Consider the following 114,884-nt stretch of genomic DNA (forward strand, 5'->3'; position numbering starts at 1 on the left):
AATGGCCCCTATAAATATCCCTGGATAACAGTCAGTAAATATATGTATCAGTATGTATAACCCTGGTGATGAAACATTTGGTTGCATGAGGAGAAACTGCATTTAAGAGCAGATGACTGTGGAGGGGGTTTGGCCAGTGCTCAACAACTTCTCTCCTTGTCATGTTGTCAACACTCTGTCAGCAGCTTGTTATGACTTCGCAAGTAAATTGTTTATTGACAGTGTTACAGCCAACTATCAACCCTCCCCCTAAGCATTTACCTCTGGCAGTATCATGTTCCTAAATAAGTTATTATAAATAGATCCTACGTTTCTAAAATAATGTTACCCTCTAGATTAGAAATAAATGATTTACATATAAATTGAGCTGTATCAATGTGGCAATCCTGTTTCCTATGGTCTGACCCAACCATATCATTGTTGTTATTCTTACGGTATTATATTTTATGGGTCAAACAAAACAAATTTACAAAGCAGCATCTAAATGGTGGCCTGACAATATAACAATACTGTCCTGTTAAAATACAGGAAAATACATGACATATTGTGCTGTTAAAACTGATATTAAGACACAAAAATGTATGGAAAAACCTTTAATTAAACATGCCAACTAGTAAAAGACACATGGGCTAGTTGCCATGTTTAATTAAAGGCCTTTTCATATATTTTTCTAAGCATAGTGCCTGTTATTTTCTTTGTTTGACTTAACTCAAACCCACTTGAAAAGAGCACCTGTTTGAAGTTACTGACAATAGTCTTCTAGTAGCTCTCTGCAGATTATTAAATTATTAATAAAATGGCTCAACCATATGACTAAGATTGCAAAGTTTGAAAGTTATTAATTTGATACAAGACTTAATTATATAAGCCTCATTACTGGATTAGATCAATTCAGTGTCATATTTTCAACGTGTAGCAACCTTTACACAATTACTTATTGAAATGTCCCAGACTCTGCCAAATTATTTCACTAGTGTGCATGCAAGTATATAAATAATTAAAGATATTTCAAAAGACATTTACTTACCCCTTGGATCGTTAAGCTGTCCTGTTTTGGATGCCAGCAGCTCCTAGCCAGATTGTAACTTCAGTGCTAAGACCCTGTCCCATACAAGGTAATATGGAGTGTGTCTGATCAAGTTACTTATTCAGACACACATCTGAACATGGCAGCTTTGACAACATTTTTGCTGTGGCTGCTTTATTTATTTCTGACAACTGCAACAGTTGCAAAATCAGTGGATGGGCCATCAGAATATAAATCTTTGTGAGATAAAATGCTATTGTTGTATAAGGCGTAGTGCCATTGAAATTAACTGGGCATGTGCCCACATAGATTTTTAACACTTAAACGTATTAAAATGCTCTTTTAATTACTGTATACTGCTATCGTTGTAATGTGTCTTTTGATTATTTTAAAATATAATTTTTTCAAACATAGTTATTGTTATTATGTCATATCTATCTCATTAAGTCATAAACCCCCTTCGCCAAGATATTGGTTTCTTCCAAAAGTTGCATGATGATATATCTGTTCATCATGCAGTGCGGTTTCTGTTTTGTTCGCTTTTCAGGCTCTGACAGGCTCTGAGGTATATTAATTACTAATTAAACAGGACTGAAGTGTGACATGAGTACTAAGAAGATAACAAGATTAGAAACTAAAGTGGTAAGTGCAATAACCACTGAGGACGTTATGAGGAAGTTTAGTGACAGTTAAGCATCTTTACGGCGTGTGGATAGAAACTGTCTCTGAATCTGCTGGAACAGGTCCAAATGCTCTTGTAATTTCTACCAGATGGCAGGACGGTGAAGAGACTGTGGCTGACCAGGCTTTTGCGTAAAAACAATCCAGAGATAAAGGAATCATAATAAAATGTATTAAAAAGTTGATGTAATACGATGGTTTAATTGTCAAACACAAAACTAAACGTTTGTTACCTTAAACAACACCTAAATTAGTTATTGTTAATGTCATGATTACATACATGTAAATAATATGGACAATGTATTAACCACTAGCAGCACATAGTGCCTGTAGTTTTGTGCAATTCTGCAAACCAAAATGAATGAATGGTATAATGGTAACAATAATTGCTATTGTTTAATTTATTTGATGCCTAATTATGACAGAAATGGCCCCTATAAATATCCCTGGATAACAGTGAGTAAATATATGTATCAGTATGTATAACCCTGGTGATGAAACATTTGGTTGCATGAGGAGAAGCTGCATTTAAGAGCAGATGACTGTGGAGGGGGTTTGGCCAGTGCTCAACAACTTCTCTCCTTGTCATGTTGTCGACACTCAGCAGTTTGTTATGACTTCCCAAGTAAATTATTTATTGCCAGTGTTATAGCTATCAACCCTCCCCCTAAGCATTTACTACTGGCAGTATCATGTTCCTAAATAAGTCATTATAAATAGATCCTACGTTTCTAAAATAATGTTACCCTCTAGATTAGAAATAAATTATTTACATATAAATTGAGCTGTATCAATGTGGCAATCCTGTTTCCTGCGTCTGACCCAACCATATCATTGTTGTTATTCTTACGGTATTATATTTTATGGGTCAAACAAAACACATTTACAAAGCAGCATCTAAATGGTGGCCTGAAAATACAACAATACTGTCCTGTTAAAATACAGGAAAATACATGAAATATTGTGCTGTTAAAACTGATATTAAGACACAAAAATGTATGGAAAAGCCTTTAATTAAACATGCCAACTAAAAGACACATGGGCTAGTTGCCATGTTTAATTAAAGGCCTTTTCATATATTTTTCTAAGCATAGTGCCTTTGTTATTTTCCTTGTTTGACTTAACTCAAACCCACTTGAAAAGAGCACCTGTTTGAAGTTATTACTGACAATAGTCTTCTAGTAGCTCTCTGCAGATTATTAAATTATTAATAAAATGGCTCAATGGCTACTAAGATTGCAAAGTTTGAAAGTTATTAATTTGATACAAGACTTAATCATATAAGCCTCATTACTGGATTAGATCAATTCAATGTAATATTTTCAACGTGTAACAACCTTTACACAAGTACTTATTGAAATGTTCCAGACTCTGCCAAATTATTTCACTAGTGTGCATGCAAGTATATAAATAATTAAAGATATTTCAAAAGACATTTACTTAGGCTACCCCTTGGATCGTAAAGCTGTCCTGTTTTGGCTGCCAGCAGCTCCTTGCCAGATTGTAACTTCAGTGTTAAGACCCTGTCCCATACAAGGTAATATGGAGTGTGTCTGATCAAGTTACTTATTCACAAACACATCTGAACATGGCAGCTTTGACAACAACATTTTTGCTGTGGCTGCTATATTTATTTCTGACAACTGCAACAGTTGCAAAATCAGTGGCTGGGCCATCAGAATATAAATCTTTGTGAGATAAAATGCTATTGTCGTATAAGGCATAGTGCCATTGAAATTAACTGGGCATGTGCCCACACAGATCTTTAACACTTAAACTTATTAAAATGCTCTTTTAATTACTGTATACTGCTATCGTTGTAATGTGTCTTTTGATTATTTTAAAATATATTTTTTTCAAACATAGTTATTGTTATTACTGTATGTCATGTCTATCTCATTAAGTCATAAACCCCCTTCGCCAAGATATTGGTTTCTTCCAAAAGTTGTCATGATGATATATCTGTTCATCATGCAGTGCGGTTTCTGTTTTCTTCGCTTTTCAGGCTCTGACAGCACACGTACATGCACTGCAGGGGCAATTCTAGGATCAGACCTTTAGGGGGCTCAGTCCCTAATGAGCAGCCGATAGTGGTTCTCCAGCCAGAATGGACCTTCTTTAACAAATAAAACCTGATTGACATCTATTTTTATAAGTGAATAAATCTTTAGGTGGGGCACTGTCCCTTTGATCCAGTAACAAAGAAGGTCCGCACACTTGCTCTCCGTTTATTTTCTTTTATTTGACTTCAATCCCCATACACATGACGTTTCGAGCCCTTCGGCTCTTCATCAGACTTTGAACAGACAAAAGACCATCGCCATTTTAAATAGGTCATAGGTCACCTGACCCGTATGTACCGGAGTGCACAATACATACATACATCGTCCACCCCCAATAGTGAACACATTTAGAAAATTACATTTGTATAACAGCAAAATATAAAATCATCCTGTATATCAAGTCTCGAAAGATAGAAAAATATATATACTTGACATACAGTTTTAACAGGGACCTACAGCATACAATCATCTAGACAGACGCACTAACAAGATGTATAGTTAGCTAGAAAGTGATCTTATCAAGTCTTACAGGGGTTTCTTTTTATCATATACATAAGCAGAACGTTGCACAAACTTTTCACACTGGATACACTCACCCCTAGGGGACTTAATGAAGAGTTCAATATAAGACCATACTTGTGATAATTTGAGATACTAATTGTAATTCTGTTGTGGGAGTAAGGACGGTTAATGTTGATGTTGATATTTATGAGAGATGTGAAAAAGACATGTCATAGCCTGTAATACTGGTACCATAATGTCTAAGGTCTGGAGATCATCCTTTTATTTGGAGTTTGTGCAACGTTCTGCTTATGTATATGATAAAAAGAAACCCCTGTAAGACTTGATAAGATCACTTTCTAGCTAACTATACATCTTGTTAGTGCGTCTGTCTAGATGATTGTATGCTGTAGGTCCCTGTTAAAACTGTATGTCAAGTATATATATTTTTCTATCTTTCGAGACTTGATATACAGGATGATTTTATATTTTGCTGTTATACAAATGTAATTTTCTAAATGTGTTCACTATTGGGGGTGGACGATGTATGTATGTATTGTGCACTCCGGTACATACGGGTCAGGTGACCTATGACCTATTTAAAATGGCGATGGTCTTTTGTCTGTTCAAAGTCTGATGAAGAGCCGAAGGGCTCGAAACGTCATGTGTATGGGGATTTAAGTCAAATAAAAGAAAATAAACGGAGAGCAAAGCGCTTCTTTGTTACTGGATCTTGCTCTTTGGGCTCCTGCACCTTAATTTGGAAGTGCGCACGTTCCCAAACTGAAATGCACTGTCCCTTTGACCCATTTGGATGAGCCTCACTGATATACAGTGCCTTTCAAATGTCTTCAGCACCCTGCTAAATTAATCCTTACAACTAATTAATAACAATGAATACAGTATCATGTCTATAGAACTTTTGGTGTATAATAATAATAATAATATTTCAGAAAGAACAATTGTAGATTCCGAGATAATGCAACTTTTTTGGAAGGAACTATCTCTAAAAGTTAGTTTGTAAGGTGACGATAAGGCTCAGTCATGTAGGGCTGTGCACAGACATATTGGGAGTCAGGTACTCAAGGCAAAAAAGGTCACCCCATTCACCAAGTTATTTATAAACACCACCTAGGCAACATTTAGCACATCAATGCGCCTGTCAAGGTAATAAACATGAGTTACATATTCATAATAACTAGGGGTGCGAATTGGCAAAATTTGCAAATTAGATAGTACTGCGATATTTGGGCTACGATTCAATATTATTGCGATTCTTAAGATATTGCGATACAGCAAGTATTGCGATTAGATTCTGCGATATTTTGCGATTCATGTCAACTGTATTATTCAAAGTCATTACAAAAAATGAGGAAAATAAGACTGCTCAACTCACTCCAAATGTCACATTTATTATCTTCTGCACATTGAGTGGAGTGCAAAAACTTTGTCCTTGAACATTCAGGACACAGGACCTTATCAGGACAGGACATATTTTCTCTCTGAATAGGAGACCTCTCACATGAATGGGGAGCTCCCAGCACATAACTTAAAACTAGATGTACCGCAGAGCGGTACAAAATATGACCGCCGCCCAGTCCAGCACATTTTTTCCAGAAAAATAAGTCATGCTTGTCAAATTGTGTTCATTTCCTACTTTGTTCCTTTTTTGTGTGTTTGTAATTGAGTGTCTGCAGATTGTGTGGTTGTTTTTGTGTATATGTGTTTTGTGTGTGTTTTTTTTTGTGTGAGTGTGTGTGTGTGTGTGCGTGTGTTTGTGTATGTAGGTGTGTTTGTATAAATATGACCGCCGCCCAGTCCAGCACATTTTTTCCAGAAAAATAAGTCACGCTTGTCAAATTGTGTTCATTTCCTACTTTGTTCCTTTTTTGTGTGTTTGTAATTGAGTGTCTGCAGAGTGTGTGGTTGTTTTTGTCTATATGTGTTTTGTGTGTGTTTTTTGTGTGTGAGTGTGTGTGTGTGTGCGTGTGTTTGTGTATGTAGGTGTGTTTGTATGTGTGGGTGCATGTGTGTGTGTGTGTGTGTGTGTGTGTTTGTGTGCATGTATGTGTGTGTGCATGTGTAGTGTGTGTGCGCATGTGTGTGTGTCTTTATGTATGTGTACATAAATAAAGCAAATCAGGGAACCACCTACTCTTTGCGATAAGTGCCATGGGATCTTTAACAACCATGGTGAGTCAGGACCTCAATTTAACATTCATGCAAAGGAAAACATCTCCTGCAGTACAGTGTCCCTGTCACTGCAATAGGACATTGGGATTTTATACAACCCCACCCCCATCTTGCCTGTTCATAATTCTGAGAAATTCTTGAATTGTCTGCATGTGTGCGTGTACGTGTTTATGTTTGTGTGTGTGTGTGTGTGTGTGCACGTGCTTGTGGGTGTGCCTGTGTGTGTGTATGTGCATGCATGCGTACATATGTCTACTGTGTGTGTATGTGTCATACGTATGATTACTGTGAATGTATGTGTGTGTGTGTGTGTGAATATCTGTTAATGCACATGTGTGCATATGGAATGGGTTAACATGACCCCTGGAGGCAAACTGTCGCAAACAATTGGTCATCCTAGGCCCTACGGTTCTCAAGATATTCACAGAAAACTCTGTTGGTGTACGGTCACTAAATGTACACATAAATTAATTTATTGTATGGCCCCCCATGATCGAAAGTCCATGAATGCATGCATTCGGAGAGTGTCATTATGATCCTACGCTTTTAATTTCGTGCAGTTTTGACCATGTCAGCCAGATATATTGTGATTACAACACCTAATTTTTTGCTTTTTAATTTTTAACTAGGTGGCGCTATACATGAAATAAGTGGTAATGGGATGGGTTGACATGGCCCCTTAAGACCAACATACAAAAAAAGGTGGTCCTCCTAGGCCCTACGGTTCTCTAGATATTCACAGAAAACTGTGTCCGGCCACCTACAGGCCAGTTGGTGTATAGTAACATAAATTAATTTATTGTATGGCCGCCCATGAACGGAATTCCACGAAACTTGGCGTGCCTTCAGAGGGTGTCATAATGATCCTACACTTCCAATTTCGTGCAGTTTTGACCATGTTAGGTCACAGATACCTGCGATTACAACACCTCATTTTTACTTTTTTGTTTTTAACTAGGTGGCGCTATACATGAAATGAGTGGTTATGGAATGGGTTGACATGGCCCCTTAAGATCAACATACAAAAAAAAGGTGGTCTTCCTAAACCATACGGTTCTCGAGATATTCACAGAAAACTGTGTGAAAAACGATGGTTCCATGCTATCCATGTGGGGCTACATGCCCACCAAGTTTCGTGTACCCCGGTCTTTCAGTGTCCCGGGAATCCTTGACGGAAATTTGGCCATGCGAAAAAAATAAAAAAAATAAATAAAAACTCTGACTAAACCTATATGACCGCCGCTTCGCTGCGCGGTGGTCATAATTATTTAAATACAATAGAGTAACATAAAGCAGACATAATAGAACATAAACCTGAGAGTAATCATATAAATAGGAGTAACTTAGAGCTTCAATCAAATTGAGAAAAATAAACAAAAATGTGTACTGCTAGAGTCCAGTCCTGTTGGCTGCAAGGTCATCAACCAATATTAATTTGGGAATATTGCCATTTTTGTTGAAAAAGGAGTTGGTCAACATGCTCAGATGTTAAAGTGCTCCCCTGGGCCGTTACTATATCTCCTGCAGTGGAGAACACCCTTTCAGCAGACGCACTAGGGCCTGGAATGCTCAGGTATCTTTTAGCAAGTTTGGCTAGGTAAGGATACATTGTCTCATGAGCTTTCCACCAGTTGAGGGTTTTTTTTTCTAGTGGCAGAGAAGCCTCCTGGTATCTCTTCACTTCCTCTTCAGCTTGGGAAAATGCTGACTTTTGTGGGGCTGTGGTAGAAAATGTTTCTCCCAGTAAATCAACTAGCCCAGATCTTCTTTTAGGTTGTGGCTCTTCAAGCTCCTCAAGATCCTGTCCATCCATCTCTACTGCAGAGGCGCTGCTGGTCTCTTCTTGCCTAATAGTGGGCTGTAGAGAAACATAGGCCTATAGAGATTAATCACCAGATGAACATAGAAACATTTTAAAATAAGAACTATTTAAACAATGTAATAAACTAGTAAAGCCTACCTGAAGGCTTGCTGCCTCCACAACCAGTCTGGAATAAATGTCACTGATGTCATCTGTGGTCAGGAAAGGCAGTGACTTAAAGGGTAACTTGGCAACTATTTCAACGTAATAAACCCGTTTAGAAATCATTTGGTTATGGTTATGGTTAAATGACCTGTTCCGGTGAAAATGGTGACTTTCCCCGCTGCGCCTAGCGTCCCCCAGGCGGAAAACCAACCTTGCAACATTGAGACTACTGTCCCGGAAAGAGAAGTGAGAAACAAGAAACTCGTTTTGAATTGTGTTTCTTACCTTGTAACATCCACATAGTTCTGCCAAACTTAAGCTAACCGTTCGCTAGCTTGTAAACAAATCCATGTGCTTTATCGTTACCTTTTCCCACAGTTTGAAGTATCATAATGCACAATTTCTCCAGCAGAGGGGGAAATCCTGCCAAGTTTCCCTTTAAATTGCGGATCCAGGGCTGTTGCTGTGTGGAGGGTGTTTTTTTCTTCAACAGTGCTATAGACCCTTTCAACAATAAAAACAAAAACAATGCTTGAACATTCTATTTGGTTCCCAATCTACTTCCTCTGCATTAAGATAACATATGGAATGTTAAAACGGAAGTTTTACAACTATGATGCTGATAATGTAACTCTCTTGAAAGGGTCTATATCTCTTCGGCAGATCTTGACTTATCTGACTGATCGCTGGTTGCTGTTCCAAGAAACGTTCAAGCATTTCGTACCCACTGTTCCAATGGGTCACAACATCGGTCTTGAGCTTATGAGTGGGGAGGCCCAGAAGCTTTTGTTTATGCTCCAACATGGAGTTGGCGATTGTACTGCGGTGGAAAAAAGTGATTATGCGCCGGACTCTTCCTAGTAACCTGGCGACAGCAGGCAGGTTTAGTGCGCGCTGTGAGGCGAGGTTGAGGGTATGGGCAAAACATTTCACGAGAGGGTAGTCCCCCACCTGCGCAGCCACAGCCATGTTGGACGCATTGTCCGTAACCAAAACAATCTGTTTGTTAGCGATGCCCCACTCTTCGGCATGAATACCTTGAATTATAGAATATAGTTTGGAGACACACCCTGGTAGAAAAGGATTGAGACAGATGCAGTTATGTGCAGGGCCACTTGGTGGAGCTGAAGGGAAGGATGAAAAATGTTTTCACGCAAAGTCACGAAGTACCTAAAAAAGTGTGTGTTTGGTATGCCATATTCTTTAACTAGGTATACAAATGAGGCAAATACCCCTTCATGGAAAAGGTCGGCGATGCATTTCAGCCTTTTCTGAGACCAGAGGTTAATTGCAGAATCAAGAAGGGCAGGTTTGAAATTAGGGTTACGGGCTGAGATGGTATGCTTGTAGCCAAAATTCACTCTAAACTGTGTCCATATTCGAAGGGAGTTGCTGACGACCGGATTGTTTGAATACCATTTCCTACTGAGTGGCATTGGAGAGCAGAGTAGTGCAGCGGGATCTACTGGCCCACATGCTTGTCGTTCCATATCACACCAGTCAGGCCCAACTCCATCTCTGAGGAAGGACATCCAGAATGCGACTTTATGGATATTGGCAGCCCAGTAGTAATGCAGAAAATTAGGTAATGCAAGACCCCCTTCTGATTTAGATTTTTCTAGGAGTGATCTACGGATAGGTGGACTTTTCTTGTTCCAGATAAATGTGCTAATATGTTTATGTAATTCCTTAAAAAAGACTTTGGTATAAAAGTAGGGATTGTGTTAAAATAATATAATAGCCTTGGCATGATAACCATCTTTATGGAGTTAATTCTTCCTGCCAATGATATATAGGGAGAGACTCCCAGCGCTTAAGATCGTCTTTAGCCCTCTCCAGGGCTGGTCTGAAATTCTTTTTAAATAAGTCTGCATACTCTCTCGTCACACACACACACCTAGATACGTAATAGAGTCAGTAGCCACTTTGAAAGGCAGTTGTGTGAGAGTGAGCCTGGTTGCACTAGTATTAATTGGGAAAATTAAGCTTTTGGTTCAATTAATTTTATAGCCAGACACCCTACCAAATGAATTAATTATATCCAGAGCCACAGGGATAGAATTGAGGGGATCTGAACAGATGGGGAGAGCCGGGACAGTTGAAACACTTTTTAATTAAACGTAATTTACAAAGCGATCGTACCACACTGAAAGCTAATATTTGGTCACTAGTAACCTACATCTGTCCTCTGTCAAATACAAATGCATTTTCAGCTTTGAACAAAACCGTTCAGGAATTATTACAATAAAAGTGGGACGTGCGTAATGTTTCATTAGTCCCTCCTGGTCGGGACAGTTGAAACAACATAAGGGGACGAATGAAACATACAGTTTAAGCCATATAAACGTCCAACAACTTCGAAATTTTACTACAGATCATGAATGGTACTCCCAAAAGGTTTTATTTTAGATAGATTGTTGCAGGGCTATACGTCTTTGTTCATGTCTGTTAACAACTCATTGCCATCATCATGAAGCGTGTATGAAGCGGTTTTTGAAATAGGCCTATCATGCCCTGTGGATGATTCTGCCATGTTTATAGCTAGAACGGTAAGCTTTCCCATTTATATCATGTTTATATTGTTGAAAATGTCGTTTCACTAGGTTTTTACGTGGGTTAGGCCAATGCACATCCAAATAAGTAGGCTTAACGACCCACCGGCCGTCAGTCTCCATATGGATAACATGGGAAAACTCAACCCCCTACCTGGTGGGCCCAAATGTATTTTCATCTTCCTAAAACTGTTTTTCTATGTCTTACCTCCATAAATGATTGTTTAAACACAGCTATTTGTGCATTTAATTAAAATACATGGAGTTACAGCCTGGTCGGGACGATTGAAACACGTGTTTCAATTGTCCCGACACAGACATATGTCACTATAGCTTGTTTTGCTTTCCATGTAAACAAGCATGCGATATGAAAGTCTGGGATTGTGGAGAACACTAAATGGTCTACTGAATAAGCATTAAGTCAAACCTTTAAATGAAAAACACTCATTGATAATCGAAAAAATTTAACCGCTAATGAAGTTTACTTTTGCGCATCAAAACTCGTTTATCGCCAGTAACTCCGTGATAAAATGACATAGCAGGAAGATATTTGGCTGATAGAAGGAGGTTAACATGGTCTAGGTTTTGACCGAAGGACGTCGGTCTATCATTACACTCGGAGAAAACTGGATTGTTTCATTCGTCTCGTGTTTCAATCGTCCCGGCTCTCCCCTACAAAATCATATCGTCCGCATACAGAGACAGTTTGTGAACAATCAGGGGCGCCTTCATACCATACCATATCATACCTTTATCCAGGAGACAAAGCCAGGGCTGAAGCCAAATGTACTAAGCGCGGTGAATAGATAATCAAATTCAATACGGTCAAATGCTTTGTGTGCATCAAGTGAAACAACAACCTCCGGTGTGGCCCCCGAGTTTGAATAGATGATGTTATAAAGGCGGCGAAGATTTCCAAAAGATTGTCTCCCTCTTATAAAACCTGTTTGATCACGGTGAATAATTTTATGGAATACAACCTCCAGACGCAAAGCTAGAACCTTAGCAAGAAATTTGTTGTAGCAACATACCAAGCTGACAGGCCTGTATGAGTCAAGAGGACCGATATTACCGCCTGAGACATAGTGGGGGGCAACGAGCCTCGCTGAAGGGCCTCGGAGGGTTGCCGGTTCGAACCCCGACCAGTAGGAACGGCTGTAGTACCCTTGAGCAAGGCACCTAACCCCTCACTGCTCCCCGAGCGCCGCTGTTTTTGCAGGCAGCTCACTGCGCCGGGATTAGTGTGTGCTTCACCTCACTGTGTGTTCACTGTGTGCTGAGTGTGTTTCACTAACTCACGGATTGGGATAAATGCAGAGACCAAATTTCCCTCAGTATATATACTTATAGCCTACTATACGTATACTTACTTGTATTTCCGAAGAAAAACATGTAGGAAAAACATGTAGGCTGTTAAAGGCACCCTTAACAACATTTTGACCTTAACATTACGTCTCCAAAATCATTTTGATGGCACATAACCTCATAACCATAGACTGTAAAAAATATAACATGACGAACGGCACTTTTGCAATTGTCTGAGCGGCCTTCTCTAGACGATTGCCGACCTAGCAACTTTCTAGTTTCGGGTAGGAAACTGCACTTTGGTTATCCCTTTAAAATGCCTTTAAGGGATAGCCTGCACACTGACAACAGCAGATGTCAATAATCCTCTATCTACTGTAGCCTATATTCAGGTTAATTAAATATGTTGGCATAACATGTCCACATCAGTCCCCATCAACACAACTGTTTTCACACGTCAGGATTATTAAGCTCTAAAACAGATTGTCAAAATTATAGAGCTACTGTAAAAGATTCAGTTTGTATTTTCAGAAACACCTTGGATCAAATTTAGAGATATGCAACATTAAAGATGGATGTTACATTAAAGCAAATGTATCTTGCGTGTATAGAGCTCAACAGCCCCGCTTTTATTGTAATTATTGTTTTTGCACATTTAAAACTTTCAAGTGTTCAAAATAGTCTTTTGAGGCAGCGTTTTTCTGTTAGCGTTGGGCCGGCCAATAAAGCTCATTATCATACATAGTCACCATGTCTGTTGACACATGCCCCCCCCCCCCGCTGAAGTGTCCTCTTTTTCACAAACTCAAATCTGGTCACCCTAATTTAATTGAATGCTATTGACTTGTTGGTGCACTGTGAAAACTTGAACTGTCGAACTTTAAGGCACAATTAGTGAAACACATGATCGTGACGTGAATAATGTTTCTGAAACAATGGAAAAACGAGAAGTCAAGGCTTTGGCAATAAAAATGTAAAAACTTCAAAAGGAGCGAAAGGTGCTCGTAGATAAAATCAAAGCGCTAATTCCTGCTATGCAAGAGCTTATGAAAAGAAAGGAAAATGTACATCAGGTGCAACAACAAATACAAACCCTTATTCAGCTCCACAACACAGCCATCGAGCTACATAAGTCATTAATCCCTTTGCTACCCGAAAGTGAACAAATTCTACAAAATGAATGGTTCTCAAGTATCGAGAGTTACACCAATGTTTTCAAGGATAATGTTACCCAATGGCTGAGTGAAACTACTGTGAACTTGGATGAAAATTACTTTGTTGGCTCAAACAAAGATGTGCCTGACTTTGATATGCATGCCTCACAAGCACCAGTAAAGGGAGTTTCTATGCAGGGAGACCAACAGGATGCGCCAGTAAATGCAACAGTCCCTATTACAACGCAGGGAGATCCACAGGATTGTGTGAATCCATCTGACAGTATATCCAACGTGGGAAGCAGGGCCATGGCCAGAAGCTCTAAGGTCATCTATATCAAGCACTTCTGCTCGCATAAAAGCTGAAGCTGACCTGGCAGCACTGATGGCACGACAAGAACTTCTGAAGGACAAACATGCGCTGGAGGAGGAAGAGGAAAAGATAAGAAAAAGAAAAGAGAGACTCAAGATAGATGAGGAAATCGCTGCACACATGGCTAAAGTGAGTGTGCTAAGGGCAGCAAGCATGACCGGTTCTAAAAGCAGCGCAAGACACTCTGACAACATGAATTATTAGTTCAGTTAAGCACAAAGACAGTCAATGAAGCTGAGAGCTGATGCTGCTACATTTGTTCCTCAGACGTTGGCAGCAACTAAGAGGGACGAGCAAGTCACGAATAGCATCGGCGATTCAGCCACAAGATCTAAGGTCAGAACGGCCACCCAAAATTCACATGTTCAACTTTCTACTTCTCAGCACCATATGCACGATCATGGAACCACTTTTAGCAATGAAGGGCTTTTAGGCCAAAGTGGTCAAAACAACGCTCTCGAGATTATGAAAAGGCAAAATGAAATACTGTAACCACCTTGCTGGTACAACAACAAATTCATCATTGGGCATCTCTACCCAAAATAGATATACAGGCTTTCGATGGCAACCCATTACAGTTTCACACTTTTATAAGAGCCTTTGAGAACGGTGTCGAACAATTACAGTGATCGTTTGTATTTCCTTGAACAGTTCACTAGAGGTCGACTTGTGCGGTTATGGGTTATGCTCAAGCTAAGGCTTTGCTACAGGAACACTTCGGTAATGAGCAAATAATTGCCACTGCTTATATGGACAAAGTTCTGTCATGGGCCCCAATAAGATCTGAAGATGTTAATGCATTACAGGATTCTGTATCTTCGAAGCTGTAGCAACGTGATGAATGGCGTACAGTATATGTATGAACTGAACAAGCCTGCTAATATGCTTACAATAGTAAAGAAATTGCCATACAAGCTTCGGGATTGCTGGAGAACAGTAGCCTGCGAGATAAGATATAAAAGAGCCGTAACCAAAGGGCTACATTCAGTGACATTGTTAATTTTGTTGAAAGGCAAATAAGAATTCTAACACACCCAGTTTTTGGGAATATCCAAGACCCCGCACCAGCATTAAGTAAAAGCATGAATCGAACCATCTCTAAACCCAAAGGAAGTATTTTCGCTACAACTGTGACCACTGTGGAAAATAGGAATATTGGAACACGGGAACAGAAACGGTACACTGCCTTACCCATCAAAGATTGTCTGTTTTGTAAAGGTGAACACACTCTAGAGTCATGCCCTCACCTGGAAGAGAAGGCTCACACAGAAAAGATCACATTCTTGAAAGAAAATGGCGTTTGCTTTGCCTGTTTATGTACAGGACACATCAGCAAGGATTGTCGAAAACGTTTGACATGCCAAGTGTGTTGTATGAAGCACCCCACAATGCTTCATATTAAGTTTAAGGAGAAGCAAGCAAAATCTGAAACTGAACAAGAGCCAGGCACAGCAGTGGGCAGAGTTTTAATATCCAATGGCCTTACTGGGGCTGGTGAGGAAGATTGTAAACTTCCCATAGTCCCAGTACAGGTTAAAGCCTGTGTTGCAGGTTAACCACCACTGTTGATTAATGGGTACATAAAGCACTCAATATATGTATATAATTTTTAAAAATGTCTCCAAATGGTGTTAAATGCCAGTTTTTGTTGTTTTTAGCATTAGCGGGTTTTTTGCATACAATTCGGTGATGACGTCACTTTGGGGACTACTTGATCTGCGCTTCATTCATTTCAATGCATTTCAATGGACATCGCGGTTACACTTTCAACATAAAGTTTGTATATTTACACTTCGAATTTCGTCACAGCATTTATATCACAGCTACCCTATGATCTACCAATGGTAATAACGGTGCCTGATATCAATTTAGTATTTTTTCTGAATTTCGGGAGGTCTCGTTTTGGAGGGTATGTTTTACATTCATTCCTATGGGAAACGGTCGCGGTTACACTTTCAACATAAAGTTTGTATATTTACACTTCGAATTTCGTTACAGCATTTATATGACAACGACCTATGGTCTAACAAAGATAACAATGTCTTCCGATTTTAGTTTAATGCAATTTTCTGAATTTGAGAGGCCTCGTTATGAGGCTACATAATGCACCTATTCAGTTCAATGTATTATGCTTATAACATTACGACACTTTTTTTGTTACTGTCAGTGAACAGCACCGAATGAAAAGTCAACATTTTCTTTATATCTAGTGATAGTGATCATGTCGTTAGTTCAGATAAGTAGCCTACCGGGCAAACTTAGTCAGAAGATCAGAATATGAAGCATCATGATAGCTAGCTGGGCTAACTTTTTAGTCCCACCTGTGAGCATAGACAGTAAAAGAAGCTGTGAGCCACCCCAGTTACTTAGCTTCTAGCCGCCGCCGATTAGGCTGGTCGTGTCTTCAGCATGAATATTTTCATAACTACTGCTCGTGATTGATTGCCATTGACATCGTCAGGGTACTGCTTACCAAAGAGGGAGATAATATGGGCAAGTCGCAGTTTTGCAGGTGCTTGTGTGGGCTGTGCCGTCCTGATGGAAACTGTGGTGGAGAGCTGCAGTAACTAGGGAAGCGAGTGCATTTTGGCCGCTGGTCGAGGAGCTCCCCTGTGACCAGCATATGACATGATCTATCTAGCTATCTATCTACCTGTCTATATACATATCTAGGCTATCTATAGCCTATCTATTTATCTATAATCTGCGCTATCTACTGCTGAACAATCCCTTACTCGTCTCTCTTTACTCCTCTCTCGTTACTCTCAAGGGTCTCAAGGTGGGCTTTGGTCTGTAGTCTCCCCAAGGTGACGTAATGCAATGCATTGTGGGGGAAATGAGAATCACTTCAAACGCTGTGAAATAGTACCTGCTTTTTCGTATTATATTCCGTTTTGTGATACCCAACAACATCAAATACAATGGATAACAGTTTAAATGTTTATTATCAACAAGCAAATTGTGCAAATTGGTTGGAAAATGAACCCTGCAACACGGCCTTTAAAGGAAAATTCCAGTATTTAGCACTTTGAGTCCCTTTTCTGGTTTGTTTTGGATGAACTAAAGTGGTGGACACCGAAATTTTGACGATTGGTCCTGTCTCAACCCTTCTGACTCGTTTTGCCAACAGGCATACTGTAGGCTACTCAAACATGTCCTAAAACAACCCTTAACGTTCGTTTTCAAAACTGTGCAACTCACCGAGTGGTTAGTGGTTAAGTAAATACTTACTTAATAAAGAGTACATTAAATAACAATAAAGCAGTGTGCAATAGTTAATAGATTAAGTACCTAGGCCTAAACGAAATATAGAAAACAGATGTAGCCTACCGCATAGTGCTGTAAAATATGACCGCCGCTCAGTCCTGCACATTCTCTCTGCAAAAATAAATCACACTTGCCAATTTGTCTCAATCTCCTACTCCATCCCCTACTCTTGCAACTTTTGTGTATGAAAATAAGTGTTTGTGCATGTGTGTGTGTTTTTTTTTGCATGTGTGCTTCTCTGCGTGTGTGTTTGTGTGTGTGTTGGGGAAATGTGTGTGTTTGTGTGTGTATGTGTGTGTTTATGTGTGTTTATATTCTTTTATATTTATATTTGTGCAGAGAATGTGCAGGACTGACCGGCGGTCATATTTTGTACCGGTATACGGTACATCAAGTTTCTGATAAGATTGCTGATTACTGTATTTACATTAAATTTGCACAGATAAAAAAATAGACGAGTAGAGAAGTAGACAAAATTATGAATTTGGACATCTAGTCACTGAGGAAGTTTATGACAGCCAGGCAGTAATTTTATACTTATCTACAAACTACAGCCCGGGTAGGTTTCTAACTAAATACTGACACCTAGTGGTGAAAAGTAATAAAAGGGTTTAAGGAAGGTCTAGGGCAGGGGTCGGCAGCCCGGGTTTTGTTTACAAATATTAGCCTAAATTAATTTAAAAAAATACAATTCCTTAAAAATGAATATTATAAAATAAAAATATTTGTACAACAGTATTAAGCTGTAGCCGTGTAAAATGTGTAAAAAAAACATTATTTGAACGCATGTCACATCCTTGCGTCCTCTGCCGTGGCTTGAGTGGACAAGCAAGCGGGTCAAACTCCCTAAAAAGCCGTGGAGTAAAACAGATACATTTAATTATCAATTAAATGTTTGGACGAATGTTTTCCTTCACTACCACTGCGACTGAATAGTCGGCGGGATGTCTGATCTGCAGCAAGAGGACACGAAAAATGTAACGTTGAAGACATCTCGAAAATAGATCATTCTGAGAGCGCAGATATCCATGCAGCTGCCAAATAGCTGCCAAATAGCCTACCATGCCATGCAATATTGTGGAAGTTAAAGTTGCCCGGGCGGGCAGCAGCAGCCCGTCGATTCAGAACTTTTCCCTCGCTACATTCCGACAGCTTTCATGAAAATCTGGCTTGTAGCTTTGTGTGATCCCGGTGTTACATGGCAACTGGCACCCATGTTAACTGGCTGCGTTGGTGACGTTTCACGAGTAATGACGTTTCTTTGACAGATGTGGCCGCTTGCAGATTTGTCACTTTCTGATGGAAACTGGAGACAAACAAATACAAATATGCATGACATATTTAAATGTCAAAATTGTCTGTAGTAGGCCTATACGCTACATGCACTAGACCAGCGTTTCTCAAACTGTGGGTCGCGGAGACATGCCAGGTGGGGCGCGAACTGACGTGAAAAACAGGATTTTTTAAAATTTATTTTTTATCTGTAGCCTGGGCCCAGGTAGCACCCGATGCGCAATGGACGCACTGTGATATTCACAGGGAAGCGCTCGTGTCAAGGCAGCTTAGTAAGTCCCGACCTACATGAGATTTTGAACGTTGTGAGAGTGGTGAATTTCATCAAAACCCGGCCCTCAAAAGCGCGTCTATTCTCCGCACTTTGCGAAGAGATGGTAGCTGACCAAAAGGCTACTGTTTCACAGCGAGGCAAGGTGGCTTTCCCGAGGTAAAGTGCTGTCGCGCGTGTTTGAGCTCCGAGTCGCCTCTTCTTGGAGGAAGAGCGCATGTTTGAATCTGCAAGCACGTTCACTAATGAACATTTCTTGACGAAGCTGGCCTATCTTAGCGATATATTTGATATATCTTAGCGATACATTTGAGTTAAATGTCCAGTTACAAGGCAAAGACAAGCACCTACCTCACCTAGCAAATAAGATTACTGCATTCACCAAAAAAAATTGAGTATGGGACAGTCGCCTCGATAGCGACAGTATTATGCCTTTGAGATTTCTGAGCGAAATCGCTGAAACGTCTGATTGGGAGGCACTCTTGTGATCCCATGTATTAAACAGTAGGCCTACATCACATCCCTGCAAAGTTTATTTCAAAAATATTTCCCAACCAGCAGTGCTCAGTTTGACTGGATTATGGATCCATTTAATGCAGCATGTTGGCATTTCATTGAATATATAATTGTACAATGCTGTATAATGGCCCATGCTTCCTAATATGTTGCTGGAAAACAGAAATATGTGTGTTATGTATTTATTTATTATTATATCTGCAGCACCAGCTGATTTTAACTCTGTTGAAGAGGATATATTTAGAACTTGTCATTATTTCAATAAATTTGACAATTTTAAGCTTGACCTACCTACCACTTTCTTAGAGCGATGAGGGACAGGTGGGGCTCGAGAATGCCCCCTTGATCAAAGTGGGGAATGAAAGAAAACGTTTGAGAACCAATGATCTAGTTTGTTAACTACCACAGTCACGAGTTGGGTCGCGATAGTCTGTCATTTTTAAAAAGTGGGTCCCCAGAAAAAAAGTTTGAGAAACACTGCACTAGACCATGAATATGCCACCAAAATAGCCTTATAATAACTCCACGTGGGTATCGAACCTGCTTCCTAAATGAAACCTCTTACATGATACCCATTCATCTACGTACTTGCGCCACGAACCAGCTGATAAGTCAGTGAAATTTACATCACTTAGTCTATGCAATTAGAAGAAGTCAGCTGATGATTGTAGGAAGTTAACACGACTGATGGTGTTGCAGTTGCCCAAGCCAGTAGGTCTTCAAAGTATCAGGTTAAGTTTTCAAACATTTGACTGACTGCTGGTCAGGCTCTCTATGGCCACCTACTAGTCTATCTGTAGCCTAAATTGAGGAAGCGTTGCTGGTCTATAAATAAATAAATAGGCCTAATAATAAAAAAAAGTGTGATGGGGAGGATTGAACACATGTCGACTGCGTGATAAAGCAATTTATAGGCAAACCTGTTGCGCCACAGGAGAAGCACCAACTTAATAATTGAGAAGTAAAGTATCAAAAAAACATTAAACCCATGTTTACGTGTCAGCAACATTAACGTTAATAGCCTATAGCCTAAGCCTAAGAGTTTTGACTCTCCCTGTGCGCAAATTTTGTGTAAAATATGGACACGTTATAGACTTTTCCTGCCCATTGCTGTGTGCGTTTTAATGCCTGTGTTTCATGAACTGAATTCTTAAAAGAATAGGCTGGACAAAAGGCAACACATTTTTATTTGATTTATTTGCTGACGTTCATGTTCATGTGCCTCTACAGACACTTCAGGTAGGGGCGACCACAGCCTAACCTCAGTGAAACGTTTGTAAAACTTAACCATGATACTTTGAAGGCCTACTAAATGGCTTGGGCAACGGTAGCATGATAACATGGTAGCCAGATAACATGAACAACTATGTTAACTTGTTACAATTATAATAACGTTAGCTGACTTCTTTTAATCATACAACTGAAGTCAATTTCTGTGAGTGCCGTCAGCTGGTTCGTGGCACAAGTGGATAGACGTCTGATTACCAAGCAAACAGGTCAAAGTACAAAGTAGAAAAAGCTGCTGGGCAGATTGGCCTACACACTTCTGCCATCTAGTTTCGACTGGATTTTTTGATTTTCGGTGCCTTTAAACGGCACCGAAAATCAAAAAATCCAGTGGAAACTAGGCTGGATACGGAAGTTACGGAGGCGGGACTTATTCTGGAGAGGTCAATAGGAGCCAGTTGCCATGTAATACCGGAAACAATGAAATCGCTATGCATGGGACATTGCTTTTGGATAGCCTATGCATTACATTACATTACATTACATTTGGCTGACGCATTTTTAGCCAAAGCGACTAACAACATGGTAAACAGTTTAGGTTTTTAAGCAATTCTCAACAATTTTAGGACAATTTAAAAAAACAGTAGAGTACAGTAAGAATAAGTGCATCAGTGAGTGCTGTTTTTAACAGTTAAGTGTCAGTTTAAGACGGCTGGTGAGCAGTGTTGTGCGTTAACGAGTTCAAAAGAACGCGTTCATTGAACACGCTCATTTTTTCGTGAACGTTGAACTGAACGCAACACATTTTTTAATAAAGAACTTGAACGTGAATTAGTTCACATTGTGTCATGAACGGCAGACATCACTGTAAATGAACGTTGCAATTTGTTTTCCATTGAAAACTGAGTGACATCTGTTTTCTCTTTTGAAACGCAACGAGAGAAAGTTCCTCCCTCCTGTATTCTCGCTGGTGCCGCTTAAATCATGTATCACCAGACAGAAATGGTTTTGACATTGTGTGCGCAATGCATTGCGGGCAACGTAGTGTCCGGCTGAGAATAGTTGAATAGCATACTGGCTTCCGCACAACGTTACCCGTGATCAGAGCCATATAAAGGTAGAGTTGCGACAATGGGTGTTCAAAATTCCGTTGGTCACGTGGTTTGTGTAAACCTCTAGTTCCCGGAAGTGATTGACAATGGATTAGAATGCATTAAATAGGCTACTGTTCAAGAGCCACGATTTTGGGTAATTGACAGTCAATAAATGCATTGATATACAATATAACACAGTGTAATTATTGTGTAAACTATGTAGTTATCCTACCATTACAACAATATTAAATTAAATTCCAGACCTTCGCCTTCTATATAAGGTGACATTTTTTCCGCCCTTTTACATGTCACTTAATATTAATTTCTGTACACAATCAAGACGGGAGATTCTTTAGAAAACGCAATTGCACCCACCCCATAAGTGTATCTAAATTATCGCTATATAAAATAAATGAGCTCGTACAGTGACTCGAAAAGCTGTAAACAGTGTTTTTGAGACTGCGTGTAGCCTACAAAAGCCATGGAGCTCCTGTGAAATTTTGCAACGAGAAACTGTAACACAGCTAGTCTAACATTACTTGTTTGAGTTTTCTACCCCGCGTTTCCTCTGGTAGTCACTGATCTGAGCTAATGAGCGAATTACCTAGCCAAGCCTATAGCCTATCGTCGCGGGAGAATAAAAAAAGTTTAAACGTTTTTTAACATCTCCAGTGTAATGGTGGGCATTCTAAGTTAACCGTAGCATTAGGCCTACCTATTTAGTAACCCCATGGTAATGCGAGTGATCATAATAAAATATAAAACGTGACATGTAAGTCCTTCGATAAATAACCAGGCTATGAACTCATAAACATGAACAGCATTTTGTCATCGTTTGTCATTCACTGTGCTGTGAACAGCATTAAGATGCTAGGCTAAAGAGCTTGAGATTCAGACAGGTGAGCACCTGGGAATGGTGTGCATCGTGTCAGAAACTAGATGTACCGTATAGCGGTACAAAATATGACCGCCGCTCAGTCCTGTACATAAATCACACTTCAATTTGTCTCCATATTTTACTCCATCCCCCACTCTTGAAACTTTTGTGTATGCTTGTTTGGCATGCCTGAGTGTGTGTGTGCGGCTGCACAGAAAGTAGCCTACTGGTGCTGAAAAGGTGAATAGATTGTAGAATAGCCAAAGAAGATGTAGCATTGTTATAAAACCTTTAAAATCTCTAAACAATCACAAGTAGGGCAGTTCATCACAGTTCATCCATTGCAACTGGATTGATGAAAGGTCACTTACACCTGTAGGCTACATTGTATTTGGGAAAAGCAAAAGGTATCAGCATAATTTTATTTATTTATTTATTTATTTATAAATAAACAAAAACATCTCTGTGAGTTCCATGCCGTTTTCAACAGCTATCAAAAACAAAGGTCATTTTTGGAAGGATGGATTTTTTTGTGAATGTTTCTTCTTCTACATAAGATTTTAGTCATCTTTAGTTCATGTAATAGGCTACTTTATTGTCAATGCACAAATTAAGTAACAGTAGTCTGAAACGTTATTGTTAATGCACAAATTAAGTAACAGTAGTCTGAAACAAAATGCTGTTTTACATCTAACCAGTGGTGCAAATAACTGACATGTCCAAATGGGCCTTGATGAAATGCGTCGCTAGTTCATACACATTTTAACGGGCCAAAGTTGAAGAGCTGTTGTCCGTTATTGTTCAAGCAAATATAGGCTGATTCATGTTCCCTTGCATTGTGTAACTGAGGTCCATGGCTAGTCTGGCTTTCACCAGACCAAGCTCAATCTTTTAAGAAATCAAAAAATAAATAGGCACCTGATATTGTTTAATTTTCCGATTGAGATATCCACGCTCTGGCTATTCTAAATGCAAAAATGCATCAGGGAGTTATGACAAAACTGTAACTAACAAACTAGATCCTAATAGAAAGCTGTTAGCTTCCCTAAGCTACAAGTAGGCGCATAAGGTAGGCCTATTTACACCATAAATTGTCAATAGGCTATGCTGGCGACACAAATCAAATCTCCTTTGGAAACCAATGGCTTACGCCTTACAGTATCTAGCGGACTTAAACTGCCATATCGTGGCGAAAAGTTGTAATAAAATTCACGCAGCTCCATGAGTCAAGGAAAGCGCGAATGAAGTAGCCACTTCTAAATGGGACCCACTACACACCCTGATAGCACAGGGGCGTTGAATCCACGTTGAATCAACCTCCGCCGCTTCAAACAAATGTGGATTCAACGCCCCTCAACGCCCCTTTGCTATCTGGGCAGTAGCATAACGGTGTGTTGCTAAATCAGCCATAATGAAATTAAGGTGTCATTGTTTGGATACTTCACACACACGTGCTCTTTAATTTCACAGACTACAACTACCAAGCTGGAATCAAAGCACATCGATTCCCCTCACACCCTGCACGCACTTAAAACAAAATAAACAGCCGTCTCAGTCTCACGCATGTATAGGCAAAACTGTATCAGACCGGTGTAGGCCTAACGTTGGTAAATCTTCCATTGCACAGAATGATTTTTGTAGCACGTGCAACAAATGACAGTCGAAAGATACAATTACAGTGCTGCTATCAATTTGCTTGGTATAACCGCATTTATAGGCTAGTTTTCTACAAATGCAATCAATCAAATTGGCCTCCATCACTCAACCAACGCTAACGGTAACATTACCTAGGTCCTTATTGCTATTATGTACCTGCAGTAAAAACCAAGCATGTCCGATAAACATCCTCAGATTTATTTTGGCTTCAAGAAGAAATGGGAATTACATTTCATGTGAACATTGTCCTATCCTTATTAGACGTTCTCTGCGGTAAACAGTCCTTAGGAAGCGTCCATTGTTTTTCCAACTTCCAACAAAATTACGTCTCACTGCAACGATGCGCCATCTAGTGGACAAACGACTTCTTATTGCCAATACTGGAAATGCAGCCATGATGATGATGATGATGAATATTTATTTTTGCTTTCTTTTAATCCTACTGAATTTGTAATTATGTATCGGCCGTTCTAATACCGATAGTATGTGGGTGCCTGTGTGTGTGTGCATGTGTATATGTGTGCACCGCCATCTACAGGCCAATGAGTGTACAGTCACTAAATGTACACATAACCTAATTTTTTTAGGACCCCCCCATGGATGAAATTCTACAAAACTTGGCATACCCCCAGAGAATGCCAGGTCAATCATACACATAAAATTTGGTGCAGTTCTGAACATCTTAACTGAAGATAGGGGCGATTAAAGCAGAATAATATTGCATTTTCATTTTTTACCGGGGGGGTGCAAATCACAAATGAGTGATTATGGGCCAGGTTGATGTGGGCCCTTGACAGGGGCGTAGCACCAAATTCTGGGCCCTATCACAAGTGGTGGCCATGGGCCCCCCCCCCCCCCCAACCAACCAACCAACCACCGGCTGTAAGCATGAAGCATGAGGTTCACAACTAACTAGGCCTACTATCTAATCACACATTGAATTAATCCAACAACTCTTATATGTACTGTATAACAGAAAATAATCTTATTACCCAAGACTTCACTGAATTTCTTATGTTTAAAGAATGTTTAAAAGCTAGAACATGAAATGAATGAAAACACTTTTGGCTGAGAGAACAGCTATCTATACAAATTGAACACTTTTGGCTGAGAGAACAGCTATCTAGCTAACTGAGTGTGATGCGTTTCACAAGTTAGCTTTGCTACTAATTTGACAGCCTTTCCTCATGAACCTATATAACATTGAGCCTACTAAGTTAAGCTATTAGCTCATAATAATTTTCGAATTAGTAGGCTATTGAAATGTTGTGGTAGGCTATAAATCAGGCATCATGTTATTTCTAATTTTGTGTTAATGCTGTTTTAGCACTGATAATCGCGGATTCGCGGTGGTATTGAAGTGTTTTGTAACCTTCAGGAGTTCATTTCATTTGTAGACTATTGCTTTCACATTGGGCTCACCTTTCTTGGGAAAGAAGGCTGTTAACACTTGTTTTCCCTTATTTCTTTTTTTCTCCCTTTCTTGCCTCTCTTTTCTTTTCTGGGAACCGGATTTAGCTTTCTTAGACTTAGACATCTTCACACCGTGACCGTCTGCATTGCCGCTTTGGCCGAATGAACGTTTATTCAAAAATGCGCCTAGCAGGGGAAGGCGGACTGAACCATTTCGTGCAAGGGAGAGGGTGCCTGCCCTCAAACAATGTTGGCTTGGACACAATTTAATACATCAATCAACTGATGCATTTACCCAAAATATTTGCATCTATATTAGTTAATAACATTTATTAAGATCTTTAAATTAAGGAAATGATTTATTATTTAGGAAAATAAAATTCAACTCCTTAGGGGCCCTCCCCCCACTTGGGGCCCGGGTAATTTATTCCCACTTGTCCCCCCACTACGACGCCCTTGGCCCTTGAGACCAACATACCAAAAAGATTCTTCATTCTCAGTGCCACGGTTCAGGTAGTTATTTAGGAAAAACTGCTTTTTTTGCGGTTGGGGGGCCCAGCATGGGCGGGGGGAACGAAACGAAATTTACGAACGAAATAAACGAAGTCTAGTGGGGCTACATACCCACCAAATTTCATATGCCCCGGTGGTTCGGTGTCCCGGGTATCATTGACCAAAAATTCAGGAAGTAGATGACGGAAAAAAAAAAAAAAAAAAAAAAAAAATTGACAATCCCTATGACCGCTTCGCCAGCTTCGCTAGCGGTGGTCATAAATAGCAATTTGATCAGTGATCATGCATCATCAGCGCAAGCTTGGTTTGAAACTTTCTGGGGATGGGGATTTTACACGATCCTTCATCACTGGGCTAGCCATCACCGGGCTAGTGTGCCCTGCTGTGTTAATATGACCGTGCTGATGCTAACAGCTGCAGCTTCCTCAAATCTAGGTTCTCTCATGCATATTAGGCTAGCTTTTGCCAATAAAAATAAATGCAAAAAAAAACAGTCCTGCTCCTAACTGAAGAAACGTTTACGTTACCAACAATGTTAACAACAAACTCAGTTTCACTGCTGCAAGTACAAAGTTGGCTGTAAATATGCTTCGCCATATTTAACGAACCAGCTAGCTTTGTGATAACAAAATCTTACCTTTTATGTGTTTAGTCCACTGAAAGTTATCCACATAACGATTAAATCCACAGTTATGGAGGAATTGTTTTGGGGAAGCAGTTGCACTTTATCCCACTTTTGCTGCCCTTTTTAAAATTAAACCACTTAAATCCATAGCCTAGATGAGCATTGTGCATAACGTTACAACTATGTTGACATGATGGTAGCAGCTAAAGCTAAATTCCCAAGACATGTCACGTCATAAAATTTGTAGGCTACAAATGCAAAAACTTAATGACAGCTCGTTGGTGGTGTTGCCTAGTGCTGCCTAATTGAAATGGTATAGGCAGGGGTGAAAGTAGTTTTCATTTCTTGGTGGTACTATGATATAGTTATAATGCGCGCGCAGAGCTCACACTGAAAATTTCACTTAGCCTAATTATTTATTATTTATTTATGTATTTATTTACTGTATTATAGTCAAACATTCACTAGGACTTCTCTATCACTCTAGTATAACTCTTTAACCCACCTGCATCTGTTTTTGATTATGAATAAATTGCAAACACTTAATTTCAACATTTATTTATTTATTTAGCCTAGTTACTCTGCTCGCTCCCACTTCCAATCGTTTTTCTATATAGGCTACTGTATATCATGAAACACGTTTCTTTGAGTCATGCCTTTTTATTTGGGAGACTGCAACATACTTCTGTCCGCTAAAACACTTTTATTATTGCTGCGCAAGATACGAGGCTGAACTTGGCACCAGATTCATTTCCGCGGGGGAAGACCACTTTCAGATCGCGGGGGAGTTAAGTTTCCGTTCCACCATAAATAATGCAATTTTCTACCTCGTCCACAAGGGGCCAGTGTTGACCGCAAATCCGCGATAACACAGGCATGTGCCTGTTGCAGATGAACAGGCATTGTTCACAGACGTTCAAAAGCCTGTATATATTTTTTCTGTTAACTCTACTGCCGAATGTTTTGAGAAATGTTGCCTTTTGTGTTCTATTAAATAATTTGGTAATTTAGAGGGGGGGGGGGGGGGGGTTATGTAGAGGGTGGCAGATTATGTCGTTTTTTCTTTATTTTCTGTGCTGGATCTTTTGATACATGTTGTGTTATGGTTTTTTCTATTAAACAATTTTGTCCATTTTACACTGGGGGGGGGGTGGTATGTAGTTGGTAGCAGATTTTGAAGTTTTTCTACAGTAAATGTATTCCCTACGGCCTACATGTCATTTTGCATCGGACTTTTCAACACATTCTGAAACTACACTCTCTCCTCTTTCCAATGACACCCCACTTGTGAAAGGAAATTGCCCCTCTGAAAATATAATATGTATTTGTGAAATTGCAGAATCTCAACACTAGAACAGGGACAGATAGCCCATGAAGGATTTTGCAAGGGATGTTTCACCACATTCTAAAACTACACCTCCTCCCCTTTCCAATGACACCCCACTTGTGAAATTCTATGGTGGAAAATTGGATATTTAGCCCCTCTAAAAACAGTATATATTTTGTGAAATTGCAGAATTTCAGCACTTGAACAGGGACAGATAGCCCATGAAGGATTTTGCAAGGGATATTTCACCACATTCTATAACTACACTTCCTCCCCTTTCCAATGACACCCCACTTGTGAAATTCTATGGTGAAAAATGCCCTTTTTTGCCCCTCTGAAAATACAGTATATATTGGTGAAATTGCAGAATTTCAACACTAGAACAGCAACTGATGTCCCATGAAGGATTTTGCAAGGGATGTTTCACCACATTCTGAAACTACACCTCCTCCCCTTTCCAATGACACCCCACTTGTGAAATTCAATGGTTGAAAATGCCCTTTTTTGCCCCTCTGAAAATACAGTATATATTGGTGAAATTGCAGAATTTCAACACTAGAACAGGGACAGATAGCCCATGAAGGATTTTGCAAGGGATGTTTCACCACATTCTGAAACTACACCTCCTCCCCTTTCCAATGACACCCCACTTGTGAAATTCTATGGTGAAAAATGCCCTTTTTTGCCCCTCTGAAAATACAGTATATATTGGTGAAATTGCAGAATTTCAACACTAGAACAGGGACAGATAGCCCATAAAGGATTTTGCAAGGGATGTTTCACCACATTCTGAAACTACACCTCCTCCCCTTTCCAATGACACCCCACTTGTGAAATTCTATGGTTGAAAATGCCCTTTTTTGCCCCTCTGAAAATACAGTATATATTGGTGAAATTGCAGAATTTCAACACTAGAACAGGGACAGATAGCCCATGAAGGATTTTGCAAGGGATGTTTCACCACATTCTGAAACTACACCTCCTCCCCTTTCCAATGACACCCCACTTGTGAAATTCTATGGTAGAAAATGCCCTTTTTTGCCCCTCTTGAGCCTTCATGGGCTATGTGTCCCTGTTCAAGTGTTGAAATTATGCAATTTCACAAAATATATACTATATTTTCAGAGGGGCTAAATATGCAAGTTTTCACCATAGAATTTCACAAGTGGGGTGTCATTGGAAAGGGGAGGAAGTGTAGTTATAGAATGTGGTGAAATATCCCTTGCAAAATCCTTCATGGGCTATCTGTCCCTGTTCAAGTGCTGAAATTCTGCAATTTCACAAAATATATACTGTTTTTAGAGGGGCTTAATATCCCATTTTTCACCATAGAATTTCACAAGTGGGGTGTCATTGGAAAGAGGAGAGAGTGTAGTTTCAGAATGTGGTGAAAGATCCCTTGCAAAATCCTTCATGGGACATCAGTCGCTGTTCTAGTGTTGAAATTCTGCAATTTCACAAAATATATACTGTTTTTAGAGGGGCTAAATATCCAATTTTCCACCATAGAATTTCACTAGTGGGGTGTCATTGCAAAGGGGAGGAGGTGTAGTTTCAGAATGTGGTGAAATATCCCTTGCAAAATCCTTCATGGGCTATGTGTCGCTGTTCTAGTGTTGAAATTCTGCAATTTCACAAAATATATACTGTTTTTAGAGGGGCTAAATATCCAATTTTCCACCATAGAATTTCACAAGTGGGGTGTCATTGCAAAGGGGACGGTGTAGTTTCAGAATGTGGTGAAATATCCCTTGCAAAATCCTTCATGGGCTATGTGTCCCTGTTCAAGTGTTGAAATTATGCAATTTCACAAAATATATACTGTATTTTCAGAGGGGCTAAATATGCAAGTTTTCACCATAGAATTTCACAAGTGGGGTGTCATTGGAAAGAGGAGGAGGTGTAGTTTCAGAATGTGGTGAAACATCCCTTGCAAAATCCTTCATGGGACATCAGTTGCTGTTCTAGTGTTGAAATTCTGCAATTTCACCAATATATACTGTATTTTCAGAGGGGCAAAAAAGGGCATTTTTCACCATAGAATTTCACAAGTGGGGTGTCATTGGAAAGGGGAGGAGGTGTAGTTTCAGAATGTGGTGAAACATCCCTTGCAAAATCCTTCATGGGCTATCTGTCCCTGTTCAAGTGCTGAAATTCTGCAATTTCACAAATACATATTATATTTTCAGAGGGGCTAAATATCCAATTTTCCACCATAGAATTTCACAAGTGGGGTGTCATTGGAAAGGGGAGGAAGTGTAGTTCTAGAATAAGGTGACATATCCCTTGCAAAGTCCTTCATGGGACATCAGTTGCTGTTCTAGTGTTGAAATTCTGCAATTTCACTAAATATATACTGTATTTTCAGAGGGGCAAAAAAGGGCATTTTCAACCATAGAATTTCACAAGTGGGGTGTCATTGGAAAGGGGAGGAGGTGTAGTTTCAGAATGTGGTGAAACATCCCTTGCAAAATCCTTCATGGGCTATCTGTCCCTGTTCAAGTGCTGAAATTCTGCAATTTCACCAATATATACTGTATTTTCAGAGGGGCAAAAAAGGGCATTTTTCACCATAGAATTTCACAAGTGGGGTGTCATTGGAAAGGGGAGGAAGTGTAGTTATAGAATGTGGTGAAATATCCCTTGCAAAATCCTTCATGGGCTATCTGTCCCTGTTCAAGTGCTGAAATTCTGCAATTTCACAAAATATATACTGTTTTTAGAGGGGCTAAATATCCAATTTTCCACCATAGAATTTCACAAGTGGGGTGTCATTGGAAAGGGGAGGAGGTGTAGTTTTAGAATGTGGTGAAACATCCCTTGCAAAATCCTTCATGGGCTATCTGTCCCTGTTCTACTGTTGAGATTCTGCAATTTCACAAATACATATTATATTTTCAGAGGGGCAAAAAAGGGCATTTTCAACCATAGAATTTCACAAGTGGGGTGTCATTGGAAAGAGGAGAGAGTGTAGTTTCAGAATGTGTTGAAAAGTCCGACATGTAGGCCGTAGGGAATACATTTACTGTAGAAAAACTTCAAAATCTGCTACCAACTACATACCCCCCCCCCCCCCCCCCCCCCCAGTGTAAAATGGACAAAATTGTTTAATAGAAAAAAACATAACACAACATGTATCAAAAGATCCAGCACAGAAAATAAAGAAAAAACTACATAATCTGCCACCCTCTACATAACCCCCCCCCCTCTAAATTACCAAATTATTTAATAGAACACAAAAGGCAACATTTCTCAAAACATTCGGCAGTAGAGTTAACAGAAAAAATATATACAGGCTTTTGAACGTCTGTGAACAATGCTTGTTCATCTGCAACAGGCACATGCCTGTGTTATCGCGGATTTGCGGTCAACACTGGCCCCTTGTGGACGAGGTAGAAAATTGCATTATTTATGGTGGAACGGAAACTTAACTCCCCCGCGATCTGAAAGTGGTCTTCCCCCGCGGAAATGAATCTGGTGCCAAGTTCAGCCTCGTGCGCAAGATCTGGTTAAGCAGTACACGCGCTGTCTTACTCTTGTCTCTCCAGCAAAACACTGCACACATAAAACCAGAATAGGCTATTGAAACATCAACGTATTTTTCTTTAGCCTGTATGTTTTTTTTATTTGGGAGACTTTCGTCCGTCTGCTAAAACACTTTGGATACCAGTGCACGTTGGCGCAATTACTGTAGGCTACTGTACGCGCGCTATAGCTTGCTCGTTGTCTGTCCAGCTGCACGGGAGGTTTAGACACAATTCAGATACAGTTCAGAACGATGTATATGAAATATATTTTGGGGAAAACGTGTTGCTTCTGGTAATTTGACGTTAGCAGTTGTCATGTTGTCATGCTGAAAGTGCTATATTTTTCAGAGACAGTATAGTTTTCTTTCCGGTACGGCGTACCCTCTCCACATATTTTAGTGGTACTCCGTACCGGCCAGTACCGGCTTACTTTCACCCCTGGGTATAGGCAAGGTTTATCTTATATTAGGTTATTATGTGTGGCACATTTATTGGAACAGATAAAAACTGGTGCACGTGTAAGAATAACATAAATTAGGCTAATTATCGCTTTCATTTGGACACTTGTCCACGGTTCTCATGGCTCGTCATCATTCATGTCATTGTTCTGAAAAGTGAAAGTAAAGCAGCCTTTCTTGGCTGCGCAGGTAGGCTAGTCTGAAATGTCAGCTGCAATAGTGAAGTGAGCCGATGAGGAGATATGGAGAAAGAAGCAAACGGAAAATACAAAGGTAGCCTATAGCTACAGTATGTGGTCAGGCTTAATCATATGTTGTCAATTTAAGGCCAGATGTAGGCTATTGAGAATCAAAACACATACATTTGAGAACGAAAACTCAAGTATTTGTAACCAAGACATAATATTCTGAAACGAGAGCACTGACATATGTCAAGATTTTATAAAAGTGTTTTGCAAACATATTTGTGTGAGACATTAGCCTATGAATCAACCAAGGGACCTGACAAGACAAGAAGTAAGAGAACTGTCTTGCGCGCGCGGGACGGGAGTTTGAGAAAGTGGATCACAGGCAGAAATAGGCCTAGAGGGAGGAGGGAACATCTGCTGTAGCACAGCCTAGGCCTACTGGGTGTGGTTAAAAGTGGATCGAAAAGAGGAAGGTTATCTCATTTCCTATAACTGTTTCGTGATTACATCCTGACCTGTAGGCTACTACATGTGTAACTAGCCTACGCCTTCAGTCAACAATATAGCCTCGCGATGGTAGGCTAAATGAATGTAGAAGAGAAGCTGTTCACAAAACGAAAGTGAGACTGAAGATGTTTGTGGCGCGCCTGCTTGCACGGCTACATGTGTAGTAACAAAGTTTTTTGTTTTCTGTGTCGAACCAAAGCTAAACTGCACGGGGAAACGCTGTGCAAGAATTATGGTAAATATTTTCTAAAATATTGTATAGTGTTTATTTATCTGAGCTGATATAATCTTATTATGTTAGGCCTATAGGATACTGGGGCAGTTTTACCAAAGGGATAGTTACATATAGACAACAGTTACAATATTTTTACAATTGTTAAGACAAAAACTGGCAGGCTACTTTGTGGCACAATCTTAGAACCTAGCCTACTAACTCATTATGTACTGTAGCCTATTGACTTGGTCTTCTAATCTAAACCATAGCCATACCTTTTGCACTTAACACAGTTCAAGGCTACATTAAGACAAAGGCATATCATTCAAAACTTAAAAAACATGTATAATTCATAAAAATAATTATGTTACTTCAGTCAAGTCAAGTCACTTTATTAATATGTCACATTTAAACAACAGCAGTTGACCCAAAGTGCTTTACAATTGAAACAGTAAGGACTTGACATACATTGAGGAGCAAGGAGATAGTACAAAATGGTTCCACTTGGTAGGGGTAAAAATAACAAAATAAATCAAATCAAGTAATCCATAAAATATTGGATCAAGATAAATAAGTAAATAATGCGTAAAGTAAGTAGGCCTACCAAACAGACCATAACCTTTTACACCACATATCCTAAATATCTGTCCCCATAGGTATACAACAAGTAGGTAGCTTTATTAAGCCCCTATAAATGACCCCCCCTCACACATCCCTAATGAAAGTCCTGTAATATAATTCACCCATTGCTTTAATATTTTAGTTTTACCCACCTTACTGTTTCATTTTGCAATGGTACAGACCCTGTCATATAGAAATATACTGTGGAGATACGTAGAAAAATATATTGAGCAGTGTTCATCATGCTCAGCAGCAGGGTCATGAGGTTTCAGTTCCTATTGCAATGGTCACTAACAAAATGACTGACGCACTTGTTGCATTTAGGAGAAGATTAGGGAAAGAGTAAGGCACTTGAATTTGTGAAATACAGACAAAAGGAAAAATGCAAGTTAAAAATGCATGTTAAAATGTATGGAAGCCCTAACGTTACAGTTACAGACAAGAATTCCAAAACGCTAACATGAGTTATGCCTTTCCCAGTCCCCCTAGAACACTGATAATCTTTTAGTTCTACTGAATATTTAGAAGTCAAAGCCAAACTCCGCAGTTGAGACACACGTTTGGCCTTCAACATGGCGTGCTGGGTCCTGCAGATACTGGTAGGTGTCCTTCATGGAAACCGTTTATTTTGGGGTATGATCCTATTGAGCATGCACCCCTTCAAGAGGTGTTAGACATTTGCTGGGGTCATATTATGTACCATGGTCATATTACACGGTTTACTTGCATACTCTTTTATTTGTTTATGACAAATTTTCTGTTTAAGAGACAACTATTGACAATGGCATGCTGTATTGTTGTTTGTTTTGGTCTATGCTGGCAGGCGCAAAATCCAAAGCTCATTGCGGCCATTTTAATATCTGGCATTGGTGGGGCCTTCCAGTATGGCATTCAGATCTCTATATTGAACGCACCATCTGTGGTGAGTACCGTTTGCATTTACATTTAGTCATTTAGCTGATGTTTTTATCCAAAACGACTTACAACAATCAAGGTAGAATAAAGGTGCAGTGCCACTAGGATGCAGCAATAAGTACTACTCACATAGAATAGAATGTGGAATTCCTTTGGATGGAATGAGAAGAAGGACTACAGTACATTAGTACAAGCGAAAAGGGGGAAGTGAAATGGCCACCATTCAATCCGGAAAAAGTCATAATCATTCCAATGACTCCGAAGCTGTTAAGTTAAGGCAAATTAAGCTTAAAAACTGCATAGTTCCGCTTTAATAGACCTAGGCCTTGCAATATGCCTGAACTACAAGCAAGGCTACTGATAAATTATACAGTACAAGCCCACTCTAATTGTGACCAATTAATGATTATACTTTCCAGTTCATTAAGGAGATGGTGAATCACACGTGTGCAGAGCGCTACGGCCTGGTCTTGGAGCACAGTCAGCTCTCTCTCATCTGGTCCTTCATCGTCTCCATTTATTGCATCGGTGGTCTGGTGGGGTCTCTGTTTGCTGGAAGGCTTGCAAATAAATACGGGAGGTAAGACGCAGTGACCACCACCAAAAGCACTACATTGCCCTGTTATCAACACTCACTTGCACTGTGATCACTTATATATTTATATTTTGATTTATATTTTGAATCATTACCCCATATAGAATGAAAAATCAATAGGCTTCCTATGTAGCCTTTTCTGTGTTGATTTCCATTAACTTATACCCAATGGAAAGACAGCAGCTCTGGGCATACATTAAAGTTATGATCATTCTAACAGTGGACATGAATGGTATAAGACACAGAACGTTACAAACTGGTCGCACAACAGTCTCTGGACCTGCCTGCAATCTCTCTCTCTCTCTTTCTCTCTGTCTCTGTCTCTCTCTCTCTTTTTGTCTTTCTGCAGAAAGCCTGAAGTTTCACTACCTCAACATGCTAACCTATGTTATACTCTAAATTGCGTAATCACAGTGGACAGGCTTAGGTCATGGCTACTTCCACTAGGGGGAGCTCCGGTGTTCCTCCACCAGTCAAAATACCCTATAGCCCCATTCCATCTGTAGCATGAAATTGTGCTTTCGTCCCATCATGCATCTCTCCAGGAAAAGATCTCTGCAGCTGAACAACTTGTTGGCCATCAGTGGGGCCGTGCTGATGGGACTCAGTAAAACGGCCCAGTCGTTTGAGTTGATCATGGCGGGGAGATTTATTTATGGGATTAATGCAGGTGAGATATGTGTTGCCTGCACTGCACTGCAGCATTCAAAACTCATGAGAAAGAACATGGTTGATGTCCCCAATGCAATGAAAAGAGTTCTCTAATAAAGGGTCAAACATCTCACAATCAAACTATTCTTAGCTGGGCATAATGGTTATGATCATAAAGATTATGATGATTTCCTCACTTGTAAATGTATCTTACTCTTTTTATCAACTAGCAACTATCACTGTTTTCTCTCGTATCTCATTACATACACCGCAAATGATAAAGATAATTTAGGTAATTACTTTTGGAATGAAGATTTAGACTTTGTTCATTTTAAATGTTCAAACATGTTTGGAGTTTATGTTTTAGATAAATGTGACCAAATCATGAGATACCTAGTTATCATCTTTAATAAGTACTATGGCTCATTGTGACCTTAATGTTTTGGTTTGGTTAAACCTCTTTGACCTCCGCCATTGGTGTGTGTTTTGTAGGCATGGGCCTCTTGATCCACAGCATGTACCTGGTCGAGTGCTCCCCCAAGAGGGTAAGGACTATGATTGGTGTGACCATATCCTTGTATATCTCCATTGGGAAGTTCACTGGTCAGCTCCTTGGCCTTAGGTTTGTAACACAACACATTCCCCTGTAATATCACAACATCTCCACAAGGCTTCAAAACGTAACATCCACAAAGTCCCCAACACAAGATAGCGTAATGTACATGTCAAGCATAAGGGGTGTCACGATTTCAATTTTATATCGAAATCGATCGAAATTACATCTCAATCTCAAACTTCGAACTCAAAAGTAGAATTGAAGATGCAGCCACACCCCCAATGTCACGTCCAGCATGTATGCCAAGACGCACAAACACACACGCACGTGCTGAACTGCGGCGTCAAACACTCCTCTCATTTTTGTCTGCAGTCAGTTAAAATATACACATCAACCTACTGAAATCGAAGCCCCTCTTGCTACTCTGAAATCACCGGTATGGAAGTATTTTGTCGTTCATTCACGTCAATTAACTCACGGTTGAAACGGTTTCAGAATAAAAGTCCCCCCGAAACAGAAAAGGAAAAGGCCTAAAAAAAAAAAACATATAAGAAATACATTAATAGTAATATTAAAAAAAGATCGAAAATCAAATCGAATCGTGACATTAAAATCGAAAATGTAATCGAATCGAGGATTTGGAGAATTGTGACACCCCTATCAAGCATAGATGCATGCAATTGGTCTTGGGCACTGAGGATTGGGTCTCTAGTGAGGTACTGAGGATTGCTGGTCAGATCTGTATTAATGATTTGTTTGTCCGTTGTTTGTTTGTGTGTTTGTTTGTTTGTTTGTTTGTTCTAGGGAGCTACTGGGCACTAAAAATGGCTGGCCCTGGTTGCTGGGTTTCGGAGGTGTCACTGGGCTGCTGCAGCTGCTGACTCTTCCCCTGCTGCCAGAGTCGCCCCGATACCTACTGCTAATGAGGGAGGATCGACAGGCCTGCGAGAAAGGTGATTTGCTCCCAAGGAAATAGCAGAATAAGCATACATACTTCCTGTTAAAAAAAAACATACAGTGTAAACACTGTAAATATGAAATACACTCCCTGTCGCTCCTCCAGGTAGGCGACAATCAGTGCACACAGGACAGTGCAATGAACTGTTATGTTTGTCACCATGTTTTATTTTGTTGTTCCTATGGAAACAGCCTCTAGAGGTCACAGTCTTGGCAACAGCTGTATCAACAACAGAAGTAGCAACATCTTTTATTATGTTAAAGCAAATATTGTCTTCAAGACCAAAGTTACCTTCATGTTTTTTACAAAGAGTGGTGGTTGAAGTTTGTGAGACCTTTATGTTATTCTATATTTCTGCAAAAATATGACCTGAAATTATGTAAGGGATAACGGCCGCCGAGGTGTCCTGTTATACGGAATTAATGGACGAGGGCGAGGGGCAAAGAAGTTGGAAAGAAGTTGCCTCCGCCCGAGTCTATTCATTCCGTATAACTGGACACACCTCGAAGGCCGTTATCCCGCTTATCACCCAGTTGCCACTGTAAAGCCAAGCTTTTATAGCACACAAAGGAAACACGTGGTTCCGTTTAAAAAGAAGCCCACTAGTTCAGCTTGTTGTACAACTTTCGTTGGCCCTGTAACAGCGATAGCATGGACAGTTAGCTTGTTTACAGTTGATTCCATTGTTGCGAAGCCTGCCTCCAGGCTCATCCGTCGTTCTACTATGGTTGTTATAGTTACCATTCATAAGCATTGATATGGAACGGCGAATAAACTTTATTTACCAGATCTACTTCATAGGTGTCCCGTTATTCAAAATTAAAAGCCTCCCAGCCAATCAGAAAAGAGTATTTCTTCTCTCCGGGTGATAAATCAGAATATCATACAAATTCTAAAAGTAGATATAGTAAACAGACCCAAGTTAAACAAGACACACATTATACTTTGTTATTCAGTTATTGAGGAAAATGATCCAATAAATAAGTATGTAAGTAAGTGTTATAATTATATTAAATGTAATATTATGCAATGTAATGTAATGTAATATTAAGTGCAATATTACAGAAATTTGTGCGAGACCCACGTTAAATAATACCCTTAGAGTTTTCTGACTGAAATAGGTTTTGCATGCACACATTGGTATACACAAAAACTTTATGATCTATCGTAACACCCCCAATTATCACCACTTTTGTTCAGAAATTCTAAAACAACAATGTTTTCTAACACTTCAAAATAACATTTGCTATGAACGGCACATGAACGGTTAGACCGAGAAGGATCGTCATGAAATTAAAATTCCACTGGAGCTCCAAGCGGATGTGTACACGCAGCCTTACAACACTGTTTACAGCTCTTCGAGTCACGGTAAAATGTCATTTTTGGTACATAGCTAATTTAGATACACCTATGGTGTGGGTGCTTGCGTTTCTTTACGAATCCGATAGATATTAACAGATATTAAGTGACACATACACGTAAAACGTCGGAAATACGGGACCGACGGTAATAGGGGGAGTTCCGATATGTTTTAATTAGGGGGGCATTTTGAGATCTGATGTGAGATCTCTACAATTTCAGTTGTCTTTCGCTCTCTCGTAACCTTTCTTCTTTCTGTTCCCCCATCTTTTCCTTCTCCACTATTGCCTTCTCCATCCATCTTTACCCCCCCCCCCCCCCCCTTCTCTATCTAGCCATGGAACGTCTGTGGGGTCGTGGTCAGGACCACAGCTCTGAGATGGAGGACATGTTGGCGGAGGGTGCTGCTCAGAAAGGGGTTCGTGTGCGGGGGGTGAAGGAGCTGCTGACCGAGCCATCTGTCCACTGGCAGCTCCTCACTGTCCTCGTCACAGCAGCCACTATTCAGCTGTGTGGCATCAACGCTGTAAGGCCCTCCTGCTCCATCGCTCTCCTATCTAGTGCTGTGTACACTATTCTTCTAGACAATGTATTTATTAATTTATTTAACTGTTTTTATATTTTGCTTTAGCTTCTTTTTTTGGTATAGCTGGATTTGTCTTCCTTGGTTGTTGTAACAAGTAAATTTCCCCCAACTGTGGGATTAAATAAAGTCTTATCTGACAGCTGAGCTGTGTAAACCAGAGTTATTGCATTGTTGCTATGGAAATCTAAAGAGTGTGCCGTGCAAAAGCAATGCACAGACTTTACTTGGAAATTCAACTATTTAATTTTATTTGTTTGTGATACGTAAGTTGCATAACAAAAAAGCCAGCTGGTCTCTATTACAAAACAGGTCTTCATAAATATATGTAATGGCAAAGATGGCTTTATATTACTGCCCACACTGTATGTATATTCATTTGATGTGTGTGTGTGTATGTGTGTGTGTGTCTGTACAGGTGTTTTTTTACGGGAGAGACCTGTTTAAGCACGCTGGAATTAACGACAGTCAGCAGCCTTACATTGCACTTGGGACTGGCCTGTGTGAGCTTCTAGCCGGCACCATCAGTGTAAGTCCAGTGTACGTTTTTTTCTGTTTTGTTTTGACGTCTGTAAAGCGACCTCTTTCCATGTCATACCTCGCCCCCTTACAGCCAGCTCCACCGCATGCACAAATGAACTGCTCTTTTCGTGGAGTGTCAAAGAAGACTGAAGACTGGTTTAATTTTTTTCCAAATATACATACCCTTATCACCCCTGCTGTAGCCGGTTCCATTGGTTTGTTTGTTGGTTTGTTAGTGCATTGTTCCTAAGGCATTTCCTACAAGAAAGCAACATTGAGCTAATGGTAATTTGTTGACAAACAAAAATAAAAAAACAAGTTTTAAAGTAAACATTTTGTAGAGCATTACGCTAAAGTCATAGTTAATTTTCATTTCAAATGATCTGCGTTGGTTCTGGACGTTTCAATCAGGAAACCCTCTTGGAACAGACTGAAAGGGTCTATAGTGGAAGCTACTTGTTGCAGCATATGCTCCGCGAATGGAGCACTTTAGTTACATGCCTGGTGTATTCTGCCTGTTATTCCCCAGTTTCATCCAATTACTATCACAACAATGTCACTAGAAGGGAAGTCATCAGGAAAGGACACCATAGAAAGGTGCATCAGCAGTCCAGTCTGTAAATCCAGTATAGCAAGAAAAAAAAGATGGCATGAAAGGTGATGTTATGTTGTGTTGTGTTGTGTGTTTTGCTGGATCAGAGTCTGGTGATTGAGAATGTTGGGAAAAAGATACTGCTGTCCTTTGGGTACCTCATCATGGCTGGCGTCCTAGTCCTCCTTACAATCACACTATACCTTCAGGTCAGCCTCTAATGCGTGCACACACACACACTCGCAAACATACAGACACACACACACACACACTCTCTCATTCACTCACTCAGCCTCTATTGCATACACTCATGAATGCACACACACACTCACAACACTCACATACACGCACACACACACTCACACTCACTCACTCATGAACACACACACACACACACACATACACGCACACACACACTCACACTCACTCACTCATGAACACACACACACACACACACACACACTCTCTCTCTCTCTCTCTCATTCACTCACTCAGCCTCTATTGCAAACACTTATGAATGCACACGCACACTCACACACTTACACTCACTCACTCATGTGCACACACACACAGACACACACACACACACACACACACACACATTCACACTCACTCACTCATGAACACACACACTCACACACACATACACACACACACACAAACACACACACATACACACACACACATACACACGCATACATTCACTCACACACACAGATTGCAGCCAGATCCTGTATAGGGCTCTTTGCAACCAGAATATGCCTTGTAAACAGAAAATTAACAAGAATCTCCATTTATTTGCTCCTTCTGGTTACTTCACTTTAAGAAATGACTCCCTCTCTCCCTCCCTCCCTCTCTCCCTCCCTCCCTCGCCTCTCCGTCTGAAGAGCCAAGTGCCCTGGATGTCCTACTGTAGTATCATCCTCATCTTCATCTTCATCATACTCTTCTGCAGCGGACCAAGTAAGGGGTCACATATCACAGGACTAGAAGCTGTTCAGTCACAGGAAGCCATTAGTTTCCTATGGGCCACATACTGTTTGTCTAGTTGCATATTTGTGACCCATGCATGAAACTGTTTTTATACAGAATCAAATACTGTACATTGCCCAAAACTGATTCTAATTACTACTGGCAAAGAGTCTAGAGCTCTCCACTCTATAATCTTTGGTATCTGTCATAGTATTGACCTTTGTCCTCCAAACAGCACTAAAGAGATTCAAAATATGACAATAAGTGACAAGAGTGATAAAAAAAAACGTCCCACCAGGCTTTGCGTAGTGAACTTTTTGGCAGCCTTTTTTATATGAAGTCTTATACGACTGGCTAGACTAACCTTTCTTCTATTATTGCTGACACTGTATTGTATGATCCAGTACTTTCTCAACTTTGATTGGTCAGAATGAGGGCATTGTCTAAATTGCATCAGTTGGAAAGCTAGCTTTATCCAGTGGCAACAGTGCTACTCATAGTGGTAGCATGACAAGTTTATTTATATGGCACAGTTTACATGGATAATGTTTTTGTTATGTTGGCTGGATGTTTTTAATAATCATAATAATAATAATAATGCATTTTATTTATGGGCGCCTTTCTCAACACTCAAGGTCACCTTACAAAATCAACAATATAACACTCAATCTAGTAAACAAGCAATCAGAGAAAACAAGCAATAAAATAACATGATAATACTATTAAAAACAAAAGAACAAGAGAAAGGGGTGGGGTCAATACAGTCAAAGCAAAATGCAAAAAGAATTAAAGAGAGTAAGCCTGTCTGAAAAGATGAGTTTTTAGGTGAGATTTGAAAGTGGTTATGGTTATGGTTATGTGTTTACCAAGTTGTCTTGCTAGATTTCCACAAAGTCCATACATAGTGCATCCTGTTGATAAATATGTGGATTTGTTTCATTTTAATCTGCCCTCTCCATGGTAACAGGTGCAACAACAGCGTCGCTCCCTGGTGACATCTTCAATCAGTCCTTTAAGGCAGCTGCGTACACTGTCAACGGCACCATGATGTGGACATGCCTCTTCCTCGTGGGCATGCTGTTCCCATTCATGGTGGTAAGCATGCGATCTTCCTCTTCCTCTTAATCCTCTTCCACTCATGTCTGTGAGCTCCAATCGCTGCCTCCTCCTCTTCCTCCTCCTCCTCCTCCTCTGCCTCCTTGTCTTTTCTTCCCTCCTCTTTCTCTTCAAGACTTCAATACCTCTTTATTTACAGAAACACTTTTATACAGTGTACATGTACATCTGTATTATATTGTGTAGGTATTATATCTTTAAAAGAAATAAGAGACATGCACTGAGGACTAAAGGCTACTATCCTTTATATATTATATATTATATATATTTGTCCTGTTTACTGAGTGTCACGCATTCCTGCTTTCTCTCTAAGTCTAAACAGAACAAAATGTCTTCTGAGTTTTACTGTTGTATTTTGCCCTATATTTGTTTTGTATAGCAATCCCTAACTATTGTGGCTGGCAAAGTCATTTTGGTTATTATTTTAGAAAATCACTACAATTGTGATTGTTTCAAACTGGTCATTTGACCTCAGGCTGTCTAGGAGATATCCAGTGGTGTTAGGACTGCAGCAGCAGCAGCATTAACAACTTAATTAACGAATTAAACCTAATGTTTACAGGACAACATGGGCTACCTCTGCTTCCTCATCTTCCTCGCCTTCTGTTTTGGCACGGGGCTGTTCATATGGTTCAGCGTTCCTGAGACCAGGAACCGCACGGTGCTAGAAATCGATGCAGAATATCGAAAGATACACAGCAGAACCTCGTTCCAGACCGCACCCGCTGTAGACACCACACCAACAGCAGAAACAGCATTCTTAGAAACCCCCACTGGAGCCAACTGACCAACCAGTCCTGAGTGATGGGGTGCGCATCTAGCTTTTGACCTCATCTAGACACATCTTAGGGGACGATCAGACAACATGCGCTTTGCTGCTTGTAAAACGCGAGGTGCACTATGTTTTTATGACGAAGGGCACTTTTCCGCTTTAAGTTGAACTTTTATTCAATTCGAGGCGCTCAGGTCGCCTCTGCACAAACGTGAGGCGCAGCAGGCACACCAATCTCGAGTTTCTCTGGGCGCATAAACAGAGTGCAAAACGCTTACTGGCACTATGAAACAACATAAAAAAGGCGCACCTCCCTGCAAAAACCGCGTCCTGTCTGATCACCCGCTTATTCAACAATTTACAAAGAATATAAATACACTGCTTATTAATGTAATGTTTACTCCGGATTACACTTGACTTGATGTTATTTGGTAACTCCACCACCTGTTCTTATTTATTATTATTATTCCTTTCTCTGTTGGATCAGTAATGACCCACTGTCACTATTACTTAAAAAAAAAACAGTGGACTGAAATTTAAACCTCATCAGTATTGTATGAAAATATGTGACTTGTGTTTACGTCTACAGTAACCTTCTTTAAACGTGCAGTCAGCGATCCTACACGATTTCAAGCCCATAACATTTTTTGTCACATTGAGCAATCATCTCCTCATGACCTCCTAGCTGCCTATTCCATGAGTACACTAAAACTGTAAAAACGGTCTCTGTAGGCAGTCCCTGGAAAAATTGGAAACAAACAAAGTGGGGGCCTGTTCCACAAACAAAAACTAAACCCTGTGTGGAGTTTTTTTGGGAATACTGAAGGGAGGGGTAAACTACTGTAAAGGGAGAAATTAGCACAAAGTGCGCTTCTCACAAAGGGAGAGTTTGCGTTGGCCGCCCACCTTTTTCATGTGTATGAACAATGGACAGGCTGGTGAAGAGTTAAATAGTAATGTTATTATTACAAACTCGATTAATCTGACTCCATTTAATTAATAATTTGTATCTCAAATCAATTACCAAGTAACTAGTTTATCAGCTATGGCAGAGGGGGAATGAGAGGGATAGAGAGAAAGAGAGAGAGGGGCTGAGAGGTCAGAAAAAAGGCAAAAAAGGCTGAGTTGAGAATATTCTCCTCTTTTATCAATCACTTGCCCCCCCCCCCCAATCTTATCTTGCCCCCCCCTTATCTGAGAGGGATGGGTGTGGCCCAGGTGGATATCATACCTTTAGACCAGTGGTCCCCAAACTACGGCCCGCCAACTCATTTTGGGTGGCCCCCCAAAACATGTCCGTGGTATATAGCATCTGGCCCGCACGGAAGTACGACATCGTCAAACTATAACTTCCGTAATTTCCCCATTCATTCTCTATGGCGAGTCTTAACAGTACACATGTAATACTCCTTTTGTCCACTGGTGGTTGTTTTGGCGCTGTTTCGCGTTTGCCATCGAAAACGGAATGAAATAGGCCTACCTGCAAACAATGTAAGAGGCTATATGCTGACTGCATCAGTGCTCAAAGTATTCTAAACGTTTATCAATTATTTTTTTTTTTTTTTTTTTAATAATTCTTTTTATTTATTTTTTTTTAAAAACACAACACATCACATAACACAACATACACACCACCCACCCCCCTCCCATAGACAGCTATACAACACAGGTGTTAATAATGACACAATGGTAATGTCAATGATAGCGATTATAATAAAAATCAGTATAATAACAGTAAAAAATAAAAATAAAAAAAAAGGTAAATAAAATGGAAAGAATAAATACATAGATTATAAATAACATAAAAGAAAAAGAAAAATGAGTAATAGATAAATTAAAATAAATAAAATAAAATCAGGCTACACCTTCAGCGTAGATTATGTGGCTATGATGTTAACCCTAAGAAGTGGGCTTTATACTTAGAAAGGTAATAAGTTCACCTCTTCTAAGGAGGTGCCCCAATTCTTGTGGCAAATAGTCCAGGAAGGGGGACCAGATTTTTAAGAAACGCTCATCCCTTCCTTTAATAATAGCCTGTAAACGCTCATGTGGAAGAAAGTTAAAAATCTCTTTGTACCACTGAGTAATAGTTGGTGGGGACTCTTTAATCCAATTGTGCAAAATGCACTTTCGGGCAATTAAGAGGAGCTTTTCAAGAAGCGTATATTTTGATGCTGAGAGTTGAAATTGTCTAGAGGGGAGACCTACAAGGAAAACACATGGATCTTTTTTGATCTCGACCTCAAGTGTCTCACTGAGTATTCTAGCAACACGAGTCCAGAATCTGGAGATGAGCTTGCATTCCCAGAAACAGTGATAATAGGTCGCCCTTTGTGTATGACACTTAATGCAAAGAGGAGAGACAGATCTATCCATTTTGTGTAAAACAACAGGGGTGATATGGAGCCTATGAAGTATTTTGTATTGAGTCTCTCTAAATCTGTTGCATGTGGATACAGATCTAATTAATTCTATAGCCACTTTCCAGTCATCTTCTATGTATTCAGTACCCAAGTCTCTTTCCCATTTAAGGGTAATATTAGGCAGCTCATACTCACCAGATGCATTAACAGCAGAATAAAAGGCTGAAACAAAGTGTTCTATGTTTCTGCGTTCCAAGAGAAATCTTTCTGGATCAGTAGGAGGTAGTCTAGCAGTGGAAAAATTTGACAGGGAAGCTATGAAATGCCTAATTTGTAAATAGCCATAAAAATGTGTCTTGGGGACATCATATAATTCTCTTATCTGCTGGAAAGACATAAGGGTATTATCCTTGAACAGGTCTGAGACTAGATGAACCCCCTTCTCACGCCACACAGAGAACACAGGTGACCCAATACCCGCTGGGAAAACAGGGTTATGAGTAATGGGAGACAGTAAGGATTTGACATTCTTCCTCCCTAAAAACTTAATTATATCATGCCACACTCTGACACTACTGTAAATTATAGGATTAAGTTTTATCTCAGGTTTAATATTGGCTATATCACAGGTAACCAGACTCCATGGGCAATGCGGGAAACAAGCCCAGGAGTCAACACATGTCTCATTCCTAATGTATGTCTGAAGCCATACCCAAAGATGCCGGGCATGGCAGGCCCAATTATAGAAAATCAAATTAGGTACAGACAGGCCTCCCATATCAGCAGGTACTTGTAACAGCTTAAATCTCTGTCTAGGCCTCTTGCCCTGCCAAATAAACTTTGAGATTGCCCTTTCTAGGTCTTTATTGACCTTCTTTGTTAGATATATAGGTAGCATTTGCAAGGGATATAATAGTCGGGGCAGGGCATTCATCTTAATGAGGCTGATTCGACCAAACAGCGACAGTGGTAGATTATGCCAACGCTCAAGATCTCTCTTGACTGCAGCACAAATTGGGGCAAAATTAAGTTTCCACAACTCCCTCAAATCTGGGGAAATCTTAACTCCCAAGTATGTAAAACCAGATACTGACCACCTAAAGGGAAAATCGTCCAAGACATCAGTAATATTTAAAGGCCCAAGTGGCATGGCTTCTGACTTATCAAAATTAATTTTATAACCAGATATAGTGCTGAACTCATCTAATGTATTCATAATAGCTGGAATGGACAGTTCAGGGGATACTACAAACAAAAGAATGTCATCGGCATACAGGGCGATTTTATGTTCCCTTGTACCTAGCCTTATACCTCTCACATCAGTATGTAAACGTATACGCTCTGCTAGTGGTTCTAAAGCCAAAGCAAAAAGTAGTGGGCTAAGTGGGCATCCTTGGCGAACACCTCTAGCCACTGAGAAAGAATCAGACCGTAGGCCATTGGTTATGACCACAGCTTTAGGTGAGTGATATATTGTTCTGGTCCATTTAAGAAAGACCTCACCCAAACCAAACCTCTGCAGTATATCAAATAAGTAGGACCATCCAACTCTGTCAAAGGCCTTTTCAGCGTCAAGGGAGATGGCCAAAGCCTTCTGTTTTTTCTGAGTTGTAAGCTGAACAATATTTAGTAATCTCCTTACATTACTGAGAGAATATCGTCCACGAATAAAACCTGTTTGATCAGGGTTAATAAGCATTGGGAGCAAATCCTCCAAACGTCTAGCCAGAAGCTTGGAAAGTATTTTACTATCGACTGAAATTAAACTAATAGGCCTATAGGATCCACATTGGTCAGCTGGTTTGCCCTTTTTCAGGATAACCGATATATGAGCAAGGTTTAAAGTAGGGGGGAGACAGCCCTTGTCAAAAGAATCCAAAAACATATCAGCTAAGGGGTCGACTAACACCTTACTAAAAGTCTTATAAAAGTCAGGACCAAAGCCATCAGGACCAGGAGCTTTACCTCCCTGAAGGTCACTGATAGTTTCCAGAACTTCTTCTTTACTAATTGGCCTATTTAATTCTGCTTTTTGTTCATCAGATAAAGATGGCAATTCTATTCCATCCAAAAATTTTGATCTGACTTCCAAAGATGTGCCGTCTGATCTATAAAGTTCCTCATAAAATAACCTCATGACTTTATTTATATCAGCAGATTTAAAATATCTAGTCCCATATTTATCTGTTAGAGATGGGATCAGATTTGGCTCCGTTTTACTACGTGCAAGCCGAGCAAGTAGCCGGCCAGGTTTATTACCTGATTCAAATAGCCTGTGTTTTGCAAAGAATATCTGTGTCTCTGCTTTGTGTGTTAACAGCTGATTTAGAGCAGAGCGGGCCGCGCCTAATTGTTTGGCCAAGGAGGCGCTGTATGAGAGTTTGAGCTGGCTCTCAAGGTCAAGTACAATTTTCTCAAGTTCCAATTGTTTCTTAATGGCATCCTTCTTTTGTGCTGAAGAGTAGGATATAATGGCCCCGCGTAAATATGCCTTGAGAGATTCCCACAGGATAGAGGGACTAATGTCAGGTGTCTTATTTTCAGCAAGAAAATGTCCAATCTCCCCATTAATATAGTCAATAAAGCATTGTTTACTTAGTAAAACAGGATTCAGTCGCCAGCATCTACAGGTTGGGTCCCTGTAAGGTGGTGAGATTATTACAGCAATAGGAGAATGATCAGAAATAGACTGTATACCAATTGTGCAATCCACTATCCTATGTAGTACTGACTTTGATGAGAAAAAGTAGTCTATCCTAGAAAAAACTTGGTGAGGATTAGAAAAAAAAGTGTAATCTTTATCTAAAGGGTGCAGTGTTCTCCAGGTATCATAAAGATCCAAATCCTTAATTAACTCAAGCAGTTTGGAGCTCTTTCTTGAAAGAGCTGAACGGGGAGGTGAGATATCAATGTTAGGATTAATTACACAATTAAAGTCTCCCCCTATTATCAAGTAAGAAGAGGAAAGTACAGCTAGGTCTGAGAGAAGCCTTGGAAAAAAGGATGCTTCATATGTGGTAGGGGCGTATATACAACCAAAACCAACATGTTCACCAAAGAGATAGCCTGACAGGAGTACATAGCGGCCTTCTTTGTCAGTTATTGTCTTATCAAGGGTAAAAGGCAAGCTGCGATGTAAGAGAATAGTGACACCTCTACTTCTGGAGTTATATGAAGAGTAGAATACCTGTCCCACCCAGCTTCTTCTCAATTTCAAATGTTCTAGATCAGACAAGTGAGTCTCTTGAAGGAGTGCTATCTGACATTTCTCCTTTTTTAGAAAGGAAAGTATTTTCTGCCGTTTGATGACATGGTTAATGCCCTTCACATTAAGAGAGATTATTTTTATGTCACTCATTAATTAAATGTGGGTAGAGTACAGTAAAATTGACATCTGAGAAGTAAGTAACCATAAGTAGAAAAGTTAAAGCTGTCAGGTATAACCTAAAAGCAAAAGTGTAATCCACAAAAAAACTAAGAAATGAAACAGTAAATAAAGCTGTCTTCAAAGTTCCATCCCCAAACGATGGAACACATCCCAAAAAAGAACAAACCCCACCCAGAACACAAAGAAAAAGCAGCCATAGAATGGCATTCAAAGTCATGGGACAAGTGAAGCTGAGAGTTATCTCCCTGCCATTAAGTGAGAAGACACAAGCAGAGGGCAATTCCATTCCTCCACCAATGCACATTTCCCACTACCCCCCTCCCAACCCCATCGGCCAACTGGAGCTCAAGCATTGAAAAAAAAAAAAAAAAAAAAAAAAACTGAAGCAGTCCCAATACGATTCAACCAAGTCCATCGTCTTTATCCTGGTATCGGCGCAGATAGCACCGTAGTAGACGGGTTGTAAATGTACGGAGAAATAGAAAAACTTCAGACTTAGGAGTTTGTAACCATTAAATCGGTCAGACTCGAATCCGTAGCCCATAAGGGGGAAAAGAATGAATAAGCTACTAAAACAAAAAGATAGCAATCTTTGAACGTAAATTCACAAACAAGATAGACCATCAAATAAAATGATTCCCTTATGGGCTAGCTTAGAATAACACAAGGGCAGGACAGTTCTGCAATGAGTAGACTAATTTCACAGTCAGTCGGATTCAAACCTGGTCAGAAATTCATCCGCATCTTTGGGAGACTCGAAGGAGTGGTTTTCGCCCTTGACGGTGAAGCATAAGGTGGCAGGGTAACGCATTTGGAATCGTATGCCTTTCTGGATAAGTTGAGCGCATGTGGCGTTGAACTGACGTCGAGCCTCCCTCACTCGAAGTGACAGGTCCTGGCGAATGTAAACTTTGTCTCCCTGATAGGAGATTTCGTCCTTTTCCCTCACTGCTGCTAGGATCTTCTGCTTATCAATGTAGTTGTGCAATTTCACTATAACGGGCCTGACGTAGTTTTTCTTCCGTGGTCCTAGGGCTCTGTGAGCTCTATCAATCTTTATAAGGCCATGCTTAGTGTCCAAGCCAAGTATGTCAGGCAGCCATGATTCAAAAAATTTAACTCCCTGTGTCCCCTCTGCACCTTCCCGTAGGCCGATGATGCGTAAGTTGTCCCGTCGACTACGGTTTTCAAGGTCTTCAGATCGATCGGTTAGGGACTTAACTTGTTGCTCAAGCCCGGCAACTTTACTCTCCAGAGAACTTGTACGGTCGTCGCACTCTGAGATGCGAGACTCTGCATCTGTTATCCTATTAGTATTTTCCTCAATGCGGCTATCCATACCGTGCAGGGAAGACTGTAACTCCGTGAATTTCTGTTCCATCAAGGCGCTAATCTTCTCGGTAACATTTAGAGCTATTGTGCTAGCCACGCTATCCACCTCACAGTCGCCATCAACAGCGCTAGGATCAGCCAACTGTATTTTCTTATCAGGACGCGTTTTTCTTTTAGTTTCACGCTGGTTCGTGTTCCCTTCAGTTCCAGACATGGTTGGTAGTAAAAAAAAATACAGATAACAGTGGTTTATTTCGTTAAAATTAAAGATTTTAGGCCGCTGGGGCAGGAGGGCGACAGAAACGAACCTCTCACATCAAGTGCATCACGTGACCAGCATCAATTATTTGTTAATAACTAACTAACTTCTATTCAAGTCATATTTCTGGGACTTTCTGGGATAATTATTTCTATTTTTTATTCACACGTTCAAATGTTCATACAGAGTTCAAAGTTCTCATCAGTTAAGTTAGAATGGTGGTCATTTCAGATGTGTTTGCCAGCACTTCATAAAACTGTCATAGTTTGATAACTTTAAATTATTTGTAGGATATTGCTTGTTCACAACTTGAGCTATGTATGCAAAGAAACAGAGTCTTTTTATTAGTATTATTTCATTTGAGCTACATTTTACACTGATATGGCATGGTGGCAACATAAACACAGCTAGCAATGGTATTAAATTGCAGTAGCCTATGATTAAATGTAATGGAATATTCAACTAAGGTAGACTGCTGTTGTTCACAGCACTAAGCTATTTATGTTTGATATACTCCGAGTCTCTGGCCCTCCCTTGGAGCCAGGCATAGTGAGCTGGCCCTCGGAAGAAAAAGTTTGGGGACCACTGCTTTAGACTATAGTATAGTTCTTAGTCTGCAACTATGCACAGATACATTACATTGTAATGAAACCATGATCAGACTGTTGTCCACATTGCAAGTATTAATTCAAGACCAAACATGGATGTATTATTTTAACAACATACATTTACAGAGATTTGATCGGTGACCATCAAGTTTCCACTGTATGTCGAAAGGAGAGGAGAGGTTGCTTGGCAGTGGGTTGGGAACCGAAGCCAAATGGCAACACTGTATGCATGAGCGGGGGTGTTGGGGATCCTGGCCATGGCCATCTAAGACAATAGTGAGCAACAAGTACCCACACAGATGTAAATTGACTGCAAAAGGCATTCAGTTATGAAAATGTCTGTGCTTTTCAAGAACGCAAAAGGTTGGCAAAACAACGGGGCTTTCACTACCTCTTTAGTGTGTTTAGTTTGGTCCTTGGTTAAAATATAATGTCTGTTGTTTTCTTTTCTATTCAATTGCCTGATTTTATATGTTGTGTTTACTTGGTCTTGTTTATGTCATTTGTGTCTGTAGTGTGGGTGTAATGTTGCTGTTGTGTGCCCTTACATGATAATGTGGAGTTTAACGGAGTGGAGTCATCTATACTTTAACATCTATATAGATACATCAACATATCTATCTGTGTCTGTCTGTCTGTTCCATGTGTTTTGTTACTGCTTGTTACTGCAATAAAGATTGATTGCTGCATCAACTACACTCTAGAAATATCTATAGAAATAGGAGGACAATTTACATATTTTTGTTTTACATATTTGTGGTTTATGCATTGCACTGTGGACATAAGTGTCCTCAGAATCAAGATTGTGGAGCTGGAGACAGGCAGCTACAGTATAACAACATTTTCAATCTTGAATAAAAATGTATACTTGCTTAAGTTTCAGTATTCACAGATTTAAAGCTATTTAAATCTAAGCTAAAGTTATTATTGCTTCAGCACAGAAAAAGGTCACTTTACACCACTGTTTAGAGTGTACTAATCTTTTAAGAATATAAGAATATATATTTAATATTACAGTATGGCAGATGAAGGTTGAGTCAATCAGTCTGTAGATATGAAAATGCCAACTCTAATTTCTCAATTATTCTTTTTTTCTGCTTATTTAAGTTTTACCCACAAGACTAGTGTGTTGTGGATAGTCATCTGCTTGATGGTGAGGCAATGTAGTAAATTATACAATAACATGACAGCAACAGTATGTATAGCCTTTAACACTCAGAAACCTGAAAATTGACATGAAATTGCTTGTTAAAGTCACAAAGAGAAATTTTCAACTTGACGACCACTCTAGAACTTTACCTATGGGTCCCTTCTAATAATAATAATAAAAAAATAATAATAATAAGTTGCCAGCTTGTACCCAAACATGTCCACAAAAATCTTAACGGAAGCCCTTTTCAGAATTGGCCCCCTGACAACAATACTTTAAAATAGGTTGCTGTGTTTGTGAATGAGTAAGTGTGCTTGTGGAGACATGATATAGGGCATCCAGCAGTTGTACATGTATGTGTGTGTTACTGTGTATGGTTGATAATGAAGATGTCCTATGTCCATGTGTGACTGTGTCTACATTATGAATGTGACCTATGAGTAACAGAATGTAAAGACAGAGCATGGTTTTGTACGCATTTATAATAGCGAGTTGTTTCTGTTACAGCTAGAAAAGTAAAGAAACATAATTATTGACATGCTGAAAAAATTTCAGTGTGTTTGTGCAAAACATCATGATCTTTTTGTGTGGATATTTAGTAGGAGACTTCATACACTGCATGGTTCAGCGATTAGGGTTAAAAGTTTCTTTTCTTTACTACTGTTCCTGTTGTTACCGTTTGTTCCCTCTCTTTAGCTTAATTTAGATTTGAGAAGTTACACTTACACCTGCTGGTTAGATATTTGGACCTGCGTTTTCCTGGAACAGAGAAATGCACTGTCACTCATAGAGCAAGAGAGGGAGAGAGAACACCATCGTAAGACACACACAAGTCAAGTGTGGCTACCTCCAAACATGTTGTGTGCACTGGGCTTACTGGTAGGTTGCCAATCTTTTCACCATATGAATGTCAATGACCATTTATTTCAATGACTTTGCTGTGTTTAGCTGTTTGCTTTGGCCTGTTGGCAGCTGCAAAGTCCTCTGCTTATTGCTGCTATCTTCATCACTGGTATTGGCGGGACCTTCCAGTATGGCCTTCAGATCTCAGTGTTGACCTCACCATCTACTGTGAGTATGTGAATGAGCTCTAGCTCTCATTCTTAAATCTAACCTAGTCTATAGTCTAGTCTTTTTTTGGTGAAATCTGAAATGGGATTAAAGTGAATAAATGGTCTTCCACATGTTCCTTGTCGCATGGAAAATGTGGGTCATTTGGAAACAGCTTTTTTCTTTTCGTGACACAGCAAGTTCCCCTTGTTTATGTGCACGTGAAGTTCACAGTCTCCATATGATACCACGGGATACAGTGGTCTTTGACATGAAGCACACTACTTTTTGGGCTGTTTCTTTCTGTCTTGATACACTAGCAGGTAAAGATTGCAGGCCACTTAGCCACTCATGTCTGATAGGCCTATTTAGCGGCGGTGGCTTAGGAGGAGGAGGAGTCGTTCAGCAACCAGAAGGCAGCCGGTTTGAGCCCAACGACTTCTGACCCTGAAGAAGTATCCTTGAGCAAGACACTTAACCCCAAAGTGCTCCCGATGTACAGGTTTTGTGCCTTGCAAGGCAGTGTATGAAGGAGGCCATCAGTGTATGAATTTGTGTGTGTGAATGTGAGGCATGAAATTGTAAAGTGCTTTGAGTGCTCAGAGGAGTATAAAAGCGCTTTTAAATGCAGTCCTTTCACCATTTACCATTTATTTTTTGTGGAACGCATAAACTGTCCCGGTGTCCAGTTCATTAAGGAGCTGGTGAACCGCACGTGTGCTGAGCGGTACGGACTCCCCTTGGAGCCTTGGCAACTCTCCCTCATCTGGTCCTTCATCGTATCCATCTTCTGCATCGGTGGTCTGTTGGCCTCACTGTGTGCTGGGCGACTGGTGAATGCCTATGGGAGGTAAGAATTCAAGATTCCTTTATTTGTCATTATGATGGGCGAAGGTGAAGTGTGGCGTCTGCGCCTTTTGTCTAGTATTGAGGTGTCGCCCGGTGCGTATAGTCTCCAAAAAACGTAATACTCAAGTGAAGAAAGGGGAGATCCCACACAGGGGCTGAGTAGTTCCAAAAGTGTATTTTAAGATTGGCAGGCGAGTCTATAAATGGCCGCTGCGCCCTGTGACGCATCACGTAAGGAACACTGATGAAGGGCTAGACCCGAAACGTTTACCCCTTGTTCATGTGGCCTGTAATTGTTTTTTCTGCTTTTTAAAATACACTTTTGGAACTACTCAGCCCCTGTGTGCGATCTCCCCTTTCTTTATTTCATTATGATAAAATAATGAGATAATGTGTAATGACGTCACTCGTCAGGACCAATGAGGGAACTGGGAGTGGTCGAAGGAAATCGTGAAGCTTCCGCGCGCTGTTGGAAATAACAATTGAACCCCTGTAAACCTAATGATTCTGACCCCGCTAGATGTGGAGAAGTTTCCGTCAAAGTAATATTACTATCCATAGTAGGCCGATGTAGGCCTACCCACGATACTGTTACAAGAATGCCTTCTAGCTATTTAATTAGACTCAAACTTCCCCAAGAATAGTGTGCGAGGCCCTCCTCGGCCGACTAATTCGGGAGGCGCCTTCAACTGAGTAATAATCCTAGTGCTGGCCTGAGCCACTATACTCATCTGGACAGAACATCTTACCGAAGCTACAGAGGGTTCAGGGTGTGCTTAGGTTAGCTGTCTAATTCCAGACTACTAATAAAATCAGTGACCCACTACAGTACAATACGATGGCCAGTTCTCCTGGTAGCATGCCTACTTTCACTGAGTTAGCCCCACGGCCCTAGGGACTAATCCTAGCCCTTCCCCCTGGCACATCTAAAACTTTGAGGGATATCTAAAGAAACTCTAGAAAACTATGCGGGTCAAAGCATAACAATTTATTTGTCAGGTACAAGCTATTCATCCAATACATTATAGAAGGTACATCTAAATGAATAATGTGAAAGTTACGAAAACAGGTTAAAGGAACATTTAGGAAACCATATGAAGCAATCAGAGAATGAACATACCAGCTCAGAGGATGATGACTAAACACCTTAGTGGTGCGGGAGATTCTGACTACAGAAAGGCTCCTAGAATGCTCTGTGAACCGCACTTAAATACTACCTAGTTTGTGGTTGGTTACATTGATATGGATCACATGATTGGAGGTCAGCTGATTTGGGATCACATGGTTGGAGGTCATCTGATTTGAGAGTACTTTGATGAGACTTGAGACCATTGTTGTAGTGAGAGTGAATCAATCAAGACATGACAAGGTATACATTTGATTACATTTCCTGTCCCTATAGTTAACTGCTCCTGTGGACATGTGACAATAGGCCCACACTTAGTAGTTGATCAAGAGTCAATATATGACTGAAAAGATTATCATCAGCCTGGTAATTAGGATCCTTACAAATGAATAAGAGCAATTGCAGAGCATCCAAATAACTAATTTCACTTTCAACCTCCTACAGCATTGAGGTGTACATTGATGGATGTACAGAAACTAAGGTTACACTTTACTTGACAGTATCGTCATAAGAGTGACATGACACTGTCATGAACGTGTCATAAACAAGTCATAAACTTTTATGACATAACGCTTCTGTCATTTTTTGTCATAACAAGTTAGACAGGGTTAGGGTTAGGGTTAGAGGTTACCCTACCACCAATATTGGTGATTCATTTGTTTTGTTTTTTCTTGGCATTGCTGAGACCAACCGTTAAAAACAATACCTCACTCAGTGGCCCCTCTCAAATCCATTTCAAGATGAATATGTGGCTGTGGCTGTGTTTACCTATCCCATCATGCATCTCTCCAGGAAGCGATGTCTGCTGCTGAACAACCTGGTGGCCATCAGCGGGGCCCTGCTGATGTTGCTCAGTAAAACGGCTGGGTCATTTGAGATGATCATGGCAGGAAGATTCCTTTATGGGTTTAACGCAGGTGAGACAAGTGTTCAGTACTGTCACCATGTATAGGTACATGTGCTGTAGGTGTACACCTACTTACACTTACTTGTGTACACATACTTGTGTACTTCTACCTGTTGTAGAGACATTTAGAAGGAGGATTCAGTGGGTTAAGACTACAAAGTATGCGATTGAAAGTGTTTCCAATTAAACTATTCCTTGGAGGTTGTAGCCTTTATCCTCTGACATGTTGGTGTTTTCTGCAGGCATAAGCCTGACAACTCACACCATGTACCTTTTGGAGTGCTCTCCCAAGAGCCTACGGGGGATGGTGGGCGTAACCGTCACCACGTTTGTCTCCATGGGGAAGTTCACAGGACAGCTGCTGGGCCTCAGGTGTTCTCTCATCACCCGTCATCTCCTCTCCTCTACTTTCCTCTCCTCTCCTCTGTTCCTCTCATCTCATCTACTCTACTCTACTCTACTCTACTCTCCTCTACTCTACTCTACTCTACTCTACTCTACTCTACTCTACTCTACTCTACTCTACTCTCCTCTGTTCCTCTCCTCTCCTCTACTCTACTCTACTCTACTCTACTCTCCTCTACTCTACTCTACTCTACTCTACTCTACTCTACTCTACTCTACTCTACTCTACTCTACTCTACTCTACTCTACTCTACTCTACTCTCCTCTCCTCTCCTCTGTTCCTCTCATCTCATCTACTCTACTCTACTCTACTCTACTCTACTCTCCTCTCCTCTGTTCCTCTCATCTCATCTACTCTACTCTACTCTACTCTACTCTACTCTACTCTACTCTACTCTACTCTACTCTACTCTACTCTACTCTACTCTACTCTACTCTACTCTACTCTACTCTACTCTACTCTACTCTACTCTACTCTACTCTACTCTACTCTACTCTACTCTCCTCTACTCTACTCTACTCTACTCTCCTCTCCTCTGTTCCTCTCATCTCATCTACTCTACTCTACTCTACTCTACTCTACTCTACTCTACTCTACTCTACTCTACTCTCCTCTCCTCTGTTCCTCTCATCTCATCTACTCTACTCTACTGTCCTCTGTTCCTCTTCTCATCTCATCAACTCTACTCTACTCTACTCTACTCTCCTCTCCTCTGTTCCTCTTCTCTCATCTCATCAACTCTCCTCTACTCTCCTCTCCTCTGTTCCTCTCATCTCATCTCATCTACTCTACTCTACTCTACTCTCCTCTCCTCTGTTCCTCTCATCTCATCTACTCTACTCTACTCTACTCTACTCTCCTCTCCTCTGTTCCTCTCATCTCATCTACTCTACTCTACTCTACTCTACTCTACTCTCCTCTACTTTCCTCTCCTCTCCTCTGTTCCTCTCATCTCATCTACTCTACTCTACTGTCCTCTGTTCCTCTTCTCATCTCATCAACTCTACTCTACTCTACTCTACTCTCCTCTCCTCTGTTCCTCTTCTCTCATCTCATCAACTCTCCTCTACTCTCCTCTCCTCTGTTCCTCTCATCTCATCTCATCTACTCTACTCTACTCTACTCTCCTCTCCTCTGTTCCTCTCATCTCATCTACTCTACTCTACTCTACTCTACTCTCCTCTCCTCTGTTCCTCTCATCTCATCTCATCTACTCTACTCTACTCTACTCTCCTCTCCTCTCCTCTGTTCCTCTTCTCATCTCATCAACTCTCCTCTACTCTCCTCTCCTCTGTTCCTCTTCTCTCATCTCATCAACTCTCCTTTCCTTTCCTCTCCTCTGTTACTTTCCTCTCATCTCCTTTCCTCTACTTTACTCTCCTCTCCTCTCTTCTCCTCTCCTCTTACAGTAAACCTCTACCTCATACAAATGTCTTTTTTTGTTCAGTTTCATAATGATAATAATTATGATAATTTGTATGAGGACAGGTTTACTGTGAGTGGATGCTACTACCAAGTTGTGATCTGGAGTTTCCAGTCAGATAATCTAATCCAAACTTGTTTTTTTAGTGTCTCATCTCATCTCATCTCCTCTCCTCTCCTCTCCTCTAATCTCATCTCCTCTCCTCCAGTCTCATCTCCTCTCCTCTAGTCTCCTCTCCTCTCCTCTAGTCTCATCTCCTGTCCTCTAGTCTCCTCTCATCTCTTCTAGTCTCTTCTCCTCTCCTCTAGTCTCTTCTCCTCTTCTTTAGTCTCCTCTCCTCTCCTCCTTTGTTCTCCTCTCATTTCCTCTCATCTGTTTTTCTCATCGTCTCTCATCTCCTCGCTCATGCATATGTGTGTTCATGTGTATGTGTGTGTGCCTTCATATGTGTGTCTGTGTGTGCTCATGCATATATGTGCATTGTGTGTGTGTGTGTGTGTGTGTGTGTGTGTGTGTGTGTGTGTGTGTGTGTGTGTGTGTGTGTGTGTGTGTGTGTTTGTGTGTGTGTGTGTGTGTGTGTGTGTGTGTATTAGTGAGCTACTGGGTACTGAGGACCGCTGGCCCTGGCTGCTGGGTTTTAGTGGCTTCACTGGGCTGCTTCAGCTGCTGACTCTTCCCCTACTGCCAGAGTCACCCCGATACCTGCTGCTGGTGAAGGGAGATCGTCAGGCTTGCGACAACGGTGACTTACACTTACACACACACACACACACACACACACACGCACACGCACAGACCCGTGTGTGCATGTGTGCATGATGCATATCAAAACCTGATCAGTGCTGGTTCAGACCTCCAAGGGGCCCTACTGTAGGCAAAATCCTGCTAAGGGGCCTTCCTACCTGAACTCTGAGCGGCAAAATGTAATTATTTAGATATATATATATATATATATATATTATCTGACACATCAGTGCTCCCAATACAATAACCCATTTTGGATGTCTACGGAAGTTACCAAATATAGTGTTTTTCCCCAGGGACCTTCACAGCTATAAATGCCCAGTTAGGGTCTGGGCTGTTTGCTTTTGATGCTTGATGCTTTGATGTTCATATCCCCTTACAAATAATAACTGCAGTTTTTTCAGTTATAGTATATTTTTCAGTTATAGTATATTTTTTATTTTATATTTTTTCAGTTATAGTTTTTACAGTTATAGTATAGTTCAGTTATAGTCCAAAATATCATGTCCAAAATACTGCATTTCTGTAGTAAATTACAGTACTATGCCGTACAATGCAGTTTTTTTGTGTCCAAAATACTGCATTCCCTGCATAAGAACTGTAAATGTTTCCTCCAAAACTGCCAACCCCTACCTTTCTCCTGCACTACTACATTCTCTCTCTCCCTCTCTCTTCCTCTCTCTCTCTCTCTCTCGCTCCCCCCCCCCAGCTATCCAGCGTCTGTGGGGTCGTGGTCAGGACCACAGCTCTGAGGTGGATGACATGCTGGCAGAGGGTGCCGCCCTGAAAGGGGTTCGCCTGCGGGGGGTGAAGGATCTGCTGACCGAGCCGTCTCTACGCTGGCAACTTCTTACCATCATTGCCACCTCTGCCACACTGCAGCTGTGTGGCATCAACGCTGTAAGGCTCTCATTTATTTATATAAAGCATTTAATTATATAACATTTATTTATATAAATAAACTTAATTATATAACTAATTTATAAATTATTTGTTCATTTGTTCATTGTTTGTTTATGTCTTGATGTCTGTATATATGTATTCAGATTTTATATGTATTGGTTGTACCGTCTGTGTGTGTGTGTGTGTCTGTGTCTGTGTCTGTGTCTGTGTCTGTGTCTGTGTCTGTGTCTGTGTCTGTGTGTTTGTGTATTCAGGTGTACCTGTACTCATATGATGTGTTCAGTGCTGCAGGGATACCGTCCAACCAGCTGCGGTATGCAGCTCTCGGGACCGGCCTCTGTGAGATTGTCACCTCCATCATCTGTGTGAGTCTCCTCCTCCTCCTCCTCCTCCTCCTCTATCCCTTCCTCTGTCCTATCCCTCCTATAAAATAGATGCTTTTTGCAGTTTTTCTCAAATATGAAAACCCTCAAAGAGGCATTTGGTGATTGATAGGCTAATAATCTAAAACTAGGGTTTTGCATGTGGTTTGAAGTTTCTCTAGCTCCATTTACATGGACAGTTTTTTGTGATGCTGATTAAACTATTACAAAATGAAAAATGTTTACATGGGGTATGTATGTGCTTCATTATATAATATAAATTATATAATATAAAACTAAACAAACTAATAATATTAAAAAATATTAAAAACCCCATGATATCCAAGTTAAGTAACTAATAACTAACTAACGGATCCTTCATTACAATCTGGCTGCGTCAAAATAAACATAGACATGAGATGTTTGATTGACATAATCGTGCTTGATCAATTTTCCAAACAAAGTAGCAAAACAACCTGACATGCAAATTAAAGCCAAACAAACGAACAAACGACATTTGGGGGAAATCAAAGTACCACTCTCGACTGGGTGTTACAACAGAGATGCTGTATGATCGTGGTCGCCAACATATTGTGACATCAAAATAGGGTCACCTGCCAAAAAAGTTTGGGAACCCCTGATGTACAGTACATGGTTGTTAAATCGGAATAAGAACAAAATACACCACCCACCCATCATTCCCTTTAAAATTGTAATTGGATCTATTCCGATCATATGTGCCAATTGTATTCGGATTGAGACATTATTCCGATTGAGACATTATTCCGATTGAGACATTATTCCAATTGAGACATTATTCCGATTGAGAGATTATTCCGATTGAGACATTATTCCGATTGAGACATTATTCCGATTGAGACATTGTTCCGATTCTAATGGGATTAAAAGTGTCTGTGTAAACCCACCTCTGTCCCAGGTGTTGCTGATTGAAAGCACGGGGAGGAGGGTGCTGCTACTCCGCGGTTTCTTTGGAATGACCGTCGCCCTGGGCCTCCTCACACTCACACTATACCTGCAGGTCTGCCTCGCTGACACACACACACACACACACACACTTACGCGCACACACGGACACACACACACACTCGCGCACGCACACACGGACACAGACAGAAAGAGAGACAGACACTAACATTACTTATTACTCATTACTCTCAAACACGACACACATACACACACACAGGCATGCAGGAACACAGACAGACAGACAGACACACACACACACACACACACAAACACACGCAAACACACACACACACACAGAGGTTAGTCTCTTTCTCCTGAGTCCTGACTGTATCCATGGCACAATGTAGGACATGTTTTGAATGTTACTCATCCTCTTCTCTCTCTCTCTCTTTCTCTCTCTCTCTCCCTCTCTTCCTCTCTCTCTCTCCCTCCTTCACCTCTGTCTGAAGACCCTCTTGTCCTGGATGCCCTACTGCAGCATGGTCCTGGTCTTCATCTTCATCTTCTTCTTCTCCAGTGGTCCAGGTAAGGAACAGCTAGAGAAAGACCCTGATACTACCGGTAACGTATAAGGGACCAACAACCCTTCAGTTACAGCCATGCCTTTACTTTGGTAAAAATAGAAATACTGTCTTCAGATTAGTATTCAACAGTATTCATTAAAACTATGAAGCATGTGCTTTCAAAATGCTTGAATATGTGGTGTGTATATATGTCAGTAATACAATATATGATATAGTTGAAAACTATCTGGTTCATTATATGATATAGTTGAAAACTATCTGGTCATTATTATTTGTCATAATTCAGTTGTATGATACATATAACAGCATTTTTGTTTATGTTGCCAACTAAGAAGCTAAAGCATCAAGCTACAACTAATATAGTATGCTGGTCCACTGTGCAGTTCATTGCCCGTTCATTATGTATGATAATAAATGCACATTTTACACATTAGATTCAGATTTAATTGAAATCTGCTCTTTCTCTGTGTGTGACTCGAACAGCTGGCATTACAGCGCCCCTCCCTGGTGAAATCTTCACTCACTCCTACAAGGGGGCAGCGTTCACCGTAGTCACCACCATCAACTGGACAGGCCTGTTTCTCATAGGAATGCTCTTTCCCCTCATCGTGGTGAGAATGCATCTCTTCCTCATCCTCTTCTCTCTCTCTCTCTCTCTCTCTCTCTCTCTCTCTCTCTCTCTCTCTTCTACTCAGTAGTACCATCATCACTTTATTTTTGTCCTCATCTTTGTTTTAACCTTTCAGTCTTTGTTTTACCTTTCTAGTTCTTATTATAAGACTGCTGGGCAACCATACTTCAATTAGATATTCAACCTTTTGGCGAAACCTTAGTCTACTATAGTGGTTCTCAAACATTTTCTGTCAGTCCCCACTTTGGAGGTGGGGAATTGTCAAGCCCCACCCTACCCCATCACCCCGATAAAAAATAGTAATGTTAAAATATTATTTTTGCATTTTGGTTCCACGTTACATTTCCTGTCTCGGTCTGCATGATCTGATGATGTTTTAATTCCGTCTGTTTATGACTCCTATGTTTGTGTGTGGCTATTTTGTTTTGAATCTATGATATTCCTTGTCAAAAACGAAAGGCATATTAAAGATAGGCACAAAAAAAAAACAAATTCCCTCTTGTTCTTCACCTGTCATGTCTCTATTCCCCACTAGTGGGGCCAGCCCCACACTTTAAGAACCACTGGTCTAGTATCATCAAGCCCATTCACTTTGTGTTATCTCAGGCAGGCAGGGCCAGGCTAACAAAACATACCCCAAAAATACATAATCATTTTACTTTTACTTTAATATAGTGTTTATTGATTAAAAAACATGAACGTCTGTTTTGTAGGGTAGTTATTGAAGTAATGAATGCATAAAATTAAATTTCCAGAGTATCATGACCTCAGTTAAAGAGGCCGGCTCATCACAGCCAAGTCTGTTTTCTCCTCCCACATGAACCTTTGTTGTCTTCTGGAGTTTCATGTAGCAGCAATATTCACTTGTGAATATGCCCATAGGACATATCCATAGGAGCACCTGCACTAACTAGTGAATATGTGTGATAACCTCACATATATAGAAGCACCTGCACTAACCAGTGAATATGTGTGATAATTTCATATCCATAGGAGCATCTGCACTAACTAGTGAATATATGTGATAATTTCATCCATAGAACCACCTGCATTAACTAGTGAATATGTGTGATAATTTCATATACATAGGAGCACCTGCACTAACTAATGAATATATGTGATAATTTCATATCCATAGGAACACGTGCACTAACTAATGAATATATGTGATAATTTCATATCCATAGGAGCACCTGCACTAACTAGTGAATATCTGTGATAATTTCATATCCGTAGGAGCACCTGCACTAACTAATGAATATATGTGATAATTTCATATCCATAGGAACACCTGCACTAACTAATGAATATATGTGATAATTTCATATCCATAGGAGCACCTGCACTACTTCTGCTTCCTCATCTTCCTCGTCTTCTGCTGTGGCACGGGGCTGTTTGTCTGGTTCAACGTTCCTGAGACGAAGAACCGAACAGCTCTCGAGATCACTGCAGAGTTTCAGAGGATGCACAGCAAAAATAAACCAACTGTGGAGGACAAAGACCCACCCACAGCTGAGATCAGAAACAGAAATAAACATCTGAAACTCAACGAAGCTGAACTTAGCATGTCCACCAAACTCTAACACATGATGGTGAAAACTTAAAGACTGACTACTACAGTACACAATATTTAAGCAGGATGTTAAATGACTGTTATTTGGTACCATTTTTTTGAATAAAAGGGCCAACATTTAGGGAACCATCAGTCCTTTTCCAAAAGTTAAGTGTATTTATTAAACTAGATGTACCGCAGAGCGGTACAAAATATGACCGCCGCCCAGTCCAGCACATTTTTTCACAAAAATAAATCACGCTGAAAGGCCTATATGATTCTAACTGTCTCACTAAATTGCATTATCCACACTCAATTCTCACTGGTATCTGCTAGACAACAAGTACCAAAACATGATTAGTTCATAGATTTCACATGTAAAATTGATTTTATACAACCCCACCCCCATCTTGCCTGTTCATAATTCTGAGAAATTCTTGAATTGTGTGCATGTATGCGTGCACACGTTTATGTTTATGTGTGTGTGTGTGTGTGTGTGTGTGTGTGCGTGCTTGTGTGTTTGTCTGCGTATGTGTGTTTGTGCATTGTGCATGCATGCGTACATATGTCTACTGTGTGAGTATGTGTCATACGTATGATTACTGTGAATGTATGTGTGTGCGTGTGTATCTGTTTATGCACATGTGTGCACATGGAATGGGTTAACATGACCCCTGGAGGCAAACATACGGAAAAAATTGGTCATCCTAGGCCCTACGGTTCTCAAGAAATTCACAAAAAACTGTGTCTGCCCTACCCTCCTTTTGGGGGGTCCAGTCCAGCGGGGGGCTACAGATCAAAACGAAAAACGATGGTTCCATGCTATCCATGTGGGGTTACATGCCCACTAAGTTTCGTGTACCCCGGTCTTTCAGTGTCCCAGGAATCCTTGTTGGTGTACGGTCACTAAATGTACACATAAATTATTTTATTGTAAGGCCCCCCATGAACGAAAGCTCACAAAACTTGGCATGCATTCGGAAGGTGTCATAATGATCCTACACTTTCAATTTCGTGCAGTTTTGACCATGTGAGCCAGAGATATTGTGATGAAAACACCTAATTTTTTGCTTTTTAATTTTTAACTAGGTGGCGCTGTACATGAAATAAGTGGTAATGGGATGGGTTGACATGCCCCCTTAAGACCAACATACAAAAAAAGGTGGACCTCCTAGACCCTACGGTTCTCGAGATATTCACAGAAAACTGTCTCTGGCCACCTACAGGCCAGTTGGTGTATAGTAACATAAATTCATTTATTGTGTGGCCCCCCATGAACGGAATTCCACGAAACTTGGCGTGCATTCAGAGGGTGTCATAATGATCCTACACTTCCAATTTCGTGCAGTTTTGACTATGTTAGGTCACAGATACCTGCGATTACAACACCTCATTTTTACTTTTTTGTGTTTAACTAGGTGGCGCTATACATGAAATGTGTGGTTATGGAATGGGTTGACATGACCCCTTGAGATCAACATACAAAAAAAAAAAAGGTCCTTCTAAACCCTACGATGATCGAGATATTCACAGAAAACTGTGTCTACCCTACCCTCCTTTCGGGGGGTCCAGTCCAGCGGGGGGGCTACAGATCAAAACGAAAAACGATGGTTCCATGCTATCCATGTGGGGTTACATGCCCACCAAGTTTTGTGTACCCCGGTCTTTCAGTGTCCCGGGAATCCTTGATGGAAATTTGGACATGCGCTTCGCTGCGCGGCGGTCATAATAAAGTGTATTAATATGTCATACGAATATTATAGATTTTAATCAAACTTCATTGTAATTTTAAACAAAATATAAGAAGGGAAAATAACTGATATGCGTTTTTTTATTATTATCATTATAAATAAAGAGCCTTGTATACCATAGTTTACCGTTGTTGCCTTGAATGTGTTACTGTCTTATATGACATCGATCTCTGAAGCATAAATTAGGCTAACTGACTTTTCTTTTCCATGTCTTTTCAAATGTAATGTAATGTCATGAACTGAACTGACACATTTATGAAGCCAATTAAGCGATTGCTTGCAACTCACCGTGTTTGGACAAGCCGCACAAACTAGGCTAGTGACAAATGGTCAGAAAGGGCTTTCGTTTTTGAGATACCCCTATCGGAGGTAGAACTAAACCCAACAATGTTTTTCCTCATCTCTAAGGTCTCCCATATATGAAATGGATTCTTGGCTAAAAATATTTTACTGCTAAGATTGTTAAATTAGCAGATATTGTTATACACCCCAAAACCAAAAAAGGACTAAAATATAGCCTGTCCGTATTGGAGTTAAGGCATATAAATTAATGCAGATCAATCACACAAGCTCTGAGAACTTTGAAACTTGGCATGTTTATAGTCAGGAAGTGGCTTCACTTACTAGAAAAGACTGGATGTGAATATCTTGATGTATGGAATGAATAGAGACATGTACATACACCTAAAATAAGCGGACATGCAAAAAATGAATATCTATGCAGAATGTTTTCATTTACTTTGTAGCTGCTTTACCAGGGATTATCATAGAAACACATATAATGGCTTGTTGGAAAGGTGGGGTTGTCCTGAATCTAACAATACCAAATATGTAAATATAGTATGACGAATCAGGGTGTTCTGTCACTCAATGTATGAGGTGTCCAAAATGAAAGAAAACGGAACACTGGCAAAATACAGTCTCAAGTCCAAATCACATTATCAGTGGTGAGAAGAATGTTAACAAATTCATTGTTACTGCAAGGTAAGTTACATAAGGCAGTGGTTCTCAAGGTGGGGTCCAGGGACCCCTTGGGGTCTGCGACCCATAGCCAAGGGGTCTGCAAAATAATTTGCTTGAAAATATAAAGTTGAGTTTTATCATTTTAAAAATGTATATCTATGGATGATGCCCCTTTTCACCCATAAAACAAGCAAATTGTGTCTATTTTCTCCTACCCACATTTAACTTCACTTAGGTTATGAAGAACCATTCCTACTACTGCTTAGCTTGGCTTATTTGTTAGCCAGCTAGCTGATGAATGTGTAGGCCACAACTTCACAGAATACAAATGACATGCTTAATTGTTACGGTTATGAGGGGGTCCTCGGAAAATGTTCTCCCCCAAAAGGGGTCCTCGGAACCAAAAACATTGAGAACCCCTGACATAAGGTAAGTGCTGCTTTATTTACGTTTAATAATGATACATTCCATATGTCCCAGTATTAAGCAATTCATATGAAACACAGATCCAATTGAATCAGGTTAACATTGGGATGGAACACCTTTATTAAAATATTTATATTCACTGGAATTTTGTTTTGGTCCAGTCATTACTGAATAATGGAAAATAATATTGTTAGCTTTTGTATGTCCAGACCAGCAGTGGACAGTAGAGCCTACGCTGCTTACTTCACCCCTAAGTACCTAAACAGTTAGTTGTAGAAACATGATATGAAACTTTGATTTTAGAGGAAATCACCATATCTCTCTCTGCTGAGCAAGGGTAAGTATGTGTTGGAGGCCTTCTATTGTGGGGTTTTGGACATAGGGATCTTTTTTCTTGCCCTTTTCAAAATGTTTCCCACAAGCTTTGGATCCAATGTCTGTAAGACATTCTCCATAATTCAAGAGACTATTGAAAAAGGAAAATGATATACATTTCAGAATTTTCAATGAAATGCAAATCAAGTTGAATTACACGCAACATTAGTCAGAGGGCTAAGTAGTTTCTACAACTAACTGTTTAGCTACTTAGGGGTGAAGTAAGAAGTGTAGGCTCTACTGTGCACTGCTGATCTGGACAGACAAAAGCTAACAATATTATTTTCTATTATTCAGTAATGACTTGACCAAAACAAAATTCAAGTGAATGTAAATATTTTAATAAAGGTGTTCCATTCCAATGTTAACCTGATTCAATTTGATCTGTGTTTCATATGACATTGTTAAATGTAAATATAGATCAGCACTTACCTTGCAGTAACAATGAATTTGAACATTCTTCTCACCACTGATAATGTGATTTGGACTTGAGACTGTATTTTGCCAGTGTTCTGTTTTCTTTCATTTTGGACACCTCATACATTGAGTGACAGAACACCCTAATTTGTCATACTATATTTGCATATTTGGTATTGTTGGATTCAGTACGACCCCACCTTTCCAACAAGCCATCATATGTGGTTCTATGATAATCCCTGGTAAAGCAGCCACAAAGTAAATGAAAACATTCTGCATAGATATTCATTTTTTGCATGTCCGCTTATTTTAGGTATGTGTTTACATGTCTCTATTCATTCCATACATCAATATATTCACATCCAGTCTTTTCTAGTAGGTAAAGCAACTTCCTGACTATAAACATGGCAAGTTTCAAAGTTCTCAGAGCTTGTGTGATTGATCTGCACTACTTTATATGCCTTAACTGCCATATGGACAGGCTATATTTTAGTCCTTTTTTGGTTTTGGGGTGTATAACAATATCTGTTAATTTAATAATTTTAGCAGTAAAATATTTTTAGCCAAGAAGAATCCATTTCATATATGGGAGACCTTAGAGATGAGGAAAAACATTGTTGCGTTTAGTTTTACCTCCGGTAGGGGTATCTCAAAAATGTGGGGCCATTGTCACTAGCCTAAAACGAAGCCATGCAAAACCACAAAAGGCCTCTCAAATAATTAGATAACTGAACTGCGCTAACCGATTGTATTTAGAATGCACAAATCCTTTCAGTCTTTTTTTGTTTGGTTGTTGTTGTTTTTTTGTCATCTGAAGCGTCATAGGGAACTCCGTTTGCGTGGGAATACACACGGTGAACAGTCCGAATGCTCATCTCTGATAACATAATCTACGCACATGCTTACGACACAGCGCACTCTAGGGTGTGCATAGGTACACGCAACGTACCCGCGCCCAGTCGCACCCGACTTCTAAGCGGAGTAGTTGTTTACAAACGGCAACCTTCAGCTGGTTGACGCTATTCTGTCCCTTTAAATGTTGTCTATTTGAAGTTCTGTTGCACTGTGCGGTATATGGGAAGCCTAACGCCTGAAACAACCAGGATCATGGATGATCCAGAAACGCCAAATAAGTTGGACACTGGGGCAGTTAACTTGCCTGATTTGAGTTCAGCGAAGAAAAATTATCTTAACAAGTAAGACATTTAATCTTTGTATTAGACCTACTGATGTTCCCTTTCGTGTGTGTTGCCAAACCAATTTTTGGTACGGTTAGGTAGCCTATAATATTCGCCCATTGTAAACAGAAAGCTAACATAAAGGACCATTCATCGACGTTTTTAAATTGTGACTTTTGCTGTATTATTTGTTTTTGTTGTATATGAAGAGAACGTGCACTCGTTTTAGTAAATCGTACATTTACTCATTTCGCTAAATTGTCGATATGACATGGACTCATTTTACTAAAGTGTTACTCTTGTTTTAATCTTGTAAAATGAGCGCACATCCTCTCAATATACAAATTAAATCTTGTAATTAGCCTACATCTCCAGGGCTCTGTAGTTTTGAGTTATAAGACAATGACAGGATGTCTAGTGGGTGAATGTCTGACCAACAGGTAACAGTAAACCTGATCAGTCGGGTCAACCCATTGGGTTAATGGGTTTGAGCTCACTGCATGTGAGCCTATCTTCCCCCTGAGCTAGGCTCTTGCCCTGGGTTTGACCAAATGAACTCTGTGACCTTTCAGTTTAAGGCCTGCTTGATGACATTATCTAACCACACACACACACACACACACACACACAAACACACACACACACACACACACACACGTCTTCACAAGACACCCTCCTGTGTTATTCATTGTTACAGAGTGAATCATGAATGGGTTCTTATTTTGGCAACAGTAGGATGTCATGATTCAGATGAGATTATATTTTTCCAATCTTTCCTTTTGAGTCCATGTACTGTCTTTGCATATACTATATTTGGACTCATAAATGGAAACTAGAAATGCTAGTCTCCTTTTCAAACTCCTGAATGAGTCACTTTGTTATTCATTGTAGCAGAATGAATCACTTTTGAAATTAATGCAATTAAGCAATCAGTCAAAATATTTTTACAAGGACATTTTTAGATTCATTTATATTTTCCTCTCAGCAGATATGTCTGCAAATATAGTCATGATGCACAAACAAAAATAAATGCATACCGCTATGCTTGATTATTAGGCAGTGATGGTGCACTCTTAACAGAGCGAGAGCAGGAGTGTGTAGGGCTGGTGAATTCAGTGTATTCAGGTCGGGTCTAATGGCTCATTCCAGGCAACCCGGAACCCGTGTTTTCACAACCTTCTACCCGTGAAAGTGTCCTGGAACGGCAATCAAACCCGTAACATACTACCGGTGAACTCATACCAGATTGTTGTACTCCCAGTTACCGTTTTTGACGTCACACACACACACATAAACAACAGACGCAGAAGGGTTTGTCGTGAGTTGTCATCATGACTTGGAACGCTACTGAGTCGTGACTTGAAGTCATAATTTACGGGCTAAAAATTGTGTCTGGAACGCAGCATAAGGACCACTGAATCTCATGGTTGTGGTGAAAGGATATAGAACATTGAACATGTCCTGCGATACTGTCCACTCTCACCCTACTTAGCTAATGCAGAGACCGAGTAAATATCAACCAAACAACACTGGAGTGGTTGTTTGTCTGGTGTGACCAGCAATGATGATTACTAGACAGAACCAGGGACACAGTAAGATTATTATACGGGTCCTCAGAATGCTGCAGAAAGTTCTATGAACATGAGCGGACTTTCTCAACATTTAGAGGTTGACCACTGCAAAAAATGAATGATCGTTGCCGTTGGGAGTCCTGTTCACCCCTGGTTTGGACTTATTTTCTGATAGTATCCCTTACATGTACTATTAGGCCCCCAAATAATGTCAGGTAATACAGTAATTTAGTTAATTGTTCTAGGAGGGCCCTTCAAATCATCCTAACTTTCACTGGCCTCTACACAACATCACTGCAGCTGCGGTGTCGCCATCCAGTTAGTGAACCTGAGAGGGAGAGGCAGTAACGAGGCTGAATGTGTTTTCCTCAGTTGGACGGTCATGGCTTGGTCATGGTTCGCAAGGCTGTTCATCTGAGCCCCAGGTCTGCCTGCTCACTAGCAGCAATGAGACCAGCGGTGAATTATTAAAGGCCACCTTATATGTTATAAACAGGAGATATGTTTCCCTTCCACACTGCCTCACTGTTACAGACAGTGACTGACTGTATATAGAGTCATTGGTTACAGGTGACTGCACTGGACTCGATTGGTATGTTGTTGCATTTAAAAAATGCTTCCAGCTTTGTTGGTTATTGGTCATCATACCGTAATAGAAATATTGTAGCTATATAAACAAACAATATTCCACCTAGGTACTGTATGTGGGCCTGTGCTTCAAAAGACTTTTCATTGTACTCTCAAAGTTTAGTCATTTTAGTGACAGAAATCCTTATGATAAAGGGATAATTTGTATATTTTGGTAGGAACGTTGAGAATCAGGCTAGACAACGTAGTGGTGAAATATAATTTCCCTCAATATTTCACTAAATATATCAGGGAGTAGCGCTCACACGTTATTTCTCCTGCCGTATGAGTGATCTTCGTGCGGTGCCCTGAACAGCTCATGAAATATAAATATGTCCAGTGCAGTTGAGCAGTCAGGATCAGGACAACCTGAGGCCTGTGTTAGCCCTGCTCTGTAAACATTGTGGAAGAATTGATGACTGTGATAGTGAAAGTGATTGCTCCACTATGTCCACCATGTGGTCAGACACAGTCCCATGATGTAAATATGGCTTTAAAGACATATTGACATAGTAATAGACACATCTGGAACTGTGGTGCATTATTACACAATGTCATTTATTGTTATAGTTTCTCAATTATGATCTAGAGATATATATTAAATTATCTTTTGTTACAAGGATGGATATCTGTCTTGTTGAGCTGATGGTATTTGTAATGAAGTATTATGTTCTAATGACAGAATACAAAATAGACTTAAAATTATGCCTATTACTTAATAATTACTTAGTAAGATACTATCACCTATAGGATAGAAATATCACTGTTCCCTAATCCATTTGCATATTTAGTATTATAATTTTCTTTATAGCGCCGTTGTCATGGGGAACCATTGGATGGTTACCCTGACAACTTCTGCTGGCGCGATCAGTAGTTCCTGATGGATCCAAAGGTCGTCTCAGGGATGTGCTGAAAGCCCCCACACTACAGCAGGATCAGTGCTTAGTATACTCTGTTCTTAGTATACTCTGTTCTACTCCTGAATTTCCCCTTGCGGATCAATAAAGTATCTATCTATCTATCTATCTAGTGGCAGTTAGTATCAGGGCCATTACTGTCTGTGGCATCCCACACTGCTGGATGACATAGCCAGGTGCAAACATGAATGGTAAGATGAAGCCAAGATAATGTTCATGAATTCATATCATTCATCATTCATCTGCCAGTGGATGGACTGATTTTTTCTTTAATTAGCTCGGTGATATTGGAGTGTGTTGTGATTAATTTTCTCCCCTCACCATTAACCCTCCTGAGCTTATCATGTTATGTGGGCGTGCCTGTTAAAGACACACATATGCTGTTTAGCACAATCATGCTGCTGGCATTCTTGCTGTTTGTATGTAAACATGCTGGTTGGTCACGTCACTGTGCCACAGCACTGCAAGCTGAAACTGGGTCCTGGGCCCTGATTAAACGTGGTTGCGTGACTTATGTTAGAGAGCCACTCGTGCCAAGCGCATCAGAGCCGCACCTCTGTCACCCTTGCACCCTGGCTGGCTCGCCTTGTTAGAGGCAAACGCCCATCCCCTCAGCTGAACCAGCAGACCTGCAATGTGTGCGTCATGTCCCCAGTCTTACCAGACCGACCACAAGTAAGATAAGGGGAGATGTGTGTGAGTGTGCGGAGCTGATAGTAGTGCAGACGTGGGGAAACCTTCTCTCTCTCTCTCAACTCTCAGTAGTTCCTAAATAGTTCTGGGTCATTCCACGTCAATTCAACCAGGGCCCACGCACTTAGGTCTCAAAAAATTCTGAAAAAATTACCAGGTGTACCTATGTTATCCAGGAGACACACTGTAAAATTACTCTTATGTAAAAGCTATACTTTCCAAGATACAGCCTATTTTACAGGGGGAGGGGGGTGTCGATTTTGGTTGGCCTCTTTTTTTTGTCAAAGTTCACAAGCCCACAGCGCAATAACTAAACCATGTAGGAGGCTCAAATTTTGCTTGCTGGTACATAAATAAGAATAGTATGTAGCAAAATCGTCACGCTTGGTCTGGATAATCCTGCATGGTCATAGTTGTCCCTCAAAGTTGATAAAAATTTTATTGGAGTTTTTGGCTGGGCTCTGTGTAGGCCTTCAGAAGACATATTTGTACTCAACATAGGCTCTTGATTTATTTTCCTTACTGAGATAAGTAGAAACACTCTCACAAAAAGCAAGGAACAGAAAATAAATCCCTTCAGGGTCTGAACAGCAGACCTCACAAGTCTGAAAAATCAGAGCGCCCAAACACCTTGTGGGAATATACAAATATTTTTTTAATATGTTTTTCTTTATTCTCCATGATCCCTTCTTTTTAAAAACACCAATTTGACTTGTCTTATGAAAGTCTTTCTTTTTTATTTTCCACCCTGAACATGGGCAAAATGCCCCATTGACATCAATATGTTTTGTGTAGAGTTACCACAGTGCCACCTGTGGTTGTATAGAGTAACCTGTGGTAGCTCTATACAAAACATATTGATCTCAATGGTGCATTTTGCTTGTGAACTTTGACAAAAAAAGAGGCAGAACAAATTCGACACCCCCCTCCCCCTGTAAAACTGGCTGTATCTTGGAAAGTATTGATCTTACATAAGAGTAATTTTACAGTGTGTCTCCTGGGTAACATGGGTACACCTGGTAATTTTTTCAGAATTTTTTGAGACCTAAGTGCGTGGGCCCTGGTTGAACTGACGTGGAATGACCCTTCTCACTGCTTGGCTGTGTTTAAAGACCTGTTGGTGTAAAAGTTTCATCATAGTTTTTATAACAGGGAATGATTATGGGTGCAAAATTGAAACAGCCTAAACTAATTAAAATGCAGCTTGTCAAACTGACTGATGTTCAGTGAAGGAACAGTATGTTTCCATTGCCTAGGTGTTGTATACATTGAAGTGAATGGAACCGCTGTGAAAGAGAAAAGAAATGCCATTTCAAAATCAGCTGAGTCAGCATAAACACAATGTAAAATTTTGCTGAGTCAGCAGAACGTTTGATCGGGCTATGTGATGCGATGTTTCCTTCCCTAACTCAAACAAGCATACCAAAAATAAAGACCCATTTACCAGTCACTGGCATCATCCTCATTTACCGTGGGTGTACCAACAAAATGTCTCTGTTTATCAAATGTCTGATATCCCCATTTATGCTCTCTGAAAATCTCTGAAGACTAAATACCCCCAAATCTGGTGTGTGATTGCAGGGTGTTTGTCAACCGCAGTCTGACGCTGGGAAACATCAAGTGCTATGGCTTTGACATGGATTACACCCTGGCCAGTAAGTCAACACAGCAGGATATGTAAACACCTACCCCAGCCCTCACCATGGTTACACCATTACACCATCCTCACTGCAGAGATCTCATGCATACTCCATACTCTTACCCCATTATAATGACCATTATGAATATAAGTGATAATGTTGGAATTAATATACTGTAGTTCTTTTGACAATGTTGTTGTTATGTTTTTGTTCATTGGCATCACTATCATATTATATACTTACTGATGTTTGCATTTGGGGACATTATACAGACATATTTGTTATACACTTGAACTATGTCTCTGCATTGTATCATTCAATATTATTATTTAATTATTATAGATTAACTGTGCTTCTGAATCTGTACGTTTATATGTACCGGTATGTATGTGCGTTTACTCTTGCCGTCTAAATATGAAGAGTTCAGATAGAAAACCCTATAAATGCCACCTCCGTCAAATATTACATAACGATGGTGAATGAATGCTTTCGCTTCAAAACCCACTAAATATCTACTGAAATATCTATTTGCTAATTTAAAAGACAAGTGGTCAGACGGATTTAGAGGGTTTTGCATCTGAACTCTTCATATGTGTATGCTTGCTCTCTGTGTCTGCACATGTGGGTGTGTTTTTATGTGTTCACACACACACACACACACACACACACACACACACACACACACACACACACACACACACACACACACACACACACTGCATGTGTATTTATTTGTTTATGTTTCACATTGCAGTGTACAAGTCCCCGGAGTATGAAGCCCTGGGCTTTGAGCTGCTCAGAGACCGGCTGGTGTCCATTGGCTATCCCCACGAGCTGCTCCGATACTCATATGACCCAGAATTTCCCACCCGGTGTGTATGTGTAATGGTGCTTTTTATACTGTGTGTTGTGTGTGTGTGTGCTTTTATGCTTGTGTGTATGTATGTGTGTGTGTGTGTGTGTGTGTGTGTGTGTGTGTGTGTGTGTGTGTGTGTGTGTGTGTGTGTGAGAGAGAGAGAGGGGTATTTTGTTTTGTATGGACTCTAGGCATATCTGTAGTATATACAGTATGTCTTTGCCTTGTGTGCATCTTGGTGTATTTTCACTCACACCTGCTCAAATAGATGGCAATATTGAGTTCTAATACATGTCAATCAGTCACTAAGTTCAAAGGGGGAATATGTCGGTTTAAATATGACCTTGTCTATTTGTAGTTTTAAAGGGTAATTTATCTCAAAGTTCTATTTTTACTTTGCTGATCCTAAGGGATGGGTTGTTTGCTCTGGAGGGATGTTTCTGGTTTATCACTGTAGCAATGCTATGCAAACAAAAGAGTTCTGCATGTGCTCGTCCTCCTAAAGACCCTGTAGCAGGGAAAGAGAAATGATCTCAGAGAGAGAAAGCCAGATGTCATTACACAGAAACTATGCAATAGGCTACTTAACACCATATTACTGCCATCTAAAAACAATACAAAAATATTTGTTTATGTTTGTAAAAGTTTTCTACTCTTGTTACCTTGATGAGACTACCACATCTATCAGTCCTACTTGTGTAATGTTACAGTGTTTGGTTGGCTCGCCAGTAGCTATTTTACTTTGTGGGCTTGGAAGTCCCAGAGGCCCTATCATTTACTGCCTACTTTTGTGGTGTTGCCTTCCTGGGCTTTGGGGTGGCGGGATTTTTATGGTCTGTAATCTTCACTTCTGTTGTCTCCATTCCACATTCTATGTTGTGTACAATCTCTTATAAAAATGTCTAAAAATAACACAAGTTTGCATCTAAGGCCCTACATACTGTATGTCCACTGCATGATATACCAGTATAAGTATAAGTATAAGTATATATACTCTTTTGATCCCGTGAGGGAAATTTGGTCTCTGCATTTATCTCAATCCGTAAATTAGTGAAACACACTCAGCACACAGTGAACACACAGTGAGGTGAAGCACACACTAATCCCGATGCAGTGTGCTGCCTGCTACAGTGGCGCTCGGGGAGCAGTGAGGGGTTAGGTGGTCAGGGTTCAAACCAGCAACCCTCCGGTTACAAGTCCGAAGCACTAACCAGTAGGCCACGGCTGCCCCAAGTCTGTTCTGGGTAGATCTCTCCATATTACCAGTCCATATAATAAACCCCAGTATGGCGATCTATTGTCTATATGTCTCTTCATCTCATGATCACCCCTCTTCTGTCCACTTCCAGTGGGCTGGTGTATGACACCATGTATGGGAACCTTCTGAAGGTGGATTCCCATGGCAACATCCTGGTGTGCACTCATGGTTTCACCTATCTGAAAGGGTGAGTGATGATGTGTGTACATTTATATGCATGCTTTTGTCTGTGTCTTTATAAACCCGTGCATATGTGTATGTACTCTGTCAGTTGTATTCGTGGTGTGCTGTGGTGTGCTGTGGTGTGCTGTGCTGTGTGTGTGTGTGTGTGTGTGTGTGTGTGTATATACATATGTGTTTTGTGTGTGTGTGTGTGTATGTGTGTTTGTGTGTGTTTGTGTATATGTGTTTTGTGTGTGTGTGTGTGTGTGTACATATGTGTTTTGTGTATGTGTGTGTATGTATGTGTAAATGTACCGTATGTGTGTGTGTGTATATATAATATATATATTATATACATATGTGTTTTGTGTGTGTGTGTGTACTGGTGCTATGTCCTTTTTTCAGTTTGTGTGTGCATGCGCTCACTGTGCAAGTTTGCATGTGCATTCTCGTGTCCAGATTTCTCTGTGTTTTCATGCGTGTGACTATGTGCTTGACCGCTGCGCTGGCCAGATACACGTGCGTACAGCTCTCCACACTGAGTGGTCACTGCTCCTCAGGCTGAAGCTGCTAAAGCAGGATGCTTTGGTCTCGGAGGGCGCAAAGGGCACATCTGCACTACCACATGGTCTCACAAAACTCTTTTTTTCTTTCCCTTTTTTTTCTCTTTCCTCTCTCTCTCTCTCTCTCTCTCACTCCCACTGTGTGTCTCCTGCACTCTCCCTTCATCTCTCTGCCATAGACTCACATTTTTGGGAGCAGCCTGTGTCCAGCTTCTGTTATTTTACTGTACTTTCTCCATTCATATTTTACATACACACAAGTTCTCTTATTCACACAACACAGCTGCAGAACAGACAGAACTGTTTTGTTACGACTACATGTATGCCGAGTACAAAACTGATATAATGGCTGTGTAGAACACGTTTTTCTCGATTGTTTACACACATTTTCTGAAAGCATGCCTCATACTCTCAGAATACACACAAATCAAAAACCACACACACAATGGGCAAAACCCCTCAATTCTCCTGCAAAGTGAAACTTTACATTCAAAACAATGTTATTTCTCCTCAAAATGGTATTTTGTTTTCAAATGACACACACAAACCATCATATGAATAAACATTTATAAGAACCAGTTGAACACTGGCATGCTCAATGTAAAACACTATGATGAAAGGAAAAAACTTCTTCTCCATTCATCATAATGACTTAGGCCTTTTTTTGTTCAGTGTTACACTTACTACAGACAGTACATACATAAGTGTGTTGTAAAATATTTGAGAATATTGTTTTTATACTCAGAACACACATATACACTGTAACAAATATGTTTTCCCCACAAAACAATGTACACAGTGTACATCCCAACCAACATAAAGTTGCACATACTGTGGTCTACATACACAACAACAGAAGAATTTACTGTATACAGTTACAGTAAAAAAAACAACTAAGAAAAAAACTATGCTGCATTCTCTCTTCTGTTTCGGTCTGGCCACAGCACCTCATCCACATCACAAGCATTATGCTAAAGCTCTGATTGCTGATTGTAAAACTGTTTGACTGGTGTTTGCCCATGTGATGAGTCAGTGTGCATATAGTAGGGCAATTACTGTAACTTTAGAATTTGAATGGCAGCGTGTTCTTTGTGAAAACAAGATATTTTCATCATGAAAATTGTGCCAAATGCAGAAAATTGTGTGTAGTGTTGTGAAGAAAGTGTGTTTTAGAATTGCAATTTGAGTGTAAAGCAGGAATTGTGCTTGTAGTTTAGCAGAATTGGTTCAGGGGGTTGGTGCATGAGTTACATGTTGTGGTCTCAAGTACCAGTTTTTGTGTGTAAACAATTAAGAAAAACTGTAAAACTGTCAACGAGCAGGTAATGAAGTAACATGAATACAAAAACAAAGAGAATTTTCTCTGCACCATGAGAATCTCTGTGGGCTCTGGTAGCCACGGAAACAGTGACATCGCCGGGTTAGAAATATTTCTGCTGTATCTATAACCTGCACCTGGTGCCCACGGCTTTAGAAAATGTGTGTGTGTGTGTGTGTGTGTGTGTGTGTGTGTGTGTGTGTATGTGTGTGTGTGTGTGCGAGCATGCGTTCTACCTGCATTCTCTCACATGTGTGCGTGTACAATCAAGTATATGTGAGAATGCAGGGGAACTGTATGTGATGAAAGTCTTAAAGAGTGTGTTAGTGAGTTTGTGTTTGTGTGTCAGCATGTCTTATGTGTGTGTATATGTGAGAGAAAGTTGTGTGTGCGTGTGTGCGTGTGTGTGTGAGTGTGTGAGAGTTACATATGTGGTGAAAGTATGTGGGATTAAAGTTAGTGTGTGGAGGACTAAATGAAATGGACATTCTGGCTCATCTTCACTCGTCCAGTTATCTCTATGGTCTCCCGTTGCCCCGTTGCCGGGGAGATGGCCCGGAGGCTGGGCGTCAGGCCTGCTCACTTCACCTCAGATCCGCCACTCATGCCAACATGCTGATTGATCTGATGGGAGAGGAAAGAGAACTGGGCTGGTACTGTCCAGTGGGTGGTGGGCCCATAGATTTTGGATTATCATTGCTGTGTTGATATGGAACATAAAAAGATAGTCAAATATAATGTCACTGTCATTAACTATTAACCTTTTAGGCTCCAGTAAATTTGTTGGACATACAGTTCATTATTGAAGCAGTTCTATGTGAACATATCCTTTTAGAATATTCTCTTTTAATTAGGTGTTCTTAAACCTCAATCTCCAAAAGTGATGAAACATGCATTTATGCAATCTCCAAAGTGTAACATGCATTTATGAAAGCAGAATCTATCTTTCAGAGTGAATTAAATGTTTATATTATTCATCTATATTACTGTAATATAACAGAGACATTTATCAACACTTTTTTCTGTCGAATGAAATAACAGAAAACAGTTTTTTGTTGACTAACACACTTCTATGCAACATATACTTTGAAACCTTAAAAACAGCAGACGCAGGTCAGTTTGTTAGTAACACCTGCATCAGACCGTAAGCATCTGACCTTAAAGGAGCTGATTTAGCCACTGTAGCTCTCAAAGTAACCATCGATCCTTTAAAAAGAATCCAAACTAAACCCACGATCAAACAGAAGTGGTTGCATTGGTTATTAATAGCAGAATACTACTTATGTCGCTATACTTTAAGCTTTTCCTAAACTCTATGGCTAAGAGAGCGGAGGAAGTTTGCTCACACTTGTGACTTTCATAGCAGGACATTGTGTGTGTGTGTGTGTGTGTGTGTGTGTGTGTGTGTGTGTGTGTGTATGTGTGTGTTCGTACAATCAGTGGCAGTGGGCATATTTAAGGACAGATGATTGATTAGGTGTCAAAAGGGATGACTAGCCCCAAATAACCCCCATGGTGTTGAAACATGAGGGGTAGGGCAGTAGAATTCAGAGAGCAAAAGCATTGTGTTTATGCTTTGGAGTGTTAGCCATAAACGTGTGTGTGTGTGTGTGTGTGTGTGTGTGTGTGTGTGTGTGTAACTGTACGTATATATATGTGTGTGTGTGTAACATGTGTATATGTGTATACTGTGTAAATATGGTTGCATAGATATGGGTGTGTTCTTGTGTACGCATGGTTTATGCTGTTTTTGTGTAGGCATGGTTTATATTATTCTGGATGAGATGAGAGATATTATGAATAACTGTAGATATGATGTGCTTGTGAGAGGCTGGGTGGTTGAGTGAGTGAGTGAGTGAGTGGAGGGAAGTAGATGTCAGCAGGCAGAGACTTATGTATCTCTCTCTCTCTCTCTCTCTTTCTCTTTCTCTTTCTCTCTCACTCTACTCACTCGCTCTCTAAGTGATGTGTTTTGTGAGTGTGAATGTTGCATGGCTGTATTGTATGTGTATGTATTTTTATGTTTTTGTGTGTGTGTGTGTGTGTGTGTGTGTGTGTGTACGTATGCATAGCACTGCAGATCATAGAGCATGACTCATTAGTGTGACTCATGCCAGTGGAATGTCCAGCAGCTGTTTGGTGTTACCGTTCTGCTGCTTGGGTAGGGACGCAGAGAATAACTGTGTGTGTGTGTGTCTGTGTGTGTGTGTGTTTGTGTGCGTGTGTGTGTGTGTGTGTGTGTGTGTGTGTGTGTGTGTCTGTCTGTGTCTTGGTATTTCTATCTCTCTTCCAAGATTTTGCCTTGCACTGACAGCGTATTTGCAGTATATAAATGTATGTATGTGCTCTATACATAAAATGTATGTGGGAGATCCGGTGGTATTCGTTAGGGGGCTTATAGCAAATACCTCTATGCATGTCTGACAGTGTGAGTATGAGGTGCTGTCTGCTGGTATGACTGTGTGGTGTGGTATAACTATAGGTGCAATAGAGTAATTCAATCATGTTTTTCTTAATAACAATGCATTCTTAAAGGAATTATCCGGAGTAAAAACACTTCCGAATGACATGATTTTGATGTCAACTCAACATATGTACTCCCAATCATCCGTAAATTGATCTAAAGTGCATTTTACTCCGGATAATTCCTTTAATTGCTTTTCTTGCTTAAATAGTTAGATGCTGGCCATCCACACTCTGAAACAATTCACAATCCCCTGTTTTCACAGTGAGGAAATCCACGAGTACTACCCCAACAAGTTCATCCAGAGAGATGACACAGAGCGCTTCTATATTCTCAACACTCTTTTTAATCTGTCAGGTAAACAGATGCTGATATGTTGACATTATATATATATATAATATATTTCATAAATTAATCATTCTGAAATAACAGCATAGCATTTGTCTCATCATTATTGAATTGCCTTATTTCTTGCATTGGTGAACTTCATGCTCGAATGACATATTTGTAGCCTATATGGACTTCTGGTGACCTCTAAAAAGTTACAAACACTTGAACATGTACTATGGTTATCCCCACAGAGACATACCTGTACGCATGCCTGGTGGACTTATTCACCAACTGCACACGATACAAAAAGTGAGTAGGCTCTCTGTGGCTGTCTTGATGGTTTCTCTTGGTATGACTTTGCCATATCTCCCACAGTAAATCTCCCAAGGGGGACTATTGGGCTACGCCTGAAAATACCGTTTTGGTCATTGCTATAATTCCCCCAGGCCAGATGTGCGGTTAAAATGGTGTTTGTGGCGTGACACGTGCTCTAAATGTACATTGTTCAGTGAAGCATTTCCTTTCACTAAAGAAGGAAATCATTAACAATGTTATTGTCATTTCTGGATACTAAATAGTACTTTATAGAAATGAAATAAATGTTAATATTGATATTAATATTCATTATTCAAGTATATATTTATAAATTAAAATATGTCATAGTCGGTGATATTTGTATGGAGCCTGTGAAGGACCATGGTGGCAATCTTTTTAGAGCTAATTTTGCTTTCGCTTGCAATAGCTTTGCATTCCCTAGCAATATATAACTAAAGTCAAAGTATTGCAAGGGAATGCAAAAGTATTGTGAGGGAACGCAAAAGGGGCTTTAAAAATACATTCCCACCATGGTCCCTCAGGGGCTCCGTATATTTGTGTAAGTCACGTGGAGAGAAGAGAAGTCACTGTTTAATTCAGTTCGGTTCAACTTGACTTATTTCATGCCATAACATGGCTTTCCAGGGCCCAACTTGATACGTGATCACTGTAAATGTCTAAACCTAATTATTTTTCTCTCATCTTTCACTGCCTCCTCCATTCCTCTTTCCTCTCTTATTTCTGACTTCTGTTTTCTCTCCCTCACTTTGTCTTTATCTACCTCTCTCCTGTTTCTCTCCATCCTTCCGCTCTCCCTCTTTCTCTCTCTCTCTCTCTCTCTCTATCTATCTATCTCTCTCCCTCTCTCCCTCTCTGCATCTTTTCTCTGTTCCTCAGCTGCGCGCGGGGATTCCAGCATGGAGATCTCTTCATGTCCTTCACAAGCATGTTTCAGGATGTCAGGGATGCTATGGATCATGTGCATGACACAGTAAGACACACACACACAGACACACAGACACACGCACACACGCACGCACGCACGCACGCACACACACACACAGACACAATCTGCTGTTAGTTGAAACAACACTCATCCATCATGGATTTATTTTCTTCATTGTTCCTTTCCAGGGCTCCCTGAAGGAAAGAACCATAAAGAATTTGGATAAGTACGTGGTGAAAGACGTAAGTAACACAGGCGTGTCTAACCAGCATCCACAGACGGCAACAGTACCTGTGTCTCACCTGAGACAACTCTCCAAAGATGGGAGCTGTAGCATCTAGCGTAGTAGCCTTTGCTGTAACATATAGCATAGTAGCCTTTGCTGTAGCATCTAGCGTAGTAGCCTTTGCTGTAACATATAGCGTAGTAGCCTTTGCTGTAACATATAGCATAGTAGCCTTTGCTGTTGGCTAAGAGATGTGAGGAAAGCCTTGTAATTGACTTTAATTAGTATAGGTGGCTAAGTGCTCAGTGAACACATTTAATTTACTGATTGCCAAACACACACACACACACACACACACACACACACACACACACACACTCACACACACACACACACACACACACACACGCACACATGTATGTGTACACACTCAGAGCTTCTCCTTCCTGATGCATTTGATGGGTTTAAGCATGACTGATGAAGTGACCACAGTGGTTACTCCAGCCCAGCGCTTGTAGGATCTGTGGTCAATGATGAAAGGACTCATGTAGTGAAAGCTTGGAAAGATAAAAACTGTACCAGTAGCAAATAACCATTTCTCCACTGGGGGGTGCTGTGACATAAGTAGTTACAGTGTCCATACCATGTTCGGGCCCAAGTACCCATGGAGACCCAGGTTCGAATCTGACCTCATTTCCCTTTCCCACCCCATTTCTCTCTCCCACTCATTTCCTTTCAACCCCCCCCCCGTCTAAACGTCCTGATGGCTACCTCGGAACTAACGTAAATCCTCTGGGAGATGGGTAAATGTCTGTGCGACGCCTGTCTGATTAAACATAAAGAAAGATTAAACAAAAAGATCCAAAAATTGTCTCATGAAAAGCACCCGTCAGATCTAAATTCTCTGTCTCATTTCCAGCAGCCCCCCACCCCTCCCCCGATACCCCAGTAATCAGTCTCTTGGCAGTGTTCTATGAATATTCTCCCTCTCATCATAACTTCCTGTGATCCTCTAAACGTTCCCGTTAATAGCCTGGCAGGAAGTGACACAATCACAGCTACACACACCATCTGATTAGTGAGCCTTAATGAAACACAGAGAGACTGAGAGATGCCCTGTCCCTGCACACCTGCAAGTACCACAACTACAGGATAATGACTTCATATTAATTTCAAAACCATTGAACCATTCCGCATTGGCCTGTCTGGGATTCAGACCTACTACTTTCACCACCAAGTGCAAACTGATAATATTAAATTTTTTAAAAATGACAGGATTTATTTTCATCAGAGGCACTCTGGTTGTTACAAAATAAAATAAATGATATTAGTATGAAATAAAATTTATAACATGAGGCCATTTGCAACCAAAATAAATTATTGGAGTATTGGAGAATTACAGAGCACAAAATGACTTGTATTTAAGCACCCAATACTTATTGTATGGTATAACTGACTGGCTAATCTGATCTGAAGGATGTTTTGGATGATGTGTGAATGGGACCTAAATGACCCATGTTTTCTGAGTCCTTCTTTTTTGTCCACTGCAGCCGAGGATCCCAATTCTGCTGAGCCGTGTTAAAGAAGTGGCCAAAGTGTTCCTGGCAACAAACAGCGACTATAGGTATACTGAGGTGAGTTTGTTACAGGCACCACACACAAACACACACACACACACATATACACACTCTCACACATGCACGCACACACGCACACACACACACACACACACACACACACACACACACACACACACAGACACACACACACACACACACGCAGTTTGCTGCCAGGGCTAGTCTAGCAACTCTCCGTTGGCTTGTGAGCTCCAGAAATCGAAACTTAATCAGGACATTGAAATCGTGTATAGAGTCGTTTGGTGGGCTTAACATAATGATTGATGGCAGAGTTGCAACGGTTTGGCTTGAATTCCCTGCTACTTGAAAACAAATATCCTATTGCGTCCTATTGCATGCAGAGGGAATTTGAAAGACAACTGATTATCCCGCCCCTCGGACTGAGCACTGCGAACGGTGAGTGCCCAGACCCTACATTTTAATGTGGGTCTGGCTCACCAGGCTAGCCAACAAGAACAAAGCAAAGCAAAATACAATGACCACCAGATGTACATGGAGTTCTGAAAAAACAGATTTTGCCTAAGATGGAAATGACTACTATATCAAATTACTTTGCTTTTTCTAAAGAAAAGTGTGTGTCGGTGTGTGTGTGTGTGTGTGTGTGTGGGCGTGTGTGTGTGTCTGTATGTGTGTGTGTGTGTGTGTGTGTGTGTGTGTGCGTGTGTGTGTCTGTATGTGTGTGTGTGTGTCTGTATGTGTGTGTGTGTGTGTGTGTGTGTGGGGTGGGGGGTGGGGTGGTTATGTATGTATTCATAGGTCTATAGAAAAATGTATTGAGCTAATGGTACATAACTTGGGGAGACACAAAAATATAGCACATAAAGTCAACGTTTTGTAGAACATTCCTTTCAAAATATTACAGTTTTTTACAACTGTTTACACACGTTTTCAAAACTCTGTGTCTATTTTTCAAAACTTCACACACAAAACCAACAATTGCTCACACAAAATGCAAAATGCCTCAAATCTCCAGCAAAATGACACACAACATTCAAAATGTCAAAAACACATCTTTAAAGCAAACATTCGCCTCACATTACAAACACTTTTGTCATAATATGACATTTTGGATACATCATGTACACACTGTTGCTCAAAACCTAAAGCTCTTCTGTCTTATGCTTTCTATATGTATTTCCATACAAGAGTGAAAGTTATGGTATCAACAAAGAGAAGTTGAAATACACAGTAAAAATGCAAGCAATATTGAAAACAAAAATAGTGATTTTTCCCAAATAATTTGCTGTTGCGAATACAGTATTTTACTAGCCTGACGAGCCAGACCCACATTTACATGTAGGGTCTGGACACTCACCGTTCGCAGTGCTCAGTCCGAGGGGCGGGATAATCAGTTGTCTTTCAAATTCCCTCTGCACGCAATAGGACAGCGGCAGCGCTATGAGTCCCATGCGTTTCCCACCAGCGGAGCTAGTTGGCTAGTTCAAACGTTTGCCAACTTACAGTTTTTTACAATTGTTTACACACGTTTTCAAAACTCTGTGTCTATTTTTCAAAACTCCACACACAAAACCCACAACTGCTCACACAAAATGCAAAATGCCCCAAATCTCCAGAAAAATGACACACAACATTCAAAATGTCAAAAACACACGTTTACAGTTTTTTACAATTGTTTACACACGTTTTCAAAACTCTGTGTCTATTTTTCAAAACTCCACACACAAAACCCACAACTGCTCACACAAAATGCAAAATGCCCCAAATCTCCAGCAAAATGACACACAACATTCAAAATGTCAAAAACACATGTTTAAAGCAAACATTCGCCTCACATTACAAACACTTTTGTCATAATATGACATTTTGGATACATCATGTACACACTGTTGCTCAAAACCTAAAGCTCTTCTGTCTTAGGCTTTCTATATGTATTTCCATACAAGAGTGAAAGTTACGGTATCAACAAAGAGAAGTTGAAATACACAGTAAAAATGCAAGCAATATTGAAACCAAAAATAGTGATTTTTCCCAAATAATTTGCTGTTGTGAATACAGTATTTTACAGCAAACAAGAAAAAAAGCAAAGAAGAATACAGTGACCACCAGATGTACATGGAGTTTTGAAAACACTGATTTTGTTTTTTTCTAAAGACAAGTGTGTGTGTGTGTGTGTGGGGGGGGGGGGTCGTGTACAGTATGTATTCATAGGCCTATAGACCCTTTCAACTGCATAAACAAACAATTCTACAGTAAGCGTTCCTAAGGCATTTCTGGAGGCACAGCAAAATGTATTGAGCTAATGGTATACTGTAACATGGGGACAAACAAAAATAGAGTAAAAAGACAAATTTTACATAAAGTCAACTTTTTGTAGAACATTACTGTAAGCTAAGTCCGATTTACTGTAATTTTCAAAGTATCTGCATTGGTTCTGAATATTTCAACCGGAAATCCTCTAGGAGCAGATTGAAAGGGTCTATACCTATATAGAGAGTATATCTATTCATAGACCTATACTAAGGCAATGATTGGATGGTGTTCAGTAAAGTAAAGAGTGTTTGCACATGTGAAGAGAAAGAGTGAAGCACTGGTGATTTAGTGTGGCATTTTGATGGGTTGTGTTTGAAGAACAAAATCAAGTAACTTCCTGTTAGATTTTTGTGTGTTAGGTAGAAAATTGTGTTTGGTGTTTTGCAAAATGTGTTTTAGTCAATTGAAAACTGAGTCAAACACTGAGAATTAGTGTATGGTTTTGCAGATTTGGTGTCGGGTTATGATGTTTGGAGGACATGTTTGGAAAATTGTGTGACAAGCAAAGATTTAGTGTGTAAGCAGTTGAAAAAAACTGTAAAGCAAACATTCGCCTCACATTACAAACACTTTTGTCATAATATGACATTTTGGATACATCATGTACACACTGTTGCTCAAAACCTAAAGCTCTTCTGTCTTAGGCTTTCTATATGTATTTCCATACAAGAGTGAAAGTTACGGTATCAACAAAGAGAAGTTGAAATACACAGTAAAAATGCAAGCAATATTGAAACCAAAAATAGTGATTTTTCCCAAATAATTTGCTGTTGTGAATACAGTATTTTAGAGCAAACAAGAAAAAAAGCAAAGAAGAATACAGTGACCACCAGATGTACATGGAGTTTTGAAAACACTGATTTTGTTTTTTTCTAAAGACAAGTGTGTGTGTGTGTGTGGGGGGGGGGTCGTGTACAGTATGCATTCATAGGCCTATAGACCCTTTCAACTGCAGAAACAAACAATTCTACAGTAAGCATTCCTAAGGCATTTCTGGAGGCACAGAAAAATGTATTGAGCTAATGGTACTGTAACATGGGGACAAACAAAAATAGAGTAAAAAGACAAATTTTACATAAAGTCAACTTTTTGTAGAACATTACTGTAAGCTAAAGTCCGATTACTGTAATTTTCAAAGTATCTGAATATTTGTATTCAAAGTATCTGAATTCTGAATACAGTATTTCAACGGAAATCCTCTAGGAGCAGATTGAAAGGGTCTATACCTATATAGAGAGTATATCTATTCAAAGACCTATACTAAGGCAATGATTGGATGGTGTTCAGTAAAGTAAAGAGTGTTTGCACATGTGAAGAGAAAGAGTGAAGCACTGGTGATTTAGTGTGGCATTTTGATGGGTTGTGTTTGAAAAAGGAAATCAAGTTACTTCCTGTTAGATTTTTGTGTGTTAGGTAGAAAATTGTGTGTGGTGTTTTGCAAAATGTGTTTTAGTCAATTGCAAACTGAGTCAAACACTGAGAATTAGTGTATGGTTTTGCAGATTTGGTGTCGGGTTATGATGTTTGGAGGAAATGTTTAGAAAATTGTGTGACAAACAAAGATTTAGTGTGTAAGCAGTTAAAAAAAACTGTAACAAAGAGAAGTTGAAATACACAGTAAAAATGCAAGCAATATTGAAACCAAAAATAGTGATTTTTCCCAAATAATTTGCTGTTGTGAATACAGTATTTTACAGCAAACAAGAAAAAAAGCAAAGAAGAATACAGTGACCACCAGATGTACATGGAGTTTTGAAAACACTGACTCTAAAGACAAGTGTGTGGGGGGGGGGGGGTCGTGTACAGTATGCATTCATAGGCCTATAGACCCTTTCAACTGCAGAAACAAACAATTCTACAGTAAGCATTCCTAAGGCATTTCTGGAGGCACAGAAAAATGTATTGAGCTAATGGTACTGTAACATGGGGACAAACAAAAATAGAGTAAAAAGACAAATTTTACATAAAGTCAACTTTTTGTAGAACATTACTGTAAGCTAAAGTCCGATTACTGTAATTTTCAAAGTATCTGAATATTTGTATTCAAAGTATCTGAATTCTGAATACAGTATTTCAACGGAAATCCTCTAGGAGCAGATTGAAAGGGTCTATACCTATATAGAGAGTATATCTATTCATAGACCTATGACAATGATTGGATGGTGTTCAGTAAAGTAAAGAGTGTTTGCACATGTGAAGAGAAAGAGTGAAGCACTGGTGATTTAGTGTGGCATTTTGATGGGTTGTGTTTGAAGAACGAAATCAAGTTACTTCCTGTTAGATTTTTGTGTGTTAGGTAGAAAATTGTGTGTGGTGTTTTGCAAAATGTGTTTTAGTCAATTGAAAACTGAGTCAAAACACTGAAAATTAGTGTATGGTTTTGCAGATTTGGTGTCGGGTTATGATGTTTGGAGGACATGTTTAGAAAATTGTGTGACAAGCAAAGATTTAGTGTGTAAGCAGTTGAAAAAAACTGTAATAAAAGCTTAACTCGTGTCACACTGTTCGCCAACAGCAACATCCATCTTATTTGTTTTCAAGTAGCAGGGAATTCAAGCCAAACCGTTGCAACTCTGCCATCAATCATTATGTTAAGCCCACCTACCGACTCTATACACGATTTCATTGGCCCGGCGAAGTCTGGGGATCTGGAGCTCACAAGCCAACAGAGAGTTGCTAGACTAGCCCTGGCTGCCGCTAGGGGCGCGTCTAGATTTCTAGGCTAGTATTTTACAGCAAACAAGAAAAAAAGCAAAAAAGAATACAGTGACCACCAGATGTACATGGAGTTTTGAAAACACTGATTTTGTTTTTTTCCAAAGACAAGTGTGTGTGTGTGTGTGTGTGTGTGTGTGTGTGTGTGTGTGTGTGTGTGTGTGTCAACTGCAGAAACAAACAATTCTACAGTAAGCGTTCCTAAGGCATTTCTGGAGGCACAGAAAAATGTATTGAGCTAATGGTACTGTAACATGGGGACAAACAAAAATAGAGTAAAAAGACAAATTTTACATAAAGTCAACTTTTTGTAGAACATTACTGTAAGCTAAAGTCCGATTACTGTAATTTTCAAAGTATCTGCATTGGTTCTGAATATTTCAACCGGAAATCCTAGGAGCAGATTGAAAGGGTCCATACCTATATAGAGTATATCTATTCATAGACCTATACTAAGGCAATGATTGGATGGTGTTCAGTAAAGTAAAGAGTGTTTACACATGTGAAGAGAAAGACTGACGCACTGGTGATTTAGTGTGGCATTTTGATGGGTTGTGTTTGAAGAACGAAATCAAGTTACTTCCTGTTAGATTTTTGTGTGTTAGGTAGAAAATTGTGTGTGGTGTTTTGCAAAATGTGTTTTAGTCAATTGCAAACTGAGTCAAACACTGAGAATTAGTGTATGGTTTTGCAGATTTGGTGTGGGGTTATGATGTTTGGAAGACATGTTTAGAAAATTGTGTGACAAGCAAAGATTAAGTGTGTAAGCATTTGAAAAAAACTCTAAATGTGTGCATAGTTCCGCCTATCCTGATAATAAAATGTATGCATTAATTTTCTCTCTTTCAGGCCATTATGATTTATTTGCTAGAAGTCCCTGCTAGTCCAAGGGTAAGTTATAAGTCACAGGAACTCTTGCCTTGATCAATCTCATCTATTTCCTTCTATCCTTCACTTAGGACGTTCTTCTCCCTCTCTCCCTCTATCTCTCTCTTCTCTCTCTTCTCTCTCCATCTGCTTCTCCCTGTCTCTTTTTTTTCTTTTCTTTTTCTCTGTGATCATTGAGATGATTTCTTCAGTCTCATCATTTTCATTACTCTAATTTAATTTTTCTGTTTCTTTCTTCTCTCTCTCTCTCGCTCTCTCTCTCTCTCTCCCTCTCTCTGTAATTTCTTCAGTCTTGCTGTTTAATTTTCTATCTTTCATCATCTAATGCATGATCACTGTATCATGAATAAATACCACAGTTTATTTGGAGCAGTTCAAGTAGTATTCAACAGCTAAGGTCTTTTTAAATGTAGTGATTTTATTTCTACTTTCAACTCAGTTTTACAATATTAGTTAGAGTGGAACCGGCTATTCTGCTCGTTTGTACACAGTTTTACGATAGCGACACCAACTATTCTGTCTGTCTCCCCTAATCCAGACTAGCCAACCAAAGAGATCCTGGCGGACTTATTTTGACCTGGTTGTTGTGGACACACGGAAACCCTTATTCTTTGGTGAGGGGACAGTTCTAAGGCAGGTGGACACGGTAAGCTGATGTCCACTCTTATTTTTTGTTTCTTTTTTTCTTATTTATTGTCTGTTTATTATTATTATTATTATTATTATTATTATTATTATTATTAATAATAATAATAATAATAATAATAATAATAACATGCTTTATTTGTATAGCACCTTTCATACACAGAATGCAGCTCTAAGTGCTTTGCATTTGTGTTTTGTATGCTTTAGTAGAATTTCACAAAGTGATGGTAAACATGTTGTTTGCTGGTTTGTCAGCTCTCGGGAAAGCTCCGCATCGGGACATATACGGGAGATCTGCAACACGGGACAGTCTACTCAGGAGGTAAAACAACGAAAGCCGTCAAGACTTACTTTCTCTGATGCAGCACATTCTCAACATGATTTCTGTGATCTTGCAGAGGGGGCCAGAGATAAGGGATAGATAACAGATATAATTATTTTTAAATATAAATAACAAATATAAATAAAAATCTAAAAAACAAATATAAATAACAATCTAAATAACAAATATAATGTTTTTGTTTCGTCTTCCGTTATCTCCACAACACCTTCCAGGCTCCTCTGATATTGTGTGTGACTTGCTGGATGTGAGGGGGAAGCAGATTCTGTATGTGGGAGACCATGTCTTCACAGACATCCTTAAGTCCAAGAAGCGGCAGGGCTGGAAGACGTTCCTAGTGGTGCCCGAACTCATCAAGGAGCTCCAAGTCTGGACAGATGAGAGATGTACGTGCAGAGCACATGTTGGCCACAAGGGGCTGCTAGATTCAAGTCAGAGCGGAGTTTGACGGAGTAGACGCATATTACGTCTTGAGTTCCTTTTATTACCTGTCGTACTTACACAATTTATAGTTACTGTCTATTAAGGCCCTTACTTTTATTCTTATTTTGAGGATGTTACAGGAGCCTTGTAGCCTGGAAAATCCAGACCCTGATAATCTAGAAATATTAAGGGTCTGGCCAAGAACAATGTAATGGCCCAACTCGAGGGGCAGTAACAAGCATGCATTTAAAAATCTCACTGCACGCAATTGGATAACACTAGACCATGTTTACTCTGAATGATTTCGGACTCCGACGCAATCGGATAACACTACAACCAATGTGTACTGTCCTCCAACGTTGCATCATTGCTCTTTGCCAGAGTGTCTCGCAGAGACAATTACATTGTGCTCTCGCAAGAACTCTGGATTTCCAGGGTAGGAGCCTTGCTTACATGGACAATTATTTGATGAATCATTTCCATTTCCAATTACACACCAATAATTTCAAAGTTAGAATGTTATGCAAAACCACTTAATAATTCAGATACATTTTGTGGTTATCTAAACTATTTACTTTGGCAATGTTACAAAAATAGTGTTCACCCTTCTCCCTTCTTTTCATATAAAAATAGTGTCTGTTTTTTTTAATTCTATTTCAACTACAGTATGTTGCCCTGATACTGAATATGTCAACAGACATATTCGATTCTGAAGTTTATATTTATGTTCATATTGGTATATTACAGTATCCATCCATTACAGTAATGTCATGGACTCATGGATATAGCAGAATGCTTTTTCTTATGAGTGTTTCATCTCTCTCTTAGATTTGTTTGAGGAACTGAAGAGTATGGATATCTACTTGGCTGAATTCTACAAGTGAGTAAAATTAAGGCAGACTCCATAGTATCAGAATCCCAAGTAACATCCCTGTTGGTTGCACAATTTGTGAGCTTCATGGAAGTTGGAAGTGCAAGTCATCACCCCCATTATTCCAAAAACTTGTGATACTTATTGAGATATAATTGTGCTCAGTTTTCAATGTGGCATCAATGTTGTGTCTGAGTATTTAAAATTTGATACATTTACCAATCACAATTAGTCTGGCTTTCACCAGACCAAGCTCAATCTTTTAAGATTTAACATTAGTCTGGGGAGTCCGTTATGTATTTTCTACTGCACAAGAGGCATGATCAACTGGCATAGTTCAAATGACTCTGTACGCAATTGGATAGTCATTCACCAATCTGACCAACGAACCGGGTGACGTTTGCAGAGCGACGCGAAACCTCCAAGCTCTTCTGCTATCGTCATCGTTTTAAACCTGCCAATAGCGCGCCAGGTGGATAAGCCAGTTTGTGAATGGCCCCCGCAAAAGTGTAACGGAAGCAGGAGAAAGAGATGTACAGGTTTCCAGCCTGAGCTGCAGGGCGGAAAATAAACCGCCGTCAGATCAGGCTGAGTTCACTTAGCCTACATCACAATACAATTATTAATACAGTAATAAGAAAATGTAGAAACACAATGGGTGCCTTCACAGCTTTGCTGCCTGGCCCCCAATTACCATCTGTGAAAACCGAGTTCAAGTCTGAACACAACTGTAGCAACTGTGTCTTCTTCAAGGTGGATTCTCGTCTAGTGTCTCTGTGTTTATCTGGATTATTCACCACAGGTGTTACATCCTATTTCTTTGTCACTGCAGACATTTGGACAGTGGTAGCCAAGAGCGCCCAGACATCAGTGCCATCCAGACCAGGATGAAGGTAAGCTCCTCTTCTTGTTCTTCTCAAAGATGGAATGGATTGATCAGGTGCAATAGAGTAATAAAGGTTTTTTTTCACATTCCTAATATCTATTCTTGGCCATTGCTTTTTTCAAACTTTATTTAAAAAATTTGACTTTCCCATCCATTACAATGCACTGCTGATCATTCTTGTGAAGCTCACAGTGATTTCACATAAAATTGAGCATTTTTTAAACCAGACTGTAATCTTTCTTAGTGTGACCACTTTGGTTTTTTTGAAGATAAATTACAGTTTTTCTCCGTCGCTTTGGTGCTTTTCTCAGATCAGAATGAAAATTCTCATAACTAATACCATTTCAACCTCCAGAACATTTAGTCATTTGTGCACATCATAGTAGCAATTTCTCCTTCCTCTGAACAAATTGCAAATGCTTTTGAACATGTATCAGTTGCTTTGTCATGTCAGTCAAAATGAACTATACTTATGAATGCTGAATAGTCATTACATACAAAACTCAATGACTTATTGCTTGAGTCATTACATACAAAATAGTTCTCAAATTATGTCACAATGCTGTAGAATTGCAAAGAGCATATACAGTAAAAATGTGAAAAGTACGTATTCAGTGTCTTGTACTCACTTACTCCCCTAACTACAACAATGTGTAACTTTACTGTAGTTTTCAAATGGCTGTACAAGTAGTGTATAGTGCTGTCTCGCGCATATTCAGGTAGTGTCACCGAGTTCTGACCTTTTTTTTTGCATTGGAAAACACTGAGAGAATAAACTGTCATAATGAAAACATGACAAAGCCATTTGACTATCTTGTTCATAAACGATGGTGTCAAGACTTCTCATTTTGATGACACTGGCAGTTTCATTGACATGAAGACTTGCTTTTGAGGAATGGACTATCCATTTTGAGCAAGTGACGTGCTTTTGCAGGTTATCCACTGGGTTTTGCAGTTTGCACAAATTGTTTTGAGAAATGCACTAACTGCTGTGCAAATGTTAATAGTGATGTGAGAAAAGCATCAAAGCGACTGAGTAAAACTGTAATAAATTATAATCATGTGCTGTCTCGTATAAATTGATAATCTTGAGCTACATTATGTACACTGCCCCCCCTCCCATATAAATAGATAGACAGATAGATAGATAGATAGATAGATAGATAGATAGATAGATATAGGTAGATTGTGTTGTGTGTGCATATGTGTGTGTGTATGTGTGTGTGTGTGTGTGTGTGTGTGTGTGTGTGTGTTTAACACCCACTCCTCCTTGCTGTGCAGAAAGTGACGTACGGTATGGACTTGTGCTATGGGAAGATGGGCAGTTTGCTACGCTTTGGCTCGGCCAAGACGCTGTTCGCCAGCCAGCTGCTCCGCTACGCTGACCTGTACTCGTCCACCTGCCTCAACCTGCTCCACTACCCCTTCAGCTACGCCTTCAGAGCCCCTCTCGTCATGGTCAGTCTCTTAAACAGACACTACACACACATGCTCTCAAACACACTCACAGTCTCTCTCGACCTGCTCCACTATCCCTTCAGGTAGGACTTCAGGGCCACATTCGCGCTGGTCAGTCTCTTAAACACACACTTGTGCACTCTCTCTCTCTCAAACATACTCACAGTCTCTCTGGGTTGTCTTAAAGGAAAACTCAATTTTTCACATAGATCTCTATTTCTTGAGGTCACTGAGTACTGTCTGTACAGAAAAAACGGCTGCCTGGCTGCTCTAGCTGTTAGCTGCAGCAACTCGAGCTAGGTAGCACTGATTGTTTGTTTGTTTTTTTTGTTTGTTTTTTTCGTACCGACAGTACTCAGGGCCCTTGAGAAACAGAAAACATCTATGTGAAAAATTGAGTGGAAGTTTGAGTGGAAAGTGCAAACAATGTCCGCCAGTTAAACCTAGTCCTAGAGTGAAAGCTTTTTCTTATTGGTTATGGTTATGGATATGCTTTTATTGGAATGGAGATTTCCATTTAACTTCTCTTTTAGTCTAGGTTTTCATTTGTATCAGCTATTTTGGTTTAGTGTTCTTACACAGTAGTATTGGTTTCATTCATAGGGAGCATACATGACAAAACATTTACATTTTCAGTGCTGTCTGTTTTATTCAAACCAACTTAACTAAGTGTTTTACAGGTTTCACAATAGGTTGCAGATATTCAATATTAAAGTACCAAATAGCACATACATTTGCACAGATCTCATCCCAGGTATCAGATGGTTATCGTATGCCATTGGTGTATTGGTCTGTGACTTGTTTTTAAAACTACTGGTGATGGTTAAGAGCAGGCTACAGGCTTAGAGCAAAGGTTCTCAACCTTTTTGAGGCTAAGGCACGTCAAAGGTCAAACTAAAATGCTAAAGCACTTATGGTTAGTGATTATGAGGTATCATACCACACACTTTATTATTTTACTATACGGAGTGTGCTCCGTATAGAAAAATCATGAGCTGAGACCACAGCTCACTGCATTTCGTTGTCTCACTGCATTTCGTTGTCTCACTGCATTTCGTTGTCTTACTGCATTTCGTTGTCTTTGTACTTGTACTCGGCACAATGACAATAAAGTTGAATCTAATCTAATCTAAGATGTTGACTGAGCTGTGTAAGAGATCTATAGATCTCTATTAGTCTACTTTATAACAGCCACTTTATGACTACCTAAAACCATTTTAATTAAGAAGATGGTGTCATTGATGCATATAAACATAGCCCTCTAGCTTATTTCATGAACCTGAATAAAAAGCGCATTAGGTTCCTCAAAATTCCATGGCACACCAGTTAAGAACCACTACGGCTTAGAGCAGAGACGGTTGATAAAGCTAAACTAAAGTATCTTTGCTTAGAGCACGGCCAGAGCAGCAACAAAGAGAGACAGATGCGGCACCTCTCCAGCTCTCTGCCTGGTGAAGTCTCCTTTACACCCATGCTCACTGTAATGGGGGTTCCCCTCTCCTGATTCAACCAGTGCGACTGCCTCTGAGCCCGTAGTGGTAGCGAGACTGCGAGCGAAGGTGGTGAACCTGGGCAGACTGCCAGCACTGCGCTGATGATGGAGAGCTTTTATCAATGGCAGAAATGCCAGACTGTAGGCAACGTTTGCGGAAACAGATGTTCACAGCTAAAATAACATCAGTCAGCACGTTAGGTGTCGATGTCGGGTGGATATTAAATATTTCGGTGTGAAAATCTGAGATGACGAAGTTAACTAAAATGATCCTTTTTGTTGCCAGATGCCCCATGAGTCGGCAGCGGACGCCATCAAAGAACGCTCCTCCTCCTCAGAACACTCTCTGTCCAATCACACGCTGAAGAAGGTGGACGTCAAGGTAGGACACAGATCTTTGGAATCAGTGTTATTCAGATGTGACAGAATAATCTGGATTACATTTGATTGGTTTCAAATGAATTTGCATTTCATGAAATAAATGTGATAATACATTAAATGTGATATGAGGATTTAAGATTATTATAGATTATTATTATTATATTAAAAAAGTCCCTTTTATTGTCTCCACAGAAACCCCACCCGGAGAACCCGATAGCATTAACTGAGACATGAGGATGTTTTTGTGTGTGTGTGTGTGTTAATGTTCGATGTTAATAACATTAGTATGTAGTATGAGTCTCTATGTGTGTTTGTTGAGAGAGAGAGAGAGAGAGAGAGAGAGAGAGAGAGAGAAGATAAAGAGAGGAAGAGTGACTGACCGCATGTTTAGCATTGAATTGAATTGAAGATGATTTTGTGCAGTATGTTTACATACAAGGGCTAGGAGATGACCACCTTTTGTGCATAGTGGTCATTTGGTTGTGTTAGTTTCATACTAACCCCAGCTGAATTAGCTATGAGTCTGTGACGGTATTTTCAGAATAGTTGTTACTTGCTTAATATAAGGAAATTGAGTTTAATTGAAGTTAGTGTGTTACATTTGTTACAATAAATTAACAATACGTTTGTTTGACTTTGTTGACAAAATGTCTTTCTAAATGGCTTTTCACTGTTTAGATAAAATACATTAATAATGTTTAGGCTACATTACATTCTTACATCACCCACAGCATATACAATCAAAGGTTCAGCATAGAGATCATACAAATTCATTTTAGGACAGTCCTTCACATATCTGCTGGGCAGAGTAATAAGAGTAGTTTTTTCACACCATATATAATGTCTATTCTTAGGCCATTGCTTTTTTCAAACTTTATTTTCAAAATGAACTTTCACACTGCTGATTACGCATGCTGATCATTCTTGCTGATTCATTCAACATTGAGCATTTTTTTTAAACCAGACTTTCATCCTTTTTAGTGTGACCAATTTGTTTTTTTGAAGATAAATGAATATTTTATAATCATGTGCTGTCTTTTATAAATTGATCATCTTGAGCCAGATTATGTGTTGAAGACGCTGGTGCATTAATTTGTAACATTCTAAAATGGTAGAATGATGATGGTTTGACTGTATAGTCCATACACGAAGTGAAGTCGAGAAAAACACGCATAGTCCCTATACATCAAGTATGTTTTTATCAGCCCCTCATGCTCCCCTACGGACGACCATTTGGCCTCTAGATGGCGATAGAAACACACACGGCATAATGATCATCTCTGCATGAGAATGACCCCCCCCCCCCCTTAATTAGAATTAATAAGCAAGTATCATAGGCTACTTGTGTGCCGATATCGTCCACATCCTAGAATGTTATTTCTGAGTTATTGATGAATAAAGACAATGTGTATGTATATATTTGCAATTTATTAAATAAACATCATAATATAATTTACAACACTGTGGTTATTCAAAGTTATTGAATCGAGAAAGTCCAAACCATCCCTCCCTCCCTCCATCCGTGAGACAAACATTGTCTGGGGAGATTTGCCATTTGGGTAATGCCTATTCCTCCCTGCTTTATTGGAATCGTTTATTCACACGATACAGTCCATGTTAAATGGTTGTATGCATATAACTTTTCCAATTACATATTTAAACCCTTTGTAGCCTATGACTAAATCAGACGTAGCCTAGGCTACAGAGTCCTAACAGATCAAATTGATCTTTCGCCACCAGAAGAGGCTTTGGACCCGTTGTGACGCACTTACATTTCTACTGACAGCCATACTTATAGAAAAACATTTACATGCTGCATGCTTCCCTTACAAATCCAGTGCATCACGGGGACCTGTGTATGAAGTCTTTCTGCCATCTTTCAGCTGTACCCTACAAACACTTCTGATATCGCATTTTGAAAAGGCCGTAATCTAGCCTATGCTATTTGGTTTGAGAATTTAACATGGGCGAGTAATAGCCTATGCATGAGACGTGGCGGACGTTGTTAATTAAGGAACCACCAGCAGAACGAGATACAGGCGTTGTGTATTGTACCACTGTCTTTGATTCGGGATACACTAATAAGAGAATGGGAACATTTAGCCTATAAGCAATGACAATTAGTTTACTGTACACGATTAACACCTGTAGGTACAGACATGGCGAAATAGAAATGCTAAGGAGTGGGCTGCATTTAGAATGTCTATTGCAAATCCATAGGAAATCCATAAGGACCTAGATCCTATGAATGGACAAACTGTCTGTCTAAAGTAGCCTTTTTTAGGACAATACACCTACATATTTCTCATCCATTGTTCTTTTCAGAGGAGATTATTGATTTTCTGTTATTATACAAATACCTTTTACAGCACACTTGAAAAAAAATCCTTTACACTTTTTCTTTAATGGCATAGGACATTCAACAATAACTGGCGTACCAATGAAACATCAACAACAAAAAATCACTATTTTCACTATACCCAGACAAATCTCAGTATAATTTAAAATTATTATCTGCTTAATGGGCCTATTAAACAATAGTTTAAACATTTGAAACCTCTTTAACCATTACATTTTGTGGAATGTCAGCAACCAAAAAATGTAATGTTGTTTTCGACCCTCAAGATGACTTGTCACACATCAGACATATGCAGGGTATGAACCGAACCAGTACATTACATCTCGTCACAACATGAAATCAAAGCAGGAACACTTGGTCAGCAGATAGCACTTTGTTTGTCTGCACTGGGGGAGCTCACAGTTAGTTTGAATGAATGTCCTCCTGACTGAAGGAGGTTGGTAGGCTATCTGCTTCTCTCTCTCTCTCTCTCTGTGTGTGTGTGTGTGTGTGTGTGTGTGTGTGTGTGTGTGTGTGTGTGTGTGTTGAAGAACGCCTGTGAGTGCTATCTGTGCTGTTGGGTGCTGGGGCACACCATCTCTCATTCCGCACATTCCACAACTTCCCAGGAGCCATTACAGGCGAGCTTCAACAAGTTGCATTCTTGCTCAAGTGGCTCCTGCTTCTCCCAGTGTCTCTGTGTGTGCTGCCCTGTTCTCTCTCACTCTCACTCACTCACAGATAGCACCAGCTTCTGATTTAACCCAGGCAGGAGGGAGCAACACATCTGGCTGCCTGCTTCTGGTGGGTTGATGAGGTTTTGAAAAATAACGCAATCTGCGAGGTTTGGGGGGGGGGGGGGGTGAAAGTGAGGTGCCCAGCGCAAGGGTTTCTTTCTCCAATATCACCACGGCTTCAAGGACGAGCAGGATGGGGCAGGCCGTGTAGAATTAAAAGGGGAGTAATGGCTAAACCCGCTGTCACGTGGCCTGCAGGCATGCGTTTCAGCAGCTCAATGCAGAAGACGCACAGATCAATACAACCCAGCCTCAGCCTGCCCACAGCTACAGCTACCGCTGCTGCACATGCTCATGCTCTTTGGTTTACAAACAACAGGCTGCATGGTATAGGCAGTGGAGCTGCATCCAGCATACAACCACCTCTATGAAAATCAACAAGATATTAGCCTTTTTTACAACAAAACAAATCTTTATAGTGTCATGGAAGGCGCTTTTTTATTATTATTATTTTTTTTTTATCTCTGAACGGTGTGGTTGTTGGACAATCCCTTATACATACATACATCTCTGGCCCTAGTCCTGACCCAAACCTCACACCACCACCACTAGTACCCCCCCACCCTCCTGCCTTCCCCCCACACCACCACACCGCACCCAGCTCAGCCAGCCTGAGTTCTGTAACTGGACTGGCCTCCCTGCATTCCAACGAGCAGCCTCTCCCCTCCCCCACCCGACCTGCCACCATACATACATACATACCCCTTCCCACCCACCTTTACGGCGGAGTGCGCTCCCTTTTTTCACTCCCTTCCACTCCCTTTCTTTTCTATACCTTCTTTACACTGAATGCATGTTGGGATTGTTTGACTAACTGATGTGAGCTGCCTTTTGCCAATGCCACACTGATTACAATAATTCATTCAATCTCATATTTGCTTTTTTTTTATGGAGCAGTGGGTTTAACATGATGCCTTCTGATCTGATACTTCAGTGTGAGGTTGAAATTAATAGCTAAACAGCACTTGCAGCAACACCACCACAATCTTTAAACAAACCAAAAATTATAAAATTGAGAACGCAAAGAGTTTCAAATTTAACACCTCACAAAAGTAGTGAAGAGAAAAAACATGCCACTTCCCCCTATCCAAGAAGATATAAGTAACCTAGTTTAAATACACACACAACCAAACCAGTAAGATATCAGTTAAAAACACCACCAAATCAGTAAGATATCAGTAACCTAGTTTAAAATACACCACCAAACCCCTTGTCCCGCTTAGAGCGAAACAGCCTTTCCTTTGAGCAGCAGAGACAGGGCAGAGGCTAAATGCTATGACAATACTATTGCACTGCTAGACTTGATGGCACAGTAGTGCAACATCGTCAAAGCAGCTGACCCCTGCGTGTCTGCATGTGGAAACCAACATGACAAGGAAAGGCAAGGCACAGGCATAGCAGCACGGCCATCTTCTTTTGGCAACACCACCCATTTCACACACACACACACACACACACACACAACCCCTACAGGCTCTCTGACAACTGATAGCCTGGCCATGGAGAAGGCTATACGACAACTACTTCTGGACTTCTAAAAAGAGGCTGACTGCTACCTAACACTTTAACTGCCTTCCTCACAGCCTTCATTTGTACAAATGGACCCTAATGAGATCAAACACTAGTCAAAGACGAGGGGGCTGGAAACTAGTAAGAGTCTCACCAAACATTTACACTCTCAAATCAGCCATGGCCAAATCCAGCTGGCAACAAATTGGAGTAATTTAGGAATTCACATTATTGAACTTAACTATGGCTGCAGTAAAATGCTGATGCCAACATTAATTTGACATGCAATTGAAGTCAAATTAAGACCTGCTTGACCTGCTCATATATTGTTTTTAAAGGGAGGAGGGGGCAACTAGGAAACAGGAACATGAAAGTAAAGTACACCTCACACACAGACAGGACCCGAGACCGGACCGGACCAGAAGGGACCGGTCTAGACTAAAACAGACCTAGGCTGGCCCAGATCTGTCAGCTGTCATGGGAGAGGCCCGACTTCAATTTGACATTCCTGGGAAAATTTCTGGACACACCACTCAGTTAGTCAGTTAAGTTAAATCTCCGATGTTCCTCTTCTTGTTTTGTCAAATGCTCACCAAATAATTAAAGGGTGGAGTACTGGTGGAGGAGTAAAGGTGAGGGTCTTTGGTCCAGCAGCCAATGCCCTTTTAATATTGCACTGCTTATGCTCGATGGCCCAGTAGTACAACAGAAAAAGGGCAGTGGACAGGACTACAGTCAAACTCCTCCAACACTGGGACTCCCCCTGACGCCACCCCCCAGCCAATCTCTCCAGACTAGCAGGTCACCAGAATCAGCCCCTGACCAATCCTCTGGCTTCATTAAGGTGCATTAAAACAAGCCACTTCTAATCAGTCACCATTTACCAAGGGAAAGGGTATGGTACAGTCTCCTCACAGGTCCAAACAGAGCGGATGAGATATCCCTTGATGTGGAAAAGTTTTTTTCTGAACAAACTATATCTACTGTATACTTAGATACAGTAAGTTATTCAGACATTATTGGAACAAGGCAGAAAGTATTTGCAAGAGACACTGTGAACCATGAAAATTGGAAGATTAAGACACTTTCCTAATATAGAAATGCATTCTATAGTTTTTGAACAACCAAACTGTTAAAAAAAGGAACAGTTTGCAGTCTTTTCTCCTGGTTAAGAGCATGCCATACACATACACTCAACACTAATATGCTGCATGTAAACTAGGATTAGTTTAGTCATTACCTCACACAATTTGTCACAAATACAATTTAAACACAGAAATATGTGCATGAAAACCTACCAAGTAAAGGGCATTCAAATAACACACAACCTAAAAAGCTGTGAACTATAAGCTACTCATTAGATTTTTATATAGAGTTCCCTAAATCAAAAGATTTTTAAGGCATTTCAAAAGATAACCAAGAACGTCAACACATTACGAAACGAATAATAGAGAGACGTCAACCAAATAGCACAAGGTGAGGTAAAAACTTAATAACTAAATTGCCAGAAACTCAAATTCATCGAACTAAACATTTTTGACGTAGATGATTCGTTTGATTAAACAATATTCCAAAACAGTAAAAATGCAAACAGTAAAATGCATTGTTATTCAACTTAGTAGGCCTATCCCTTGAAATCTTTGACAAACATTTCAGCTCGGTTAAAGTGCATGCCATATATTTATAACCTCGTTAGTTAATTCAGCCTCGTGTTAGTTAAGCAAAGTTACACAGTTGTCAACTCTTCCTGACTACACAAACAAATAGCATGTATCTATGTCTGCAATTCTTCGAAACTAGCTAGCCCCCTACATAGGTAAATTGATAGCCTAAATAATCTAGGAGTCAATCAATTAGGTAAAGAAGTAGAAGGCCAACTTGCAGCCCCCTCCCCACCCCCACATTGACCAGCGGAACATCGAATACCTCCGTATTTCAGAATCGGAAGCACATTTCAAATGGTGCCATTTGTAACCAGCGATTTCCTAGATAACCGACGGAACTGCGAACACCAAATTATATTCAGCACATGCATTTTCCAGTACAGACCGACTCCCGATACGCTGTTAATAAATAGGCTAACGGTAGTCTCGTAGGCTACAGGAAAAGAAGATATCTCGATCTCCCAGTTTTGAAAGCATGGTTCTGATGCGCATGAGAATGAGATGGTCGCATCGGAGCTGCTCGCCTGTTCCTGATGACCCCTTGGATCAAATCAGATGGTTTCCATCCACATTTTCTCCACCCCAACTTCCCCGCTTCGCCCTGAGCTCCCGCCATTTCAGCCCGGTCCCTCAGATGCTCCGCACACCGACGGACGGAGAACCCCAAATTCTCATGAATGGTACCAAGCCAAGGGAGGGACACTCCAGCAGAAAAAAAGAAAGAAAAAGAGAGAAAAGAAAAAAAAGAAAGGAAGAAAAGTTCTCCGAATGACACACAAAATAACACGCCTCTACCGCTCCTCAGATCCCCTTCCTATGTGGACTTCACTTCTCCATTTCCGAAGGCGTTGCATGAGGTTGATTTGGTTTGGTTTACTTGTAGTCTTTCGCTAAAACAAGCGCAGGCTCTTGCGCGGCCTCTGAGGTTCCAGCGGAAGCCTCCATCTTAGACTAGTTGACATTCAGATCCTGCCAGAGCACATTCCTCATTTGCATGCTTTTCCAAGATTGGCTTATCCCTGCGCTAGTCTTTGCGATATGACATGCCATTGGCTGAAAGGAGAGGTCCTATGTCTTCTTACCGGCTCTGGGATTGGTCAGATAATAGGGACCGCCACAGCATACTTTAATTGAACAACAAATCCCCAGCGCACTGGATTCCATTCACAAATTTCTCATCAGTAAACTGTGCGACATTAATAAGTACAGGCTACTGCAATATTCCGTTTTGCTTTCGGGAATTATTATTGTTATTGTTATTATCATTATTATTATTAGGCTATTACTATTAGGCTATAGTTGTTGTCACTTTAATGTGTTAGGCTATAAATATCCATTAAATGTTATACTGTCAATTTATCACAAAAATTGCTTGTTCAGTAATAAAATTGCTATAAGAGATTACAACAGCAAACAGCCTCATGCTCAGATTCAGCAGCTTTGCAACTGATCCAAATTATCCATCAAATAGATCCTGCCAATGGCAGATCATGGGTCCAATGGACAGATGTTTAAAAGCTGTGATCACACTTCGATTGGTTCAGGGGACCTTGAAAAGCAGGCATGACAAGTTGTGTTGTATCTCTGTGTGTGTCTGTAGAGTCTTGAGGACTGCAGTTGAGCGAAGTGACGTTATATTCAGAGGATGGAGTTGTAAAGGTTTTTTTTTCTCTTCCTTTTATTTCTGTTTTGAGGCAGCCTGTGCTGGGCTGTGGACTGTCAGGCTGGGTAGTGGCTGAGCGGTGGTCCAGGGCAGTGGCTAGCTCTCATGAGCCTGTGATTGACTGCTGGAAGGGGGGGTAGCAGGCTGTGAAATCTAGCATTCCTGATCGGGGGAGCTGAAATAATGCTATTGTCTGCTGGGAAAGGGCCCACTCTCCACCCCTCTACCCCTCTTCTCTCTCTCTCTCTCACACACACACACACACACACACACACACACAGACACACACACGCATAAAGTGAGGATCTGATTGTGCAGTTTAGTGGCAGAAAAGTGTTTGATGTCAGATTTAAGCACATATTCAAAAGAATTGTAAAAGAAGGGATGCCTTTTCTATCCTCTCTCTTTATCTCTTCCTTTGCTTCTCTCTCGCTCTCTCTCTCTCCTCCCTCTTCCTCTCTCTTCCCCTTCCTTTCTCTGTTGCCTGCTGTCATTCTGTTGTCCTGCTTTCTTTCAGCTTGCATTTGAGAACATATGAACAACCTTCTGTAAACGTTTGTGTAATGTGCCTTATAGCCTGGACACTTTCAGATCTTAAATCAGTCATCAGTCTCTCCCAATAATATTAACCATCTGCACAAGGTAAAATGCCCCAGCTTTATAACTTTCTAATGGATTTTCATGTATTCTAACCATTTTCTGAGCAATGAAAATACCAAAATAATTACAAAAAAGTTACAGACACAATCTACAAAAATCAGCACTTATATGTCAGTTGATAAAGTAGTAGTAGTCACAGGATGGTAAATGGATGAAAGGTTAACCTGATTTCAGCAGTGTGTTAAGCCAAAAGAAAAAAAAGAAAAAAGAAAGAAAAACCCTTGTCTGTTGATCGCACAGCCAGCGACTTTTGTCCTCGGATGCAGAATAACTGGGAAGTCTTCATCTAAGGCTATGACTAAATCAATTAGACTACTGCTTAATAGCAAACCACCTACCTCAAGATGTGCACATCAGGAAGTCTTCATCTAAGGCTATGACTAAATCAATTAGACTACTGCTTAATAGCAAACCACTATACCTCAAGATGTGCACATCAGTCAACTGGCCATAAGATCAATCATTCAGGCTTTCCCCCCTTCAGTTAATTCATTTAACAACTATAATGGTAACACAACTTCTTAAATGCTTGATTCAAACAATTTATTTGCACATTTTAGTGAACAACATTAGTACCTGTGAAATTGTACAAAGCCATAAAGAGAATTTAAAACAAGCTGACAGAAAGAAAGTTATTGGGAAATGCGTTACAGAAGAAGAAGGAAAAAATGAATAAAATAAGAAAAGAATTTGAAAGAAATAAATGGAAGTAAGATAATAGGCTCTCTTTCCCTTTGAGTTAGTATTAAATAATTAAATACATTTTAATCAATTGTGATGATAACAATATTCAATAATTTGTGTGAGAAAGACAATATTTGTATGATTTCGGCATTAGCCTTGTATTATTGTTATTAGTATTATTATTATTATTATTATTATTATCATTATTATTATTATACTGTTATTTAGAAGTTAGTCAATGAAATCTGTTTATTCTCATTCTATTTCGCTTTGAATGTTTTTTTTTGTAAAGATGTAAAGAAGTTATTTTGTAGAGACAAAATCTTTTGATAGGCTACTCCATATTTTCATTTACATTCATTACTTAGCAGGGAGTTTATATTTTTACAAACCCACAAAAATAGAAAATAGGTCATGAATGATATTGAATGGGATATTTATGAAATTTGGCGGGATGAAATGCAAATATTTTGTTTCTTTGTACTGTGTTTCACAAAATAATTATTCCCAACTCTTCAGTAATTTATCTTTACATTTAAATTAACATGCAAGTATATCTCATAGTGATTATAATATTGGAACATGTCATAAGGAGAATTAAACTGATTTATGTCTGATAATGCTTAACAATTTAGATTCTGAAATGGTTTTTTTAGGGCTTTAAGATTTAGATTATGAAGCTAAAGATTTCAGTTGTTATTCATATTTTACTAAAACCTAATAGAAGTGTTTTTTTTTATTATTATTAGAACTTGACCAGTTCAGTGTCTTTTTCAAAATCAAAATGTAGATATGTATCTTGAAATATTATAGACAAGTTTGGCCATGTCTACATCTTGTGGATACATAAACACCCAACAGCACACACAAACACACACACACACACACACACACACACACACACACAGTGCTTCTGTAAATTTAGCTCACAAAATGGCCGCCTTGGTAGACACACACTGAATGACACACAATGGTGGAGACCAGTAGAAAGTCTTACTTGAGACAAAGTTAAGGGTTTCTCTATATATAAGTCAGCAGCTGAAGCTGACGCGAGGTTGAAAGACTCTTTTGAGACCTGGGAGGTAGGGTTTTTGTTATTGTTCTACCCCCTCCTCTCCACCCTGTTCCCTTCCTCCAAAAATGTTCCTCCCTTCTTCCGCTACCCTTTGACCCCCCAACCCCATCACCGCCCCCTCAACCCCTCCACCACTCCTGCAGCCTCTCTCTCTCTCTCTCTCTCTCCCTCCCTCTCTGCAGTTTCTCACTTTAAGTCCCTCCGTTTCCCCTCAAAAACAGGTCAGCACCTCATCAGCCTCCCCATCTCTTCAATAATCAACAATCATTTTAATAGTGTGGTGCAGCATGTATGTCTTAGTGTGTGTGTGTGTGTGTGTGTGTGATGAGGGGCTCCCACAGGCATACAGCACCCCCTCTTCCTCCTCCTCCTCTCCCCCTCCCCCCAAGCGTCTGAAACAGGGTCCACACACGAGATGTATGACATTCTTGCAGTGTGGGTGGCACGGCCCCCTTCTCCTTCTCTTGGACGTGGCTCTTTTCTTAACGCCATGAAAGGCTTCAGGGGCTGGGGACGAAGGGGGTTTTGGGGAGGGTAGGGGGGTGGGGAACATGTCAAAAAACATCCCAAACCCCACTATCTTATAGCTCAGTCATTTCATCCTGCAAGCTCCTATAGACTCTCCCTCTCTAAGTCGGTACTTGCGGGACGCACACTTTGAGTGTGAGAGGTGCTCTAAAAATGGAATTCAGTACATGCTCCTTGGGTTAGACTGTGAAAGACTTGTATAGGCAATCATTATACAAGCATGTAGTCAACACATATCAGTCAGCAATGGACTGTGAAACCTGATTTTTAACATGAGAAACTCTGACATGATAAATGGTCATGTCAGAGTAGGTAGGTGTACAACATATTTGAAATTCATGAGAATAGGTTGGTATGTCAACCAAATGCTAGTCACTTAGCCCTTGTCTTCCATATTTTCTATATTAAGTATAACTTCCTAAAAAAACTCTTTATTCTTAAATAATGGCAAAAACATTCTAACCATATCTCTGTCCATTCCTGCTTTAGGTGTGCAGTATAAAGTCATTCAAACTGCACACAGGACACTTGACTACCTTATCCAAGTGTGTGTACTGCTACACCTCGAAGAGTGAAGCAAAGATGGAAAAAATCCCAGCAACCCATTAACTTCACAGGAATTCCTCCCTGTACCTCACAGTCTGCATGTGGAATGCAGCGAAGGTTCAAAGGTCGCCGGGTGAGAGGGGAACCCACTGCACATGAGGGGCAAACAGGCCCTTTACTCAAACAAGTCCCGGAATGCTGCATCGGGGGGTGGGGGTAGGTAGTGGAGCTTGTGAAGTTGATGGTGATAGGGAATATGGGTTGGGGGTGGAGGGGGGTGGGGGTATAGAAGGGGTTGGGCAGCCCACTTGTCCAATCAGGAGGTTCACAATTACCGCTCATTACCTAACAGTCATCAGGAACCTCGTCCGTCAGCCATGGCTGTCAAGCCAAATGCTCGCAGGCTTTTTTTTTTTCTTCGTTGGGCTGCGAATGTATAGCCAACCTGCAAAGAGACTGCAGAGCTGTTTCGATTAACTAGGGCTTTAGAACAGGGTTTCTATAGTTAGCTTGTTTGGGAGAGGGATTTTTTAGAGAGAGAGAGAGAGAGAGAGAGAGAGAGAGAGAGAGAGAGAGAAAGAGAAAAATTAGCCAATTGCTTCAGAGATGAGTAAATGATTTAAAGTGCATGATACAATATATTAACTTGGATGAGGGTAGTTATAGTCATCAGAATGGTTTTCTACTCTGGTGGAATTTCTGTGTACAAAAGAGGAGGAAGTTGCAGTACTATAAAAAATAATCATGGTGCTTTTACCCAAAGAACCAGCACAGAACACAGCTTTTCAATAAGAAAACATCCAAGGACAACGTCATTTTTGTTTATGTAAAATTTGACTCCCAATGACAGAGGTAATGGCCAGTTACTACTAATAATTCCAGAACAGGTATTTCAAGTCAGATAGATAGATAGATAGATAGATACAGTATAGATAGATAGTTATATAGATAGATACTTTCATTATTAGTATCGAAGGAAATTTTGTATCCAGTATCTTACACATTATGTGATGCATATACAAAACAAGGAAATACACATTCACAATGATAAAAACAATCATTTTGAAAGTATACCTATCTTTCAAACTGCACACAGGACACTTGACTACCTTATTCAAGTGTGTGTACTGCTACATGTCGAAGAGTGAAGCAAAGAATGAAAAAATCCCAGCAACCCAGTAAGAAGGTATCTGACAATATGAGAGTGCTTCCATGACATTAGTCATCAGTGGGATGATTTTCATATGAGTGCTTTTAAATTGAGTGCAAAATATGTATTCATTCTTAATTCCTACAAATGTAAGCAAGAAAGGAGCCCAAGCAACTCAAATATGGTAGAGAACAGTTCTCCTGCTCATCTCCTTCAAGTCAGAGGAGTAACGTTGCAGGCATACTTGGGATTTTGCCACTTGTCAGCACATGTCACACTGTTCTGGAATTGGCCTTCAGGGTGGTGTCACCTGCCTGTGTGTGTGTGTGTGTGTGTGTGTGTGTGTGTGGGTGTGTGTGTGTGAGAGTGTGAGAGATAGAGAGATAGAGAGAGAGCGAGAGAGAGTGTGTATGAGAGAGAGAGAAAGAGTGAATGTGTATGTATGAGAGAGAGAGAGAGAGAGAGACTGTGTGTGTGTGTGTGTGTGACACAAGCCCCTGTGGTATCTTTTTCTCCAGCTCTTCCCTGCCTTCCAGCTCTTTCCGATCCCATACGGAACCTGCTAGAATCCAGAGGGCCTCGATGGAATCCTGTCCACACGCATGTCGATGGAGGTTGATGGCGGTGGGAGAGCGACGAGAAGATCTCGCTGGAGGCCCCCTGGCCAATGAGGATGGAGGGGTGGACCCTAGAAATTCCACAGCCAGTGTGTCTCTTTTGCTCTGGCCGGCTTGACCTTAGTGACCCTCAACCACCCCCTCTGCAATACACACACACACACACACACACACACAGTGGTGTGTCTTCTCGCAGGTTTCCAGCCTACATCTACCCCTGTTATCTTCACACACACACACACACACAGTGTCCACAGTGTGTGTGTGTGTGTGTGTGTGTTCTTCTCACTCTTGTCCAGTCTACATCTGCCCCTGTTATCTACCCTCTATAGCAGTAGAAGCAAAGTACATCTGCAGTTTCATACATAATGTAAAGAACACTATGTTCTAGATAGGCATCTAGGTTAGAACAAAGGTACACGGCATAAGGTGCCACAATGCACCTTATTTCTCTATATCCAGATGTTAGTAGTATATATACATATATATATATATAAGTATTTAAAAGTATAAATAAGTATTTACAAGTATAAAAAGGCTAGTGTATAAGTATATGTATATGTATAAAAAGATGTGTTTCTTCTTTTTGTCTATGGTAATTCCTCTCTTTGCCTTTTGATGTTCACTGGATCATTAATGAAGCTAATGAACATCCTCTTAAGACTTATTTTTGCAAATTCACCTCAAGAGTTTGGCTGGAAGATTGCTATGTCATTAAAAAAATAACTGTCTCAGTGAATTCACATCCAACTAGCCTATGCAGTCTATCACTGCAGGCTGTGACTACCTTGAACCAAAAGCAAGACCAAACCAGAACTTATATGAGGGTTCTGTTCGGTGGACAGAGGCACTGCTGTGGACAAACAAGTGTTTAAAGATGACTCAGCAGTTCAGTGACACCCTGAGCCCTCTCTCCTTCTCCTCTGGCCTCTGCAAAGCCCTGAGTCAGCGCTCTGCAGGGTCAGGCGGCCATTTTCTTGACGAGCTGGGGAAACTGAGTGCATCAAGAGCGATACTGCCCCCCTGTGGCCGGAAGGCCGAAGTTGAGATGAGCTGTCAACTTGGAATGTTGAGTGGCTCAAAGAGAGATTACTATTACACAGTAACAATAAAGTGAGGTGCATGTTACAACACACCTTGAAACAAACACATGCACACACACACACACACACACACACACACACACACGTCACTGTGTTTGACAATTTACACAGGGCAGATGGCATAAATATCTCTTTGCTTGTATTAAGTCAGTAAGTATATTGCATTTCCTAACTGCATTGTGCATACAATGTTTGATGAAATTGAATTACAGTGACAGAGAAACATTAACGCACATTGAGCAGGATTTATTGGGTAACTACATTTCATCTGAGCTATGCTGCCACCTGCTGACCATGATGCACAACAGCAGACTCCACTATAATACCCAAAATAAGTATAAGTAGTATATATACTCTTTTGATCCCGTGAGGGAAATTTGGTCTCCCATTTATCCCAGTCCATGAATTAGTGAAACACACACAACACACAGTGTACACAAAGTGGTGAAGCACACACTAATCCCGGCGCAGTGAGCTGCCTGCATCAACAGCGGCGCTCAGGGAGCAGTGAGGGGTTAGGTGCCTTGCTCAAGGGCACTTCAGCCATGCCTACTGGTCGGGGTTCGAACCGGCAACCCTCCGGCTACAGGTCCGAAGTGCTAACCAGTAGGCCACGGCTGCCCCAATGACATACTGTATGCAAGATGCTTCAATGATCACTACAAATCACCACAAAAGAAAATAAGAGAAGTAGAGTAGTTTTGCAGCTATGTTCATTAAAAACAGCTGCAAAAATATAGAACTATAACTAGAGAACTAGAAAATACAGTGTAAAGGTCAGACATCACAGCTGACATGACATGACATGAATAGAACTGTAGTCTGTAGTTCAATGCACAAGAACAACTTCCACATATCCTGAACAGGTCCCTGGAACATGTCTGCCAGGCCATATAGACCCTTTCAATCTGTTCCTATAGGGTTTCTGGTTGAAACGTTCAAAACTATCGGAGATGCATTGATAAATGTTGACTTGATGTTGAACTTGCTTTATGTATTATTGTTTCTTTAAGAATACATCTAAATGTTCCTGCACATACTAAATACTTTTAAATAGTACTTTTTATTTTCATGTATTTTCATCATAGACTATTATTTATTATTTGTTTTATCCTGCTATTTTATTTATGTTTATGGATGTGTTTAACTTTTGACAAAACAGTAAGATGCATCAAGGTATCAGGTCATTTGCAGTTATTGGAGTTTTCCAGTGTTACAACTGGTCTGCCCCCCTTTGGATAAATTGGTCATTGCATGCTGCTTATTCAAAGTGGGCCAAACCAAACTTTACCTAAATTGCATCAACACTACAACCTGTGAAAGACCAAAGAACATGTGTGCAGCATTAAAAGGAGGCAGGAAGAAAACTGAAAAAGTATCATTTTCAAACCAACAAAAGCCCCTCCACCCAAATACAACCAGCAAAACCACCCAAATTATTAACACTCTGTTGAAAAGTTGAAAAGCAGGTCTACCTTGTGGAACATACAGCAAAGTATGAGATTCGGAAACCGTTGGGCCAAGTCTTTTTGAGATTTACAACAATACCCTAGTTTCGCTGTGGGATAGTTGAACTAAATGCTTGAGTAGGTTACAGCAGACCTTCTAATGAGGAGACACAGCGCTCAAAATATCCTCCATAGAAATGCAGAGTTATGAGTAGATGCCTAAGCAGCCTATGGAGGAGTGTCTGTGGAGGACACTTAGGGCACGTGCAGGGAACAGCTGGAGTCCAGCATCTCAACTCACTTTTAAGTCAAGACTGAAGTAGGTACACTGCCAAGTGCTCACTGTTCTGTCTTATCTAAATATTTCACCAAGTTGGCTACAAGATTAGGTAACAAACCTGTGTAAACGGGTTCAAAGTGGTGAACATTATTATTTTAGCAAAGTAAAACAATAGGGCTCTTTCATAAGGTGTGCCCAGCAAGGTGTACTTCTAAGCGAGGTTTCTCAGAGTATGCCTGAGGGGTACAGTATGAAATGAGAGGAGTGCTATGTTGAGTCTAAAGTCCAAGGTGCGCTCAAATTCAGGAAGCAGAGGCAAAATTCATGGCCTTGCAGCTTGCCATTTTGCTTACGTTTTAAAGTGAACAATTGGCCATTTTTACACAACATGCAGACTTTAAAAGTTTGCAGGTTGCACAAGAGAAAAAGTCCACCAGGAATGTTCACACCTGTCAATTATGAATGTGCTGGATTTATGCTCCGTGTTGCCTACACATCCAGATTAGCATGCAAACCAGTCAGTATAACCAGACTTTCTAATGAGACACAGCACTCAATAAATCCTCCATAGAAATGCATGGGGTTAGTTTGTAACGCCAATATGGCAGTTGTCTACACACATCCCACCCCTTCCGTGGCCAAACGTCGACGTGTGAATACATTGAGCCAATCATGTGCTGTGTTGTGAATACAATGAGCCAACCATGTGGTGTGTGAAGACATCGTGCCAATCCTGTGTTGTGATCTCGCCGCTGGAGCAAGATTGGGGTCCTTGCGCACATGCATTTCTGCCGAAATAGCCCGATAAGTGGACAAAAAGCGTTGCAATATGGCCGCCGAGTGGAGGGACTTGCCTAAAAGGACTTTGGTATAACTCTCTTTGTGCCTATGTTCAAGACAACTCCAAGGCTACAGAATTTCATGTATAGCACCTTTAAGTAGGGGCTGAGGAAAGCCAGACACACCCATGATACCCCAACAAAACCCTACACACTATAGAGAACCACCACAGGACTACTGTAAAAGTCAATGGTAACACTTTACGGTAGGGGTACATGAATTATCATGAATTCATGCATTAATTAATTCATGATTTATGTATTACTTAATTCCTTAATATCTCATAAATCATCAGAAATTTACATGAGTTTATATTCTGTCATTTGTGACCTCATACATGAACAACACATCAACTAAAGCATTAAGTATGGTGGGCACATCATTATGATTCATTAAGAATGATCATAATGATGTCTTTTTCTGCCGAAAATGTGGTCATCACTACTCAAATTCTGATTTGATCACAACTTGTGCAGTTCTCTAAACACATGCCATTGTTCACACTTTAGCTGAGGGGCCACAAACAAGATGTACTCATGAGCTATTAACCTTACATTCATGTAATCATGATAATCATAAATCATAATGATGTACCCATCGTACCTAATGCTTTAGTTGATACGTGGTTCATGCATGAGGTCATGAACGAGACTATGAACTCATGTCAATTCCTGATGATTCATAATATATAAAGGGATGAAATAATGCATAACTCATGAATTAATTACTGCATGAATTCATTATAATTCATGTACCCTTACCGAAAAAGTGTTACCAAGTCAATTTTTAATTATTTTTTTATGTCATATGTCAAGTGCCAAAATGTCTGATGCCACCTGTGCCAAACGTCTAAGGTGTCTGAAATAAGTATGTGCCATCCTATACCTGTGACCATGCACGATGAAAATGTAGGACATTTTGAAAAAGAAATTCCCGAAGGGGACAACTAACAAACTATCAGTGTGCGGTTTATACACAATACGGCTAATACACAGGGAAATTAGTGTTAGCAGTTCTTCAGTGAGAGGCTGAGCACAAAAGAGGAAGGAGACGGGTACAGTTAGAGTCGTGTTTATTTACATCACAATCCTGACTGATAGAGGGCTTGGGGGAAGGGGGGGGGGGGGCATTGGGAGCTGGGTTAGGTTTGGAGGGAGGGTTGGGGGTTAGAGGGGGGGATGAAATGTTTCCAGTACAGCTCGTTGTCAGGATCCATATGTTTCACTACACAGTTCTTTATTTATTTATTCATTTCACGTCATTTTTTAAAACATTTTTTTTTCCTCTTTTTGAGTTTTGTACAGAATCCATTTTGGCTGTAATGTTTGAAGAAGAACACCAACAGAGCCATTTGCCCCCCTGGTGGAAGGAGGAGAGGGGCAGGAGGGGAGAGGAGGGAGGGGGGAAGGGGGCAG

At 40.2% G+C, this 114,884-nt stretch overlaps 3 protein-coding genes across 4 annotated transcripts; all 3 read left to right on the forward strand.

Annotated features, from left to right (window-relative positions):
• The first annotated feature begins 32,561 nt into the window (after positions 1-32,561).
• LOC143123004 (solute carrier family 2, facilitated glucose transporter member 9-like) lies at positions 32,562-44,550 on the forward strand. 2 transcript variants are annotated; one of them, XM_076284084.1, is made up of 13 exons: positions 32,562-32,809; positions 33,890-34,008; positions 34,233-34,331; positions 34,744-34,904; positions 35,465-35,589; positions 36,063-36,192; positions 36,931-37,079; positions 38,779-38,969; positions 39,445-39,555; positions 40,248-40,349; positions 41,028-41,103; positions 42,080-42,207; positions 42,791-44,550. In XM_076284084.1, the coding sequence occupies exons 2-13, from the start codon at positions 33,982-33,984 to the stop codon at positions 43,013-43,015; spliced, it is 1,524 nt and encodes a 507-aa protein (XP_076140199.1). In that variant the 5' UTR covers positions 32,562-32,809; positions 33,890-33,981; the 3' UTR covers positions 43,016-44,550. The 2 variants fall into 2 exon arrangements, with proteins under 2 accessions (XP_076140199.1, XP_076140200.1); XM_076284085.1 differs by having other exon boundaries at positions 33,935-34,008.
• Positions 44,551-51,920: 7,370 nt separating this feature from the next.
• slc2a11l (solute carrier family 2 member 11, like) lies at positions 51,921-63,899 on the forward strand. The gene is made up of 12 exons (XM_076284086.1): positions 51,921-52,979; positions 53,073-53,171; positions 53,840-54,000; positions 55,918-56,042; positions 56,275-56,404; positions 58,455-58,603; positions 59,315-59,505; positions 59,763-59,873; positions 60,808-60,909; positions 61,307-61,382; positions 61,865-61,992; positions 63,347-63,899. Exons 1-12 carry the CDS (start codon positions 52,956-52,958, stop codon positions 63,593-63,595), a joined length of 1,545 nt encoding a protein of 514 aa, XP_076140201.1. The 5' UTR covers positions 51,921-52,955; the 3' UTR covers positions 63,596-63,899.
• Positions 63,900-68,436: 4,537 nt separating this feature from the next.
• On the forward strand, positions 68,437-96,919 carry nt5c2l1 (5'-nucleotidase, cytosolic II, like 1). Its single transcript, XM_076284087.1, has 18 exons — positions 68,437-68,692; positions 74,064-74,137; positions 74,877-74,994; positions 76,328-76,423; positions 81,009-81,100; positions 81,325-81,382; positions 82,286-82,379; positions 82,523-82,576; positions 84,111-84,194; positions 90,033-90,074; positions 90,610-90,717; positions 90,972-91,038; positions 91,272-91,442; positions 92,308-92,359; positions 93,183-93,243; positions 94,518-94,694; positions 96,473-96,568; positions 96,760-96,919. The coding sequence occupies exons 1-18, from the start codon at positions 68,571-68,573 to the stop codon at positions 96,799-96,801; spliced, it is 1,608 nt and encodes a 535-aa protein (XP_076140202.1). The 5' UTR covers positions 68,437-68,570; the 3' UTR covers positions 96,802-96,919.
• Positions 96,920-114,884: the final 17,965 nt, after the last annotated feature.

The sequence above is a fragment of the Alosa pseudoharengus genome, unplaced genomic scaffold, assembly GCF_046254945.1.
Source record: "Alosa pseudoharengus isolate Yale_2024_CS ecotype anadromous, Long Island Sound unplaced genomic scaffold, YU_APseudo_1.1 YU_APseudo_1.1_scf_14, whole genome shotgun sequence".
Lineage (NCBI taxonomy): Eukaryota > Metazoa > Chordata > Actinopteri > Clupeiformes > Clupeidae > Alosa > Alosa pseudoharengus.

Excerpts from the sequence above, each read along its gene's own strand:
- LOC143123004 (XM_076284084.1), top strand. The coding sequence starts at position 33,982 with ATGGCGTGCTGGGTCCTGCAGATACTG. Across the intron at positions 34,009-34,232 it reads GCTGGGTCCTGCAGATACTG|GCGCAAAATCCAAAGCTCAT; the intron begins GTAGGTGTCCTT and ends CTATGCTGGCAG. Across the intron at positions 36,193-36,930 it reads GGTCAGCTCCTTGGCCTTAG|GGAGCTACTGGGCACTAAAA; the intron begins GTTTGTAACACA and ends TGTTTGTTCTAG.
- slc2a11l (XM_076284086.1), top strand. The coding sequence starts at position 52,956 with ATGTTGTGTGCACTGGGCTTACTG. Across the intron at positions 53,172-53,839 it reads TGTTGACCTCACCATCTACT|TTCATTAAGGAGCTGGTGAA; the intron begins GTGAGTATGTGA and ends CCCGGTGTCCAG. Across the intron at positions 59,874-60,807 it reads TTGTCACCTCCATCATCTGT|GTGTTGCTGATTGAAAGCAC; the intron begins GTGAGTCTCCTC and ends CCTCTGTCCCAG.
- nt5c2l1 (XM_076284087.1), top strand. The coding sequence starts at position 68,571 with ATGGGAAGCCTAACGCCTGAAACAACCAGGATCATGGATGATCCAGAA. Across the intron at positions 81,101-81,324 it reads CACTCTTTTTAATCTGTCAG|AGACATACCTGTACGCATGC; the intron begins GTAAACAGATGC and ends TTATCCCCACAG. Across the intron at positions 82,577-84,110 it reads ATAAGTACGTGGTGAAAGAC|CCGAGGATCCCAATTCTGCT; the intron begins GTAAGTAACACA and ends TGTCCACTGCAG.